At 49.8% G+C, this 113,931-nt stretch overlaps 4 protein-coding genes across 11 annotated transcripts; 2 read left to right on the forward strand and 2 right to left on the reverse strand.

The window, feature by feature from the left end:
- Positions 1 to 14,005: 14,005 nt before the first annotated feature.
- Positions 14,006 to 16,290, forward strand: LOC135975381 (myb/SANT-like DNA-binding domain-containing protein 2). 2 transcript variants are annotated; one of them, XM_065566233.1, is made up of 2 exons: positions 14,006 to 14,726; positions 15,721 to 16,290. In XM_065566233.1, the coding sequence occupies exons 1-2, from the start codon at positions 14,150 to 14,152 to the stop codon at positions 16,194 to 16,196; spliced, it is 1,053 nt and encodes a 350-aa protein (XP_065422305.1). In that variant the 5' UTR covers positions 14,006 to 14,149; the 3' UTR covers positions 16,197 to 16,290. The 2 variants fall into 2 exon arrangements, with proteins under 2 accessions (XP_065422305.1, XP_065422306.1); XM_065566234.1 differs by lacking the exon at positions 15,721 to 16,290 and adding an exon at positions 14,934 to 15,103.
- Positions 16,291 to 25,180: 8,890 nt separating this feature from the next.
- On the reverse strand, positions 25,181 to 40,633 carry LIME1 (Lck interacting transmembrane adaptor 1). Its single transcript, XM_042847376.2, has 6 exons — positions 40,498 to 40,633; positions 37,379 to 37,526; positions 35,086 to 35,137; positions 33,442 to 33,529; positions 32,544 to 32,995; positions 25,181 to 26,140 (listed from the first exon to the last, which is right to left on the reverse strand). The coding sequence occupies exons 2-6, from the start codon at positions 37,474 to 37,476 to the stop codon at positions 25,709 to 25,711; spliced, it is 1,122 nt and encodes a 373-aa protein (XP_042703310.2). The 5' UTR covers positions 37,477 to 37,526; positions 40,498 to 40,633; the 3' UTR covers positions 25,181 to 25,708.
- Positions 40,634 to 49,617: 8,984 nt separating this feature from the next.
- ZGPAT (zinc finger CCCH-type and G-patch domain containing) lies at positions 49,618 to 61,220 on the reverse strand. Of its 3 annotated transcripts, none has more exons than XM_008170013.4 (8): positions 61,079 to 61,220; positions 59,345 to 60,138; positions 58,390 to 58,523; positions 56,265 to 56,423; positions 54,968 to 55,099; positions 53,630 to 54,038; positions 52,748 to 52,899; positions 49,618 to 50,957 (listed from the first exon to the last, which is right to left on the reverse strand). In XM_008170013.4, the coding sequence occupies exons 2-7, from the start codon at positions 59,977 to 59,979 to the stop codon at positions 52,761 to 52,763; spliced, it is 1,608 nt and encodes a 535-aa protein (XP_008168235.1). In that variant the 5' UTR covers positions 59,980 to 60,138; positions 61,079 to 61,220; the 3' UTR covers positions 49,618 to 50,957; positions 52,748 to 52,760. The 3 variants fall into 3 exon arrangements, with proteins under 3 accessions (XP_008168235.1, XP_008168234.1, XP_023962519.1); XM_008170012.4 differs by lacking the exon at positions 49,618 to 50,957 and adding an exon at positions 51,085 to 51,349; XM_024106751.3 differs by lacking the exon at positions 49,618 to 50,957 and having other exon boundaries at positions 51,388 to 52,899.
- Positions 61,221 to 61,303: 83 nt separating this feature from the next.
- ARFRP1 (ADP ribosylation factor related protein 1) lies at positions 61,304 to 77,108 on the forward strand. 5 transcript variants are annotated; one of them, XM_065566237.1, is made up of 8 exons: positions 61,304 to 61,530; positions 63,297 to 63,396; positions 63,793 to 63,880; positions 64,365 to 64,447; positions 65,963 to 66,044; positions 66,628 to 66,698; positions 74,644 to 74,744; positions 76,167 to 77,108. In XM_065566237.1, the coding sequence occupies exons 2-8, from the start codon at positions 63,304 to 63,306 to the stop codon at positions 76,252 to 76,254; spliced, it is 606 nt and encodes a 201-aa protein (XP_065422309.1). In that variant the 5' UTR covers positions 61,304 to 61,530; positions 63,297 to 63,303; the 3' UTR covers positions 76,255 to 77,108. The 5 variants fall into 5 exon arrangements, with proteins under 5 accessions (XP_065422309.1, XP_042703308.1, XP_065422310.1 ...); XM_065566236.1 differs by lacking the exon at positions 61,304 to 61,530 and adding an exon at positions 61,560 to 61,713; XM_042847374.2 differs by lacking the exon at positions 74,644 to 74,744 and having other exon boundaries at positions 61,382 to 61,530.
- Positions 77,109 to 113,931: the final 36,823 nt, after the last annotated feature.

Genomic DNA, 113,931 nt, shown 5'->3' on the forward strand with positions numbered 1-113,931 from the left:
ATGGTGTCCCTCTGTTTGCCAGAAGCTGGAAATGGGCGACAGGGGATGGATCACTTGATGATTATCTGTTCTGTTCATTCCCTCTGGGGCACCTGACATTGGCCACTGTCAGAAAACAGGATACTGGCTAAATGCACCTTTGGACTGACCCAGTAAGGCTGTTATGTTCACCACCCTATGTTCAAGATACTTTGCAAACATACACGGGAAAAGAACAGGAGTACTTGTGGCACCTTAGAGACTAACAAATTTATTTGAGCATAAGCTTTCATGGGCTACAGCCCACTTCATCGGATGCATGTAGTGGAAAATACAGTAGGAAGATATATATATACACAGAGAACATGAAACAATGGGTGTTACCATACACACTATAAGGAGAGTGATCAGTTAAGGTGAGCTATTATCAGCAAGAGAGAAAAAGAACTGTTTGTAGTGGTAATGAAAATGGCCCATTTCCAGCAATTGACAAAGAGATATAAGGAACTGGGGGGGAGAGGGGGAGAAGCATGGGGAAATAGTTTTACTTTGTGTAATGGCCCATCCACTCCCAGTCTTTATTCAAGCCTAATTTAATGGTGTCCAATTTGCAAATTAATTCCAATTCAGCAGTCTCTCGTTGGAGTCTGTTTTTGAAGTTTTTTTGTTGTAATATTGCGACTTTTAGGTCTGTAATTGAGTGGCCAGGGAGACTGAAGTGTTCTGCAACAGGATTTTGAATGTTATAATTCTTGACATCTGATTTGTGTCCATTTATTCTTTTACGTAGAGACTGTCCGGTTTGGCCAATGTACATGGCAGAGGAGCATTGCTGGCACATGATGGCATATATCACATTGGTAGATGTGCAAGTGAACAAGCCTCTGATAGTGTGGCTGATGTGATGTGATTAGGTCCTATGATGGTATCCCCTGAATAGATATGTGGACAGAGTTGGCAGCGGGGTTTGTTGCAAGAATAGGTTCCTGGGTTAGTGTTTTTGCTGTGTGGTTGCTGGTGAGTATTTGCTTCAGGTTTGGGGGCTCTCTGTAAGCAAGGACTGGCCTGTCTCCCAAGATCTGTGAGAGTGATGGATCGTCCTTCAGGATAGGTTGTAGATCCTTGATGATGCGCTGGAGAGGTTTTAATTGGGGGGCTGAAGGTGACGGCTAGTGGCGTTCTGTTACTTTCTTTGTTGGGCCTGTCCTGTAGGAGATGACTGGGTACTCTTCTGGCTCTGTCAATCAGTTTCTTCACTTCAGCAGGTGGGTATTGTAGTTGTAAGAACACTTGATAGAGATCTTGTAGGTGTTTGTCTCTGTCTGAGGGGTTGGAGCAAATGTGATTGTATCGTAGAGCTTGGCTGTAGACAATGGATCGAGTGGTGTGATCTGGATGAAAGCTGGAGGCATGTAGGTAAGTATAGCGGTCGGTAGGTTTCCGGTATAGGATGGTGTTTATGTGGCCATCGTTTATTAGTACTGTAGTGTCCAGGAAGTGGATCTCTTGTGTGGATTGGTCCAGGCTGAGGTTGATGGTGTGGTGGAAATTGTTGAAATCATGATGGAATTCCTCAAGGGCTTCTTTTCCATGGGTCCAGATGATGAAGATGTCATCAATGTAGCGCAAGTAGAGTAGGGGCGTTAGGGGACGAGAGCTGAGGAAGCGTTCTAAGTCAGCCATAAAAAATGTTGGCATACTGTGGGGCCACGCGGGTACCCGTAGCAGTGACGCTGATTTGAAGGTACACATTGTCCCCAAATGTGAAATAGTTATGGGTGAGGACAAAGTTACAAAGTTCAGCCACCAGGTTTGCCATGACATTATCGGAGATACTGTTCCTGACGGCTTGTAGTCCATCTTTGTGTGGAATGTTGGTGTAGAGGGTTTCTACATCCATAGTGGCTAGGATGGTGTTTTCAGGAAGATCACTAATGGATTGTAGTTTCCTCAGGAAGTCAGTGGTGTCTCGAAGAGAGCTAGGAGTGCTGGTAGCGTAGGGCCTGAGGAGGGAGTCTACATAGCCAGACAATCCTGCTGTCAGGGTGCCAATGCCTGAGATGATGGGGCGTCCAGGATTTCCAGGTTTATGGATCTTGGGTAGCAGATAGAATACCCCTGCTCAGGATTCTAGGGGTGTGTCTGTGCGGATTTGCTCTTGTGCTTTTTCAGGGAGTTTCTTGAGTAGATGGTGTAGTTTCTTTTGGTAACCCTCAGTGGGATCAGAGGGTAATGGCCTGTAGAATGTGGTGTTGGAGAGCTGCCTAGCCTTTTGTTCATATTCCGACCTATTCATGACCTATTAACGGGAAAGACCTTCTCATGCTACCAGATGTGCAAGCACAGACCTCTGCAGATCGGTGGAGCCCCACTGAAGTTAATGGTTTCCCCAAGGGTGCAGGGATCCATTCTAGAAGATCTGATTGCTGGATCAGAGCCTGAGGCTTGGTCTACACTACCAACTTATGTTGGTATAACTATGTCACTCAGGACCCCTGAGCGATGTAGTTATAAGAATAAAAGAGCGGCCATACTGGGTCAAACCAAAGGTCCATCTAACCCAGAATCCTGTCTTCCGACAGTGCCAATGCCAGGTGCCTCAGAGGGAGTGAACCTAATAGGTAATCATCAAGTGATCCATCCCCTGTCGCCCATTCCCAGCTTCTGGCAAACAAAGGCTAGGGTCACCATCCCTGCCCAGCCTGGCTAATAGCCATTGATGGACCTATCCTCCAAGAATTTATCTAGTTCTTTTTTGAACCCTGTTGTAGTCTTGGCCTTCACAACATCCTCTGGCAAACAGTTCCACAGACAGACTGTGCATTGTGTGAAAAAATACTTCCTTTTGTTTGTTTTAAACCTGCTGCCTATTAATTTCATTTGGTGACCCATAGTTCTTGTGTTATGAGAAGGAGTAAACAACACTTCCTTATTTACTTTCTCCACACCAGGCATGATTTTATAGACTTCAATCATATCCCCCCCTTAGTCGTCCCTTTTCCAAGCTGAAAAGTCCCAGTCTTATTAATCTCTCCTCATACGGAAGCCGTTCCATACTCCTAATCATTTTTGTTGCCCTTTTCTGAACCTTTTCCAATTCCAATATATCTTTTTTGAGATGGGGCAACCACATCTGCACACAGTATTCAAGATGTGGGCGAATCATGGAGTTATATAGAGGCAATATATTTATATTTAGTAATATATTTAGTTTCTCTGCAATGGCCTTATTGTCCTTGGGTGCTCCTTTAGCATCTCGATCATCCAGTGGTCCCACTGGTTGTTTAGCAGGCTTCCTGCTTCTGATGTACTTAAAAAATTTTTTGCTATTATTTTTTGAGTCTTCAGATTCTTTTTTGGCCTTCCTAATTATATTTTTACACTTCATACCGACCTAGCCCCCAGTGTAGACAGCGTTATATAAACAGGAGGGCTTCTCGGGGAGTTGGAGTATCGACGCCAATGGGCGAAGTTCTCTCATTGGCGTAGGTAGCATTTTCACTAAGGGCAAGTCTACATTACAAAATTAAGTTGACCTAAGTTAAGTCAACTTAAAGCCACCACAATAATTGAATTGCTTTTGCATGTCCACACTATGTTCCTTGTGTCGGTGGTGTGTGTCCTCACCAGGAACGCTTGCACCTATTTAACTGTCAGTGTGGGACAGCCAGTGCTTAATTTGTGCCAGGGCTGAGCCCTGGCACTTCTGGGCTTGCAACATCAATTATGAAAGTAAAACAATTGCTAATTGGTTGAGCCCCGGCACCTTCTTCATTACAAATTAAACACTGGGGCCAGCTTCTGAGAGGCAGCAACAGTCGATGTAAGCAATGCAGTGTCTACACCCACACCGCATCGACCTAACTACATTGACCTCAGCACTATGCCTCTCATGAAGGTGGAGTTATTGAGTCGGTGTAGTGAGCAAGTTACAGCAGTGGGATCTACAAGTGTAGACACTTACAGAGTTAGGTCGATGTAAGCTGCCTTACGTCAGCTTAACTCTGTAGTGTAGACCATGCCTTAGAGTAGACAAGCCCGTACTCTCATAACATCCTCATGAGGTAAATATTACTCATTTTATAGATTGGGTAAAATGAGATAAAGCAGGTATAACTGGCGTATTGTTGGAGCCTCCCGTTGTAGTACAAGATGAGAGCCAGTTTGTTTCAGTGCGTCTTCTTGTGCGAATGTAAACCAATGAGGGATCCGCAGATGTGTCCGCATGTCGGGCAGATGTGGCCACGTTTTTACCACTGCTTTCTTCACTCACGCTTCTCTTTAGCTTTTTCTGTTCTGCTGTTCTCGATGGCTTTAACCATAGACCAACAGGTCTGCTGCCGTCCTGATCTATCGGCAGCAGGAACTTCCCATGTGTTCGGGTCAACTTGGCCAGCTTTTAGGGGAGCTTTGAGAGTGTCCTTATTATCATTTTCATTGGCCTCCCCGTTTTCAACTGTTAATAAAATATGGCTTTGAGGAGGCATGCATCATCCATACGTACAAGATAATCAGTCTTGTGATGTTGCACCTTTATGGTTAGGAATTCAATGCTAGGCATGCAGCACTGGTCCAGGACTTTGATGTTTGGTATCCTGTCCAAACACTTGATGTTACAGATGAAACACAGACAGCGCATATGAAAATGCTGTAGTTGCTTTAGAGTGTCCATGTTTCACAGCCGTAGAGAAGAGTGCTCAACACGATTGCACAATAAACACTACTCTTGGTGTGAAATCGAATGTCGCTTGCATTTCACAGGCAGTGACAAAGTCAACCATAGGCAGAACTGACTTTAGAAATGCTCTGCATTGATTTAATCCTCAACCATGGAATTATTAGACAAAGTGGCTTACTAAGACCACAGTGGTCAGTAGTACACCAGGAATAGGGTCCAAATCCCTTGGCTACCAATCTAGTTCTGTCTTAGTATTTGAATGGAAGTAGCCCCCACCAAAACCAGGGCCCTGTTGTGCTACTGTACATACACATAGTAAAAGACAGTCCCTGCCCCAAAGAGCTTACAGTCTAAATAGACAGGACAGACAAAGGAAGTTGTATTATCCCCTTTTTACAGATGGGGAGCTGTGACATAGAGAAATTAGGTGACTTGCCCAAGGCCACATAGGGAATTGTGACAGAGCCAGTGATTGAACTCAGTTCTCTTAAATCCTAGTCCAGTATCGGAACTGCACCACCATCCTTCCTCTCAAGCCAGAACTACATCTTACTCCTCAATAATAACAAATTCATTTTATCTCAAGTATTAAAAATAATATTTACCTACCTAACAAGGGTATTGTGAGGATTCATGTGTATGCACAGCACCTTGAAAATGCAAAGCACGATTTAAAAGCTAATTATACAATGTTTTTCACTTCTACAGTGCCACATTTTAACCAAGGTTCTCACATATATCCATAAACACTATCACTTTCTACTGAATGCAGCCAAAGGCATCCCAAAGCATTTCATAGAGCTAACTGATAGTTACAGAGGGAGAGAGAAATAAGGAGACATCAGCAAGGGAGAAAAGGGAATTTCTCATCTGAGATTTGAAATGAATTAGAGTCAACAAAGTAGAGGGTCTTCCCAGAAAGAACTGCAGAAGAGGCTCTCACACTAACAGTGGCAAAATTATGTGAAGGCACAGAAACGAGACTGGTGCTAAATCAGCAGAAGGAATAGGAAGGGAAGAAAAGGGAGACAAGATCCATTAATTAATGAAGTCCCATGACAATACACATTCTAACATACAGGGGCCTGTGTCGAAAAAGTTATTGGGCATCTTAACAGGAAACCAAATTACATAGATAACAGAATATGATCAAAACATCTAAGATCTTTGTGAGCACACAGACATCTGCCCAATACACAGTGCCAGGTCACAAATACACATGCAGTTACAGTAACTAGTCATCCTTGGAACCTCTAAATATTATAGATGACAATTTCCTAACTCAAAAAGTGTTGCATCCACCATGGGGAGAATTCTATATTAGATCTCGCCTTGACAGATAAAGAGTAACTGATCACAGAGCTAAAAATTAGTAACTTAAGTATAAGTTATCACAACTTGATAACATTTATAATGTGCAAACAGAATAAAGTCCAGACCAGTGATATCTATATCTATCTGTCTCTCACTCACACACACATATATACATACACACACACACACATGGTGCTTTTAAAGGGCCAATTTCACAAAAATGAAAACAATTATAAGCCACTTCAGCTGGCAGGAAGAATTTAATCAGAAAAATGTGAATGATAACTGGGAATTGTTTAAGAACACTTTACTAGCCCAAAAAACCACAGTCGAGAAAGAAAACCATATTGATTAAAAAAGCCATCCTGGTTTGGAGGGAAAGTGAAGGCTGCTCTAAAAATAATATATAACAAATGGAAGAAAGGGTAAGTTGATAGCCATTAATATAAATAAAAAGCTAGGAATTGTAGAAAATTGATAAGGGAAGCAAAGGAGCACAAGGCGAAATCTATGGCCGGCAGAGTTAAGGACAATAAGAAGGAATTTTTAAAGTACAGTATATTAGGAATAAAAAGAATCCTAACAATGGTATTGATCTATTACTAGATGAAAATGGTAGAATTATCAATCATAATGCAGAAAAGGCAGACGTATTAAATAAATATTTCTGTACTGTATCTGGGAAGAAACAGATGATGTAGTCATATGCTGTGATAACACTCTTTCCATTCCACTAGTATCTCAGCTACTAATGTTAGACATTTTTAAATCATCATACCTGGATAACTTGCATCGAAGAGCTTTTTTGCTTTTTTGCATCCAAGACCTTTAAAAGAGCTGGCTGAGGAGCTCACTGGACCATTGATGCGGCTTTTCAATAAGTCTTGGGACACTTAAGAAGTTCCAGAAGAGTGGAAGAAAGCGAACGTTGTGCCAATATTTAAAAAGGGTAAACAGGATGACCCAGGTAATTATAGGCCTGTCAGTCTGCCATCAATCCTAGCAAAATAATGGGGCAGCTAATACAGGACTCAATTAATAAAGAATGAAAGGCGAGGAATATAATTAATGCCAATCAACATTGGTTGATGGAAAATAGATCCTTTCAAACTAACTTGAATTTTTTTTTATGACAGTGCATGGGTTGCAAACAGTGCAGGCATATGATTAAATTCCTACAAAAATGTTGAATTGAGGGTGTTTTATTTAATTTATTAATTGAATAGAAACATTTCTTTTCAATGTTGTTGCATAGACTCCTCTTACAGTCAGCTAGACTCCCTTAGCACTACCCACACTACCTTTGTACATAGTGATCTGACCTACCCTCACTTGGACATCTAAGCACTAGAAGAACACGTAAGAAGGTGCAAGTTCCCACCATACTTTAATGTACTCTCACGTCTTCCTCTGGCTCCTAGGCAGCTAAGTGAGACCCTCCTAGCGTCCCCTACGCATGGACCCCGTGAGTGTAGATCAAAGGGAGTCCAAGCTAGTGTAAAGTTTTATATCACCTATGGCCTCACCTCTGAATTTGGCCCATTTACTTCAATGGGGCAGTCACAGCAGTAAGAAAAATGGTCGATAGTGAATGTGTGCAGGATCTGGCCTTAGATGAATTTGCTGAACCCCCACAGTATTTCTCTTGTACATTTAGGCTGGGGGCTGGGAGGATTTAATAGCCTCTTTGGCTCTCCTCTCTTCCTTCAATCTCTGCCTCTTCTGTGTCAATGTTAAGCCTACAACCTGCCTCAGCTGGGTATTAGAGGCTGTGGTATCATAGCTCCTTCAGGACGAGTGAGTTAATAATTAAGAATTTACCTAAGCATTAGAGACCAACTTCCTAGCTAGATCTGGCTAAGACACAGCTGACAACTTAATTTTGTTCAGGCAAACCATTTTGTAACTGCAGTAATCATAAGCAGGTAAATCCTACTTATGGGTCTGTGTTTTTGTGTTCCCAGCTGCCTACTAGAGGTACCCAGGAGGTTCCGAATAGCATCTTGCCAGGAGCCCTAAGGTGGCACCAAAACTGTATAAAGTGGCCTAGATTGCAGCTGTCCTCATCTTTCATATAATGGTGTGGCCCATGGAGACTACAGGGCCCGGCCTTCAATGCTCCATCTAGGACACAAGACTAAAGGTGTGGTGCTTAGTGGTGCATGCTGGGACATGAGGTATCCAAATGTGGCACATGCATGATGCATCGGGGCTTTTGTTAGTGAACCCAGCCATCATGAGGAAAGAAAGGTTGGGTCAGATCAGACTTGAATGGGAGACCAGAGACTCCAATGTACACCGCTATCATAAGTTTTCCAGGAAGCTGTGCTGGTGATACAATTGGTGATCTCCTTCCTTCTGATCTGCTACGGAACCAAAGGCCCAGGTGGGTGCTGCTGGAGGATTCACATCTAGACAAAATGCTCCTCACTACCTGTGGTCATTAAAGAACACATGGCATTTCTGTATGTGTAGGAGCGTGAACCCAGGTGGTGTGGCCAAATTCCACAGGAAACTACATTCCACCTACCTAAATTCCCCCTGCAGTTTTCGCTGGATGCAGGATTTTGCTTCACATCCTTTCATAAGCTGTTGTGCTGTGGCACAGTTGCGTTCCACCCAAGAGGTGGCTGCATTTCAGTGGCCAGCAAACTGATCCCCACCAACGCAGTGTGGTTAACTCGTTCACATCCAGAAAGCTCTTTGAGATCCCTGGGTGAACAGTGCTGAGGACGAGCAGAGAATTACCCTGTCCTAGGACATTGTCGGGTCATTTTTTCTTTTGACTCTGCAGCCTGTGGTGCAATCTGGTGGACTTGTCTTCTGCAGGGCACATTCTGCTGTGCGTGGAGTCTGCCTGCCGCTAACTTACAAACTTGGGCTCTTTAGTTCTCTTTGGCTCTGTAGCTCCTCATGCTTCTGTGAGTGTGTTCACAGTGTGCGCTGCAAGTTTGCTCCATTTATCTTACACTTGCCTATCATCTTGTGACCATTGTGTTACTGATTCATTTCCTGTCATCTGACGCCTTGACCTGCCAAAAGATAGATTCCACGACTACTGACCTTCCATGCTAAACCGGGATAAGCCACAAGGTTTGAAGGTGGAGCGGAGCCAAAAGGTCTGGCTTGGGGGAGCCCGGCCTCTGGAGCTGAACTCTGAGCATGGAAAGGGAAGTTCAAAACCTGATCTGTGTGGTCAGTGTGATCATTGGGAAGTGATGCCAAATAAATCTCTGGCAGCTCAGCTCCTCCTCTAGCTGGAACACATAGCTGGTTTCTCTGCTCATGCTTAGCTTGAGCGTTCATTGGCTCGCCCATCTCTTAGTCCCACAGTTCTTCTACACAAGGAAAACCCTAGCGAGATCACGCGTGTGGGGGAGCCGAGAGAAGAAAACATTCGGAGGAAGAACATGGACGTGGCCGGCCCGTTAGCATTTTCTCAGCACTGTCTTCTCCCCCCAGCACATGTTCAGCGTTGGCAGCCAGCACAGGGGGTAGAAGTCTTCCAGATGCTCTTACTGTCTGCTTTACAAACCGGAGGCTGAAAAGCCAGGACAGAGTCAATACGGATCCCTCGCCTTTCGCTGCCCGTGGAACGTGGACTAAGGCGTATCCGTCCGTTCCGTTCCCTTGCAGTGTGACGTCTCTCTCTGGGCTGGCACCTGGGGCCGGTTAGCTACAAGAATATTGAGGTTCAAAAACCTCTCGCCTGCTCATCCTCCTCCTGCTCTCATCAGGACTGTGAAATTAAAATTGCGTTACTAGAAACCAGACTGTTCTGCAGAAACTACCCCCCACCATGGCCCGTGCACCGGGATGAGGTTTTCCCCTCATGCACACAGATAACTTCTTTGGCGTTATTTTTATATTTAGTTCCTCCCACATGGTTTCCCTCTTTTCGCCAGGGAACAGCAATTTCTTTTAACCCTTCAGGAACCAAAACTGTAACTGAATAAACCCCCAAAGCCCAGATCTCCACACACAGCAGTGGGTAACAGTCAAATGATGGGTACAATTTGAGGTCCTGGGTACCCTATATTGGCCTAGGCTCAAGTTTCCTTAAGGCCCCACCTCACCATCTCTGTCCCGCCAGGTAACCAGTCCAGAATGCTAGAACTTGATAGGGGAGCAGTTCTGGGGGCTGTCAGACCAGACTCACCCCCTCTAGAGTTCACCCCTGTGCACCGCAAGGCCTATGTACCACTGAAGTCTTCGAAGACCAGGCATATGGTTCAAACTGAAGTGGGTGGGACCATCTCTGTATTTGCATCTCAGCCTGGGCTGGATGCCTATTAGACTCTAAGCTTCCCAGGGCAAGGATTCTCCCTTCATCTGTGTGTGTCCAGTGCTTAGCCCCATGGGGGGGAGCCCATCCCAACTGGGGCCATGGGCACCACTGTCATGTAAATGATCAGTAATATTATACCCCTCTCTCCCCTCCACTCCCTTAGCAGAGAGCACCCAGGTCTTTACCTTTGGGGTACTACAGGAAGACTCCCCAGCCGGAGGCAGCCTATTGCAGGAGACTGTCCATCATGGAACAGTTACCAACAGGGACTGTTTATTAGAGATTGCCTTAATCCTAGTGGGGCAGGAGGGTTCAGAGCTATCACCCAGGAGGAGCCCGGATCCCCATGTCCAGGGCTAATTCAGTAACGATAGCCCATAAGTGCACTCACGTGGTTTGCAAAGAACATACAGATTAAGATTTTAGGCTTCCCACCCTCACCCTCCCACCCGCTCTGCATTCCAAGGCAATGCCTCCAAGAAGCCCATGTGGAACAATCTCCCCAGAGAGCTTGTTAGGGTGACCAGATGTCCCAATTTTATAGGGACAGTCCCGATTTTCGGGTCTTTTTCTTATATAGGCTCCTATTACCCCCTGCCCCGTGTCCCGATTTTTCACATTTGCTGTCTGGTCATCCTAGAGCTTGTGGAAGTCCTGTTACGTGCCATTCAAACCAGATGGGACAAGGTGTTAGAAACCACTCCGTAGGGGAAGGTCCTGCAGAGGTGGAATGAGCTTGGCGGATGGACTAGCTGGTCTCTTCCAGCTCTAGTTCCTGTGACTCCCTTGCCACAAACAGCAACTAGGCTTGATTTTGCAGCCGTTAAGCGGGCGAAGCGCCCACTGACTTTGACTGGAGTTTGATGCAAGGAGGGCAGGGCCCAGGGCGGCCAGCAACCGAGGGCCTTGCTCGCCTTTCCCATGACAGAGACGCCGTCAGCTTTCACTTTAAACAAACCCAGTCGCTGGAATTAGTGGAGTTAGGCTAATGCTCCATACCACAGTCAAGTGCAAAAAGGATCACTCGAGGGCTGCAGTATGGCGTCGGCAATGAACATGAGCTCCGACTGCTCCATCTGTCCAGGTACGTATCTGGCCCTCCCAATCACGCATGGATTTTGTCCTCACAGCACCCCAGTGTGGTAGGGAAGGGATGGGAAACCGAGGCACAGGTTAGATGAAGTGACTTGCCCAAGAACACACAGGAAATCTGTGGCGGTGCGGGCAATTGAAGCCTAGTGCCCTAGCCATGGCTGACCTTTCTTTTCTGACCCTGCTCCGCAATCCTGGGGTTGCGTAGGTCACCACGCCGCTAGGAGCGGTAACAGTTTGGGATTCACTTGCAGTCCTGGTCTCTGAGTCAGCACACTCACTTTTGCCCAGGCAACTCACCACACCCGCAAACCTGGACAGGAACTGGCGTCACGCGGGCGATTTTCTGTACATGTGCAAATGGGACCGCTGGGTTTTGTGAGCGAAAACATGTGCAGCTGGTGGATCCAGCTGCCGGGACCCAAACCGGCGGTGCAAATTCCAGGGGAGGCTGAAAATGGACCCCTTAATGAACCCCAAGCGCAGCCCATCGGCCTTCACTGGACTGCTCCTTGGTAACCTTTACTGGCTAAAATGACCAGACTACTGGCCATTCAAACCCGAGCTCTCAGAGCCTGTCCACCTAAGCCCTGTAATTGCTGCAATTAGTGCTGTGCTTACAGCTGTCCCTGCTCATCTACAAGTCTACGGTCCTTACAAGATATGGACCAATGCAGCAGCGGGGGGGGGGGGGGGGGAAGAGGGCTTGGTTAGTGCCTGTGTTAGCTGTGCTCAGAAAGCGTTAACAGCAGAACAACCTGCCATTGGCTGGAAAGGCAACGCCTCTTTTTTTTTCTTTTCTCAAATTATTATCGAAATAACAAGTCTGGGCTGTTATCATGCTGGGACCCGGGTGTCAGCTTGCAGGCTGCCTTTTTTCCAATCTTGTTTAATCTTTAACATAAAAATGCTGAGCCGGCTTCTTTAGTCAATTTAAATATTATGCAACCACAGCTAATGGAGTTTGCAGTGAGTTTCACAAGAGCTCCCCTGCATAGGGAACCCACGGCACAGGCACCCAATCTGCCTTTATCCTCCGGGGCCGAGGGGTCTCTTAGCTGCTACTCCATCTGTCCCGGCCACCTTGCTTCTCCAAGGGGGCTCCAGGATGTTATTCTGCTGCTCCCGGAGATTTCCTTGTTGGTATCTTGTCTGGGGGAGACCAGACTTTGGCTGGAAGGGAGAAGATGCCAGATGGACAGTCCTGGGGCCTGACCTCCTCTGACTGTCCACAGAATCCGCACGGGAAAGGCAGCGGTGCACAAGCTTCCCCCCTGCCACCCCATCAACAAGCCTCACCCCTAATTTGGAGTCACCACCTAGATAGGCAAGAGGGTAGCTGTAACCTTTTGTCCCCTCTTCCGCCTGCTCAGCAGGGCTTTGGCCTTCTCACTGCCTGCAGCCGGCTCAGCTTGCTAACGCCTGTGGGGAAGGGGCATCTTTCAGCCCGCACCTTGGATTGGCACATTTTCCTACCCAAAGGGCAGATGTCTGTTTTCCTCATCTTGGAGAGGAGCCACAGGGATCCCCCGAGAACAGCCTAAGTTGGACTGTGCCCAGTATAAAGCAAAGGCGCTTAGAAAATCAAAGCAAATGGCATTGCGCTACGTGCTCCAGGAGGGCCGGCCCGGCTCCACTCCTCAGCTCCCTAGACCTTGGCTGTTGCATCCACCCTGGCTAGTCTACACTTCTGGCTTCCACCCCAGCCCCTTGGCTGCAAGCAGGAGGCAGATCTGGCTCATCGGCCCCCTGCTGACCAGCTCCAGGAACATGCACTGGGCTCCATTTAACTCCCCCTTGTGGGGAAAGCTGGACGGTTGCAGCTGGGCAGGTTAGACAGACACCAGAACACCGGGGTCCCAGCTGCAGCAAGGCAAACCCTGCAGCGAGAAAGCTGAAATCTGTGGTGTCTCGGGGACATGCCCAGCTCTGCAGCATGGTAGCGTCTACAAAGCCCTGATCATAGTTCCATGAGGAGCAGCTCTCAAGGGCTTAGGAAGAGACGGGTTTGTGCTGCGTGGCTGGACCCCAGACACAGCAGACACGGTTTCCATTCAAACTCAGCATCACCAACCCCAGATGAGTCAGGCCCCCCAAAATCATGAGCTTGAAAAGAAAATCTCCTGATTTTTGAAGTCAAATCATAAACTTGGGGTTCTTTTCACTTGGTTTCTGATTTTTGAGCCTTTAGGCTGCACTTGGGTCCTATTTTGATGCTTTTCTACACTTCACAAGGATTAAATATTTTTTTGTCATTGAAAGCCGAGATTTTCCCTTAATCCCTGGACTCCAGAAGCTGGGGCTTGACAGCAAACTCCAAATACCGTGAGACCCGTGACAAAATCACGAGTGCTGGCCACACGGTAAACGGCACCTTTTCGCTGCTCACACGATGCTACTTAGGCCTGGTCTACACTAGGCGTTTATGTCGAAGTTAGCGCCGTTAAATCGAATTAACCCTGCACCCGTCCACACTGCGATGCTATTTAGTTCGACATAGAGGTCTCTTTAATTCGACTTCTGTACTCCTCCCCGACGAGGGGAGTAGCGCTAAATTCGACATGGCCATGTCGAATTAGGCTAGGTGTGGATGGAAATCGACGCTAATAGCTCCGGGAGCTATCCCACAGTGCACCACTCTGTTGACGCTCTGGACAGCAGTGCGAGCTCGGATGCTCTGACCAGCCACACAGGAAAAGCCCCGGGAAAATTTGAATTTGAATTCCTTTTCCTGTCTGGCCAGTTTGAATCTCATTTCCTGTCTGGACATCGTGGCGAGCACAGCAGCACTGGCAACGATGCAGAGCTCTCCAGCAGTGATGGCCGTGCAGTCTGGGAATAGAAAGAGAGCCCCAGCATGGACTGATCGTGAAGTCTTGGATCTCATCGCTGTGTGGGGCGATGAGTCCGTGCTTTCCGAGCTGCGATCCAAAAGAAGGAATGCAAAGATCTACGAGAAGATCTCTAAAGACATGGCAGAGAGAGGATACAGCCGGGATGCAACGCAGTGCCGCGTGAAAATCAAGGAGCTGAGACAAGGCTACCAGAAGACCAAAGAGGCAAACGGACGCTCCGGATCCCATCCCCAGACATCCCGTTTCTACGAGGCACTGCATTCCATCCTCGGTGCTGCCGCCACCACTACCCCACCAGTGACCGTGGACTCTGAGGATGGGATACTGTCCACGGCCGGTTCCTCAGACATGTTAGGGGACGGGGAAGATGAGGAAGGAGATGAGGAGGGCGAGGCAGTTGGCAGCTCTCACAACGCTGATTTCCCCGACAGCCAGGATCTCTTCATCACCCTTACAGAGATCCCCTACGAAGCGTCCCCAGCCATTACCCCGGACACAGAATCTGGTGAAGGATCAGCCAGTAAGTGTTGTAAACATCTAAACATTTATTTTTAACAAAACAGGAATATTAACAATTAAAAGAATGGGTTGTTCATGATTAGTGTGCCCTAGGCGCTTAACGGTTTAGTAAGGGGCAGTGCAAGTTTTGAAAAGAAATCTAGCAATGTCCGGTTTTCAGTGATTGTCCTGCACAAGCCGCTCTACTGTGTATTCCCTGCTACTGCAGCTACAGTAAAATGCGGTCTATATGTGCGGGGATAGAGCAGTAATCCTCCTGGGACATCTCGATGAAGCTCTCCTGGAGGTAACTTGAAAGCCGTTGCATGAGGTTCTTGGGGAGAGCGGCCTTATTGGGTCCTCCGAAGTACGACACGTTGCCGCGCCACGAGATTATCAGGTACTCGGGGATCATTGCTCTGCACAGCAGGGCGGCATACGGCCCTGGTCTTTGGAGGCTTTCCCGGAGCATTCTCTCTTTGTCGCTCTCGGAGATCCTCATCAGGGTGATGTCGGCCATGGTGACCTGCTTTTAATTAGGTAGGGGAATGTTAGTGTTGGGACTGCTTTCCCGTTCCTTTACAGAACTGTCACCGCTGGTTTGCAGCCACGCGGTGGAGGCGGGAGAGGGGCAGCCGAAAGGGATCATTCCCGGGGACAGCCGCGAGGGGGTGGGACAGGGGCAGAGTTCCCGCTTGCCGGATTGCTGGCAGCAGGGACTGACATTGATTTAAATGTGAAATGAGGCCAGTGGTAATATAAAAGTTTTAAACTGCCACAAGTGTACGGCTTACCATGTCTGCCTGCAACAGAAATTCCGTTGTGCTGCCTCGCTTCTCAAATGTGCTGTTCAAGACCCCAGGCACAGAATGCGAAGGCCGAGAATTCGACCTTGTGCTGAGTGCGCATGTGAAAGGTGCTGTGCATGGTCTTGTTCACAGAGAAAGACTATGTTCTTTGTTCACAACTACATTTATCTTTCAGAGGAATTCACTCCCTTTTTCCCATTTCCACAGCCCCGTCTGCGACTGTCTCACAACCTAGCCTGGAATCACACTCCCAGAGGCTAGCGCGGATTAGGCGTAGGAAGAAGAGGACATGGGAGGACATGTTCTCTGAGCTTATGGCCTCTTCCCAAGCCCAGGCAGCACAGCAGACCCAGTGGCGGGAGAACTTGACCCGAATGCACCAAGCCAACATGGATCGGGAGGAGAGGTGGCGGCAGGAAGACCAGCAGGCGACTCAAACGCTGCTTGGACTACTGAGGGAGCAAACGGACACGCTCCGGCGCCTTGTGGATGTTCTGCAGGAACGGAGGCAGGAGGACAGAGCCCCGCTGCAGTCCATCTCTAACCGCCCTCCCCCGCCACCAAGTCCCATACCCACCTCACCCAAAGTGCAAAGAAGGAGAGGCGGCAGAGTCCCTGCTAACTCTCACTCCACCCCTGCAGAGAGCTCTAGTAGCAGAAGGCTCTCATTTCCCAAAATTTGAAAAGTTCTTTCCTTCCCGCCTGACACAAGCCCACGTCCAAGTTTCACCTCCCAATGCCATGTGTAGTTGATAATAAAAAATTCGTTTCTGTTAACTACTGTTTCAATCATGTTCTTTTGGAGGAGGAGGGGAAAGGGGGTTGGAAATTGGACAGGACAGTCTCCTTTGGCAGGGTACATAGTCGGGGGCAGGCACAGCAGCAGGGCACATACACAGTGCAGTGATGCAGTGACTAGTTGCCCCGGTTAGTCTGGGAGGTTGTTTTGATGTAATGTTGGGGGGGGTGGGTTGCTCTGTGACTTTGTGGCGGGGGAGGGCAGTTACAGATCTTAAGCGCCGGTCCTTAGACAGGATCACAGAGCCACACAGCATGGGATCTGTAACCGTCCTCCCCCTGCCACAAAGTCAAATAGACCTCCCATACACACAGTCCCGATCAGGAGGGGTGACAGGCTCCGTTGAAACAAGCATCCCACCGCAGCGGAGCCTGTCAATCCTTGAGTTTAGAAGCTGCATTCGCATCACAACACTAGACCCGCCCCGCACCACAGTCTGCGTCCCAGTTTTAAAAAATTCCCGCTAAAACAGTATTAAAGAAAACGGTGTGCTTTAACAAAGTAGAACTATTTTTATTTCGACACGTGTGTTGGAGGGGGGGTGAAGGGGGTATGTAACTGGATAGGATAGTCAACATTACCTGGGTAAAGAAACGGGGGCAGGTTTAGCTTCTCAGTACACAAACTATAAAATCACAGGTTACCCTGCTCACTCAGGAACTTTGCTTTCAAAGCCTCCCGGATGCACAGCGCTTCCCGCTGGTCTCTTCTAATCGCCCGGCTGTCTGGCTGTGAGTAATCACCAGCCAGGCTATTTTCGTCAACCTCCCACCCCGCCATAAAGGTCTCCCCCTTGCTCTCACAGAGATTGTGGAGCACACAGCAAGCTGCTATAACAATGGGGATATTGGTTTCGCTGAGATCACAGCGAGTCAGTAAGCTTCTCCATCTCCCCTTGAGACGGCCAAAAGCACACTCCACCACCATTCTGCACTTGCTCAGCCGGTAGTTGAAGAGTTCTTTTTCAGTGTCCAGGGCGCCAGTATAGGGCTTCATGAGCCAGGGCATTAGCGGGTAGGCTGGGTCCCCGAGGATGACTATAGGCATCTCCACATCCCCAACAGTTATTTTGTGGTCCGGGAAGTAAATACCTTGTTGCAGCCGTCTAAACAGACCAGAGTTCCTGAAAACACGAGCGTCATGAACCTTGCCCGGCCATCCCACGTAGATGTTGGTAAAACGTCCCCTGTGGTCCACCAGTGCTTGCAGCACCATGGAAAAGTATCCCTTTCGGTTAATGTACTGGGTGGCCTGGTGGTCCGGTGCCAGGATAGGGATGTGAGTTCCATCTATGGCCCCACCGCAGTTTGGGAATCCCATCGCTGCGAAGCCATCTATGATCGCCTCCACGTTTCCCAGGGTCACTACCTTTGGCAGCAGTACATCAACGATTGCCTTCGCTACTTGCATCACAACAACCCCCACGGTAGATTTGCCCACCCCAAACTGGTTCGCGACTGACCGGTAGCTGTCTGGCGTTGCAAGCTTCCACAGGGCTATGGCCACTCGCTTCTGTACACTCAGTGCAGCTCGCAACCGGGTGTCACTGCGCTTCAGGGCAGGGGACAGCAACTCACAAAGTTCCAGGAAAGTTCCCTTCCGCATGCGAAAGTTTCGCAGCCACTGGGATTCATCCCAGACCTGCAGCACTATGCGGTCCCACCACTCAGTGCTTGTCTCCCGTGCCCAGAATCGCCGTTCCACGGCATCAACATGACCCATTGCCACTGTGATGTCCTCGGCGCTGGGTCGCCTGCTTTCTGACAGGTCTGTGCTACTCTCAGACTTCAGGACATCACCGCGGTGCCGTAGCCTCCTTGCCTGACTTTTCTGCATCTGCCTCAGGGAAACCTTTATGATAAGCTGCGAGACGTTGAGAGCGGCCACAACTGCAGCAATGGTCGCAGCGGGCTCCATGCTCGGAGTACAGTGGCGTCCGCGCTGTCAATGACTGGAAAAGCGCGCGAACTGTTTTCCCGCCGGCGCTTTCAGGGAGGGAGGGCGGGAGTGATGGACGGATGACGACAGTTTCCCAAAAGCACCCTCGACTCATTTTGTTACCCAGAAGGCATTGCCGGCTACACCCAGAATTCCAATGGGCAGAGGGGACTGCGGGAACTGTGGGATAGCTGACCACAGTGCACCGCTTCGAATGTCGACGCTATCACCGTTAGTGTGGACGCACAAAGTCGAATTACTGTCCTTAGTGTGGACACACACGTTCGACTTTGCAATATCGATTACAAAAATTCGATGCAAGTAAAATCGAACTACTCTCGTAGTGTAGACAAGGCCTTAGAGCGGGTTTGGGAGACCTCTGGTAGTCACACCATTTAATGCCAACAATAGGCCCATCGCTGTCCTTGGCATAAGTGGGTGCAATTCTCGTTGAAATCATCCGACCACTTCCCAGAGCTGTGTGGGAGCCTGGCCACTGGCCCGACTCCAGCATTTTAGTGCGGGAGCGTTGTCGGGTCTTCCAGCCATCGGGCTAGTGAAGTGCAAGGAGAAGAATCCATAGCAAGCTCTTTTCTTTATTCCAAAGGCATGTGCAGCTAGGGGGGAAGAGCTCCGTCTTTCTGACCCTGTAGACTGGGCTAGCTAATGCTTTTAACCCAGAACTCCCTCAGGTGAAACCTAGACTAGATTCTTGTGCCCATGTGGAATGGATTCTGGTTGTGAGACCGGGTAGGAAGAGCCTATCTGGGAACTCTGGGTGAGTATGCTGGTTAGGAGGGCAGGGTATATCAGAAGGGCACTGTTCTTGGTACCAGATGCCAACGTGAGTGCAGTTTGATGCCTCTCCGCACTACACGTAGGCCCATTCTGACGAAGAGGCCCGGTCCGAAGGCACACGCGCCCTGGCCCCAAGCAGAGATCTTCCTGCACAGGAATAGATCACATGCACATCAGAAAAAGTCACAAAGCAAATGTGGATGAAAACGGTCCAGCTTTTCCCCCAGCCCACACAGATGCAGCTATTGTTCAGCACACCCAGCCAGCATTTCCCCTTCCACACATCTGTGCACGAAGCCATCTGACAGCGATTACACTATCCGCTTCCCCATCAGAGGAAGAGAATGGGTTCCCCAGTGGTAAGAGAAAGCCCCAGCTCTTGCAGCATTCCAAACTGGGTTTGCAGGCGGGACGTTCATTTCCTTCAGCGCTCTCCAACCTTCGTTCCAGTCACTAGCTTGGGACACCTTTTCCCAGCAGAAAATCTTATCTGTAGCAGGGTCAAAGGCCACAGGGGAAATCCTTGGGAGAGCTGAATAATGAAACCATCCCACTAGCATTAGTAGAGCCATGACTCTTAAGAGGCTTTGCAGAAGTGGATGGGGCCAGGAGTCACATCACCCCCTTTGCAGGCCACACCGAGGCCTGCCTCCCTAAAGTCAGAGCCCCGATGGGAGCAGTTATGCGACATGCATAGACACACTTGACTCCTTTAGGGCCAGATCCTGCAGCCTCGGGAAGGCCTTGGAGCCAGGGCAGCTCTGAAGCAGAGAGAAGAACCCAGCCACAGGAGAGTTAGGGGGCTGGCCTATGTGCACCGAGCACTAGTCCACGGTGACTCTCCCCGCACTGCCTGGCTAGGGGCTTGGTGAGCCGAGCCAGGGTATGGCAAGATGATCCAGGACTCCGGTGAATCCTGCAGCCACAGGGTGAGTGCAGGAACCACAGGGTGAATGCAGCCCTGAGGGTGCAAAGCTTCACTCCTGCAGGGAACCCTGGGGCCCGCCTGCTTGTACAGGGGTCACACATGGCTCAGGCCTGGCCCCCACATCTTCAGCTGCATGTCCGGTGAGTCAGCCCGTTCCTCTCTTTCTGGGAAGCTAGCTGAGGAAAAAAGGGTGCCCTGCCCACTTGCACTTTCATCTCTCCCCAGCTTCCCAGCTCACAGGGAGGGAAGCAGTTCTCACCCAGGTGCTTCACGCCCATGTGACATTTCACATTTCAGGGCATGTGGCCTTTGCTGGCAGGTGGAGGTTAGCCAGATCTAGTGTCTTTCCAAGAGTTTCTGAGCCCACCTTCGTTCTATTGCAGCCCATAGGCTCTGGGCGTTCCCACCGCGGGTAAATCCAGCCTGCCTGTGACAAACAACGCAGTTGGGCAGCGGGACAGGTTTCAGAGCTCGCTGGCCAGAGATCTGTAGTCTGTTTCGTTGGCATCCAGGGAAAACTGGAGCTCTGAACTGGGCACTTTTGAAGAGCTGCTCCCCCCTGTTGGGGTTACTAGGCCTCAACGAACCCCACTGTTGCTGTCCTCGGGCCCCTGTGCCGGCAACACCCCTGCTCCCAACCAGCACTTCAAGGATTAAAAAGCTTGTGGCCATACAGGCCTTGCCAAATGCTTTGGCCCGCCCAGGGGTAGGAAACCACCTGCTAATGAGGGCAAAAACCCACTTCTGAGCAGCGATCGGCTAGGCCCAAAAGTCAAGCCATTCCCAATGAGAGTTTCCGCTGCCCTCGGAACTGGCTCCCCCCTGACTTCACTGTCTTTGACAGTAGATGCTGCTGCATTGCAATCAGCGAGGAGGGGAAGCAGAACGGGCTTCCTAATCCCCAGCATCACTGGCTCAGCACAGTAACTAACAAACGAGCTGAATGCCCAGGGCCAGAGGCTCCGCTGGTACCACTTGACATCCCTTCACTGAAGTCACTGACTGACGACTTCAACAGCTGAAGCCCTGGCCCACCAACGCTAATGTCACGTCACTTGGTTTGGGTCCATCAGCATCAGCATTACTCAGTTGTGTTACATTAGCAGCTGGAAGCTGTACCCAAGAACAGGGCCCCATTGTACTAGGCACTGCATGCTCCGCTAGTGAGAGAGAATCTTTGCCCTGCCGAGTTTACAATGTACATAGATAAGAGAGACCAAGCGTGGGAGAAGAGGAAGATTAGTATCCCCGTTTTTACGGACGGGGCACGGAGGAGCAGCGGTGCCCAGGATCACACAGGAAATCTCTGGCAGAGCCAGGAATTTATCCCCCTCTAGTACCTTAGCCACATGCTTTTAAGTTCAAAGCAGTAGCACATGGTGTGCTAATGTTATAACTACAGGCTCACTATCGGATATGTCCCCTATCAGGGGACTGTGTCTGGCAGAGGGATGGGACCAGATGTCTAGCAGGGCTTTTCTAGCGCTAAGGGCTGCGGTTCACCACTGAGCATCGGTCTGACAAAAAGGCCCACGAAGAATGGCCCATTAACTCCCTGCTGCCTGGACTTAGTGCATAGCATTTTTAAAAGGAATGTGAGCATGATTCAATAGAGGGTCAAAGCCACTGGGAGGGGCGAAGTGATTTCCATCGTGTGAAGCAGAATGCCGGCTCGGTCTCTGCACTGGGACCAGTATCATCGCTGGGGCTGGGGGTTTAGAAGGATATTCAGCCTAATTTCTGCATCGTTTATAAGTCGAGGTGTTAATACAGTGGTTAAAGGTCACCAATTGCTTGGTGCCTTGTGCTCAACTTCTATCTCGTCAGGATACTGGTTTGTCAGTTACAATCAAGGATGCCAGGAGAGCTGTTAAAGGTCACCACTGTTTCAGTGCTTGCAGAGAGGTGCCACTACAGGGCTCCGTAACCTTTAGTTAAACTGACTGTAAACGAGACGGGAACTTCAATCAGAACCAACTGGAATTACGTTGATTCCACCGCAGTAACGCTATGCCACAGAGACGCGCTAAACCGCATTCAAATATGACTGTATTTGCATATTCCCCAGAATGCACAAGGGGAAAATATTTGATATGCTACGTTAATGCCGCACGTTTGTTGACCCCTGTAGATTGCCTGCTCTGATCACCAGGGGAAAGGAGAGTAGTAAATCTATCTTAGGTGTGCATATTTGTGCATCCCGATTCCAGCGCACAATGGTTGCAATTGCAATAGCACTCAGCAAATGAACGCATGTCTTTGGCACCTGCAAACGTGGTGCACAGGTCTGAACCTCTGGGCCATGGCCCCTTGCTAACTCACAGGCAGCTCAAAGGCAGGTAAGTGTTTCCTTAGCTTCCTATAGGGCGAAGCGTACAGCCTAACCTATTGAATGGCCTTTTAAGTTTGCACCGCCCCTGAAACATTTCCCTCCAGCCGCAATCCAGAAACTAGCCTACTCCTTCGATGGTGGAGAGAGACAATGAAGTACAAAACAAGTTGTCCCAGCTGAGGAATGCAGAGTTTTACCTGTATCAATATCAAACCTTCGCAGGGCAAATCCTGACTCTGCCCACCTGGGCCCACAGAGCTCCAGGGGCAGGGGAGCTGGTGGGGTTCTGCTGGTTGGGAATAAGTAGAATTTACAAAACTTGGGAGAGGGGTTGTACCTCCAGCAGCCCACAATGCACCTCAGGGCTTTTCAAACGGCCAAGCATGCGCGTGCACAGGGGAGGTGAACAGGCCTGAGGCTCTCGGAGCAGCCTGGAGTCCAGAGCTCCCCACTCCGTGCACTGCCTGGTCCCTCCAGCTGTGCTCTGGGTTCAGGTTTGTCACGAAGGGAACCATTGCATGGGGCAAATCGACACCATTTTTAGGCTCTGCAGAGCCACTTGTCATCACCTTCGCATCCGAGCGCCTTTGGTAATGCAAACACGCTGGCACACGTGAAATGTAGCTCCTGTGTTTATTTTAACCCCAAAGCCGTCCTAGTGGACAGGACAGTAAAGTCTGCGTTGGGTGGGTTTGGTTTGTGTGTTACAATGTGTCAGGAAAAAATACCCCAAACCCAAACCCAACCCTAAGCCCGTTCTTTAGGTGAAAGTTTAAAAAGATGTTTGCTCCAGTATAAAAATACTCCCAGCCCTTTAATAATATTATTGGGTTATTATAGTGATAGGAAACTGCAGGGGGCTGCAGGCTTCCTGACCTTCAACAGCCAGCAGGAGACATCTAGAAGGAAAACAATAATCCCTGAATCTGATCAGTAGTAGATCTCAAAGCACTTTACAAAGGAAATCAATATCATTATACCCATTTTACAGATGGGGAAACTGAGGCACAGATCAGCAAAAGGTCTTACCCATAGGCACCCAGCAGGCCAGTGGAAGAGCCAGGACTAGAACCCATATCTCTTCTGAGTCCCACTTCAGTGCTCTTCTCACTAGGCAACACTGCCTCCCAAAGTTACCTTCCAAACTATCAAAGCAGTGCATGGAGGTTTGTGCCACACGATTTCTGTTACAGGGGAAGGGCTTTAAAAGGGTACTATGTTACACAGAAACTATCTACACAGGCACACATTTTGCACAGCACAGCTAGTCGAGCACTCTTGAACCCAGGCCTTGTCGACGCCGGGATTTCAGCCATCGGTGGAAGGCCCCAGGCACCCTTGTCCCGGGCGCTGCATGATTTGAATAGTTTACGTGCGGGTAAGCTGTGCTAGTGGGCCAATCAGAGCCCTGCAGTAGTGCAGCGGCCCCAGTGGCTGGAATCCCAGCGGAGACAAGGCCGGACTTGCTTTCTGGGTGGCAGTACCATTTTTGAGGCGCCTAGGGGCAGAGTCCAGAATTCTCTCCTCCTTTGCTGGACTGCGGGTTTCTCTACGCTGGAAATGCTGCTGTGTAGACGCTCATGACGGTGGTGGGAGGGGTTCTCCCATCAGCGAAGTTAATCCACTGCCCCGAGCGGTGGTAGCGAGGCAGAGGGAGGAACGCTTCCATTGACCTAGTGCTGTCCACACCAGGGCCTGGGGCGCTTTTACTACGTTGCGAAGGGATGTGGATTTTTCACACCGTGAGCGACACAGCTGGGTCCATTTATCTTTTGAGTGTAGACCCGGCCTAAGGCAAGGCAGCTGTAGTGTGTGTGTGTGTGTCCACCGTGAAAGGGTTAATTTGTACACGGCCCTGGTTTCCCCAAGCAGCAAGCACCAGTGTCTGGGGTCCTCAGGGTGTCGTCAGCCAGGGTGGGTTCCTTGTGTTACTACATTGGTTAGTGAAGCGAGGAAATTCCTAGATCCAGACAGGGCAGGCGTTAGCCCTCTGCAGTTCTGCAGAAATTCTCCCTCTTAATAAACTCTCCTTATTTTGCTAATTTGTCTCTGGACTCTCCAATATTCCAAGCACTAGAGGAGCCAGTGACTCCACGTAACCCGTTAGTGGGGCCCCACCCTAACTCCTGGGCTTAGCACATGGGCATTCTGGGCCAGACGCTCAGCCCTCTGCCTGGCGGGCATGGTGCCCGCAGAACAAGCCGTGCCCCTGGGGACTCCCCTGACCCTGGAGAATCCCAGGGTGGTGGAAGAAGGGCAAAGCCTGTTCTCAGTCACCACCAGGGCAGGCTGGCAGCAGGAGGGGCTGTTGGCAAGTGGCAGTCCCTGGGCAGCGTAACAGGATCGAGAGGGCCGTTCCTGCTGGCACTGTTTTTGCTCGGGGCTGAAAGGGCCCTGCTCAGCCCAAGGATGGAGGAGGTGTACGGGTGGCTTCGAGTCATCTTTCTCCCCTTGCCCCCAGGCCCTGCACTGAGTGCAAGGCTATCTGGCTCCAAATCGGCTCTACCTGCTGTGCATTCAGCCCCCATTGGCGTGCTCCATCCATCCACGGCACTGCCTCAGGTTCCAGCCCTCTCCTTTTGCCCCTCCAGAGACTGTGGCCTGCGCCCTCCAGCCTGACTCAGAAATCTGGCCAACGTTTGCCTTGTTTTGCTACCCCCGAGCTGTTATACCCTGGGCAGCTCAGGCTGATAATCAGAGCTCCAAGGGCCCGCCCAGGAAACCCTCACCGTCTCAACAGGAACAAACAGGCACCGTTATCCCGTGAAATGTGCATTCTCAGGCAATAAAAACCATCCTGTTTCTAGGTATCTCCGTTACTGCATTGTTAGCCTGCTGGCTGGGACAGATGCAGAAATTCAGAACAACAGGATTAAAATACATAGGGGAGATTCCTCTTTATTAAGGAAAGGGGCAGCTGAGTTAACTAGGTTTCTGTGGCCAGCTTCACTGGACCCTGCATGAAGACTCAGGCAAGAGAGCCACCCGATGTGGGTGTCTGTGCCCCCTAGAATGGGCACAACCCCTAAGCAATGCCAAACCCTGGTGGGCACCCATTAGAATTACTCAGTTCTTTTGCCTGTAGTTTTCAGGTCACCATAGGTCCACCGAGCCCAGCGAACTGCCTCGGACCGTGCCCAGCACCAGCTGCTTCAGAGGAGTTCTGCAGAAGGAGCCATGGGATACGTGGCCCGCAGGGAAAGTTTAACTCCCGTTAGTGATAGGTTGGCCTGAGACCTGAGGCAGGAGGGTTTAGAGCGGGTTGATGTTTTTAGTATTTACTGTTGTGGTGTTGGATGTTCTTGTTGTGCCTCGCCATGTGGCTGAGATCTGAGACAGCTGGAGGTCTCGGTGGAGGAGCACAGACCTTCCCAGGAAGGGGGCAGCTATACATAAGGGGTTATAAGTCTGTTACGTATATCTCCAACCCATTGGGAGCTGCCAGGGTAGCTGTGTTCCTAGGGTCCCCTTCCCACATTTCGCTGATACTTTCATACAAGTTCTCGGTGGGGCAGTTCTTGGTAGACTTGTCCCTTCTCTTGGGCTTTTTCCATTTGACATCTACTGCCTCGTAGGCCGGTTCTGGGGCTGGGTTCCTGCCATGCTCAGTCCAGGATCCATCCTTGATAGACTCATAGCAGGGCTCAGTGAGTGAGACTCGGCCCGGTGTGGACTGATACCCCACCCTGACATGTCTGAGATGGGCGGCTGGCCACCCCTGTTCTCCTTGGCCCGTCTCCCCAGTGTCCATTCCTTCAGAGGGGGACAGAGCAGAGCCTTGGTGTTTCTTCTTCTTTCCAGCTTTGCACACAGTCGAGTACATTTCTTCTACCTACAAAAGAACACCTGTGGTTACTGGGAATTCCTGTACAGCAGTGGGCCCACAAAACCCGCCCGTGTATTCCTGCCTGTGACTCACACTCTGCCCACTTCCTTTATAAAGTCACCGTATCCCACCAACAGAATGAAGGGCATCCAGGCATTTACCCAGCAAAGGTCAGTCTAGACCAGGGGGTAACGGAGGCATGATACAGAAAAGGTCGAGAATGACTGATCTAGATGCAATGGGCCAAATTCAACCCTGGAGCAGCAGAGCTGTGCCCATTATGCCAGGCCTGGTTTCGCCCCAAGACCTGGATTTCAAAGAGGTGCTACTTCTACCCAACCTCCCAGCAGGATTAACAGCGGCCCAAAGCACTTCCTGAGTCATCAGCCCCTGATCCCTGTGACGGGGTATTATGTCAAGGCGCATTAACCGGAGGGCGATAGCCTAGTACTAATTCAGCAGACGGCGCGCCCAGCTCCCCGGGACACCTGAAGCGAGGGGGCGGAGATGGGAAAAGATGCCCCCATCTGTCCCAGCCCAGATTTGTTACAGGGAATGCTGGGCAGCCGTTTCAGTCACCCTGTTCCTACCTGGGATGATCCTGGGAATTCACTTCCTTTGATTTGCCTCCCACCCTTCCCTCCGGGGAAACATCTGATCCATGAGAAACACAAGGAGCCTCCTCCCAGAAGCCTTTAGCTGTGGTGATGGACTGACTCAGCTCCCGCTATAAAGCCCTGCACAAAGTGCCCAGTGCTTCTCAGTGCCCACCACAGACCCTCCTAGGAAGGCTCCTGGTTTTCCCATTAGGACACCATCTACCGGTGAGGTTTTCAGGGTCTGAACTCGGCTAACAACCCCCTTCTCCTTTCACTATCTTCCTCTTACTCCGTGGGCAAACCCACAAAGCTCAGATCCTAGAGGGATCCATTTCAGAGTCTTGTCCTTGTGATTATTCCTATTCCTCTACTGCAGGAGGGCCCGGCAGCTCCCCTCGGGGATCAGGGCCCCACAGTGCTAGCAGCTGCTCAGACGCACGCTAAAAAGACAGTCCCTGCCCAGAGAAGCCCATGATCTAGGTTATAGCAAGAGAGCAACGTGCCACGGGGAGATGAGACGAATGGGGTGGGGGGGATGTAACAGCAAAGTGAGTAAATTACAGCACAAAAAGCCGAGGACCTGGAACATCCTCTGCCGAGCTGCGGTCAGTGGCAAGTACGTTGCAGGCGTCATGGCAGCAGCACAAAGGGCCGGGGGCTCTCTGCACTCCAGCCTGACAGGTCCTAGCAATGAGACTTTGGCACATGGCAATCCAGGCAGGTGCAGCATCCTCGGTGGAGGGCTGGTGGCCGTGGAACCCCCCCCCGCCCACTGGGCAGCAGCTCAGCCCACGTCTGGCCACACTCCAGTCTCACTTTGGGGAGGCGTTTTTCTGAAGGGGCTGGGTCTTTGGGACAGAGGGTCTGAGCAGGGAGGAGCTCTGCTGCCATTGGGGGGATCCTTGCACGTATAATCACTTGTGTACGGCACGGCCTAGCGCCGCACGGTGGGTGGGTGTAGGAACACACACGATGGTGCGTTACACCTTCAAACGCCACACCTACAAGTTCAGCATCTGCCCAGGCCCAAGTGAGCTATTGCACCGGCAGAACAGGCCCCTCTTGGCACAGTTCCCCCGGTGTGGCATGGCCAAGGGAAGGCCCAGGCCTCCCTAACGGGATGGCCGTGCTGCAGCTGGGAACGTGCCACCCAGCCAGGGTCGACAGCCAGGTGCTAGCACGTGAAAAAGAGCTGGGCGGCAGAGGCTCAGACTAGCCCCCCGAAGCTCCCCCCTCGGTGCAAACTCGCGTGGCTAGCCCACGCCGCTGCCAAAGTGCCCACACTGCTAGTTATTAGTACTCAGCGTCAGCCCCGCCACCGGCAGTCTGGCTCCCAGCTCCCAGCTGCAGTGTGGACATACCCAGAGTGTCTGCCCAGGCACCTTTGGCCCCAAAGCCAGGGAGTGGGAGCTGCTGTTTATATTGTTATTCAGCTGTGGGGCTCACTCAGCGAACGTCACTGGCTCTGGACGCTCCCGCGGGAGATGGAGGAGGAGATGTTGCTGGCACTCACATCCTCCCACCGCCCCCGCCGCTGGGGCTTGGGACGGTAACAAACAGCCTTTGGCTTTCTCTGAAGCTGTTAATGCTCCTTTGCCTTCTGGTCCCTGTAAATGCACAATCTTCGCCAGGGCCGGCTGGAGATGCTGCCACGGACCAGCCAGCAACAGTCCAGGAAACCCCGGCGGACGCTGGAGCCAGAAAGCTGGCGAGACAGGAGGGATTTGAAAAATAACACAGTGCGGAGACAGAAGGACTGGCAATCTGCCGCTGAATTCCCTCTGCCTCGACACGCTTAGGGGCTCGGTTCCTCCTGTTTGGACCCCGGTCTGGCCTCTTGCAAACTGAACCGAGCCGGCCTCCCGCCTGCCCTCTCTCCTCCTCCTGCGGCGCTCTATCCCAGCCCAAGTCCAGGTGTAGCTAGCTGCTCCTCTGGGCCCAAGTCTGCAACCAGAGATCCGCCCCCTCCTGCGGAGAAACCACCTTTACCCACTGGCCCCTCTGGCAGGCTGCATGAGAGACTTAAAATCCCGTGACTCCAGCATTCCTGAGTTCTTAGTTCCTTGGGGGTAAAAGTTCAAACTGGTGCCTGCTTGTGTCATTGCCCGGAGCTCACCAGCTTCCCACAGTTCCACCATTGTCTGCGGTGGAAACAATCTACCTGTCTTCTCCCTGCCAGGCTGCTGGCAGCTCTCAGCTGAGCCATGGCCAGGTCCGCGGCCATCACCCAAACTCACCCAGGGGAAGGAGCATTATCCAGATGGTGCCTGCGCTCTGAGACCACAAGGAAGGAGGAGGGAATTGGGCGAGGCTGGAAAAAGGCCTCTTGCATATCTGATATGCGCAGCCCTGCTAGGCAATCCCTCGCCATAAAAACAAACAGGGCAAATTCTGCTCTGCTCAAAGCACCTGCCACTCCACGAAAGTCACCAGCATTATTCTGGCTTACCCCTGCCCTGGCCGTGGCCCATTCTTTGCAGGGATCACCCTCTGCAAAACTTCAGACCTGGCGTAAATGGGAGACAAATCGACTGAAGTGAATAGATTTGCCTCCGTCCCGGGGACTGGCTTCTGAGAAGCCGGCCAGGCAGGCTCCCTGTGACCGGCTCCACTAGGGAGAACAAGCCAACCCACCTGTGCATAGTTAATTGGACAAGTCGCTGAGCTGCAGTTAGTTACAGAACACCGGGGTGCAAGGGCTCACAGGTGCCAGGCAGCCTTCCCACCGGCCCACCCAGAACAGGTGGAAGTGAGGGGCTAGCAGAACTCGACCCTAGCCCACAAGAATCCAGACTGGGGATGACGACTGGCCCCACCATACAATTTAAGCCAGAAGGACGCATAGGGAGTTGTCCAAGCAACTGAGAGACTTCCCAAGTGGCTACTGCTCCCCGATTCCAGCTCTGACCCATGGCTTAGACTTTGGCTCTGGCCACTAGATCAAACTGTCCCAGTCCCGACATTGGGCTGTATAAAGGGTTATGAGCGCTCAGTCGGGAGGCTCCAGGACAGAAGAAGCTCCGGGGGAGAGAGAAGCTACTCCCAGTGGTGCCACCCTGGAGAGCAGAGGCATCTGCTCAGATCCCCCCAGAATGCAAAGAGAGAAAGCTCCCAAGGAGAAAGACAAAGACTCCAGAGTAGCAGCCGTGTTAGTCTGTATCCGCAAAAAGAAGAACAGGAGGACTTGTGGCACCTTAGAGACTAACAAATTTATTAGAGCATAAGCTTTCGTGGACTATAGCCCACTTCTTCGGATGCATATAGAATGGAACATATATTGAGGAGATATATATACACACATACAGAGAGCATAAACAGGTGGGAGTTGTCTTACCACCTCTGAGAGGCCAATTAATTAAGAGAAAAAAACTTTTGAAGTGATAATCAAGCTAGCCCAGCACAGACAGACAGTTAGATAACAAGTGTGAGAATAATTACAAGGGGAGATAGATTTCAATGTTTGTAAGGTCTGCAGAGCTCCAGGCAGTGGAGAAGCCTGGAGACTTAGAGCAGAAGGAGACGGCTTCTTTACGTACCATGCTTAATAAACTAGACCCTGAAGGGGCACTTTTCACTGTGTACAAGTCTCATTGAACGTACTGAAAGCTTACTAGGGGAAACCGAGGCAGACATAAGTGTGGTTCCACACTGGGCTGCCAGGGGGCACTCCTGGGATGAGTGCCTGCCACTACAGCCAGGTCCGCATCAAGCTCATGCCCACCCACCCAGCGCTGGTATTTGTTAAAAAGGGCAAATATATTTCACAAAAATGTCGACAGAAACAAACCGTTTGTTCATTTAATTGAAATGTCCCACAATGTGTGTTTATTGGTGAAAAGACTGGCAATTTTCTGTGGATAAAAACATCCCCCTACCATTTTCCAGTGGAAAACATTTAGGGGAGGAAGAAAAACAAGGGGGAAGAGGCTGGGATTTCACCCATCAAAACACATACGCACAGCTCAGAATGGTTGGCTGGAAAATTTTGACCAAAATTATAATTTTTTTTTTTTTTGCAAAAAGTTTTATTTTGCTGAAAAAACACTTTCACCAACCTCTCCCTCCCCCCCCCCAACTTTTTATCAGAAAGATTTTCACCAGCTCTGCATGCAGATGTGTGCACATGTTTAAGGGAAGTGTTTTCCCTGAATCATTCCAAGGGGTCTCGTTCTCCCAGACCAATTTTGTATCCCCTCAGCCACCTGTGGAGTTGAATCCTGAGGGCCAGAGCCGCAAGTTACCTAAAGCAAAGCAAAACCTCCTGTTTCCTCCCGTGAGCTTTGGATAAGGCCCGGACTGAGCTGCCCGATGCCCCAGTGATCCCCCAAGGTGAGATCTGCCTTAGGGACTGTGGGGAACCCTTGAACCCTGCTGCACAAGTCATCCCCTGCAAGCTCCTGAACTCAGCTGATAAGCTACTCATCAGCCCAGCAGATACCCGGTTACAACAGTGAGGACAGGATAAACTGTTCTACTTCCTTCCCGAAGCACAGGCAAAATCCAGAGTTAATTCAAACCCCCTCTGATGTGTGGTTAAGGCAGGTCAGATCACCAGTACAGGCTGGGGGAGTGGCTCGCCTAGGAGCAGAGGATTTAATTAAGGTGACCAGACAGCAAGTGTGAAAAATCGGGACGGGGGTGGGGGGGTAATAGGAGCCTATATAAGAAAAAGACCCAAAAATCGGGACTGTCCCTATAAAATCGGGACATCTGGTCACCCTAGATTTAATAGACCTAGAATCTTAGTCCAGTAGGCATCAGCACCAGCCCAATCAAGCTTTGTTTGAGGTGGACCTGGAATCTTCCTGTAAGGAAACCTTCCAAGGATCATCTTGCAGCTAGTCTGCACCCAGACCCCTCCCCAGAATGAAAGCAACAGCAACACTGGTTAAGTGTGTTCTTTAGTGGGGGAGGGAAGGCGGTGGGACTCCAGTTTAAGGGGGAAAGAAATCAAGGCCCACATTTTCAGTACTGCATGTACATTTGCATGTGCATTTACTAAGATTGCGCATGCAATTCCCAACACTTGGGCCTTTCACAGGCACAATATTGACACTTCTGGGGCCTCCTGCTCTAGTTCCACTTAGAACTTTCTGAGAGCTTAAAAATTATCCCGAGCTTCTGGCTTCCTTCTTGCATTCAGTTCTGTTCCCCCCTTCCACAGGAGGGACCCAATCTCCATGACAGTGGGTTTGCAAGTCGATTCCCACCTCCTTCACCTTTCTTTACTAGAGGTGATGAGTTTGGATGACTATCCTCAAACTCTGGGCTGTTCCCACACTGTTTGCTTTGACTAGTCACCATTCATGGCGAGTGGTTGGCTGCCAAAGTCACATGCTGCCATTTCTGCTCCCTGATTGGATAACTGAGACATTTCAAATGGAAGGGGCTGACAAACAATAAATAAATCGGTAGATTCATAGAGTTTAAGGCGAGATCCTTTACCCTGAACCTCCTGTATAACAAGGGCCAGAGAATAAAGCACTCAGCTCTTTGGGGCTTGTCAGTCCTTGTGCTCTGTGTTTCTTCAGCTCCCAGCACAACGCCCCCTCTCGGTGCTATTGCTAATAAATATACCCTTTCTGCCGACATTCAGGAGGCTGGCGGGATTTGTAACCGTTTCCACAGATCTCCCCGGCCACCTGAATCCTCACAAATAAAGAACAATGCGACCCCCTGGATAATGGCAAGCCAAGCTCTGGGTTTCCATTCAGGACCAGGCGGCGTGTTCCTACCCACCCAGCACCGACACTCCCGTCCCCCAGCGCTGTGAGGCTCAGCGCGGGAGGAGGTGATGGATGTTACTGTACCTTCACCGCTGCGGGGTTACAGGCAGCTCCTTCCCAGCCTTCTGGGTCTGCAGGCCCCACGGAGGATTCGCCCTGTGTCTCATCCTGGAGCTCTGGCTGGAAATTCTTCTTCACCTTGCGGACACAGGCATACTCAGCCGTCACTGCCTTGTCCTCCTCGCTTAGAGGGGAAGCCTCCATTGGGGTTCCCAAGATGGGCATCGGTTGAGGCCCTTCCTGAGTCACGGCCGCACACTCGTACAGCGCCTCCGGGGCTGGTTTCAGCGGGGCTAAGAAGGACACGTTTGAGTAGGTCTGGTCAGGACTCAGGGCGTCAGCCGAAGGGTTGGAATTGGGGATCTGGGGCAGCTCTCGGTGCAGCAGGATGCTGAAGCTCGAGCTATGCACGGCTCCTTCTCCATCCCCCAAAGACCCTGATGGGTAAAGGAAATCCACGCTGGCTGGTCTTTGGTCTGGGAAGAGAAGAGAAGGGGCGTGAGGAGTCCGCGCTGGAGCCAGCCAGCTCTTGTAGGGGACGCTGGCTGGCTCTTTCAGTGGACTCACCAAGCAGAGTTAGAAAGATAAGTGATGATAATTCCCTGCCCTTGCCAATCCCCCTTCACCAGGAAGCTCATTCACAGCGTGCAGCGAGTGTCATTGCTCATGCTAACGAGGAGGACTTGCACATGCAACGATCCTGTGTGATCGCAGGAATATACCAGCCATCCAGGGGCAGGCAACGCAGCCCTACCAGAGAGGATGTCAGGAGAACCACCCCCGTATCCCTGCAGCTGGAAGGCTGCGCTGCCCCGCGGGCACAGCCACTATCTCCCTTCGCATCGGTGCCCTCCCAGCCCCAGAGCCGCCGGATCGCTCTGCACCTCAGCTCCAGCTACCGTAGAACTTTACAGCCACTCACGCTCGTCCGTGCGCTTCACCCGGTTGAGCTCATGCAGTTTGGTGTCAGATTTACTGAGCGATCGGAGCTGCATCTGCCTCAGCAACGACTGCAAAGAAAGGAGGAGACACACCAGTTAGACTCATAAGAACATAAGAGCGGCACACTGATGGTCCAGCGAGCCCAGTGTCCTGACTTCCGACAGTGGCTGGTGCCAGCTGCCCCAGAGGGAATGAACAGAACAGAGCAATTTACAGAGTGATCCATCCCGCGTCATCCAGTCACAGCTTCTGGCAAACAGAGATTATAGGACACCCAGAGCATGGGATTGCATCCCTGACCATCTTTGCTGATAGCCACCGATGGGCCTATCCTCCATCAACTTCTCTAATTCTTTTTTGAACCCAGTTATACTTTTAGCCTTCACAACATCCCCTGGCAGTGAGTTCCACAGGTTAATTGTGTGCTGTGGGGTGAAGTACTTCCTTTTGCTTGTATTAAACCTGCTGCCTATTCATTTCATTAGGTGACCCCTGGCTCCTGTCTTATGTGAAGGGGTAAACAACACTTCTTTGCACATTTTCTCCACACCATTCATGATTGTATAGACCTCGATTATGTCTCCCCTCAGTCATCTCTTTTCCAAGCTGAACAGTCCCAGTCTTTCTAATCTCTCCTCATATGGAAGCTGTTCCACACCCGTAATCAGTTTTGTTGCCCTTCTCTGTATTTTTTCCAATTCTAATATATCTGTTTCAGATGGGGAGCCCAGAACTGCAAGTAGCATTCGGGGGGTGAGGGTACCACGAATTTATATCGTGTCATTAGGAAATTTTCTGTCTTATTATCGGTCCCTTTCCTAATGCTTCCTAACGTTCTGTTCGCTTTTTTGACTGCCGCTGCCCGTCGAGCAGACGTTTGCAGAGACCTATCCACGATGACGCCAAGATCTCTGAGCGGTAACCGCTCATTTAAACCCAGCATTGTGTACGTGTAGCTGGGATGATGTTTTCCAATGTGCAGTACTTTGCATTTACCAACCCTGCGGCCGTTTTGTGGGATCCCTCACAATGGGAGAGGGGGCACCGCGCCCTACAGCCAGGCTGCACTGTCCCAGGCCCTCCCCGAACGGCTCCGCCCGGCAAGCCTGCTCCAGCCGCCTAGTGCAGTGCTGGTGAACTTTCCCTTCTGATTTACGCACATCCAGCAATAGCTCGGACTCAGCGCCCTCTCCCCGTCACGTAATACGCTTGGTGGAGGCCGGTCCCGGCTGTTTAACGAGCACTCCAGCTCCCTGCTGCTCGTGTTTTTGAATTATTGCCTCTGAACAAACTCCTGTGTCGGCTAGAACCTGGCTCCCGGCTCAGCTGCAGAGAAGACTCGCTCCACCTTCCTCCTCAACAGGTCTTCCCCAGAGTCTTCCAGACGGTCCTAGCTAGGTGCTGCGCACCCCCAATTCTCACAGAGCCAGGAGGAGGTGCTCAGTGCAGGATGAGGCTCTAAGACAGCTCATTTCTAGAGCTTTTCCTGCAACAGCTGCTGTCCAGGAGACGGCCATCCCGGCCCTTTCCTAAGGCAGTGCCGCCGGGCTCCCCCAGGCCAGCTCCCACTGGTTGTTGCCTGGCTTTGGGGCCGTTAGCTTATCTAGGAAATGTGCGCACTTACCACATCTACCAGCTTCACCCCATCCGGTGGGACCACCTTCTTCCTAGCTTTCCTGCAAGGAGAGGGATTAAGCCAAAGGTTGGATGGTGGCGAAAGATCCGCCAGCAAGCACCAGGTGAGAAGAGCTTTCCTGTGGCCTGGAGGGCAACATTTTCAAACGTGATCAGCGTTTCTGGGGGCCCAAGTGGAGAGGCCTCCAACAGGCCCGATTTTCAGCCTGCCCCTGGGAATCAGGCCCCAGTGACATCTCTAGCTGGGCACCCAAAACCACCGGTCACTTTCTAAAGCCTCGGCTTTAACGTATTGTCTCTGTGGAGCACTGGTGAACAGTAATCACCCGAGGAATCTGCTTCTCACGGCTAGCCCAGCGGATCCAGTTGTACTGTATCCAGGGTCTTACACTGTGCCCATCACTGTTATATCTGAGGCCACGTTTCCTACTGCAGGTACAGTGGTCATGATCCTAATGAGAGCACCGTCAGCGAGCGCTCTCGGCTTCCTGAGACTACTCAGTGCATCGTACAGCTGCGCGGCTCAGTCAGACGAACACACCACATCCTGCCTGTGCGGGCACCAGCTGCAGCATGCCCGTGACATGGTATCCTGTTGGCACTGCACAGCTCCTAAGCTTGTACAACACGATTTATCGCGTTTGTGCCCGCCTCACTGCACCTGTGCCCGGGAGCCTGCCCGCCACTCTGCATCCACGCCCACACGCTCCCGTGAGCACGCCCGCCGCTCCGGATCCACTGGGCCCATACACCCCTGTGACTGTCCTGCCTCGCATCTTTCCAGTGCCCCCGCTAGCCAGGCCTGGACACGGTGGGAGGCGGCACGCCCACACCCTGCACCTCCTGCAGCACTGCTCTCCTAAGGGCGGCTGCCACTTGGCCCCCCCTTCTCCCCTGCACGTCTGGGCTCTCCGACAGCCTGGTGCTGCAGGGCACCCTGCGTGCTCCTGCTGCGCTTGGCGTAGGAATCCTGCCCACTCCCTTTACCTTGACAAGACCTTCGACGTGCTCAGTTGCATCTAACCCTGATGGAAACCTCAAGGCTCCCTCTTCAAAGGGCCTGGCATCTCCGCAGCTGTGCCGTGCCCTCCTTACACATCAGCCTATGGGAAGTGCTTAATGAGGATCTGGTGGGATTGACACATGCCTCCAGGCCCCGGCCGCTTTCCTGGGCTCGTGCGGCTGCCAAGGGGCGGAGGGGTGTCGCTGGGAGCTTAGCTGCAATCGGGCTCCTGCCCAGCCAGCCCTTGCCCAGCCGGGATCACTTCCCCCTTGCATTGCAGGCTCCCCTAACCTCCCTGCTCTGAATCTCTGTGGTGGCATAAGGGCCAAATCCTCCTATTAGCCGCACCCCACCCACATGGCCTGGTGACACTGGGAGCAACGGCCCAACCCCACCTCCAGTGGGCAGCCCTTTGTCCTAAGCCTCCCTAGGCCCTTCCCAGGACAATCCAGTCTGGCCTCTGCAAGGAGACAGATCTTTCCTGGTCCCTTGGTGGGGGGTTAAGTCAGGTCTCACTGTACTTAGCCGGGACAGATACGTCCAGCCCCCTTTTTACGACAGCGAGGGGCAGCTGCTCTGCCAGGGAAGCGCTGGGGCCTGGAGACCAGGCATCAGAGAAGCAAGGGGAGAGACGCAGTCGTAGCTGAGAGCACAGGGCTGATTTGGATCCCATCCCCGCCCTCTGCAGGGCTGGGAGTTGCTCTGGGAACCGGGAGCCTGGCTGGGCTTTGTGGCTTGTGGTTTGGGTTGGCTGGAAGCAGCAGCCAGTTTGGGAGATACCGGCCTCTCCCTAGCCTGTGACTCATGTGTTTGCAGCCAGTGCAGCGCTGGCTTGGAGCTTTGTTCCTGCTTTGATGCTGGGGCAAAACCTGACAGGGATAGTCCTTGGTGGAGGGGAGAGACGTGAAGCAGGAGGGTGGGAGCTTTTGGAAGCTGGCTGCATGTCTGCAGCTGGGGGTTTCATCCCAGGCAACTGAAATCTGGGCACTGGGGTCCCCCTACTCCTGCACTGCTGAGCTACAGGGATAGGTGGGGATCCACACAGCATCAGCTAAGCTCCCACAGCCTTGCCCCAGCATGCACGGCGCCACGGTTGGTTGCATTTGAGGGACAGCGGGACTTGGGGATGGGAGAGAGGGGCCGACATACAGACTGCCACTACCTAAGCCAAAGGAGATCCATGTATGAATTAACCCTTCCATGACCCATGCAAAACTCCTCAGGTTTGCTCTCCCCTGACTCACGGTTTACGCTGTGAGAGGGAGGGTCAGCCATGTACCTTCTGCAGGCAGCACACAGGGCTGAGAGGAAGACCAGGACACCAAGCAATGCCAGTCCCAGGGCGGCAGTGAAGGGGGGCAGATGGGGCCCAGCCATCCTTTCACCACGGTCTGGAGCCACTTCAGAAATCCACTTCACACGGAGATCTGCGGGAAGAGAACATGGGTCATTAGTGCACCCTAAGGAGAATGCAGAGGGCATGCCATCTAATGTCCCCGTCTTGGGCAGGGGACCACGCAAACAAGGAAAGTAATAGTGCCACGCTTGAAAATGTTATTAAAGCTAATGTTAAAAAAATGATAGAATACATAGGCTGGGAAAGGAGTGTCTGTACATCTGGGTAGAGTGCTTAGACTATCCACAAATACAGCCATGCATCCGACGAAGTGGGTATTCCCCCACGAAAGCTCATGCTCCAATACGTCTGTTAGCCTATAAGGTGCCACAGGACTCTTTGCTGCTTTCACAAATACAGAGTTAGTTTTGAAAAGTCACATCATACGTAGAGCACATAATCCGCCATAACCCACATTTCGGTGAATAGATTTAACAATACAGTTTAGATACTCGGGTACATCACTCAGGAGAAGTTGGTTGTGGAAAGCAAACTATCTCAACGAGTGGAGGCCGTCCCTCAGTCATTGAGAATTAGGTAGGTTGTCCATTTAGAGCCAGGTCTGACGGCCTGAGCACGATGCCAGGCCCCAGCAACTCCTGGCCTCCTGTCTATCCCAAGCACAAAGCACCACAACAAGCAGTTGGCTGGCACGTCTTGAGCTGGCAGCAACGTATCCACGCTCCGTAGCCGAGCCCAGGATTCAGGCTCCGATTGGCCCAGCGGGTCGCATTACCTGGGCCAAGGGTTTTAGCTGAATGCAGCTACAACAGCATCTTCCCAGCGTGGATGGGAAGCCACAATCCTTGCAGCCGATCTCCTGCTCCTCCTACGTCCGCCTCTCCTGCTGCAGCTCGTGTGGTAGTTCGACAGCACAGACGTGGAGTCCAACAAAAACGGACCAAACCCCAGCACAGTGCGCAGCTCCGCCCTGGAGGTAGGTGCTAACCGCTCAATAGCCACCTAAAGGAACTGCCCCGCGAATTACACTTTGGCAACCGGCACCCAGCTTGTCCTGCCAATGAAGTCTCCTAGAATGGAACTGCTGAAATTCATATGATTTGCCGCTAGGGGGAGCCAATAAGGACGCTTTGAGCCAAAGCATTCTTGTGGCTCTGCCACTGTCTTCAGATCCGGCCTGATTTCCCCTTTTCCTAGACACATGCTGAATGGCTGGAGTAAACAGGTCTCCCTCCTTGCTGAGTTTCTAGGGCTCCGGGGCTGTATCTTGTACGCACTCTCTCTCAAACGGCCGAGCGGGCCGTGAGCCTGTGATCTCCCAGGCAAAGGTGTTTTGGGGGATGGATGCCGTTCCTCACCTGGAAGGCAGAGTTGCAGCTCAGCAAGAGGGCTCCCTCTTCCTTGCTGCCGCTTTGCGCCAAGCCAGGGGAGAATCCCACGCAGCCGTTCCTGGCACGGCCCAGCCAGGTGGATTCCAGCATCGCTAAGTCTCACCGTTCTAGCACGAGGCTGGCTCGAGTTGGTGCTTTTCTTGAAGCCCCAGCTCCTGGGGGGCATCACGTTATTAGGTGCCAATCGCAGCTTCCACTTAAAAGAAAAAGTTCCTAGCCCACATGGTTGCCTAGAAACACTGAAGAACATGACCCAAGTGCTCCCTAAGGACTCAAACAGCGCGAGGCCAAGGAAAGGGACCCCAAATATATTATTTTTCAAAATCTTATCATTTTTAAGCCATTCTTATGATTTCTGGGTGCCTGACACCTGATCTTTGAATGCTTGGGGCTGCCAATACTGGGATCCCAACTATAAGCCGGGGTCTAATGATACTGGGCATGACACCACTGAATTCTGGAGCCGTGGCACTTTGTCCTGGAGCCAGCCCGATCCTGGAGTAATGGCACCTGCTTGGAAGAAAGGAAGGGAGGGGAAAGAAGAGAAAAAGATGGGGGCCCAGAGCATAAGATGGCATTTGAACTCTGACCCACCTAATGCAGCAGAATCAGAAAGGGAGGGGGGAGGGAAAGTTTCAATCGGGCCTGTCAGCGAGTTCTTAACAGAGCCAGCACAGGGGTGATGTGCTTGGAAATGAATATGGAGTCAGATTAGCCTGGTATTTACACAGAGCGGGGCTAAGAACAGGGCATCTGCTCTGCATTCAAGCGGGCATGGGAGTTGCAGGCTGAATCCAGACTGGGATTCAGGGTCCATGGTGCTTCTGTCCCACAAGCTATTCTGGTAGCCACTGGTGGAAACCCTGCAAGATCGTCTGTTCTCGTGAGATTTCTCCTTAGGTCCAAATCTCCCAAGAATGGCTGTTCAGGACCTGAGATCCCAGTGGGTAACAAGCCTCTCCTGGTTCTGATCCGAAACTAAAGGTATAACGGCGTGGAGGAGAGACTCTGATCCGGAGAGTCAGATCCTCCTGAAATTCAGGGAGCTTCAGCCGTGAGGTTCTGGGCGGGGTCCAGCTTTAGGTTTTGATTCAACCTAAAATGAGAGGCAGCCCCCAAGCCTGAAATCCCCAGCCTGGGTATTGGGTCCATGCAAAGTTGGGAGCCTCAATGTAGCAAAAAATGTGTGAGGGAGAGTCGGGTTGGCATTAAGTATTGCCATGGGAAGGGGGCTATCTGGGAGCTCCCAGTCCCAGAGCACCCGACCTTGGTCTGGTGGTGGCATCGCCTATCCCGCCCTGATATCCCATTTTCCTTCCTCGGAAGGACACAGCTCGTACCCCCATGTGCCCGCTGCCGGACTCTGCCAGGACATCACAGAAACCCTCTGCCATTAACAGCCTGCCTGCACTAGCCCAGCTACCACACCGTCACATGCCCCCTCCGGGGGACATGGCAGATGGAGTCAGCCCACTAGGACGTGGAAGGGGGCCCTCTGGCACTGGAACCCGGTGCCCCAACGTGCACATATGGCTTGTGTGGACAGGCCTGACAAGGCCAAGTCCAGCTGGGGCCAGGGCCTATCTGCAAGACTCCTTGGTGCGTCCAGGTCACCCAACCGCTCCTTCCCCACGCCCTCCCCCCACTCACCACTCTGGCCGGCACATCGAGGCCCTGGTCTCGTGGCTCCGGGGACGGGGTGGCAAGTGGAAATGCTGTGCCCACTGTCAGAGAGCTCGGCTGCCGCACATTTCCACGGCCTCTCGCAGAAGCAGGCTCGAGTTGTGGGGTGAGTAACAATGGGAAGGCAAACAGGCTCTGTGTCAGCACACAGGAAACCATAAGGGCTTCACAGTCAATCGCACCGCCTGCCTCCCACACCCCAGCCAACCACCAGACCTACTTTAGCAGCTGTGTACAGTGGGAGTGGCTCTGGTATTCTCCTTGGGGCCTGATCCTGTGGCCTCAGCAGGCACTCCCCCCACCCAGGCTCAGGCCCTTAAGAAGTTAAGCTCTGTAGAGCAGCAGCTTGCCCGTGACACGAGTCCTATAGGCAAACCAACCCCCAGATTCAGAGCTGGTGCAATGGCGCTTGCTTCCATGGAGTTAAAGCCGGTTTAACGCCATCGCAGCATCACGGACACCAGCTCGGAGTGTGGCCCATGGCTTGGAGACCAGGTCGCGCCAGAGGGAGAAAGCAGCCCCTCTCCGGCCTTGGATATTACAGTGAGAGCTGAGCCTTGCTGAGGTCAGAAAGGGGCTTATAAGAAAGGGAGAACAAACTCATGTGGGACAAAACGAAGGGGAAGGGATAGCTCAGTGGTTTGAGCAGTGGCCTGCTAAACCCAGGGTTATGAGTTCAATCCTTGAGGGGGGGCACTTAAGGATCTGGGGCAAAATCAGTATTTGGTCCTGCTAATGAAGGCAGGGGGCTGGACTCAATGACCTTTCAGGGTCCCTTCCAGCTCCATGAGATAGGTATATCTCCATATGGGGGGGGGGGGGGAAGAGCAGGGCTGCAGGCTCACCCCCCTTTGCCCTAGATATGCAGCGGGTTTTGAACCTCAGCCCGCCCTGTGTTATTTCAGAATCCAGTGCTGTCCTGGTGTGGCCTTTTTCCACTTCCCATGCACGCTAAGTCACCACTGTGTGAGCCCAGCCGCATCCTGTGCTCAAGGTATGGCCCCACCGACTGGTTCAGATGCTGTCCGTGCCCAGGGGACCCAATAACCAGGATGGGGTTTTTGGAGAGGACTGGCCAGCCGTTCCTCTGCCTGGAAAAGGCAGAGACAAGACGCAGCCTCTGCTGGCTGGATTCTCAGCCCCTGCACACATCACATCTGGTACTGGAAACAAATTCCTTTCCTGGCCTCTGCTAATTTCCCCTGGTTGAGGCAGCTTGCCCAGCCCCTGCTGGCCTGAGGAATGAGACCAGACTGGGGCTTCAGCCCCCGGACATCCTCACTGGCAGCGCAGGGCACCAACCAGCACGAGGTCTGTCCTGGGTTGTAGCAAAAGTCACACGACTGGGGCGGTGCTGACTTACAAGGCTGGGGCGCAGCCAGATTTCTCACGGGAGCTCCTTAGGCCTGCAAACCAGTGACTGCATCTAGCTCCACCCACAGTCCGCAGACAGACCCACACTGAGCAGTACCCTGCTCCCACCTGCCCCCTTCAGAGGGGCTGAGTGCTTCCACGCAGCCGCGCTGGCCGGCTGGTGCCTCCCATGGCACACAGCCAGGCTTCTGGCAGTGCACGGGAGGCAAGTTCCGTCTGCTGTCCCTTCCTGCCCAAGCTGCCGGCGTGAGTGGGAGAGGACTGGGGGCGTTCATCACATGGCACAGGGGGTGTGGGATGTTCTCCCATCCAGAGGGCTAGGAGGGAGGAGTGACCAGGCTGGGAGAAGAGCCATCTTAGAACCTGCTTGAGCCTGACCATCGCCTCACAGCCCTGTTCACGAGCAGGCTTGGAACCTGGCCCACTCACACGAGTAGGAGCCAGGTGTTAAACATGGCACAGAGGGACTCAGCCACGTGAGCAGCGCAGTAACAAGCTGTAGGGCTGCTGACCCCTTTAACAGGCACCCCAATGCCGTCCCCAAGGGGCTGAGGCTTTCCTGCATGCAAGCAGGCATGTAGTCACATCCTCTCTGGGTTGGCTCCACTTCCATCTCTCGGGGCAATCAGTTTCCTATGCCCCCTGCACCAGGACCACAAAACGAAAAAGCCACAGCTCCCCTCCACCTGGCCTACCAACCCCCCCGAGCGCGCTCACTGTGGTCTCCAGTGCATCCGACGTGCTGCAAGAGAAACAAGACGAGAGAGTGCGCCGCCGTGCAAGGTTTTGCAGAAAAGAGCAAACTGTGCAACGGCACAAGGGGTTAGCAAAACTTCCTGTGACACGGGATATGAATCTGCTATTGCCTCTTACCATCTATGGGCCTGGCCCTGAAAGGGCACTAGCAACTGCGTCTAAGCACCGTGCATGTAACCAGGGTGCTTGCATGCTTTCCACCACCACTGTGCACAGGGGTTTCTCTTAGGCCACATCTACACTACAAAATCAAGTGTGTCTACACTTAGCTTCTTGTTTCGGTGGTGCGCGTCCTCCCCAGGAGCGCTTGTATCGATTGTACTGTCAGTGCAGGGCATTGTGGGATAACTTCTGAAAGACAGTCGACGTAAGGGATAGATAAGATGACAGTAATTATCATATTGCCTCTATATAAATCCATGATACACCCACATCTTGAATACTGCCTGCGGATGTAGTTGCCCCATCTCAAAAAAGATATATTGGAATTGGAAAAGGTTCAGAAAAGGGCAACAAAAATGATTAGGGGTTTGGAACGGCTTCCGTATGAGAAGAGATTAATAAGACTGGGACTTTTCAGCTTGGAAAAGAGATGACTAAGGGGGGATATGATTGAGGTCTATAAAATCATGACTGGTGTGGAGAAAATAAGGAAGTGTTATTTACTCCTTCTCCTAATACAAGAACTATGGGTCACCAAATGAAATTAATAGGCAGCAAGTTTAAAACAAACAAAGGAAGTATTTTTTTCCCCACACAACGCACAGCCTGTAGAACTCCTTGCCAGGGGATGTTGTGAAGGCCAAGACTATAACAGAGTTCAAAAAAGAACTAGATAAATTCTTGGAGGATAGATCCATCAAGGGCTATTAGCCGGAATTGACAGGGATGGTGTCCCTAGCCTCTGTTTGCTAGAAGCTGGGAATGGGCGACAGGAGATGGATCACTTGATGATTACCACTCCCTCTGGGGCACCTGGCATTGGCCACTGTTGAAGACAGGATACTGGGCTGGATGGACCTTTGATCTGACCCAGTATGGCCGTTCTTATGTTCTTAAGCAACGCAATGTTACTATGCCGATTCATAGCTGCGGAGAACGTGGCCTTGCGGAGAACTGGGTGCCAGCACTGGACTTTACATAGTTGTCGCACAGACTAGGGATGGGGTAAGATTTGGTTGAGTGCCAGCCACATGGCAAGAATTAGCCATATCTGAACCTAACCAAGTTTTCCATTAGGCAGCACTTCCAGTGCAGAAAGGGACTCTGCACCTGTCTGGATAAACCTCCGCCATGGGGCACAACTCACAGGCAGTTCTAAAGGTGGGAGTTTCAAGGCCACATGCGTGTTTGTCACACCACAGTTGAAAATAATGCACTTTCTGCCTTTGAGGTTTCACCCACTTCCCTCTTTACAAAAAACGTCATCTCTTAACGGACGGACTCTCCTGCTTTAGCCGTTCCCTTGTTAAAGGGAAAGGACAACCCAATGGAGCTTTAGAAACACAGATGCGGACAACGTGCTGGGCTCTGAGACAACTGTGAATCCTCCTTGTCCTATTCTCTCTTCCTTCGGCCAGGGGAGGCAGCAGCACCAGGCGGCATGGAGAGGCCAGGGTGTCAGCGTTCTCTCTGCCACTGATTCACTGGGGGACCATGGGAAGGTCACTTACACTATGTGCCTTGTTCTCCCTCTCTTTAAAAAGGGGATAATGGGATTGATGATATAAGAAGCTTGGGAGTCTGCCAAGAGCCTTGAGAATCTTGGAGTGCTATAGAAGGACAAAATATTTTATTTTGCACAGTCCTATGGAAAATAAGTCACACCTGGCCTAAGCCTGCTTATCTGTAGCTGGCCCTCCTCCCATATCCATGCATGCAGGCCACGTACGTAGGCACAGGGCCCTAGGCAACCCAACAGGCAGCATAAACCCCAGGACAACACTGCCAAGGTGGATGTGGTGCTGAACCCAGAAACTAGGAGAAGGCGAGAGTCCTATTCTCCAGGGCTGCTCTGGTATCCCAGTTGTTCCCCAGCTGCCAGTGGCATCCACAATTCTCTTCCTCACCCCCCAACCTCTAATGGCATGCTGAAAAATGAGCCGGGGGTTTCCACCCCCATGCAGACGGAAGGATGGGGGTGGGAAGAGAATGACTTAGGGCAACCTCCCATCATTGCAGCCGCCATGCTGAAAAGAAGCCAGTGAAGTAAGGCCAGGCAATGAAACAGCTGCTGCTCACCTCGACGGACAAGGCGGCACAGAGGCAGATTCACTACCCAGACAAACAGCTCGCAGTCTGGATTGGGCAGAGCAGAAGCGCACAACTTCAACAGCACCCCCCAAGGGGAAAGAACCAGCTTAGCCATGCTGTCGGACCCTTTGTGCGCCCCCTAACTGCCCTGTCACCCTGCCCAATACTAAAGTACCTAGAAAAGGAAAAGGAAATCAGGCAACTACCCGGTTTCAGTCAGCCCCTGGCAGGCTCTGGTGTCAGCCCCTGGCAGGCTCTGGTGTCAGCCCCATGTGCTGAAATTAGGGCCCAATCCTAGAAGGTGCTGATCTCCCTCATCTCCCCTTGCTTACGGTGAGAGAGAACTCAGAAGCTGCAGGATCAGCCTCGTAACAAAGCAACACAATCTCTGGCATCCTCACATCGGAAACAGAGGCCCTCAACGCTTCCTCAGCAATCGAAGGCCACGTGCCTGGGGAAGCCTCTTGAGAAATGGGAGCCGAAGGAAGGCACAGGTCCCGTAGACTGACCGATCTCTTCACTGGCTTACGCGCCCGAAGGTACAAGCCAACGTGTTGCCCAAATAAACAACAGAGCGCTGCACTCGGACAGCACCTGCCGCCTGAGAATCTCACCGTCCTTTGAAAAGGTTAATGACTGAAGCCTCAACACCCAGAGAGGAATTATTCCAGTTTTACGGATGGCAGAGCTGAGACAGAGGTTAAGTGATTTGCCCAAAGAGACAGCGAGTCAGTGCCAAAGTTGAGAAGAGAACCTGACTTTTCTGACTCCCCGTTTGATGCTTTTACTAGACAATACTGCCTTTCTCTCCGGGGATACAGTTCTTTTATGGGATACTCGCACTCGTTTTAGTCAGCTCCCTTAGCTAGCACAGTCCTAGTGCAGCCTTAGAGTGTGGGTCCCACAAAGCAAAGCTAACACTCAAACCAACGGGTACCTGGTCATGCACACATGAATATTTTTCACCCCTTAGCAGCCTTGCAATGCTGCCAAGGGTAGCTGCAGTCCAAAAGCATAAACACAGTGGAGGGTATGTACTACAGTACGCTGACAGATTCTGCTTTTGCTGCACAGAGCTAACCCTATATCTACTCCCATCTGTTTTCGGAAGGCCCAGTGCTTTGGGACCGTATAATACAGACACAGCCTTTAGGACAGGGATCGGCAACCTTTGGCACGCGGCCCATCAGGGTAAGCCCCTGGCGGGCCAGGCTGGTTTGTTTACCTGCAGCGTCTGCAGGTTCGGCCGACCACGGCTCTCACTGGCCACGGCTCGCCGCGCAAGGCCAATGGGAGCTGCGGGAAGCGGCGCAGGTCGAGGGATGTGCTGGCGGGGGTTTCCCGCAGCCCCCATTGGCCTGGCGCGGCGAGCCGTGGCCAGCGAGAGCCGTGGTCAGCCGAACCTGCAGACTCTGCAGGTAAACAAACCGGCCCGGCCCGCCAGGGGCTTACCCTGACGGGCCGCGTGCCAAAGGTTCCCGATCCCTGCTTTTGTATCAACGTACCAGTGTGAATAGGTAAACATTACTGTCTATGTAGCACCAGAGAGCCGAGTCCCCAGCCTCATATCATAGGCAGCTTTCTTCCTGAACGTTTTCAGCCAGATTTTAACATTTCCTCAAGGCCCATCAAGTGTCCAGATGGCCTTGTACAATAATTCCACAAAATACAAATCACAACAGTAAGACCACTCTTAACCCACAAAAAACGATCCCAGACCCCACAATGAGAGAACGCTCTCATCTGGCCTCAAATTCTATGAATTTAAGAAAAAACAGAACAAGGCGGCAGGAATGAGGAGTGGGAGGGGAATCCTACATCTGTTGACAAAAGTATGATTATTTTTGAGAAAAAACCACTTTTGGGAGGCCGGAGTCGGCATTATGGACTATGAATCAGGGTCATCTGAAATTTTAAAATTTAATGGCTGACTCCGCTTACCGTTACTTACATGAGGAGTCTCTCCTCCTGCGAGTAGCCTCATGGAAGTCAGTGGGGCTCATTGACTGCATAAGGGCATGTCGCACAATTAAGGGTTTGCAGGATCAAGTCCTTAAACGGACTTTGAAATGTGCAATTAAGCTCCCGGCCAATAAAGCTATTGACCCAAGCCCCTGCAGCTGTTCTCAAAGGTAAAAACATACAGCAGTGCTGCTCAGAGGACAAGCTTTGATCAGGTAATTACATTATTAGCATGTGTCCAGAGTACAGAAAGACCCTGGCACTCTGAGAATTAGTGGGGAAAGCATGCAAAGACAGATGCTAATCAAGCATGAAAATGGTTCATTGCTGTTGATTTTTCTCCCCTGTGATGGTTTTTGGTGGCGGTAACAAGAAGGACTTACATCTAGCTTAGGCTGCAAGATTACATGAAATAAAATTCACTATGAGATGAAATTCTATAGGTTGTGTAAAATAGGTCAGACCAGATAATCTTATGGTCCCTTCTGGTGAAAAATAATAATCAATGAACATAAACATTTAAGAAATAGCAGCTTGAAAGAGAGGAGCCCACAAAATCTCCCAAAATATTGGCTCAACTTTTTGCTGTTATTCGAGGAGGAGAAAGAGAGGAAGGTTCCATGTTGGGCACCACCAGAGATCATCAGCTGGACTGTGGCTGACAGCTCTCAGGGATTCAGAGCAGTAGGAGTATTTGAAAAAAAGACTGTTTCTTCTGATCAAGATTTCTACAACAGCACAAGCAACCATAGAGGTAAACTTCAATGAGAGCTGAAGTCAGCCCAGGACAGTATCAGGGGAGGCTAATAATGCTAAAGCACTAATGATCCTAGAAGAACTTTTCAAACCTGAACTGAGCCCAAAAGCTCATGGCCAGCAATTCAGCACCAGAAGATGACGAGGTGGGCAGGCTCTGAGTGACAGCTTTGGCTAATGGAGGCGGGGTGTGTGTGTTCGGGTTTTTGAAGAGCCGCACTGGATTTATGAAGGTTAGTCTCAGAATGGCCAGGGCTAAGGGCACAAAAGCACAAACACTTCCGATTGCAATGCTTACTGCTCCACGTAGGGTGGGGTTTTCAAAAGCATTTACGTTAGCCTAACTCTGCTCCCCTGGAAGTCCATGGGGAAGTTCTGAAGGATTGCCACACAGACCTGGGCCAACACCAAGTGCTTATTAGGTGCCTGGCGGTTCAGGCCCTGTATTTCATCACAGCATAGGTGCTCCTGTTTACACTAAAAATAAGTAAGTAATAAATAAAGACACCTGTGGCTTTAAATGTTAGGTTGTCTTCCCATATCTTGAACCCTTCTCTTCACACCATGGGAAACTGGCTGAAACCTTGAGACTCAGAAATTTGATTGTTTATTTTGTGCCTCCCTTCTGCTGACAGAGGCAATAAAACTGTTTCTGCTGAACGGAGTTTATTTTTAAAACAGGAGCCAGGCACTGCTAGAGAAGTTTCTGATGCAAACACTGGGCTGGAAACAGCAAGGTAGCAGTTCCGGTGAGAATACTCATCGTTACATTTATAGAAAGCCAGATCGCAGAATACCGAGTCCTGCTGTTTGCCTGGAAGGTGCTTTTAGAGAGATGTTTGGTAGTTACTAGAATCATTCACCTGCTTTGGAATTTTTCCCACCATAAGAGCAACTCCATTTACACACAGTTTGAAGTCCCAGATATATGCGGTTATTTCTGTGATCAGTCTCTCCACCCCTAACAACCTCAACTGCAGTGGTGTGGTCAGTGACCCTGGGGACTTCTACAAGAAGGTGGCTCACCCCAAACAATCAGGGGTCTGACTTTTCTTCTCTCCCACCCCTCCACCCCAGGTGCTGAGCTTCCACAGTTTCAACGGATTCCAAACTCAGCATTTCTGAAAATCAGGCACTAGGAAATTAAACAGCCCCCACTGTACTTAACATGGTGTCAATTGCAGGGCTGTGAAGTTCCACTCATGAGATGCCAAACACTATCAAGCTCAGAGGACCGTTCTGTGCATTTAAGCCTAGATGCTCCGATGGGTACAAATCTTAATTCGCACAAAGCTGATAGCCCTCATTGGCCAGTGACTAACGCACGGACGTGTGTTGAGTAACCTGACCAACACACAGAGATAATTGGGGAGCAAGAATCTTGCCATTCCAGCAATGCCAGCCTAACATTGGATGTACAATATTAAAAGGGTTATGAACAAAACTGGTTGATACAGGAGATGTAGCAATGTTTTTCAATAGTTGACAAGGGAACACCTGAGTTTGCTTGGTAAGAAACGAACAGCACTTACTTTACAGAGACTCAGAAGCAGCCAGATAGCATGAAGAGCAGAAATCCATCCATATCCTCTTCCTTACCTTCTATTCCTGCTCCCCTTGCACTGAAGAATGCGACGGTTCTGAACTACATATTCTGGAGTTTTTCAAACATCTTGACTGTGCCTTTCTCAGACTGCTCCTTTGTTCAACCCTGATTTTCAGCCGGAGATAGAGATGCCTTTGAGCTGAGACACCAGTTAGTCTAATACCACAGCTCATTTCCTGGCCTGCAAAAGTTATCACATCACCCAACTGACTTACTTTCTCTCTACTCTGCTTTTGCAGAAAACAGGCAGGTGGATGGGATCAGTAGCACAATGTGCAACAGCGCCCTCTGCTGGCTATTCACCAGTACTTGACCTCATTTCTATAACATTATTCCTGGGGGAATTCTGCACCAAAAATTTAAAAATTCTGCGCACAATATTTTACAATTCTGCACATTTTATTTGTCAAAACAACACTACACAATCATGCCAGTTTCAATTATTTTGGTAATTTTATTTCAGAATACCTGTCAGTAAGTATGTCTGACACCCACAATCCCTCTCTCCCAGAGCCCAGTTGCAGGCCCCCGCCAGCCAATACACCTGAACCCCGTACCCTCCCTGAGCCCAGCTATGAGGTCCCCCCTTGCCCAGATATCCCTTCCCCTTCTCCCCTCCCCCCTAGAGCCCAGCCATGGGACCCCACCCACCTTGACACCCACCCGCTACCCCTCAGAGCCCAGCTGTGGGCCCACCTCAGCCCAGACATCCGTCCCCTGCCCCCCAGAGCCCAGACACCCGCCCCCTCCCATCAGAGCCCATGGATCCTGAGGGAGAAACAGCCTGATGCTGGGTCCCAGGCTTGTGTGGAGTTTCCTCCATGCTGCCCTCTCCTTCCCTCAGTGCGTGCTGGGAACTGCAGCTGCTAGGAACTCTCTACTCTTCCCCTCCTCCTCCCCTACCCCCTGGCAGTGTCTTCTATGTGTCAGCTAGGCTCTGCCAGGTTCAGCATCCCCTAGTGGCGGCCAGCAGCACTGTAGCCCATTTCAGGGGGCGGGGGGGAAATTCTGCACGCACGTTAATTTCTGCAAAATTCTGCGTTGCGCAGTGGCACAGGAGCATATAACAAGTAGGAGTTTGCTTGATTTGTTTTGTAAATTAATATAGTGAAAGAATAAGTTACCTTTTGATATAGTACTGTTCATTGTGAAGGATCACAAAATGCTTTACAAACAGAGAGATTGCTTTATCCACCACTGACATGCAACTGTCTCAAGGTGAAACTGTTTGGGACGGTACGTGAGGAGGCAACTGAAACCACTGAGAAAATTCAAGGGACTCAAAATGCAGTTATGCTTATTGGACAATGGAACTAACATGCCCACTCTTGCAAAATAAATAAATAAAAGATGGCATGCCCATGAATACTGGCAAAAGATAAGAAGCTCCTGTGCAAGACCCCTCCACCCTGACATGCTTTTCCAGTACCGGATCTCTCAGAGACAGATAGCCATGTGGAGCTGTGAATCTTATTACAAATTGTCACAAAGAGCACTCGTATGAGACCACTAACTGTAACGTGGGAGCTAAGTGCATTAAGCTTCTTCACCACCTGTCTCCCATTTCCCACCCCAAACCAGCTTTGAATTAACCCAATGCAGAGAGAAGACCCATACTTAGTCACAGAATGATAATCCTTGTGGTGTTGGTGCTGATTAGTTGCAGGCTTGGAAGGATACTGATGTGTTCAAGACAAAATCCACATCACCTTCATTTACACTGTAAACAGAAGAGATGAAACTTCAGCTCCTGTTTAGGGTCTTATGATAGTGCCCATTGCTGTAGGATTGAGTGCTTCTCAGGAAAGGACAATCACGAAAGATCTAATTTTCTTCCCGTATCCCTGAAGTAGCCAAGAATTTAGCGGGTTTTTTTTAAATGTATTTTTTCTCTCTCATTCTTGCCTTCACTTCCTTTTCTGTCTCCTTTGCTACTCTTAAAATCACAGGGGAGAACTTCCACACCTCGGTCTGAGGCTGTGAAAGCTGTGGTCATTTTAATCACCCCGGCAGTGAATTCAATTGCCCTGACCTGTAGCCAAGGAAGCACTGTCTCCCGCTCTTGTGACTGTTACCCTTGAGGTTGACAGCTCTGTAATCCTTCAAAGGCATCTGAGAGGTGGAGATAAAAAGGCAAAACAAGTCTCTTCTAAGATAAAAGGGGTCAGATATATTTTACTTAAAAAAAAAAAAGTGTTTTCTCAAGACACCTGCAAAAATTACAGAATCAGAAAATAAAGATGCACAGAACAATACTCAAATGTATAGGCCACTGCCTAACACAGAGTGCCTGACAGAATCAACACCTCCTCTACAGCAAGAAATGGCCACCACGGACAGAACCTGTCTGGGGGATTTTCAACTGCCTGAGATTGTCTGTACCCACTGCAGGGCAGGAGAGTCTGCTCAGCTTTCCTGCCTCCAGGATTGCATGAGCTCTTTCACAGGGATATCTGTGTGTGGTGGGTACACCTGGACCTCGGGTCGTTTTGTACGGTTCTGCGGTGTTTCATAACAAGGAGAACCTACTTGTTCACATAGATATCTAGAACAGAAAGTCTCAAAGCAGCCAGAGTGAAAGCAAAAGGCTGACTGTAGTATTGTTCCTGGCCAGCAGGTCTGTAGCTGACCTGTTATGTACTTAGCTGTTTATGTGGTTACCACATTCCCCTAACTCTGGCCCTCAGTGCTGTGATATGGAATGGGGCAGCATACCATATCGTCACCATTAGCATGCAGGCTGACTTAACAGGGAAGCCTAAACCTTTTGTACAAGGTTGGGACCCAGTCATACTTTTGCAGTCAGCTGGCAATAGTGCAAGGCCTGGAGATCTCTTCTCTTTCTGTTCAGTGTGCTGGCGCTTTAAAGAGCTACTCTAAATATCACAGCAACATCAGAACTAGTAGTGACAAACCCAGCATTGACTCCTGTGTCCCTGAGTGATGCCCAGAGCCAAGGACAGAGGGACGCTGATAGCTGAAGTGACCTGCCCTGGTTTTCACCAAAACCAGACCGTCTTTTCTGCAGTGCTGGAATGTGTTTGGGACTCAGTTCCCAGCCTAGTGGATAAACACGCAGAGACACAACGCACTGAGTCTCCAAGGCAGAGTGACAGGCCATGGGGCTCCCCTGGCTCTTCCCACCAGCTGATCTGTGGACAACCATGGTATCACCCGGGTGGCTACAGACTCTCTGGATGGAGAGAACCACCATGGTGATAACTGGGAAAAGGGAACAAAAGCAAGGTGCAGGGGCCTTTTTGTATAGCAGGTCAATGTAAGCAGCTTGGGTCTTCTGAACACCTTCAGGAGTGAACAAGTACTCGCTCCCCCCCGCCCCCAGGAATGCTCCGCTCAGACAGCATCTGTTTTTATGGAGAACGGCTGCTTTTCACCCCAGTTTCACAGCTGGGTTGCCCAAGACCCAGAGGTGATGGCACAGCTCATCCCGGTTCCAACGCACTGAGTGCTGGCTCAGACATAATGAAAACCAGTACATAACATCAACACCTGTCCTTGGAGACTAGAACTCAGTCATTTTCTTGTGTGTCTCGGCTTTCTTCTGCTCCTGCTGCAGGCTGGCCTCCTGGGCTCGCAGCTGCCCCAGCTGCCTGTGGGCACCAGCTAGTTTCTCCTCCAGCTGGGCTGTGGCAATACTGTGCCTGAAAGCAGAAGACAGGCACAGTAAGGATATCTAGCATGTTAAGAACAAAGGCTCCTCATTAACATCTCCATTTTACTGCTAGGAATCCCAGTCTCAGCAGTGGGTGGATGTAAATGACCCGCTGGGAGCCATGAAGCGTCAGATATCAAGCAAAACAAGAGCCAGAGAACTGTGATTGTTCTTGCCATAGTACTCATCACAGAAATGCTACAAGGATGGCCCCGATCAGTGTAAAAAAATGAAGAGAAAATTCTGCAGGACTCTGGAGGGTTCTCCTCCTTCCTCGATTTGAATTCTGGCCCAGGTGTCCTTGCCTTCTCAAGGCAGCACTCAGAGACACAATCTGGTCCAAGTCACAGTTTGGAAGCTTTTGCCTACCACTTTATTCTAGGCCTCCTCCCATGCCAGTGGTTAGAGTAGGAACAGTGACAAACACCTTAGTCTAAGCTTAGCTTTTCTCCTACAGACAGCCACCTCATAGAATCCACAGGACTGGAAGGGACCTCGAGAGGTCATCTAGTCCAGTCCCCTGCACTCATGGCAGGACTAGGGATGGTCTAGACCATCCCTGAGTCCCCATTCTGGGTCCCCTTCAAAACTGTTACTTTTTAATGTAACATAATCCAACTTTTCACCTTCAGCTCCCATCACCTGCAAGATCCGCCCCCAGCCTAAACAACAGGCCACCCAAAATCATTCTGGAACCTCAACCAGGGACTTCCCCATACCGTCCAACATTGCGTGCCAGGGCCTCCTGGATTCCCCTGATGGTCTTCTGCATTTGGTCAATCTTCTCCATTGTCTGGAAGAGGCGGACACTGAGGGCCTTCTTGGTGCTCTTACTGGCGTGGTAGATCTCCTTGTTGTTTCTCTCCACTGGTGTCATTCCTCCATCCTGCTCCCCAGAGCCCTTCCCCTGAAGCTTCTCATTCAGAAAGTCAAAGACATTGCGGGGGGGCTTGCGGCTCCCTGCAGAAGGACGGCCAGCATGGTTTGCCTTCACTCGCCGTTTCCTTGACTTAGCTGGATCCAGCTGCTTCTTCTGAAGAATCTCAGCACATTGGTCAAGGGACTTCCCTTTAGGCAGCACTATGGCTTGCACTGGCTCCACTCGGCCCTCAGCGTTCTTCCCCAAACCTGAGGGAGGAAGAAGGGCACCGGATAGAAGCCAAATTCTAACAGTAGAGTCTTTCCATACACCAATGATTCCTCCCACTCCACCTCTGCACAGCTATCAGGCTCAGAGCAACAGAAAACAGTCTGTTGGGGCTCAGTGCTGCTACCCTTGAAGTCAACAGGAGCAGTGTTGGACTATATACTTGATGGTAAGGTTCGCTGCTGAGTGACAAGACAGAAGATGCACCTTCCCCCATACACACCTGATTCACACTGTTACACACACAAGAACTTCAATGATACAGAACAGGGTCATGCAGCTGAGGTGTTGCAGCGAAGCCAGGCTTAGATTTGCACTGTCACCTCCTTGAGCAGAGAAGACATTCCCTTTCAAAAACAGGTACAGTCACTCCACAAGAACAGGAGGCAAGCATGGGCAGCAGGCTGGCTTTCCAAGCCCTCTGGGCTCAGCAGAACTTCAGTGCAAGTTGTCTCGAGTTAGAAGCTGGCTCCACAGGCTTTGAAGTCTGTGTTTGGGGCCAGAAGTCCCTGAGCCAGATTCCCCATTACCTAATGGCCTACAGGACAGCTGAATAGTTAAAGCCCTACTCTAACAGCTTTAATCATTTGGCCATTGCTTTAAAATCCCCTCCACTGATGTATCATGGAATATGAACATCAACACACACACACACGCATCCCCCCCAAACAGCGGTATTAAGACTTTATCCCTTAACTGTACAAGGTCATTTTTCAGAACCACCACACGTGCAATCCTGCATTTAGTATTGAATGCATACCCCATTCTGGGCCTGATCCAAGCAATGCTGATTAGACTTACTGTCGCCCCATTCCCCCACTCTGCGGGAACAAGCCCCTGGTCCCTTTGTGAGGCTGGGATTAAGAAGCAGGCTCCTAGTCCTGCAGGGATTTTACTCTTCTGCCCTTACCTTTTCCAAACTCATATCCCATTTGAGCGAGTAGTTTGGAGCCGATGCCACGAGTATGGGCCTCCCAGCCACCAAAGGAGGAACTGCAAGCTGGAGCCCCTTCCCCATTCTCCAAGGGCCCTGAATCGATCACTGCAGCACAAAACAGAGATTGAGCAGTAAGGCTGGGGCAGCAAAGCACCAAGTGAAAACCTCAGCAGGCGTGAAGCTGTGAGCAATGTTGCAAAAACCAGCAACCTCTCCCGCCACACAAGCAACTTCACATCCTCTTCTTCAGTCCTCTGCAGTACAATCAGTTCTGCCACCCGCCCCCCCAATAGTTCCTACTGAACAGCCACTCCCTAATCCATCAGACCAGGGGAGGAGCATGAGGAGTAAGCAGGGTTTGAAATGCTGGGGTTCATGGGGAGATCCCTATTTACTACACACAGAAACCCCTAAGTCAGGCAGAATCATCCAGCAGTGTTAGTAGATCCTTTCCATGCTCCTGGGGTCTGGATAGATTTCACAGCTTCATCAGGACAGAATTCAGCATGCTGAAGCGCATCATTCTGTGCCTCCATCGTACTTCTAACAGATTCAATGGCACGGAGGAACCTTTTCCTCTATTTGCCTAAAATTAAGGATCCCAGGACACTCCCTGTTTCTATGATGTCGTTAGGGCACTAACCAGGACTGGGGAGAGCCAGACTGCCGGTGTGACCTTCAGCAAGTCACCTAGGGAACGGAGGCACCCAGAGGAACCTGCACAGCGGCGATAACAGCACTGCCCTGCCTCACAGGAGAGGCGCATTAAAGATTTCAAGGCGCTCAGGTATTACAGTGATGGGTGCCATGTAAATATGGAAGACGAACAGATGTCCTGGGAACTTCCTTTGGAAATTTGAAGTCTCCTAGTTTTTCATTTAATCTTCAAAACTTTATTTTAGTCAATAAGTACCTCACTCAGAGTCACACAGCAAAACTGTAATAAGAACGCAGGGGTTCCTACTCCCAAACCCCATTTCACTCCGGTACACCCTCTAGTCCCACTGGGGGTGAAATATGTTTCTTTTTCCTTGAAGCTATTTATCTGCACCAGCTTAGTGAAAATCATTAGCATGAAACATCACAGCTATTTTAACTGGAGACAGCGATATGCATGATACTTAATGTCCTCTCATCTCCTCCGGCAGCAGAACAAGAGGAAAAAAACATTGTCAAAGTTCTACTAAGTTGGGCAATGGTCCAAGAGGACCTGAATTAAAGGGCAGACTTTGATCACTGACAGTGGCAGTTCACTCTCTGCCTTGTCTACCTTTAGCATAGCCAGAGTCATCCACGTTGTCTTCCTCAGACTCGGGAGAGGAAGAGTCTTCCTCGCTTCGCAGTGGTGGCATGATGCCATCTCCCTCCACGACAGCCTCCTTCAGCAGCAATGACTCAAACTTCACTGTGTAGTAACCACTGTCAACGTCTGCGGGAGGAAAAGCAATGGACTGCATGAGAAAATCTCCACGAAATTACTCCTGGGGGAATTCTGCGGATCTGCGGACGTGCAGAATTTATCTGTCTCACATAATTTGGTATTTTCCCGCATAAAAACCCTTTTGCCTAAGAAGTGATGCAGTTCTGCCTTTTGTCCACCAGAGGCCGCTGTGGCGCCACAACAGCCAGCGACGTTCATGCCGGCTGTTCTAGTACCACAGCGACCTCTGGTGGGTAAGAGGGGGAACTGCAGCACTACTTAGGCAAAATGTATTTTATGCGGGAAAATACAAAGTTCTATGCCCAGAATTCCCCCAAGAGTAGAGTTCATCACAGCACCCTGCCCGCAGAGCCGGGTTAGCACAGAGTGGAGCACACAGGGCTGCTGGGGAGTCACAGACGGGTTCAGAATGGTTAGTGTGGGTGCCAGTCTGGAGCTAGTGGGATGACAGTGTTGAGCCTGGGGACAGGGGCTGCAGAGACCCACAAGGAGGGGAGGGGCGGTGACTGAATGGGAGAGGCTTGGGGTCAGCCAGGATCTGCATGCGGGAGGCTTCCCAATACCCTAACAATCCCTCCCCCCCACCACCAGAAAAACCTCCCACCCACACCCAACACCCTCCAGGTTCACTCCTAGGCTCCTCCTTCAGCTCTTCTGTTACCCCGGCCCCCAAAGCCTTTGCACTGCTTCTGACAGGTGCAGGAAATACAGTTCTGTATTGTAATTTAAATGAATTCCACAAAGTTCTGTACGAATATGCCTAGAAAGGAATCTGTCAAAAAACAATTACCGTGTGTGTGTGTATTGTTACAGACATACTTGCTGACAGATATTTTGAAATAAATTACAAAAATAAGTGTAACTGGCATAATTATGTTATTTTGACAAATACAATATGTAGAATTTTCAAATATTATGGGCAGAATTTTTAATTTTTTGGTGCATAATTCCACCAGGAGTACGAAATGTAACTAGAGGACCATGTTCATCCCCTCTTAGCTAATCGCACTGACTTCAGTGGAATGACACCTGGGATGAGTTTGATCCAGGAACATCTATTTGAGGTTTTCTGTTGGAAGGTGGAACCATCATCACCCACTGATACCACCAGATACTGCCACATGATACAAACACAGAGCTAGGGCCATAGTAAACAGCACTAGGGTCATCACTTATCTTCAGTTTCTAATGGTACCAGTGTGTTTCACAGCATCTGAGCACATTAGTCAGAGTTTGTTCTTACAGGGGAAGGAGGATAGGTTTGGGGAAATATAAGAAATGCTACTTCACAGCAGCTTTGAGATGAGGCATGAGGAACAAATCCAACGTCCCCACACACACAGTGAAGCACCAGTCTAACACTCCTCTTGGTGACTAGTGTGCAAGCGAAGTTCTCTGGCTTTGTTTAAACTGGAACTGGATTAAAACAAGAGCCAGTGGTTCCAAGTATCTAATTTCAGGATTTGACAAGATATCAGGAATGATATTCGGACAAAGCTGAACAGGGGGTAATGAAATAAAGGACAATTTACTGAACGTCTAGTTGTTTGTATTGATTCTTTCATTCTCTCTTTTTCATTTCTATGTCCTCTATTCTGCTACTATTCTCTTCTCCCAGGTCTCCCCAACTTTCCCTCTAGACCCCTGCCACCACTTCTCTGCCCTCCCATCCCTAAATCCTTCTCTGGTTTCCCTTTCATAAAGATCATCTGCCTTTGAGGATCTCAAAGCACTTTACAAACCTTAATGAATTAAGCATCACAACATCTGAGGTCCCTCATAAGCCACACCCAAAGTCTGTGGCAGAGAACTCAGTTGTCTCAGACCCCCAGTCCTGTGCTTTAGCCTACAAGACCATCCTTTGCTTGGTTTATGTCTTAGGAGTTTAGTTAAAATGAAGACTGAAGTACTTCTGTTCACCTTTCAACACCCACCCAGAGAAAACAAGACTCACCCGTGATTTTTGCAGCATACCATATTCCATCATGGTGTTTCGCCAAGCAGGCTGAACCCACTTCTAGAGAGCCGAGATTGGGCTCCTGAAATGGATGAAGCTCGTCCACAGATACCACTTGCCCATGGGAAAACCTGCAGGGGATACAGGGAGAAGCAATCAGATCTGCCCTGGTCTGAAGGGGATTCTAGAAAAAGTTTCCTTCCCTTATGGAAGTATGGGCAAATTGTCTGCCCTGTCCTCACCAATCGTGAATATCTTACCACTAGAATAGTTTCAACTGCATAACTTATTCTTCACTGTGTCTTACGGTACGTCTTCACTACCCGCCGTATCGGCGGGTAGCAATCGATTTATCCGGGATCGATATATCGCGTCTCATTAAGACGCGATATATCGATCCCTGAATGACTCCGGAATTCCACCAGAGCGAGCGGCAGTAGCGCAGTTGACAGGGGAGCCGCGGCCGTCGATCCCGCGCTGTGTGGACCCCAGGTAATTCGATCCAAGATACTTCAACTTCAGCTACGCGGATAGCGTAACTGAAGTTGCGTATCTTGGATCGATTCTCCCCCCCCCCAGTGTAGACCAGCCCTTAAAAAAAGACCGTTTTATAATATTATTGTATTATATTAAACAAGTGTCACATTCGACCCCAGAAGCAGCCGCATTTCACAGGCCAGTGACAAATCCATTAATTAAACGACAAGGTTCACATCTTTTAGGATAAAATGCACTAGTTAACTGCAAAGTTCTTATTAAGATGTGTTATTTTCCCTACAGTAGATTTTATTTTTTCCTCTTTAGCCAATATTCATTTAGCTACCCAATATATTAGAACTAATCCTTGTACTTTTCCCTCTAAGGATTTTCCATTGTCTCCCTGGGTTAGCTGAAGGAGTGTACACCCACTGACGCAGAACAGTAAAATGACAACAGAGGTAAGCTTTTTTACCGACAATTCTCTTTAAATCTGCATTTGCCATCCAAGAAGAATGGACAAGGCTTCAAGGACTTGTGAGTTGGGTAGAGATACAGCACTCGGACTCCTGCACTGCCATCTTCCAAACACTCTGTCCCCACAATCATGGCATTATGGTACTCCAGGGTACCCCATGGACTGTAGTACGGGGCTTTAACCTTCATCCCACTCACTTCCTCCTCCTCTTCCTCAGATGCTTCCTCCTCTTCACTGTACTTTGATTCATTTTCCCCATCAGCCTCTCCATCTTCCTTTGGGGAGGCCTCGTCTTTAGTACTCAATGGCTTGAGTTCAGCAATAGCTTCCTTAAAAGCAGCATACTCCTCATCATTGCAGGACCTGCCTGAATTACTGTCCTGTTTTAGGTGACCTGCTGGAGAAACGGAGGGTGCATCTGTGTCTAAAGTGGCCAGTAGTTTACTCTTTTTCACTGACACCAGGCTGGATTCAGTCAGTTCTATCAATTGTTTCAAATCCTCCTGCAGTTGGATCAAATCAGATAGCTGTGATGGATCCGATCCCACCCCTAAAGCCAGCTCCACTTGCTGCAATTGTGCTTTGTAGGTTTGAATTGCTGTTTCCAGACTCTCCTCATCCATTGTTATCATGCAAAAAGCTGTTTTGCTGATTCCTGTCTGGGAATTCAGGACATACTCAAGTAATTTACTAGATAGTGATGTAAAATATTGAATCTTTGTCCAAACTAGCTGTCAATCTTCTCGGTAGTCCTGTGTTTTCTTCCCTTTGGTGCAATCAAACGAAGATCACTGCAGTGAACAAATATAATAAAGCGGTGTTAGAGAAAGGGTTCACAAGAAAGGTAGACATCCTAAATTGAACAAGGTATCCTTAATACAGACAGCTACCACCACGTGGCATGATACACACCTAGCACGAGTCATGTACATTCAACCTGACATATCGCATTTGCAAAACTGCAAATGAAAGTGCAAACTATGAGGCTTTTAACTTAGCTCAGGGAATTCAAGCATGATTAGTTATGAAGAGAGAATAACATTAGCATTGCCTCTCTGTCCTTTTAAACCTGCAGCCCCATGACATGACACCATCACTGCCTATCTCCTCTTTAATCAGATCTTCCTGCACACTTTGGCTCCCACTCAATGGCATGCAGCATCTCACCCGCTGTGGAACTGGGGGCAAAAAAACCTGGGCGGCTCTCAACCTGCACCTTTCCAATGCCTCCCATGCTCTGCAGGCCCCACCAGGAGCCACACACGTCTCCCGATTCACTGGGGACACAGAGTCTACCCTACCACAGAGGTGGGGTGCTTAAAATCCCCCTCCCTTATTGCCTCCCGCTCACTGGGGTACAAAACAGGGGGAACAACTGCCAATACTCCCCAAGGGGACCCAGCCATGGAGACCCCAGGGGAGCAGTAACTTCCAATCCCCTCATGGGACCCAGCCCCTCCCCAGCCATGGAGACCCCAGGGGAGCAGTAACTTCCAATCCCCTCATGGGACTCAGCCCCTCCCCAGCCATAGAGACCCCAGGGGAGCAGTAACTTCCAATCCTCTCATGGGACCCAGCCCCTCCCCAGCCATGGAGACCCCAGGGGAAGGGTTACCCCCCCCCCCCCGATGGAGGCCTGGGGGAGGGGTTACTCCCAACCCTCCGAAGGGGGCCCAGCCATGGAGGCTCCCCTCAAACGTGAACGGCCCCCACCCCCAAGACCTCACACACCTCAGGCCTCCGCCTCCTGCTAAGCCCCCGCCATTGCCAGGGTTTCCGTCTCTCCCCACTGACTGCGAATGATAGATACCGGACGACTTCCGGGCTAGAGCGGACTTCCGCCTCTGCCGCCATCTTAGGCGAGAGGGGGAACAGTCCTCCAGCTCCGCCTCCACTGGTATTTCCGGCTGGCTGAGGCAGGGACGCCTAACGTCCGGGGAGCGCGCGGAGCATTCTGGGAGTGGTAGTCCACTAGGCCTCCCGCTTCCGAGTCGGTGGCGCGGGCCGTCTGAGCCGGAGGAACTACGTTTCCCAGGGTGCCCGGCGGCACGGGGGTGCTGCCCACCTAGGTGGGGGTAGTGGGCGGCCGCGGGCTGCGGGGAGCTGATACGAGCCGCAGCAGGAAGCGTAGGGGCTGCGGGGCCGCTGAGTGGCAGGAGGAGCCGCTGAGACCCGTCACCCAGGTAGGGGGCGGGGCCTTCACTGCCCCCCAGCCGCCAGCTCCCCGGGCTCCCCCTGCCTACGGGCGGCAGCCCCTGGCCTGCCCCAGGGCGCTGGGGGCCCGGGGCCGGGCCTGGGTCGAGCTGGGTGGCCCCGGGGGTGGGGGAATCTATGGGCACGGCCCAATTCTCTGCAGCCTGGGCCAGGTGACCCTTGGGGGGGGGGGGGGGATCTGTGGGGCCCAGTTCTGCAGCTGGGGCCAGGTGGCCCCGGGGAGGGGGAATAGATCATAGAATATCAGGGTTGGAAGGGACCTCAAGAGGTCATCTAGTCCAACCCCCTGCTCAAAGCAGGGCCAATCCCCAGACAGATTTTTACCCCAGATCCCTAAATGGCCCCCTCAAGGATTGAACTCATAACCCTGGGCTTAGCAGGCCAATGCTCAAACCGCTGAGCTATCCCTCCCCCCTATACTGGCCCCAGTTCTGCAGCCTGAGCCGGGGGGGGTCTGTGGGTCCTGGGCCCGGGTCTGCAGCCTGAGCCAGGTGGCCCTGGGGATGGGCTTGTGGGTCCTGTCCTAGACTTTGGGCTGAGGGGGCCCTGTGGGTCCTGGGACGAGATGCTGTGACTGCAGCCTGCTATGTGTGGGTGGGCTGCCGTTCCTGGAGAGCAATGCTCCATCCTTAGCCAAGCAGCTCGCAGGGGCTCCCGGTCCCAGCAGGTGTGACTGACTCACGCTGGCTGAGCGACTTGTCCCAGGAAGGTTTGCGGCGAGCTGGGACTGTAGATGCGACAGGCTGCCCTTGTGCATTAAGAGTAATCTCCATTCTGGTCAAGATGGGACCCAGTGCAAGGTGGGACCTGGAGTCTCAGGGCTGCATCCCCATAAGGGGCAGTTGCAAAGTGTTCCATTTCACATGAGTCAGGTGTGGCCCTCTGGCTCCCAGGGAGAGGCCAACACCCCCCATCATAGGTGTGGAAGGGCAGGCACCTTCAGTCATAGAGTTCAGCCTCCTGCTATCACAGGCAATCCTATCATATCATCCCATTCATAAACTTAAAGTAAACTTGGCCTTGGTTGGGCAAAGGGTGTGCGCGCATCCTACTATGCAAACTTAATGGAAGAGTGCTTGTTTGTACAGCAGCCATCTGGCTTTGTCTGATTCTGCCACCCTCACTCAGGGTACTGACTAGTCAGTTTCACTGTCTGGTCCTCATGCATGGTGATGTAATGCGTATACTGCAAACATGGCAACAGGAAGTCCTGCAGAGGAATGTTTGAATTCTGACAAGAAAGAGTTTTCATAGGCTTTTAAAACACAGGTCCTGTCTGCCCCAATATGTCTGCTCAGAGTCAGGGGTTGCCCTCTGCATTCTTAATCAAAATACCCGCTCTCTGCACATGTGTGGGTGCTATGCATCTGGCTGTCACCCTTCCTTTGTGGAGGTAGCTACATTTCAGAGAGCTATCTAGACATACATTCATGAGTTCTCAGCTCCCATTTAGTCACCAAAATAAGTGGCTAGATTTTCAAAAATGCTCAGCAGGAGGGGTGCACATTAGGTGCTGAGCTCTTTTGAAAATCCACCCCCAAGTATTGAGTTTGAGCACTTGAAAATCCAGCCTTGAGGTCAGCCTCCTAGAGTCTGTGACTTGCTCTGGGATCTCCCAAGGTGAGGTGCTAAATAAATATAAAATTGTATTATCCTCTGGCAGTGAACAGCATTATACAGTTGAATGGAAGGCTCTGGGAAGACTCATTTGCTGATATCTTGATATTTGTTGCAGGAGCAGGATGTATACGCTGCTGTCTGGACTTTATAAGTACATGTTCCGTAGGGATGAGTACTGCATTTTGATCCTTGGGCTGGACAATGCGGGGAAAACGGTATGTGCTTTTAGTTACCCGTTAACACGGAGGGCACATGCAGCCCCACTCACTCCTCCCCAAAAACACAACTGTGTTAGCGTGGCCAATTTCTTCCCTGGTGTCACTTCAGTTGTTTCAATGGTGTTATCCCAAGTATGAATTTGACCCCCACGCATCTAATTTTAGTACAATAAGCCTTCAGAGAGACAGAAGCATGGGCTTCTTTAAGCACATAATCACCTGTGAACTCTTCCATGGCTCTGTGCTGTAATGGGAAAACTAAGGGCTGTGTTGTGTTCTAAGATTTCATGGAGAATCCTGATCCAATAGGGGGAGAACAGGTCTTGGATAGGATTGTCCTTGCCAATAAAGTGTATCTAATACTAGCTAGTTTTATTTCTTCTTCCCTTCCAGACCTTCCTTGAGCAGACTAAAACCCGATTTAACAGGACCTACAAGGGGATGAGCTTATCCAAAATCACTACCACTGTGGGCTTAAACAGTAAGTGAATCCGTTTAGAGGTTCTTTGCCGCCTCCTACAAAGTTAGACAACTAGTGATCATTCCAAGAGTTTACACTGTGAAAATAATTCCTGATAAGAGCAACCCGACCAACACCCCACCTGCCCACACACGCTTTAAAGAGCAAATGGACTTCTCCATCAGATGGAGAAAACATGCTGGATCTGAAGGCGAGGGTGATGATGCTAAGCCAAATTCGGCCCTGTAACGTCATTGAGGTTAGTTAGCCTGATTCGGATCTTATTTACACTGGTGTAACTCCACTGAAATCAAAGGGTTTGTATCTGCTGCTGCCAAGGTGAATTTAACCCGCTAACGATAGGTACTACTATCCTGCTGAGAATTAACAGCGTGTGTGTTGACTCTTCCAACCTGCCTTCCCTCTTGTGGGACTCTGCCGGCATGCCTGCTTGAGAGAATAGTCAGTCTGCATTGGGTTATTTTTTCTTTTTTCCCTGCTCTAGTTGGTACTATTGATGTGGGCAAAGCCCGGCTAATGTTCTGGGATCTTGGAGGGCAGGACGAGCTACAGTCCCTCTGGGACAAGGTAGGGGAAATAACTTTTCTATTTTAAATGTTTTGTGTCTCAGAGTTGCAGAGAAACAAGAACAGGAGTACATATATGCATCCGAAGAAGTGGGCTGTAGTCCATGAAAGCTTATGCTCTAATAAATTTGTTAGTCTCTAAGGTGCCACAAGTACTCCTGTTCTTTTTGCGGATACAGACTAACACGGCTGCTAGAGAAACAAGGTTACTTTATAATTAGCCAGCCCTGCTCCTTAGCACTGCCCCTTGTGCTGTTGTCCCACTTGTCTGAGAGTCACAAAAATTAATATTTAACAGTTACAGATAGTTTTACAGACACTAACTACTTCTCACAGCACCCATGTCAGGTAAGTATCACTATTATCACCCCTATGTAACAAGTAGAGGAAATTGGGACAGAGCTTAATTAACCCAGAGGTTGTTATGTGCACAAAACCACAGAGAGACGTGGTAGCCTAGCCTGGATAGCTTCTTAAAAGATATGTTATTAAATGTAAAATAGGGATATTGATCCTGACTTTGATTATATAGTGCTTCTCACCCACAATCTCAAAGTGCTTTACAAGAGCTAGATATTATGGCTCAAACAGGAGTTACGGGTCTGATGCAAAAATTATTGGGGGAGCTTCTCTGGCCTGTACTACAGGAGGTCAAGTAGTCCCTTGTGGCCTTAAAAATCTATGAAAGCCAGTATTAGAACTCAAGAATTCTTGGCTTGACCATGCCTCTTGGTTATTACAGCACTGTGCAAAAGTAAAGTCTGTAACTGTTATCAGCACCAGTCTCCATCCCTAAGAACCCTGCGTGCTGGGCACTAACCTCTCCAGCAGAGTCCTGGGTCGAGTTCTAAGCTACATTGCCAGGAAGAATTATTACACACCCTTCACAATGGCATCTGGCAGCTGTCCAATGTAAAAATTGAATAAATGTACCTGCTGGTCAGCCAGACAAGCCACCTTTACTGTTGGGTGTACTAGTCTGACAATAAACGGATCCTCATGACTGCCGGATCCATAGTTAACAAAACACTTGACTAAACATACTTTGTACCATGCGCTAAAAGCCACCCAATCCACACTGTGGTGAACTGTTGGATGAGGCCAGCTCAACAGACTCAAATCTGTTTCCTGGAGTTTTGTCACCTCTACGTAGCCCTTTGTGAATTTGTGCACATCAGAAAACATCCACACAGCTGAGTACCGCTGTTGGGCTCTGCCTAAGAGAGCCTGTGGCACTGGAATAGCACAAGGTATTGTAAGTTGTGATTGAGGTGTATTGGCAGAATTCAGTAGGAGGAGCAGGCAGTGCATCTTACCTGTCTGGATAGAGGAACTTCGGCAGATCTGTGGGGATGGAGCTTGCAAAATTAACTGCCGGACGGTGCCTGGCTAAGCTATTTGATCTCAGTCCGTCTCTTTCATGAGTACCAAAAATCATATTAAAATCACATCAACATTGAAAAGAGAAGCAAGCAGCCCCAGCTGTTCGATGCTAACACCTGTGCTGTGATTTCAGTACTATGCTGAATCCCATGGGGTCATCTATGTAATCGACTCCACTGATGAAGAGAGGCTCTCGGAATCTAAAAGAGCTTTTGGTGAGTATGCTGGGCTTCTACCTGTAGTTATGTACTTTTCATTATATCCTATGGAAACGTCCTCTTATTTCAGTAAACCCCTTCCTGCCACTCTGATTGAAATATACAGTTGATTTTATTATGCATGTGACCACCTCTGTGCATAGCATGGCTTGCAGACTGCGTGGTCATTCTTTGCAGGTATACGTTTTGAAATCAATGGGGCTGTTTGGGCATGTTGCCTGTTCTGTCATTCAGACATTGTTATTAACAAAACCTTTAGTTGTAGTCGCCTTTAGTTGTTTTCCTCGTCTGTCAGTATTTTGTCCCTTATTCCAAACGTAGCAAATTTTTTATAACCAGGTGTTAACCTATCCAATTAATACCTGCATAAAATACTCACTGTTGATCAAGGTTAAGGGTGGAAGTTGTGATGTTTTCGTACCACGATGAATTTGGCTCTAGAAGATTTGGTTAAATTAAACAGTGATGCATGTGGTGCCTTTCACTCCCATCTGTCTATCCAGTCAATGTAATTTTTGTATTTGGAGGAGTCTGTGTGTTCTAGAGTTACCTAGACATTGCCTGTTTCTGTGCCTTACAGAGAAAGTGGTCACCAGTGAAGCTCTGGAAGGGGTTCCCATACTGGTGTTAGCTAACAAGCAGGATGTAGAGGTAAGATCATCTCCTGAGGTGCCACCCCCATAGATTGTGTTCTCAACTGAGCAAATATTATTTTAGCTCAGAAAAGGTGGGCCGTGTATTCACTCTGCATTTGTTTCATGCTCTTAGGCTGGTCTCTGCTGAGCAATGGCAGTACTTTCTTGCTATTACATGTAATTGCTGTGAATTTAATGTTCAAGTATTTTCCTCTCCGCCCCCCCACTGTAAAATGACTCTATAGCAAATATTTCCATCTTTGCAGTAGCTGTCGTGTACTTTATGTAAACACCAACACAGTACATGACCTTTTTTTTTTTTAATATTGACCTAATACAGCTGATCCAATCTTTGATGAGTATCAGAGGGGTAGCCGTGTTAGTCTGAATCTGTAGAAAGCAACAGAGGGTCCTGTGGCACCTTTAAGACTAACAGAAGTATTGGGAGCATAAGCTTTCGTGGGTAAGAACCTCACTTCTTCAGATGCATCTTACCCACGAAAGCTTATGCTCCCAATACTTCTGTTAGTCTTAAAGGTGCCACAGGACCCTCTGTTAATCTTTGATGAGTAATAATACCCAATGAAACTCTGTTTGTGCTGTGCTCATGTAACATCATACCAGCGTGACAACTCATGTGATGAGATGCTCTCATTCCTCTTTCCTTTAACCAGAGCAGCACTACTCAATGAGACAGCCTGTGCTACAGCGCTCCATCGGAAAAAGCTGTGGATTGCAGAGGAGACAGCCTGTTTTTTCTGGGGTTTATAATTTCAAAACTCTCGGATATCTAGAATTACAGAATAGACCTATTGTAGTTTCAGATCAGATTGTGGATACTGTTTGGGTGACAGTTTGCTGTTCTAAGGAAATATAAGACTTCACCCATCTCTTTCCTTTTTGCATATGGTCTACCTGGAATTCCAATAGCTGCAGTACCACCTGTCATCCTCTAGAGGGAGCCAGATACATTTAATAGGCATGTAGGATTTTAAGGACCAGCTCACTGGTCTAACAGGTCTCGTATCCTACTTCTGGCAGGAATCAGTACCAGATGCCTCAAAGGAAGTTAATGCCGACTGCCCTCTGCCCCTGAGTAAAGCCCCTAGCTAGATCCCTCATGACTGTGACGTACCTTTCTGACCCCTGAACCCATCACTTGATGCCTTAGGGGATTTGATTATCCTTATTTTAGAACATCTGTACCGATGTTATCACTCTTAAATGTAACCATTTAAAAATAATCTAGCCCTAATCAAGAGGCCGCATGGTCTAGAAGAATTAGTGTGGGCCTGAGAGCCAGGGCCTCCTGAATTCTAGCCCTAGTTTTGCCACTGACTAGCTCTGTGACTTGAGGAGGTCACTGACTCTCTTATTTCAGATTCTTTGTCTGTAAAAGGAGCTGCTTTACTGTGGGGAAACTGGAAGATAAGCTGCCATGAAACACTGTAACTTACACCAAGGCCCCATAATCCATTTCCATCTTCGCTCTCAGATTCAGCCACTCACAACCAGTCATACACACTGGGTCCAAGAACTGTTCCAGTTTGCCCTGGCACTTCAGAGTCGCGGCATTTGGCATTGTCAAAAGCATAAACTACAAGTTCAATGCAAAGAGGCTACACACGGCTCACAGGATCATGGAACCCCACCACTGGGATATTAAGAGACGCTGTGTTGTATCGGATGTATAGTCAGTGCTGATCTGATTCTTCAGAATTAGAACTTTTCAGCCAATCTAAATGCAAAGACAGACTGATTTGGTGACAGAGCTATGAAACCTCACAGTTTCTCCCACAAAGATATTTCAAGTGGTTTTGAGTAGGAATCCCTAATGTTTAGAAAAGTTTACCTTTTGTTTGATTGCTTATCATAGTAAAACCTGCATAAATGTGAACTTACCCTCTTTTTCCCGTGTGAACGGTATTATAAAAATGTCAAACCAAAACTTCTGGACCACAATTATACTGTGGGAAAATTGTGGGGCTGAAACTTCATGCAAAAAACATTTCATTTTGGAAAACTGTGACCTGGCCATTTATAACATATGGTGAGTATTGGCTGTGGTATGTAAATCTAGGGAGATGTGGTCATTGCAAGGGAATCGTGTCTCATTTCTGAAAGTTATATCAAACTCCAGAGCTTTGGAGAGCGCCCCCCCCCCCTTTTTTTTTTTCTGATAGGCCTTACAGAAAGACATGGGAGGAGTATTGGTGAATAGCTGTGTGTTCATGGAGTTTGGTGATCTTGCCTAGTAGTTGTTAGTGGTGCAGAATTTAGGAAATTTGCCTCTTCCTGCCCCTATTGGCAATTCCAATTTTTGATAATACCTAGTTTATGTAGCACTTTTCAGCAGTGGATCTCAACATGCTTAATAAAGGAGGCTTGTATGAATAGCCTCATTTTACAGGTGCGGAAACTGAGGCACAGAGGCGGTGACTTGCCAAAGGTCACCTAGCCTGTCAGTACCAGAGCCAGGAATAGAACCCAGGTTTGAGTTCCAGGCCAGTGCTGTATCCACTAGGAAACACTGCCTCCCTACTATTTTAACCTCTCTATAAAATAAGATTATATGCTAGTAAACAAAGAATACCATGGCAGATGGGGTATGCTGGTCATGCATTTTCTTTTCTTTAAATGTTTCTCACTGTTGGGGTTGCTGCCCATCCTGGAATTAGCGGAACAGTCCCAGTCTTATTCCTGACCTGTTAGTCAGTTGCTCATGAGGCATTTAAAGAACCCATATTTATTTCAGGCATATTCCTGACACTGTGGCCCTGCAACACCAGTCGAGGATGTGCAAATAGACAGGGTCCCTACACTTGGAGCACTTCCCCTGCGGCCCTCTCCAGATCCGTCATAAAAGAATTTAAGCCTGCTCCTAAGATTTAAAAGCAAGACCATTTTGGGAAGTGACTGTGTCTTGGAAACAGCCATTCTACATAAAATGGATTTTGTGGAATTGGCTGCTTATGGAGAGCTGAGGTGCAGATTTATTCCTCAAGTGAAAACACTGTTTCCCCAGTTATGTGACTTTGCTTTGAAATAGCTAATGAATCTGACCTTTCCAGAGCAGTCCTTGCGTGGGTTGTATTGTTGTAATGACATGCTGTTCTGTGTGCTCACTGATCTGGTTTCCATCACCTTGTTCTTAGTTTAGATGATTTTACAGCAGAAACAAAATGATGTTCTAAAACATCTCTTTACAAGAGTGAGGGAAAAATAACTGTAAGCCATGCTGACGTTCTTTCCCACGCACAAAACATTCAAATGTGTCTGGCCAAAAGGAATGGTGATGTACCTTCCTTCTCCACTGCCTTTTCAGGATCCCAATTGATGCCTTCCTTTGGAGGCTGCGATAGAGCAATTGCTCTGTCAAAAGTGGTGTGTCCCCGTATCAACAACCTACATCTGACCCCACAGCTGTTTTTCCTCTTGAGACAATGTAGGATAAATCCTCAAAGCAGATTCATCATCCTAGTGCTTAATGAAGTCAGCATAAACCCTGCTTTGGTTTTCCTCTGACCTGCATTTCCACTGTGGGTCAATGATTGCCTGGTTCTGTAAGTCACAATAACCATCATAGCCAAGGCAACAAGAAAGAGAAGTGACCGAAATAGAGTAAAAGTTGTTCCTAGCCCCCTGGATGACTACAGCATTCAAAACGACTATTAGGGTGGGGAGGGAGTGGAGCCTCTCCCAAGTTTGTTCGCGCAACTGAGCGGTGAAAACATCTCCCCCAAGGTCCTTCGTAGAGTTCTGGACACGGTGAAGTAGACTGACTCTCTGGGCCTCTACATTGCAGCACAGAAGGGCTTCCAGTGGCCAAACATGTGAAGTTGATAGATCATGGAGAGTGACCACCCGCAGGTGGTTGGTGTGCGTGTCCCTTGGAACTACAGTGCTTTTGAAAAGCCTCCAGGCTGGCTATTTTGCACAGGACAGAGCGAGCAGCAGTGAAGATGGTCTTTATTTCTCATCCTGCTTTCTTTTGTTCTGGCCAATTCTCCAAAGCCTGTGAGTGGGAGCCTGGGATATCTTCTGAAAGCCAAATCAGTTTCCAGCTTATATTGAGTCTAATATCAAACTAACCTGGTGGTGTAGCGGTGTCCACTGTTCCACTTTGGTGAGGGTCAAGTCTGTAAAGTCTTGTCCCTTCTGCAGGGGTTGGATGAGAGAAGTCACCACCCTACTATTGTGGCACAGCCCCTCTGTTGAGCAGTAGCAGATGTTGAGGCCTTGCTTGTTGGCTTCCGAGTGGAGGAGAAACCAGTGATGCAGAGTCTGGCTATATTCAAAGTGTAACCTATTGATTGTATTGACACACATACCAATCCTGGAAGACAGAGATGCCAGCAGTCTCTTCTTTCAGCAGTCTCAGCCCAGCACCAAAGCCTGATTCCCAGGGAGCAACTCTGCCTCTAGAATTGACTCGAACCAGAGCCCACAGCAGAGAACAAATGCTCCTGGTTTGCACACCACTCCCTCTATCCCAGAACCTATGGCAGCCAAAATCTAACCCGAGTATTTCTTCCAAGACTAAAGTTGCTTGCGCACAGAGAAAAAGAACTCGGAAGACTGGATGTAACAATACCACCAGATGATGCTTGCTGTAACAATAGTGTGCCTTACAGGCCTATTTGGATCGGTACAAGTGAATTCATTGAAGCTGGTACACTTTGGACCTAGCTGGCTGTTGTGGTACAGTTATAACGCTTGGGGTTGTGATGTTGTGTAGGCTGTCTATGTGCCCACACTAGCGGGAAGGATTAAGGATTAAAGGGGGAATATGCAGTTGAGAGGTAAAAGCCCCCTATTACTTAAGGCCTAGATCCTGCCATTCAGGAGAGTTTCTACAGCTTGGGGTAGCGTATGTACATATGCCCCCTCTGCTCTATCCCAAAATACCAGTTCAGGGCGTAGAACTGTTCTCTTCCCTGACTCCAGATCGTAACACACAACATCCTACAGGGCCCTCTCACCTCTTCTCTTGCATCTTGCTGCTCCTTGGAATTTCGGAGATTCTGAAAAGTCACGTCGGACGTTATAGCGAAATGAGTCAGTGCTCTCTGCTAGCCACAAGCCTTCTGTGGAGAATCTGAGGTAACTTATCAAAACATGACAAGCTGAATGTTGTCCCTTCAACTTCCATTACCTCAGAGGTTTTAATGTCCATCAGCTTAGCACTGCAAAGTCGCACTTACCAAAAAAAAAGTCATGTTACAGTAAATACTACACATTTCCTAGCGGGCGTAGGCAGCCCTCTTCATCCTCGCTAGTACTGATCTTGGCCTGAATTTCCATTTGTCGGGAGGTGATTAGTTCTGCCCTTTTTGTTGCTCAGCGAACATTGTGCTGGGGTGACTTCAGTGGCTGAGAGGATGCCTACAAAATCTATAGGGGTGCAATCATTTCAGTGTGGTGGTGGTCTCGCCTTCCAGACCCTCTGTTGTGAGTTCTGCCTCTCCCAAGGACCCAGTCCGACTCACAACGCCGTTAGTGTTCGAGTGCGCCATGCAACAGTTAGCTGTTCATCGGGTGGCTGGACGTGTCGTATTTACACACTGCAGCTGGTTAAAGAAGCGTAGAGCTGAGTGTTATGGCTCCATGGCTGGCGGATTGTAGCATATGGTCTAAGTAGTACAGTGGATTTGTACACTCTCCTTTCGCTACTGGAGAGCAGGAGTTCAAAGCCCAACTTGGGGCACAAGACCAAATGGTTTCCTATTAGTCCTGGTTGGCTCACAGGAAGTTGCACAACAAGCAGTCACTGTTCGAGTGCAAGACAGGGCTAGAATAGCAAGGAGAGGGGCACAAGGCCACATTCAGGGCATTGGCTGAGCTGGGCAGGGAACCATATGCTAACCCTGGCTCAAACTGCCAATAGCCCCTCGCTTTCAGGAGCATTGTATAATAACGGCACTCCCTTACAGCACGCTTCCTCAGAGGACTCACCTATGTTAACCATGCAACACCTCAGTGTATTGCACTAGATATCAAGGATCATTATCCCCATCTTGCAGACAAGGAAGATAAATTTAAGGTCTAGCCTTGTAGAAGATGGATTTTCTTCTGACGGGCACAATCTGCACAAATTACACTAGTAGGGTTCTTTTTCCTTGTCTGCATTAATTGTGAGTGCAAAAGTCTGCTCCTTGGACAGATAAAGACCTGATTTGCTCCTTGAACAAGATACTTAACTGGCTGAAAGGTAGGTGTGAGTGTGTAACCAGCTGCAGGTTCAAACTATGCTTGCAAAGAGGGAGGCTAGGCTAATGCCTAGTTAAAAATAAAGCACTTAAATGACCTGTCCAGGACTACTAAGAGAGTATTAGTGTTGGAACAGGAATTAGAGCTTAGGAGATCCCAGCTCCCAGACTTTTGCTTAGGTCACCACATCTCCTTTTCTCCACCCTCCTGCTCTAATTTAGAAATGTGGAAACTCTGCATTGGCTTGTGTGTCAAATCATTTCCTGTGGCTAACATTCATATGTACATTAATCACCTTTTAATTAATCTTAAGTCTGTTTAGGTCTTTTAGAGGCTTCTTAATTAATCATTGCTGGTTTCTGGCGCCTGAGCTCCAACTGTCTTTTGCTTAAGTATGTAAGAAAACGTCAGTGTGGCAGTTATTCGCATCCTGCTTGCTAATGATGAGATCATGGCTTTCCGTTGACAAACAGTGTCACTGAGGGAAGCCAGAAGGAAGATTTCAACAGCTACACTTTCATTTGACCCTAACATGTTCTGAAGTTTCCGCAATCTGTGTTTGATTAGCATCACCTTACAGTGACAGGAACGACACTTAGGTGAGAGGTGAGAACTACAGGATTCCAGTGGTGCCAGGAGGAGGGGAGAACCAAAGTTCTCTTGCCATTCTGACCCAGGAGGACGTAAGCTGAAAGCCTGATTCATTATTCTGAGAAGGTTCAAGCTTCCTCATGGCAATGTTGTGTCAGGGAAGGTTGGGAGCAGGGTAGGTCACATTGGCCTTCATCTTTTTTTATTCACTTACATGTTCTAAAATCCACTCATCCTAGCAATCTGGGCATGTGTACAACATACCTGCATCCAAGAACTGGTCAACCTATGTCAACTAAGAACAAACTGACCCAATGGCATAGAAAGTACGCAGGCAAAGCGAGTTCCAGAGTCAAGGGCCAACTAAGAAGAATAGACTACCCCCCGCCAGAAGAAAAGTCTAGGGAGGCCACATCAGCTGATGGAAATGTTGCAGAGACTTGAGATGACATCTGATCCATTTTCTTTGAGTGCTGCTAGTGCACTCAATGCTAAGGAAACACCATCCCTTTCCCAGGGTCTGCTACAGAAACAGACAAAGAATTTCCTTTCCGTCTAGGATTCTGGCCGGAGCTGGGGTTGGTGCAGGCCCCCCGTTGAGGTGGTTTTGGAAAGGCTTTGTGAAGTTCAGGTGTTGTAGGGAGTGATTTGGAGGAGGAGGGCTTGTTTGGTGGATGGGAAGAGGGAGCCTTTCCATGCACGTGGGTTGGAAAGGGATACAGAGGGTGCTCTGCTCTGTACTTCACTCCGCAGAGGATATCGGTCTGTGTCACTAACCCATTGCACAATTTGGCATGACAGTGTCTACTTGGGAGAGGCCTGTGCCTTGGAGAGCCAGGTTAACGTACCTAAATCTAGACATGTCTGAAGCTAGTGGGGTCATTGCTACACTTTCAAAAACATTAAAGCTCACTCCAAAGGCAAGAGCATTCAGTTTCAGATGGAAATAAATGAGGATGATGCTGTGATGCTCTGGTTAGCGATGGTCAGAAAACAGAGTCCAAGTGGAGCACCCTGGACAACAGCTGAAAACCTCTCTGCTTTCAGTAGGTGGCGGAATACTGGAAACTGCTCGGGTACAGTAGGCTCCATGTCGGAGGGGTGGGACAACGATCTCTATTGTAGCATATGAGGGTTATATTTTATGGCTTCCCTTACAGACCTGTCTGTCGATCCCTGACATCAAGACAGCGTTTAGCGACTGCATTAACAAAATTGGGAGGAGAGACTGCCTGACGCAGGCCTGCTCAGCTCTCACTGGGTAAGTGTGGGTCTGGACAGTGTCCTGGGGAAATACTGCCGCAACCAAGTGTACGTTGCTCGAATGGGCTAACCACTTGCAGGGTGCTCAGAGAAGTGGGACAGGGAAAAGGACAGCATTATGTGGGTCTGGTAAGAGTCACACAAGGGAGCCCTGCTTCCTTATCGGGGCCTAGGGATGTCTGTGTGCATTGCTCATCTGCACTATGGCCAGGTATCCTCCCTGGTTCATGAACATGTTCAGTGCTATAGGACCTTGAGACTCTGGATTGTGCAACGGTTTGTGACATGGCTTTATTGCTTAATGACCCAGCACCATGATCCCAGTTGCATGAGTTAACTTTGCTGCAAGCCTTTTTCCAGAGAAAACCAAATGGGAATATGACGGCATTTGTGACACTGGCAGTGGGAGGAGTGGATGAGTGTCCATTCTCAGAAGAAAAGTAACTACCTTCTTGCCATCCTTCTGGTTTCTCAGGCAAGAGATGTACTTACATTTCTAAGTAGATATGGCTGAGTATAATACTGCAGCATGAATGTACAGATGACTGAGGTGCTGCTTGTGGTTAGAACAATGGGTTAGAAGTCAGATCATTCGGTGTAACCTTGAAAAAAATCACGTAACTTCTCCAAATGTTGCCCTCTGTACAGTGGGGCTAACAATCACTACCTACTTTGTATAAAGCTCTTGAGTCCTGGAATGAAAAGTGTTACTCTGTATAAATGCAAAGTAGTATTATGAGGGCTTGTCTACATTACCGGCTGGATCGATGGGCAGCGATCTATCCAGCGGGGGTCGATTCATCACATCTAGTCTAGACGTGATAAATCAACCGCTGAGCGCTCTCCCGTCGACTCTGGTACTCCGCCAGGGTGCAAACATTTTGATCTGAGGAATTTTCTTTCCCCGTGCTGTTCTGAGTTTGGGGTTTGAACTAATGGAAAATTAATTAAGAAACTCAAACCGTGTTGAACCCTGGCAGAGCTGTGAGTTCCCTGGAGCACCCAGTCACACAAGGGAGCACTGCAAACTGGACTCAAGTGAGTCTGGGAGGTTTGCAGACCTGGAGACAGAGCTGGCCAGACATTCATAGTAAAGTCCCCACCTTGTCAAATGTTGAGTGATTTGATGCTTTGCATGAGACTTTCACACAGCCACTAACTACCAGCAAATTGGATCTAAAACCTGGTGTATGAGCTGGGACCCAAATTAAAAGGCATAAACAGCAGGGAACCGAAGAGAAGAATTTTTAAATGTTTTTAAATTTGATGCATACAACTGAATCCTGTTCCTCAGATGCATGAGAAGCCAGTGTAATAATCCAAATGAAGGATTGCAGGGAATAGAGAGAACTAAACGTGCTGGGGTGGGTGGTCGGCCTGGCGGGGAGAGTGACTCTGCTTTTGTCTTGTGTTTCCTCAGCAATGGGGTGAACGAGGGAATCGAGTGGATGGTGAAATGCGTGGTGAGGAACATTCACCGGCCACCGAGGCAGAAGGACATCACGTAAGAAGGTGCTGGACAGCTTCTTCCCATTCAGACTGCTCTTTCTATAGAAGAAGATCCGCAGGGACTCGTATTACACCCGATTCTTTCGTAGCTTGTTTGTTTTGGAGGCAAACATTCGTTTTCTATATCTAAAAAGAACTGTAAGAGCAAAGGATTTGGACTAGAAAATGTTTCTAGCATTGTGTATTAATCCCTTGGCCTGAGAGCACACAGCCTTCCCAAATACTGAGTGGTAACTCATGCTCCAGCCAGACTGTGCAAGGGCAGAGGATTTAGAGATTTCTACTTCATCGCTTTAGGCTGTGGGATGTATGATTCTTGGGTTCTTAATCTAATAGATGCGAGAGACCAGTTCACTGGATTCTCATGTTCCAGTCCCTGATGGAAGCTAATTCCAACCCTTAATAACAAAGGTGGTAGCTGTGTGGGGGTGAAGGACAGAGGGGAAAGGTCTGCACTCCACCACCCCAGTGATCATTGTAGGTGGTGTTACTGGCCTTATTTATGCAGTCGTTAATGCAATGGGTAGGGTCAATGTTGATTATATTTCTATTTCCACTGTGGCAAAGTTGAGCTGTGACTTTACGGTACCACAGAGATGGAAGCCAGCCCCCCAGCAGCTGTATGATGGCATGTAAGCTCACAATGGGCTATTTTAACTGGAAAATGACCTTCAGAAGTGTCGCCTCGTGTTGATTGTCAATAGCACTATTGTGCTATCTGTCTAACTGAGAGAATACCTGGTGTCTGTACTGTAATGAGGAGGGATTGGGGCCCTCTGTATGTGTGTTCCAGGATGAAAGCTGTGCCTGTAAACTGGGTGGGATAAGTATACAATAAAGCTTCATGCTTCTCTGCCTGTCTCCCTTGCTGATGTTGTTGTTTTATAGGCCTCCACACTAAAGTATTAGTGTCAAGTATCCGAGGGGTAGCCATGTTAGTCTGGATCTGTAAAAGGCGACAAAGGCACCTTCTAGACTAACAGATGTATTGGAGCATAAGCTTTCGTGGGCGAATACTCACTTCGTCAGACGCATGACGCATGTGTCTGACGAAGTGGGTATTCACCCCCGAAAGCTTATGCTCCACTATGTCTGTTAGTCTATAAAGTATTAGTGGCACTCGCCCTTTGCAGCAGGTTTCTGGTCACTGGAAACGAAATAGAAAGAATGCAGAAATGCCACTCTCCCAGCCAAACCACATTTACCCCAAGCCTGTTGGCGCCTGCTAATGTGATCAGAAACTACTAATGAGCCATTACCTGCACAAGTGCTCCCTTAATTCCTCTTTTGAAACAAGACACAACTTGAGTGACAGTTAAGAGCGGTTGTCAGGGGTGACTGGGTGCCGTGGCTATGCTAATATCCAGACACAGCTGGACATGAATGAGTGATTACCTTCTTGTGCAAGTTAAATGGTATTTGTTTAAACCTTTGATACATTGCATTAACTGCCAGGTTCCTCTGAGGTTTTCCTGTGCAGTTTAAACTCAAAGCTGTGTGACAAAGGCTACGACTAACCCACTCGCCTCCAGGACAAGGGTCGAACCAGCTCTGAGCACTCGGTAAGAACCTGAGTACACAGTGAAGTCAGTGGAAGTTGTACGTGCTCACTGGAGAGTAGGCTCTGACCCAGGCCAGCAGTGATGAGAAAAGGAGTTTAGAAGGACAGTCATCTCATAAAGTAGGATTTTGGCAAATAATCCTTTTGGAGAGGATGCGGCTAGGGGTTGTTGTTTTTTCAAACAGGCTGAACCCCATCTAATCAAATGAACCAGATGTGAGTCCTGTCCTTTAATACACGACTGGAACCTACTCAGGTACTATGGGAAGGAGGGTGGTATAAGAACCTCTCAAGAGTAGCTGGTTGGGCTGCTGTAACAGCCTAATGCTATACTGAAAGCATAGGTGTGAATCACCAAGAACTGACTGCCTTTGAATTCACCAGTTTCAGAGTAGCAGCCGTGTTAGTCTGTATTCGTAAAAAGAACAGGAGTACTTGTGGCACCTTAGAGACTAACAAATTTATTAGAGCATAAGCTTTCGTGGACTACAGCCCACTTCTTCGGATGCACCTTTTCTGACAACATCTCCAACCCTGTGGGGAGGGTATTTAATAGTGGATGTGTTGGCGAATGCTGTGTGTTGTCTACCGCTGCAGGGAGCACAAGAAAATGGGGAATGTACAAAGAACCCTGACAACGAGCTGCATAATGGAAAATTAAATTAAATTAATGGAGATATCCCATCTCCTAGAACTGGAAGGGACCTTGAAAGGTCATGGAGTCCAGCCCCCTGCCTTCACTAGGTAGGACCAAGTACTGATTTTGCCCCAGATCCCTAAGTGGCCCCCTCAAGGATTAAACTCACAACCCGGGTTTAGCAGGCCAATGTTCAAACCACTGAGCTATCCCTCCCCGCTCTGCTCTCTTGCACCAATAACTGATGTGTTACCTTCCCCAGCTGTGTAATTCCACTGATGCACAGGCCTTCGCACACAGAGCCCAGGACTGTGTGGTACTGGATGCATGTAAAGGGCTACAAACAAGGCATGAACCTATTGCAGAGGATATTGAGACCCATATTGCTCGCACTTAACCCAGGGTGGGTGCAGCGTATATCCATTGCAGACAGGAGGATTATTCTGAGTTTACCCCACTCAATGAGAGCAGAATTTGGGCCATTTGGCTTTTGAAGTCACCCCAGTTTGGAGAAGGGGAAAAGCCAGTGTGTCCTGAGAAGTTACAGGAACAGTTTCAGGAGGCTGCATCGCTGTTCCCAGCACCTAAGGTGACCGGATGTTCCAATTTTATAGGGACAGTCCTGATTTTTGGGGCTTTTTCTTACATAGACTCTTATTACCTCCCCCACCCCCATCCTGATTTTTCACATTTGCTGTCTGGTCACCCTGCCAGCACCAGTGTGGGATTTCTTCTCTCTTGCACCAATAACTGATGTTACCTTCCCCAGCTGTGTAAACAACGAGCTAACAGGTGTGAAGTGGCCTTGCTAAGGAGGAGCACAGCAGTTACAGATTTCTTCTTCCTTTAAAACAGAAAAGCCTCCTTGGAGGTGTTCTCAGCTGCCCGGACTCTCCAGTTCTGTGCTGAGGAAAGGGTGACGTGAAAGAGAATGTGTTCTCAGACAGCAGTTGATACATCCCTCTTCCTTTAGGAAATTCCAGCCGACCCCTGCAGCACGTACCAACGCTACACAAGATGTCCGGGGAAAAAAGAAAATACTTTAATTGACGCTCATGGGGAACCGGAGACTGAATGTAATTACTTAGTTTGAATGTTGCCAGGTGCCCCAGGCCTAAAACAGCCTGGCTCAGAAGAGCCGCCAAACTCCAGTAGGTTTAACACATGGACGACAGATCCTGTTCACCAGCAGCAGGATGGTCTAACCGCAACTCCCTTCTCATGCACAGTCCGTTGCTCAGTGGAACACTTACTGCAGTGAAAGAGAGAGAGCAGGAATGTAAAATTGCTCCAGCAGTTGAATTCATTGAAGTTCTCAACCTTAAACTGTGTGAGACAAAGCCCCCAAAGGGATGTAGGTGCCCCAGTCCCATTAATTTTAATGGGACTTGGGGATTCAGATTGTCCAGGCAGCTTTGAAAATGAGTGTTTTTAGTACATTAGTATAGGCCTGTTCCTCCCCTGGACAGAGAGGCCAACAGTCACAGTGAAGTAAGTGAAACCGTAGATGAAAGGAGACCTGCCTATTTGGTGTGGGTGGTTTTTATTGAGCAGTTGCTTTGCACAGGGTTATAAGGAATAAGCCCTTTCTGTTTAAGTGGATGCCAGGGGCATTCCAGCCTTTCTATCGCTCCCCCTTGCCCTGCGCAGGGTGGGGGCCGATGTCTCATTTCTATGCCAAAGCCCTAATTGTTCTAACGTCCAGAAGGTACAGTCCAGCTTTAAGGGCAGGATAACTTCCCCCTTCGCAGCAGGCGAGCGGGGGCTCTGAATTTAAGCGAAACTCATTACGTTAAATCCAAGTTAAGAGTGGAAAGCACCAAACTTTCCTTTTCCCGTCAGCTCTTTATAAAGTAAGTCATGTGATTTCCTCTCTATGCAGCAGCTCTGCCCAGCACCCTGCTCTCCAATGCCTGCTTATTATTCAGGATTTCTAGAGAGCACCAGAGGTGTCCCTGATGCTTTGCAGAGACATTGGGCCCTGGACTGAGAACCGTACAGTTAACAGCTCCCAAACCTGCAAGCTGCTCAGTACCGTCAAAACCCTTTGCCGGCATGGAGCTCCATGGCAGGCGATGGATTCTGTACAGAGACAGGGCCACCCAGGAAGAGCTGCTTGTAGACTGGGGCCTTGACATCACTCTTATAACTAATCCAAGCTCTCCATGGTGCCCAGATCATTTCCCCATTGCCATTTAAATCCATCGAATAGCCTGGAGAGGAGATGAAGTAGTTTTGATCAACCAAAAAGAAATCAAGTCGTAGCGAAGTGGAAGACCAAGCGCCTAGGCGATCAGGAATAACCCAGTATATTGATGGGTGCCCCACCTGGCATTACTCCAAAGAAAGCGCCTGAATACAGCTTCTTTTCCAAACTGTTACCATAAAGCGAACCTTCTTGCCTGTTACTCTCTTCCTCTGGTATGACCAGACTTTGAAAACGTGTTGTGTGGCCTTGCACTTCAAGCTGGCAAGGATTCAGAATGCACCGGGTTTGCTCCTGGACAGAAAGGCAAATGTCAGCTCACTAGCTATTCACCTCCCCTTTGCAGCCCCTTCCTCTTCCCGAGGAAAGCGGCTTTCCTTTCTCTTGCCCAGTAGGTGGGTTGCAGATTTGCCATCTTAGAAACCAGTTGTCTTGTTTGCTCCAATCAAATGATGCTTGAAGTCTCTAACAAAGCAAAGTCCCACTTGTGAGCAATCCTCTGATAACAAACCACTGCATGCGCAACAGGGGAGAGCAGTAAGGCCATAGATGGCAGTTCACAAATGGTCACGTAGTGACTAGCTGGAAGAAAATGTGAACTATTTTAATTCTTTAAAGCGGTATGTCAAATTCCAGGGGGGCTGGGTTTTGGGCAGTAAACTTTTGAGAATGGAAAACATTCATGCTTAAGCCTTTGTCTTCAGGTAAACCTTTCCAGTCACACACACAAATGCAGTGGATAAATCCAGGGAAAATGCCATATAAACAGAATGATTTCTAAACAGATCAGTGATTTCCTTGAGGCACCAAATTCTCTTAAACAGCCTTTTGCCTGATCAAGTTAATCTTAGTGACTTAAATGAAAAGCGATTGATGGATGATGGCCTGCAGCCTGCCAGAGATTACAGAAAACCGAAGGGGCTTGTTTTGCATTACTAGCCACGCCAGCTTTTGTTCTTACGCTATGTACTTCAGTGAGTGCTCAGTGCTTATGTCAGGGAATGCTAACACGTTCCTTCTGCTGCCCATAAGGAATCAGACACCAACTAATGGTAGTGCTGGCAGACTGTTTGAGAAGGGGCCAGCTGTGTCAGGCTGGCTGAACAGACTGATTAGCAATGGTTGAGGATGAGCAATGTTTAGCTCCTAACGTGATGATGGTCCCTGCTCTCTTCCTGCACCACAGCCAGACACCTCAGCCCTACCTGACAGGGTCCATTTAACGAAACAGTGTCTGGGTCAGTCTTTTCCAGCGTTATAAATAACATATGCTCCTCCCACCCGGTCAAAGGCTTTCCCTGCACCCTGGGAGAGAACAGAAGGTGGAGGTCGGTGTGCCAGGGAGAAGGGGACAGTTGTTAAGTACTCTTGCTATGTTGGTAGAAGAATTCCACCACGATTTCAACAGCTTCCACCCCACCATTACCCTCAGCCTGGACCAATCTACAGGGGAGGTCCACTTCCTGGACACCACCGTACAAATAAGCGATGGCCACATTAACACCACCCTATACCGAAAACCCACCGACCGCTACGCCTACCTTCATGCCTCCAGCTTCCACCCCGGACACACCACACGATCCATCGTCTACAGCCAAGCACTGAGGTACAACCGCATCTGCTCCAACCCCTCAGACAGAGATCAACACCTACAAGATCTTCACCAAGCATTCTCAAAACTACGATACCCGCACAAGGAAATAAGGAAACAAATCAACAGAGCCAGACGTGTACCCAGACAAGCCCAAGAAAGAAACCAACAGAACTCCACTGGCCATCACCTACAGTCCTCAGCTTAAACCTCTCCAACGCATCATCAGTGATCTACAACCCATCCTGGACAATGATCTCTCTCTTTCACAGATCTTGGGAGGCAGGCCAGTCCTCGCCCACAGACAACCTGCCAACCTTAAGCATATTCTCACCAGCAACCACGCACCGCACCATAACAACTCTAACTCAGGAACCAATCCATGCAACAAGCCTCAATGCCAACTCTGCCCACATATCTACACCAATACCACCATCACAGGACTTAACCAGATCAGCTACAACATCACCAGTTCATTCACCTGCACGTCCACCAATGTTATATATGCCATCATGTGCCAGCAATGCCCCTCTGCTATGTACATTGGCCAAACTGGACAGTCCCTAGGTAAAAGGATAAATGGACACAAGTCAGATATCAGGAATGGCAATATACAAAAACCTGTAGGAGAACACGTCAACCTCCCTGGCCACACAATAGCAGATGTAAAGGTAGCCATCTTACAGCAAAAAAAACCTTCAGGACCAGACTCCAAAGAGAAACTGCTGAGCTCCAGTTCATTTGCAAATTTGACACCATCAGATCAGGATTAAACAAAGACTGTGAATGACTAGCCAACTACAGAAGCAGTTTCTCCTCCCTTGGTGTTCACACTTCAACTGCTAGCAGAGGACCTCACCCTCCCTGATTGACTTAGCAGAGGACCTCACCCTCCCTGACTGAACTAACCTCGTTATCTCCAGACTGATTCTTGCCAGCATATTTATACCTGCCCCTGGAAATTTCCATTACATGCATCCGACGAAGTGGGCATTCACCCATGAAAGCTTATGCTCCAATACATCTGTTAGTCTTAAAGGTGCCGCAGGACCCTCTGTTGCTTTTTACAGATCCAGACTAACACGGCTACCCCTCTGATACTATTCCTGAAGAAGAATTCTAGTAAGTGATTAAAGGTAGGCGGCTAATGGCGATTCCTGTTTCCTGGGCTGTAATGAAGGAGGCTGGTTGAGTTTCGAAGTTCTGTCTTACTGGAGGGAGCCCCAAAAGCTTTGATGATTTATCACAGCCTGCACTGGGGCATTAACCACACACACACGCACACGTACACGTTTAGGTGCAGTTCTGTATCTGAGCAGTCACTGTACCTTCCCTTGGCAGAACAAATTCATTATCTGTACTTGATCATTTTTTTTTCTGAATACTTTCCAGGATTAGAATTAGTCACTGCAAGAAGTTGGCTTCAACTGCAGAGGATAATTTTATATACAGAAGGGCTGATGGGAAACTTCTTTTTAATTGCTTTGAGTGAATTCCCTCCGTTGTACGAATTCCTAGGGGATCTGTAGCAGGCTCCTTGCCTTACTACCTTAATTTATATCTGGAACCCTTCTGCCAGGTGGAGTCAGCAACGACAAGGACTGGATTCAATATCTAGGTTCCAGGGGTTCCTTTTAACAATACAGCTCAGAACTGGCATGAGCCCCTACCCCGTACTCTGGGAAAATTACACACCCTCCCTGGGTGCCTCTAAGAGGCAATACTGCCCCTCTGACAAGCACTGAGTCTGAGTATAGAGAAGAAAACTTGTGGTGTGAAAGTCCAACAAACAAATGGTCCTTTAACATGCTACTCCCTTCTCCCTCCACCACACCCACTCACAGCTGTTCTTGTTTTTGGTCAGTGAAGACCCAGAGGTGCGTTCGCGTGACGGGACATTGGTCCACAGGGAAGGCATCGAGCAATGCCTTCTTTGCTGCTGCATCGGTCATTGTGTGTTGCTGCCGCCGCCGCTCTGGCCTCCCCTCCACCGCTGTGCCATCGTTCACTTTGCCACCGCTCTGGCCTCCACTCCACCGCCGTGCCATCGTTCACTTTGCCGCCGTTCTGGCCTCCACTCCACCGCCGTGCCATCGTTCACTTTGCCGCCGCTCTGGCCTCCACTCCACCGCCGTGCCATCGTTCACTTTGCCGCCGCTCTGGCCTCCACTCCACCGCTGTGCCGTCGTTCACTTTGCCGCCGCTCTGCTGCTTGGTTATTCACTCTACCGCTGCCTGCTGCGTCATTCTGCTGCCACCTCTGTGATGTCTTGAGGTCCCACCACGTAACACCGCTCTCTGTGACCTCAGCAGTTAGTGGGGCAGCCTCACTGCTAGAGCAGGCTGGTCTGTCTCTTTTACTGCAGATACTTCCCCACAGCAGGTCTAAGGCTTAGCACTTTGAGCTGGTTATCAGTGATTTCAGCCTGGGTGATCTATCACAAAACAAAAAGATTCCCAATTGAGTCTAATCAGCTCTGTCATTAAACAGTGAAGAGATGAAAGGTCAAAATGGTGTCTAGGAGTCTTTAGGCAGAGACCACACCACCAGGTACAAATACTTGCCATGACCCACTCTCCTCTCCAGTGAGTTTTGAAACCCCTACTGCCTGCTTAGCAGGTGCAGTTCAGGTGCGGGTGACTGCCCTTAATCAGGGCATACCACGCACAGTTCTGCTGCCCCCACTCACCCAACAACCACCTTTCATCACCCCTGCACCCAACATCAAAGTGACTTGCAATCCAACACCAGCCAAGAGTGATCATCTGGGCAAAACAGCTCCATCGTACTGCGCACCTAGGCAGCAGGGCCGGCTCTAGGTTTTTTGCTGTCCCCCCTGCACCCTCTTGCCGCCCCAGCCCTGGGTCACTGGTAACTCGCTCCCAGGGCGGGTCATTCAGCAAGAATTTTGGATGTGCACAGAACACAGACAGGATTGGTTCCCATATGGTTACAGAACTGCAGTAAAGTGGAACAATTTTCAGCTTGTGTGATTGGAGGATATCTGGATGCATATTATAAGACTGTCCTACATAAATGAGGAAAAGTTGAGGTGCCTTTATTAGTCTTTTGTTCCACTCTTTGTTTCTATGGGGAATTTGCCATTGCAATATCACTGTCTTCCTTTTAAACAAATAAAACTAAAACTTAATAATAATATAATAAACAAGCAATGGCTGTTGAAAATAGCAATTCCAGTCCTAATAACCACTGGGAAGCATTTCTTGCTCAATTTCTTCTACTTTTTCCTACAGCAAGTTACAGTGGATCAGTATATTTGATTTGGGAGAAATGAAGTAACAGCTGCCCAAATTGAGCTTGAGCACTCCTGAATTTTGAGGGTGTTCAGATCTGGACGGCAGGTGCTAGATTCCCTTTCTGAATATTAGCTATATCTGGAAAGGAAAAGTCAATTTCTGCTTCCATGACTCAGAAGTGTAAATCCTCCTACGCGCCTGGTACTGTATCTAAAGCTGCCCAGTCTAGTAGAGCCTCCCCTCCCTTACTTTTCATTTTAAATTCTAGTGGGATCCACGTACCTGCCTTGCTAGGCTTCAGATAGAGAGGTGCAATGTCCATTTAGTCCACCCAATTCTTTCTTTGGGGGAGAGCCCAGGGCTGGGGCGAGAGGAGGTGCAGGTGGGGGCCAGAGCTGGGGCAGCAGGGAGTGCGGGTGCAGTGGGGGGAGAAGAGCCCAGGGCTGGGGGTGGCAGGGGGTGCAGGTGGGGGGGGGGGGAAGAGCCCAGGGCTGGGGCGGCAGGAGGTGCGGGTGGGGGCCAGAGCTGGGGCAGCAGGGGGTGTGGGTGGGGGAGAGTCCAGGGCTGGGGCGGCGAGGGGGGAGGAGAAGAGCCCAGGGCTGGGGCGGCAGGAGATGCGGGTGGGGGCCAGAGCTGGGGTGGCAGCAGGTGTGGGTGCAAGGGGGGAGAAGAGCCCAGGGCTGGGGTGGCAGGAGATGCGGGCGGGGGGAGAGCCCAGGGCTGGGGCGGCGGGGGGGGGGGGGGGGAGGGAAGAGCCCAGGGCTGGGGCGGCGGGGGGGGGGGAGAAGAGCCCAGGGCTGGGGTGGCAGGAGATGCGGGCGGGGGGAGAGCCCAGGGCTGGGGCGGCAGGAGATGCGGGCGGGGGGAGAGCCCAGGGCTGGGGCGGCAGGAGATGTGGGCGGGGGGAGAGCCCAGGGCTGGGGCGGCAGGAGATGCTGGTGGGGGGAGAGCCCAGGGCTGGGGTGGCAGGAGATGCGGGCGGGGGGAGAGCCCAGGGCTGGGGCGGCAGGAGATGCGGGCGGGGGGAGAGCCCAGGGCTGGGGGCAGCAGGAGGTGCAGGTGGGGGTGGGGGGAGAGCCCAGGGCTGGGGCAGCAGGGGGTGCAGGTGGGGGTGGGGAGAAGAGCCCAGGGCTGGGGTGGCAGGAGATGCGGGCGGGGGGAGAGCCCAGGGCTGGGGCAGCAGGGGGGTGCAGGTAGGGGCCAGAGCGGGGGCAGCAGGGGGTGTGGGTGGGGGAGAGTCCAGGTCTGGGGCAACACAGGGGTGCGGGGGGAGCCCAGGGCGGGAGGGGGGGCGGCAAAACACCTAGAGCTGGCTCTGTCCCTACCATTCACAGCAAGCTGCAGCATGAGATTTCAGTTCTACACTCCTGCCCCCTCCCTTTCCTGTTAATTGCAGCCGAGGGAATGCTGGGATGCTGGGAAATGTAGTTCTTTCCCTGCTCCAGGGCTGGCTCTATAGGCAGGGAGCTAACCAAGGAACTACAGCTCCCAGGGCTCCCTGTTGGTTCTCAGCACCCAGGCTGGATTCTTGCGCCCCTGCAAATGGGCTGTCCCAAGCACGTGTTTGCTTTGCTGGTGCCTAGAGCCGGCCCTGCTAGGCAGAGCTCATTTAAACCCTGCTTACATCCCTATGGCTCACCTAGCAAATACCTATACGCTACGCTATTTGGTACAACACTCAATAATCCCCCCTTTGCCTCACCAGTGAGACGCATGTGTTGTCAGACGTCACTGGTGTGGGACTAGGGTTACCATATTTTGTGCCTCCAAATGGAGGACACTCCACGGGGCCCCGCCCCCGCCCCAACTCCGCCCCCTCCCCAAAGTCTCCGCCCCCTCCCCTGCTTCCCGCGAACATTTGATTCGCGGGAAGCCTGAAGCAGGTAAGGGGGGTGTGGGGGGGAGGAGGCGCGGGCCCCGGCCGACCACCCCCGGCCCGCCCAGCACTGCCGGCCCCCGGCGGCCCAGCGCACCCCCCGCTATCCCGGACTGGCTCCCGGCCCCCGCGGCCCAGCGCACCCCCCGGCGGCCCGGCCCCGCGACCCCGGACTGGCTCCCGGCTCCGTGGCCCAGCGCACCCCCCGGCGGCCCGGCCCCGCGACCCCGGACCGGCTCCCGGCTCCGCGACCCAGCGCACCCCCCCCCCCGCTACCCCGGACTGGTTCGCGGCCCCACGGACAAGTGCACCCCACCCCCACCCCGGACCGGCCCGCGGCCCCTGCGCACCCCCAGCTCCCCGCCCGGCCCGGCGCACCCCCCCGCTACCCCGGACCGGCTCCCCGCCCGGCACCGCGGCCCGGCGCACCCCCCCCGCTACCCTGGACCGGCCCGCGGCCCGGCACACCCCCCCCCCGCTACCCCTGGACCGGCCCGCGGCCCCGCGCACCCCCCCCCCCCCCGCTACCCCGGACCGGCCCGCGGCCCCGCGCACCCCCGGCTCCCCGCCCGGCCCCGCGGCCCGGCGCACCCCCCCGCTACCCCGGACCGGCTCCCCCGCCCGGCCCCGCGGCCCGGCGCACCCCCCCCGCTACCCCGGACCGGCCCGCGGCCCGGCGCACCCCCCCCGCTACCCCGGACCGGCTCCCCGCCCGGCCCGGCGCACCCCCCCCCCCGCTACCCCGGACCGGTTCCCCGCCCAGCCCCGCGGCCCGGTGCACCCCCCCCCCAGCTACCCCGGCTCGCGGCTCCGCGGCCCGGCGCACCCCCCCCGCTACCTCGGCCCGCGCCCCCGGCTCCCCGCCCGGCCCCGCGCCCCCGGCTCCCCGCCCGGCCCGGCACCATGCCTGCGACCCCAGCCCCGGCCAAAGAGGCCCCGGCCGAGCCCTCCATCCCTCCCTCCCGATTTTCCCGGACATGCCCGGCTTTTGGGGATTTCCCCCCCGGACGGGGATTTGAACCCCCAAAAGCCGGACATGTCCGGGAAAATCCGGACGTAATGGTAACCCTAGTGGGACTCCACTCTCTCCAATGTTGATAACAGTCGGCTGCGTGCGTGTGTTTTCCTCTGTGCGCTGCCCCAGGTCTGCAAATAGCTGACACAGCAGACCCCAAGAGAACCCCCACTGACCACAGACTCCGATAAGGTACGAAGGCACCCGGCCAGGTTTATTGCCAATGAAACACAGTCTCTAGTTCCCGGATCAGATGTCTACATTTCTGCTAGTACATGACCGGCTCAGTCAGTGGCGGGACTTACCACTGCCCCCTAGGCCAGACAAAGACAACTCCACAGAGGTGCATTCTTATAGTACAGGTACAAACAAGTTACACATCACTTCTGCTATATTGAGGTACAACCCCTCTATGTGCTAGGGTGCCACCTCTCACCTTGTCCATGTTGGTTTGAACAAAACAACTCTATCCATCATAGCATCATGGAATAACAGAGTTGGAAGGGACCTCAGGAGGTCATTTAGTCCAACCCCCTACTCAAAGCAGGACCAATCCCCACTAAATCATCCCAGCCAGGACTTTGTCAAGCCTGACCTTAAAAACCTCTAAGGAAGGAGATTCCACCACCTCCCTAGGTAATGCATTCCAGTGCTTCACCACCTCCTAGTGAAATAGTGTTTCCTAATATCCAACCTAGACCTCCCCCACTGCAACTTGAGACCGTTACTCTTTGTTCTGTCATCTGATGCCCACTTGAGAACAGCCTAGATCCATCCTCTTTGGAACCCCCCTTCAGGTAGTTGAAATTATATTATCATCATATTACTGTTTGCCCATCTTTAGGATGGGTCAGCCTGTTCCTCTGAAACAAGTAACAGAGTGTTGTTGGTACCATCCTGCACATGTTTATATCTCTAGTGTCCAGTACCTTTTAGGTATGTGTAGTTTTGCAACATCAGCCCCTCTTCTTGCCAGAGTCTGAGAGCAGGGCCTGCCTCTGGCTCACTGTTTAAATTTGCTTATGTTAACAAAGTCTTGACCATGACTTTAGTTCAGGCCTTAGGCCTCATATCAGGCCTCTGATACAAGGGTTTATGTTTCAGGGCCTCAGCTTACTACAGCATGTGCACTTCATTCTTGAACAAGTCACAGTAACATCTCTGCTGGTTTAGCTCACCTGGTGTGTTTCAGTCTTGATGCTCTCCAACATATTGGTCAGACTCAATAATCATATCCAGTCGCGACGGATGACGACGATAAGTTTTAGCAGATACACTTTAGCAGATGAGAGCCATAGAAATACCTGACTGGAACAGGAGATACCGATTAAGTCAAAACATCATCTATAATAGGTATTTTAAAAATATATCTTGTCAAAGTAAAATTCACCACTTCTCTAATATCTGCCAGTCCCAAATCTTGCATCTGATTCTAAACTAAGATGCTCTGGCTCATTTCAATAATAAACTTTTGGCCCTGCTCTGTCAAACTCTCTGCAGCATTCAGAGACGGGACATAGAAAGTATTCTGTGCCAAGGACATGCTCTCAGGGATACTGTAAGCTGTTTCCCCCACCCCTGGCAGGGGACTCAGAAAAAGGCACAGACTCAGAACAAAAATAGTTGTCCTTTCTTAATAAGAATGGCACACTCCAGCTGAGTGTGACAGGCTGCATTCCTAAGGAGCAGAGCACGAGCCAGAACATGTACTCAAGCACATCAATTTCCCGGAAAATAGCGATTGGAATCTGCTGAATGCTAGCAGTCAGGTCAAAACGAAAATCATCCAAGGATTTGCCTCTAAAAATGATTTATGGGCCCCTCTTCTGTACACAATATTTCTTTTTGTTTCCTTTCCAAAGGGGCTTGAAGCCCCTTCAAATGTTCAGCCCTTTCAACTCACTGTGTCCAAACCAATCCACTGAACCAGTGCCGACCTGGCTAACATCACTTAGGTCTCTGATTTTGCCATGTGGGACAGTTTGATTTGAACCCAGTGTGGGACCCAGACACACTTTAAGTCTTCATATATTCATAGAGTTTAAAGTCATAGAGTGGACATTGGATCATCTGGTCTGACCTTCTGTATGTCACAGGCTAGAGAATGTCAACCCGTTACCCCTGTATTGAAGCCCAATAACTAGTGTTTGGCTAAAACATCTTCCAAAAAGGCACCAGTCTGCCTCTGAAGACATTGAGAGATGGAGAACCCACCACTTCCCTTGGGAATTTGTTCCAGTGGTTAATCACCCACCGTGGTAACAATTTGCAAATTGGACACCATTAAATTAGGTTTGAATAAAGACTAGGAGTGGATGAAGCAACAGAGGGTCCTGTGGCACCTTTGAGACTAACAGAAGTATTGGGAGCATAAGCTTTCGTGGGTAAGAACCTCACTTCTTCAGATGCAAGTGGATGGGCCATTACACAAAGTAAAACTATTTCCCCATGCTTCTCCCCCCACCCCCCAGTTCCTTATATCTCTTTGTCAAGTGCTGGAAATGGGCCATTTTCATTACCATTACAAACAGTTATTTTTCTCTCCTGCTGACAACAGCTCACCTTAACTGATCACTCTCCTTATAGCGTGTATGGTAACACCCATTGTTTCATGTTCCCTGTGTATATATATATATCTTCCTTCTGTATTTTCCACTACATGCATCCGATGAAGTGAGCTGTAGCCCACGAAAGCTTATGCTACAATAAATTTGTTAGTCTCTAAGGTGCCACAAGTACTCCTGTTCAATTTGTGCCTTGTTTCTCATTCGAATTCACAGGTTTCAGCTTCCAGCACTGGGCCTACCTTTCTCCACAAGATTGAACAGGCTTTAGCACCTTGTGTTTTCTCCCTGTGAAGGTATTCATGCACTGGGATCAAGTTAGCTCTTCTTCTTTAAGTCTCTCCCTGAGACAGATCCCTGCAGAACCCCACTAGAAACACCCACCGTTCAATAATGATTCCCTGTTGACAACTCCTTTTTGAGATCTGTCAGCCAGTTCTTAAGCCATCTAACGTGTGCTTTACTGATAGTGTGTAGTGCAAATTTTTTTAATCAGAATGTTGTTCGGTACTAAGTCAAACACCTTACAAAAGTCTATGTCTATTATGTAGTTACCTTTAAAACCAAACTTGTAATCTCATCAAAAAATGAAATCAGGTTTGTTTGACAAGCAAATCACATTGACTGGCATCAATTATATTCCCATCCTTTAATTCTTGATCAGTTGAACTCTCCATCAGCTTTTCCATTATTTCAGCCGGGATTGATGTCCGGCTAACTGACCGATAGTTACCCTGGTCATCCCACTTGCTCTTTTTGAATATTGGTGCAACATTAGTGCTCTGCCAGTGTTCTGGACTTTCCCGGGTCAGCCAAGATTTATTCCAAATTAACACCAATGGTGAGAGGTCTCCTTAATAAGTCTTTTTGGTGCTTCTGTCTCTGAGCATCTGTATTAACATGCCATACACCCATGAGTGTGCCTGTATCTATCTGAGGGACTCTGCATGCTCTGATTGTCTTGCTGTCTAGGCGTATGTCCGAGTGTGAGTCTGGATACGAAGGAGCATATGCTGTACAGCCAATGTGACACCTAGAGAACCAGGAACTTCTTAAGGGAAAATTAAACAAAGCTGTGCTGAGAAAACAGCCAAGGTCAGTGCCTGGGATGTGGGACGCAGCCCTAGGAGAGCGGGGGAGGCTCTCTCGGTCTGGCTTGGCTTTCACCTGTATTCTGTGTTTATATTATAGCTGTTACTGAGTGGGGGAGCCGCTAGAAAAAAAAGGGGAATTTACAGCCTGTGCGGTTATCCATAGGGCAGCTCTGCAGGAGACCGTCTCTGCATCATTCCATGTGGGAAACCACAGAAATGTTCCATCCGCCCGGGTATTTCAGGCCCTGAGAGTCAGGGACACATTTCACCTGGTCAAAAGTATACCACTCATTGCAGCAATAAGGGGACGCTCCAGCGTTCAAGGCATGCACAGAACCGAGACCAACAGGAGGCCAATGAACAAATGGGGAAGTTCTCCTGATATATAAGTGTTTTTTTTTTTTTTTTTTTTTTTAATGGAGATATCCTATCTCCTAGAACTGGAAGGGACCTTGAAAGATCATCAAGTCCAGCCCCCTGCCTTCACTAGCAGGACCAAGTACTGATTTTGCCCCAGATCCCTAAGTGGCCCCCTCAAGGATTGAACTCACAACCCTGGGTTTAGCAGGCCAGTGCTCAAACCACTGAGCTATCCCTCCCCCCCATGGTAAAGGCCATGTAGCACTGGCCAGGAGAACAGAGCGAGGGGGTCTCATGCCCAAACATTACTAGTGAGAGCTCAAAGGAAAAGAGGGAGGGTGACTGAACGGGGGAAAGGCACAGCAATGATACCAGTGCACAGGCAAGAGGGTAGGAAACAGACATGACTTACTACAGTGCAAGGATGATGGAGGCACCCCCGTCCCTAAGGGGGTAAGAGCAGAGATCTCCGATTGCCGTGTGAGGGTAATGGGAGTGGATGTCACCAATAGAAAGAGGGGGGATGGTGGGAGCATGCCATGGGTTTAAGGAGCAGACAGCTGCAGCACAAGGCTGCGAGCGAGGGACAGCCTCATCCTGCTTCGAAGAGCTAGCTCTGTTGCTCCACTTATACTGGTGCTGAGAGGGGGAGATCTCCATGTTCAGGGCGCTGCAGGAGGTCTCTTTTTGATGAGGGAGGACAGGAGTAAGACGAGGGGCTGAATCGCTCCTCACCGAGAGTCTAGGGCCCAGGCTTGCACCCGAGCTGGGATGGAGAAGAAAATCACACACTGCTGGTCAGCAAAGCAGTGACAGACCACAGTATGTAGCCTGCATGTGGCATGAACAGCTGGAGGGACAGGTAAACCCCTCCAGTGAGGGCTCAGAAGGTCACCTAAGGATCTTGGAACCCAGTGCAGACCTGGCTAACATCACTTAGGTCTCTGACTTTGCCAGGTGGACGAAGTCCTTTCCCCAAAGTGCTCAGAAAAGGCTCTGAAGGAAGCACTTGGACTCTTCGTCCAGACACTATTTGCGCGCTGGGCCCTCGGAGCGCTGTGCCCAGCACTGTTAATATGGGGTCCGCCGATCAAGGAAGGTGAAGGGCCTCTTTGGATACAGACTGGCTAACCTAGTGAGGAGGGCATCAAACTAGGTTCGATGGAGGCAGGGAACAAAAGTCCACAAGTAAGTCAAAAACATGGAGACCTGGGAGAAGAATCGGACTCTGGGGGGAGCATGGGCTGTTCTAACAGGGATAAGGGAGAGACAAGAAAGAACATAGAGGGGAAATCAAATCAGTATCTCTGATGTCTATGTACTAATGCAAGAAGTATGGGGAATAAGCTGGAAGAACTTGAAATGCTAGTTAATAAACACAACTATGACACAGTTGGCATCACAGAGACTTGGTGGGATAATAGACATGATTGGAATATTGACATAGAAGGGTACAGCTTGCTCAGGAAAGACAGGCAAGGGAAAAAGGGAGGAGGTGTTGCCTTATATATTAAAAATGCCTACAAGTTGGACTGAGGTTGAGATGGAAATAGGAGATAGACTTGTTGAAAGTCTCTGGGTAAGGATCATCCAAAGCACACGACTTGGTGGCGATGGGGCACTTCCACTACCTAGACATCTGTTGGGAAACACCGCAGGGCATAGATTGTCCAACAAGTTCTTGGAATGCACTGAAGACAATTTTTTATTTCAGAAGGAGCAGAAAGTTACAAGGGGAGAGGCTGTTCTAGGTTTGATTTTGACAAATAGGGAGGAACTGATTGAGAATTTGAAAGTGGAAGGCAGCTTGGGTGAAAGTGATCATGAAATGGTAGAGTTCATGATTCTAAGGAATGGTAGGAGGGAAAACAGCACAATAAAGATAATGGATTTCAAGAGGGAAGACTTCAGCAAACACAGGGATTTGGTAGGTAAGATCCCATGGGAAGCAAGTCTAAGGGGGAAAACAGTTTGAGAGTTAGCAAATTTTCAAGGAGACATTATTAAGGGCACAAGAGCAAACTATCTCACTGCGTAGGAAAGATGTGGAGTATGGCAAGAGACCACCCTGGCTTAACCAGATCTTCAATGATCTGAAACTCAACAAAGAGTCCTACAAAAAGTGGAAACTAGGTCAAATTACAAAGGATGAATATAAACAAACAGCACAAGTATGTAGGGACAAAATTAGAAAGGCCAAGACACAAAATGAGATTAAACTAGATAGCGACAAAGGGTAACAAGAAAACATTCTATAAATACATTAGAAGCAAGAGGAAGACCAAGGCAGGGTCGGCCCATTACTCAATGAAGGGGGAAAAACAACAACAGAAAATGTGGAAATGGCAGAAGTGCTAAACAACTTTTTTGTTTCACTTTTCACCAAAAAGTTTAGTAGCAATTGGACATCTAACACAGTGAACACCAAGGGAAATGAGGTCGGATCTGAGGCTAAAATAGGGAGAGAACAAGTTAAAAATTACTTAGATAAGTTAGATGTCTTCAGGTCACCAGGATCTAATGAAATGCATCCTAGAATACTCAAGGAGCTGACTGAGAAGATATCTGAACCATTAGTGATTATTTTGAAAAGTCAGGGAAGATGGGAGGGATTCCAGAGGACTGGCACTATATTTGCCCTTTTCCAATCTATAAAAAGGGAAATAAGGACAACCCGGGGAATTACAGACCAGTCAGTTTAACTTCATTTCCTGGAAAGATAAGGGAGCAAATAAGTAAGAAATCAGTTTGCAAACACCTAGAAAAAAATAAAGTAATAAGTAACAGTCAGCATAGGTTTGTCAAGAACAAATCATGTCAAACCAACCTAATAGATTTTTTGACAGGATAACAAGCCTTGTGGATTGGAGGAAGCGGTAGACATGGTATATCTTGACTTTAGTAAGTCTTTTGATAGTTTTGCATGACCTTCCCATAAACAAACTAGGGAAATTCTACCTAGATGGAACTACTATAAGGTGGGTGCAAAACTGTTTGGAAAATCGTTCCCAGAGAGTATTTATCAGTGGTTCACTGTCAAGCTGGAAGGGCATATCAAGTGGGTCCCGCAAGAGCGGTCCTGGGTCTGATTCTGTTCAATATCTTCATCGATGATTTAGATAATGGCATAGAGAGTTCACTTATAAAGTTTGCAGACGATACCAAGCTGGGCAGGGTTGCAAGTGCTTTGGAGGAAAAGATTAAAATTCAAAATGATCTGGACAAACGGTCTGAAGTTAATAGGATGAAATTAAATAAGGACAAATGCAAAGTACTCTACTTAGGAAGGAACAATTAATTGCACACATACAAAATACATGATAACAGTTTTCAAGTACATAAAAGGTTGTTACTAGGAGGAGGGAGAAAAATTGTTCTTGTTAACCTTTGAGGATAGGACAAGAAGCAATGGGCTTAAATTGCAGCAAGGGAGGTTTAGGTTGGACATTAGGAAAAACTTCCTGTCAGGGTGGCTAAGCACTGGAATAAATTGCCTAGGGAGGTTGTGGAATCTCCATCATTGGAGATATTTAAGGACAGGTCAGACAAACACCTGTCAGGAATGGTCTAGATAATACTTAGTCATCCCATGAGTGCAGGGGACTGGACTAGATGACCTCTTGAGGTCCTTTCCAGTTCTATGAGTCTATGAAAATGGGAAATGACTGCCTAGGAAGGAGTACTACTGAAAGGGATCTGGGGGCTATAGCGGATCACAAGTTAAATATGAGTCAACAGTGTAACACTATTGCAAAATAAGCAAACATCATTCTGAGATGTATTAGCAGGAGTATTGTAAGCAAGACATGAAAAGTCATTCTTCTGCTCTACTTTGCACTGATTAGGCCTCAACTGGAGTATTGTGTCCAGTTTTGGGAGCCACATTTCAGTAAAGATGTGGACAAACTGGAGGAAGTTCAGAGGAGAGGAACAAAAATGATTAACACTCTGGACAACATGACCTATGAGGGAAGATTGAAAGAATTGGGTTTGTTTAGTCTGGAAAAGAGAAGACTGAGGTTGGACATGATAATGGTTTTCAAGTACATAGATGGTTGTTACAAGGAGGAGGGAGAAACATTGTTCTCGTTAACCTTTGAGGATAGGACAAGAAGCAATGGGCCTAAACTGCAGTAAAGGCAGTTTAAGTTGGACATTAGGAAAAACTTCTATCAGGGTGGTTAAGCACTGGAATAAATTACCTTGGAGGTTGTGGAATCTCCGTCACTGGAAATTTTTAAGAGCAGCGCCTACATCCATTTCCATAAGACTATTGGAATTACTAGATTGGATCAGAACAATGGTGCACCTTGTCCTGTTTCAGAAGAAGGTGCACAAAAGAAAGCAGCAGGCAGAGAACCTGTGCCCGGGGGGGCATTTCATCCTACTCTCCATTAGCCTGAGGTTGGTTTATATCCCGAAGTGGGGGGGGGGGGGGAAGGGTTATAGCTTTCCAGTGCTTGTGGGTTTTTTTTAACCCTTACAATTCTAACTCTAGATGTTCTCAATAGCCTTTCCACCACATCCACACAACCTTAACTCTCACCTCCTACTTCTTCACATACAAATGACACATTAAACACTGCCCATAGGGAATGTACATTACTCTAGTTGAGTACCTGGGATGGGCATCATGGCTGGTTGGAAGTGAAAGGGAAGTTTTATTGGAAAACGGAGTCTGAAGGCGTACTTGGGCACTCTGACATTTAAGTGATTAAGGCCTGTGAGCTGAAGTTGTTGGTTAAGTTAGCTGGTGATTTCCAGGATTTGTAGAGATTGCGTTCATTGAAAATAGATTAAAATAACTTAAAGTATGAGCTAATTATGTTATTTGTATGAGACAAAGGTCAAGACGGTTTGGAATGAAATGCTGGAGGATTCACAGTTCGCTTAGACACACCTCATTTTCTTCCAACTCATTGCATTAGTCCCTTATACTAGGCAATTGCCCAAAAGGCTGAGTCACTCCAGAACTATTTCTCCAATTGTATCTAGGCTGACCTTTCATGACATTCATTGTTTGGTTTGACATACATAGTCTCTGCACTAAGGGGAGCAGTGAACAGCAGCATGTCTGGCTGACTTGGCTGGCCCAGAGTGGGAACTTCATAGTGAGGCAAGGACTGAAGGTCAAGAGAATCCAGTCTTCCTGGAATGCAACAGTTATTGATGAATTTAAAAAGCAAATGTTCAAAATGACATCGGGTGACCAGACGTCTCGATAAAATCAGGACTGTCCCGATATTGAGGAGTTTGTCCCGCGTCCCGACCGAAGCATGGTCGGGATGCCGTTTGTCCCGATATTTAGTGTCGGGCGTTTTTTCCCCCCTTTTTCTTTCTGTGGCAGTGACAGGCAGGGGGAGTGCCTTTTGAATTGTTACACTCACCTGGGTTTTCGGAGGCGGGTCCTTCAGTTGCTCATGGTCTTCGGCGGCGGGTACTTCTTTTTATTACCCGCCGCCGAACTGCCGCCGAATACCGTCAGCGACTGAAGGACCCACCGCCGAACTGCTGCCAAAAACCCGGACGGGTGAGTGTAACAACTGAAAAGGCGCTCCCCCTGCGTCGGTCCCAATATTTTCACGTTTTCATCTGGTCACCCTAAAATGACACGTAGGCTCCATGTTGCTAAAAACATCTCTGGTCTGCTGGTTCTAGACAAGGGAGTTCAGAACAGTAGTGTGGGATTAGTACTTAATTAGTACTTAGTACTGCATGGACTAGGGATCACCAAAGATATAGGTGTGTTGGGAGCAGGCAAATAGGAGCTGTGGCACTACAGAACTTGAACTGGGAAGGACAGCAGACATGGATGCCGACAGGAGGCAGGGAAAGGCAGCGGGCAGGGGAAATCCTGTCACTGATCCTTGACATTATTCCTTTAAAAAAAGAAAAACAGTTCAGGTGACAAGTGCTCGATAGACAGCCCCAGGCCCCACTATCCACAGAACAGGGACAGTTTGAGCTTGTCCGACAGCCCCCGAACAGGTCTCAACCCTTCCGGAATGGAGCACTTTGAAGGGTGAAGGAGGACTTGAGTCTCCATTCAGTTCTTCACCTCTCTGTTGAGACTGTCGACCACGGTGGTGGGTTTGTGAACACCTCTCCATTAAGAGCTGAACTGACACCCCTTAACTTATCTCCCAGAGAGGCCACCAGACAGCTGGGAGAGGGGAACAACCTTCTCTTCCTGCCAGCTCAGGCCAGTGGCCTACCGATGGAAAGCTCCCTTTTATGGAGGATAGGTCCCTCAGTCTCTATTAGCCAAGATGGGCAGGGATGGAGCCCGATGTTCGGTGTCCCTAGTCTCTGATTGCCAGAAGTTGGGAGCGGACAATAGGAGATAAATCACTCAGTGATTGCCTGTTCTGTTCATTCTCTCTGAAGCACCTGGCATTCACCACTGTTGAAAGACAGGATGCTGGGCGAGATGGACCATGTACGGTCGTTCTTATGTTCTCCCTTTATCAGTCCCTTAAGCAATTCAGTGCCTTGGCACTATCCTTCTTGTCTCTAGTCCCCTCTTGCAACACAGCTGTCCTTTTCAAAAGTTTCAGAGTAGCAGCCATGTTAGTCTGTAGCCGCAAAAAGAACAGGAGTCCTTGTGGCACCTTAGAGACTAACGAATTTATTTGAGCATAAGCTTTCGTGCATCCGAAGAAGCGGGCTGTAGCCCACGAAAGCTTATGCTCAAATAAATTCACTAGTCTCTAAGGTGCCACAAGGACTCCTGTTCTATTTTCAAAAGTGCTTCACCTGCTACCAACTGGAAAAAAATGTGACACAAATGTTTGGACTCTGATGAGCACTATTTCAGGGCACTGTAACTATGGAAACCCTTGTGTAATTCTCTTCAGATCTTGCCCAACTCTACCTTGGCTGCAGATCTCACCTGCCAGTTCTGAAGCAAACACTCCTCTCTTTGTGGCTTTTAGGATTGGAAGCAAAATCAGGCTCGTCATGTGAACTCAGCTGCAGCCTTAACTATGGGATGGCCCCTGCTGCTCTGAATATAGGGATCCTGAATTGTCAGTTGCAAACGCCTCCTAGCCAGAGATGGAGCTTCTGCCGTAGGGCACTAGAAAGGGAATCTTCCTTTGATGTGGAATCAGGTCTCAGACAATGGGACAGGTGACCACGATGTCATGATCATCTGTGTTTTCTGAACAGACACCTTCCTTCACTAGTTAAATACAAATAAGGTGGACACATGCAGGTTGAAGTTAGCAGCAGCCACCTGTTTAAAGTCACTATTAATACCAATCGCATGTGAAGGTTTCCTGACACCATTGTTCAAGAGAACGTCTGTCCATTCACTGATTGGAACACCAAGAATCTCGCTGGAGGCGAGGGTTTCCTTGGATGTACCATGCAGTTGCACCAGCTATGGCAGGATAAAATTTCAAGGGGGCTATGGCTTATGCTTCAAGGCCATAAGTTGATCAACAGTTGAGGCAAGTAGAAACTACTTTCTAGGATCTACAACAGTGGTCCCCAACGCGGTGCCCTGGGCACCATGGCGCTCGCTGGGGCATCTGTGTGCGCCCACGTACTGGCCGGCGGACGAGCATCCTCCGAAATGCCGCCCACAAGCAGCGTCATCCAGAGGCGTCGCCGCTGAAATGCCGATTTTGGGCAGCATTTCGGCGGTGACGCCTCTGGATGACGCTGCTTGTGGGCGGCATTTTGGCAGTGATGCCTATTGATGTTGCCGCTTCTCGGCGGCATTTCGGCGGATGCTTGTCTGCCAGCCACAGTCCGCAGTGGCTCGTCGTCTGGCGCCCGCCAGATGAAAAAGGTAGATCAGTGGTCCCCAACAACAAACCCCCCAGATCCAAACACCCTGGAATATTGTGGTAAATCTGGATGTGAACTGTTCAGCTCTGGCCTGTCTGTCTGATCCACTGTGGCATTGTCATGGGTGGGGAGTTTGCATCACCCTTTGCAGCAGTGGCATTGACCACTGTTGGAGACTAACTGGACTCTCCTGTCCAATAGAGCAGTTCATCTTCCCAAGCCCCATGATTCAGTTTTGGTGGGGTGGAGTTTTTTTAAACCAGTGACATGTTTTCACTCTAATGTTCTGGCAGGCCAGGGAAATGTCATTTGGAGAACTGGTTTTTTAGGATGAGATTCTCCATCATCCCACTGACTTCAGTGGGAACAGAGTAAGGCCAGCACTGGGTGCTTATGAAAATCTTGCCCTGAAAGCAGCAATTGTATAAGAAACAAGACACAGCCAGGACACGTGTGCGTGATGTTGTCGTATGCACTCTTCAACCAGTAGAGGGCACAACATGCCTCCATAAAGAAGTCCTCACTACTGCTGGACTGATGGTGCTAAATTCTAGGTAAGGTGTGAAACTATAACCCTAGACAGATGCTGGGCATGGGGAGCTCCAACAGCAGCTTGCCAGAGGCATCTCATTGGGGAATCCTCTGTTAATCTGTATGTCAGGAAGTGAAGTGATGCTCTGGGTTACAGAGAGCGTTGTTGTATCCTCTGCATTGCACAACACCAGCTAAATATAAGGCAGCTCTTGGACACCGTGCCCAGAGACTATGGAGATGTGCGTGTTAGAAATGCCTAGAGAGCACCAAAAACTCAACACAGCCATCTCCTCCATGAAGGTCAAGAACCACGAGGACCCAAACTGCCAGCTCCTGCAGCCAAAGAGAGCAGGAAGTTAAGGCCAAGGGATTGGAAGCTCATTTCCTTAGTCCGGTCTCCCCCTGCATCGCCCTGTGAGGATGAGGTGCCCTCAGCTCCCTGCACAGAGACATTTTTTGACCAGTTTTGGGAGCAAAGTCTTTTTGGGCTGGAAGGAAGGTAGTTGGAAACAAAGAGTGTGTCTAGTGATCCAAGCAGGGGTCTGGGAGTCAGGGCTGCCACAGACTCAGTTGGTAACTGCAGGCCTATCATGTCACCTCTCCGCGCCGTACAAAACCATGGGGAGGTGTGGTGTCACACATTACCAGGTGGGGAGTGCTGTGAGATCCTTCATAGAAGGCCCAGTTGGAACGTAGAGGATTATGAGACAGAGGTTTGTGAGGCTGAGGGTGCATCGGGGGGGGGGGGGGGGAGGGCAGAAATGGCTCCCACCAGACCCCATGCTGTGGTATCACTTCTCTCGGGAACATCCAGTTACATTCAGTTCAGTGAAGACACTGCCAGCAGAGAGCATGAATCTTTCAGCTGAATGCACATGATCTGGGCTGCACCTGGTATGTCTGGCAATCTCCTGATTAAAATGGAATAATTCTCCTTTGAATGCGCTGGCACGGAAGCGTACAGCAGAGCTCCAAGGGCAAGGAGCCCGCCGATAACCTCTCCTGGGGAAACCACCGGCTCGTTCTAGGAGGACTCTGCAACGTGAACTCTGTTTGCTGACACTGCTTTGCAGACTGCCCTTGGGGCATAGCACAGGAAGAGATGAAAGACGGAAAGGGAGGCAGTGGAAACCTCATGGCCGGTCTGATGAGTAACTGACTCCCAGAGGCTCTGGTGGAACAGCACTCACAGGCCTCCTGCCCCACCTGCTACCTACCCTGCATGTGCAAACAGCTTCCTAAGTGAGGAACACCCACAGCAGAGCACGTTCTGCCTCTACAAGAGACCCGCAAGGAAAGACAACTGACCTCATTGGCTTCCTGGTGGCCGGGCCAAGCCCTTGCAGATGGTGCGGGATAATTTTTGCCTTCTCCTAGAAATCAGCGTCCCGTGAGCAGGACAGTCCCTTGGGAGACATCTGCTGAGACGTGCTCATTGCACAGGGAATCAAAAGCTGGGTACGACCCAATGGTACTGGGTGCCAGTCTGAGTCATGCCAAGCCCTGTGCAGGAGCAACTACCAGGCATTTCTTGCAGCGCCCAGCCTGGTTTCTGATACACCAGGAATCCCTTAAGAGGGTTTTTCTCTTGTGCTCCTCTTAGAGTCAATGCCCACTGAGGCCAACAGGGTGCTTTCCACTGATTTCCATAGGATGGGTCAGGCCTTTAAGATATGACATTCAGTCAGAAAACAGACTTAACTAAAGCATTGTCACAGTGTAGTCAGGGTGATGGTAACTCCCAGGAACAATTCTAGTCAGGTGGCTCCTGTCATCCCCCCAGGAACTTGAACTGCGGTCTCACACATCCCAAGGGAGGGCCCGAACCACCACACTAGAGAGTCATTCTCACGCTTGTTCCCCGGCCCAACGACTATGCATTGTCATTCTGAAGGTCTACGAATTTGCCACGGTGAACGACCACCACCCCTCCTCCTCCTCCTGCCATTTTGTGACCGGCCCCCAAACAAAAGATGTTGGCTGAAACTATTTGGCAAATTTGTCTCAAATTCACAAATAGTTTTGGGTCAACTGAAAGTGCATTTTTGGTGAATAAACTATTCATCCAGAAAATTTCACCAAGCTCGTTTCACCAAGCTCTGTTTATTGACTCTACTAACTTATGAACAAAACTACAACTCCTTATGTGCCAGGAAAGGTGCTTTTTCTAAGACCTAGCTACACATGTAGCACATATATATGGCTGTAGGTTTACACAGCACTCTTGTAACAGTTACCACCAGTTGAGCTCCACCCCAGGTGGCACTGGTGGGCGCACTAGCACAGACAGACAGAATTTGAACCACCGTATTGTCCAGTTATGCTCTTTCCTCCTGCGGGGGAAAATCGTCTACTGTAGGCAAGGCCTAAGACTGTTTCTCAACCTTTTTGCTGCCTTCCTAAACTGTGTCAGGGAGATCCCAGGGACTGGCGCCGGTCCACGGACCGGTCGTTGAGAAACACTGAATTAAGAGAGGCAAAATGGCCAAGCAGGCAACTGCCAGTGCATTTCATGGAAGGCCTGATCAGGCTGCTTCAGCACAGAGAGTGTTTGGGGAAAGCTGCCAGATTAAGCCCGGGCTGAAAGTTAAGCACGTGCTTACGTGCTGTGCTGAATCGGGACCCCGGGGAGTTCACCTCCGTTCAGGTTTGTCTTGACTAGACACTCCCTCGCTGAAGACCAGGAACCTTGGTGCTGGCTTTTCTTTAAACTTTAGAGAGCTGCTGTTCCGACTTGCCCGCTCTCAGACTGCTCCGTACAGGCGCGTAAATCTCGTGCACAACGTCGTAGAAAAGAACAAGGAATTCTCCCATTCTGAGCTGGAAACAGCCAATGCAAATATGGAGTCTGCTCATCTTACTCGCTAAACTATAAAATGCAAATTAATCCGTGATCATCCTGGATCTAAACACCACTGCTCTTTGAAATTCCAAGCTGCATCCAAATTTTGTGGCAGGAAGCCACTGCAAATTCAAATGCATTTTGGTGCTTCGGGGACAGAGCAGGTGCTCAGGCTGTGAGATGGGGCCTTGCGGCTTTCAAGCTGACATCATGGAACGTCACGCCAAGGCGGCTGTGCGGTGGGTGCAGGTACGTGGGTGCCTGTGTCTACATGCCACTGCACGTTGGATCACGTAAGGGCGGTTGACAGTGCATTTGTTTGTGTGAGGATATTACCAGATAGGCTACAGCAGGAAGTCCTGCCCAAACGCCAAGGACACCATCAAGGCACTGGTAGAACAGATGTGAGGAGGCAGGCTCTGGCTCCATGTTAGAGTACGGCTTGCCAAAGGCTGGTCTTTCTGGGAAATGGGAGATCACCCTCAGCACATGGTGCACAGAGAGAGACCAGGCAGCTGGGGAATATAGACAATGTCTGTGTCTCTCTGATGACAGAAGCTATCTGTCCCCATTGGCCACCCCACACTCTGGGATGTGGGGAACTAAAAGGGCGGGTTGGGGTCAGGCCCAGCTAATATTTTTATATTGTATTTGCACATCCGATGCAAGGTCTCTGGGAAGGTCATTGACAGTAGCACTCAAACTGCTTCCCTACATCTCAGATGCTTCTTGCACTCCCATGCCCTCCCTGCACTGCTGTATAGGTCTGCATAGTCTGTTGATGTCAGTGGCATCAAAGAATTATGGAGGAGAAATACCCAAAGCGAAAGCAGAAACAAGATTCAAAAGCAACTCTACACTGACCAAAGAATGGAGCAAAAGCACCTAGGATTCCTGTCCCAGTGGGAGGGAGGTTACTGAGTCAACCAGAGATTGTTCCTCAAAGCAGCCTGCAAAATATACATCTGGGCCAGCAATTTCCATTGCTCACTCTGGGGCTGGGCCCTTCTCAGATCTGGCCCTTTCATGCTCCCCCTCCCCCATCCCAAACCGTGACATTATTACAGGACATTCCATGCTGTGGGAGCTTTGCAAATTCTCAGAAAGCTGCGGAGAATTTAATCAATATCACATGAGTGCAGATGGGACATTGGAGAGTGAGCTGGGTCTCAGAGGGTCAGAACTGCTGTGTCACTGAATGACAAATCTTTGGTATCATGGACTAGTCATGGTGATGTTTGAAATTCACATGGGCAAAACCAGAAGTTGGTTTTTAGTGCTGTTCATGCTTTGGTTTCAGTGTCATGCCAAAGGAGAACATGTGGTCAGATTTTTTTTTCTTCCAGGTTTCCCCGCTGAGTAATCCTTTCGCTGCTTCTTGTAAGACCAAGTGACTTCAAACAAACCCCAGCATCAGCATTATATAAACACTGAGACGAGCATCATCAGCATGTTCCTATTACGTCTCTGGCGATTAGAGCAGTGACAAAGGTCCTCCACTCCTGTCTGTTTCTGGCCAGTCTTTCAATGGTTCCCCAGCTGCACCCCAGGTTTTTCAGCTCGGCTTCCACAGCTCTTCGCCAGGTTATTTTCGGGCGGCCTCGTTTTCGCTTGCCTTCAGGTGTCCATCTTCTTGCTACTCTGGTGATGGATTCAGTTTCCATCTGAAGCACATGACCGATCCATCTCCAACGCCTCCTGGCAATGATGGTGCTCAGATCCTCTCGGCTGCACTGTGCCAATAGATCTTGGTTTGAGATTGTTCTGGGCCAAAAGATACGGAGGATTTTTCTGAGGCAGGTTGTATGGAATAAAGACAGTTTGGACATGTCCTACTTTCTCATTCCCCAGCATTCTGCACTATAAAGTAGTGTTGAAAGTACGCAGCTCTGATAAATCTTAAGTTTGGTTTTGATGTTGTATTTTGACGATTTCCAGACTGTATTTAAGCTCCTGAAGGTGTTCCTGGCTTTATTGATTTTGTTCCAGATGTCCTGACTTGTTCCACCGTCCTGGCTGATGGTGCTGCCCAAGTATGTGAATGTTTCTACATTGGTGAGAACATTATCCTCTAACCATACTGGTGATGGTGAGGCAATATTAAAGGTCATGATATCTGTCTTATTGCAGTTGATTTTCAGTCCAATTTGTTTTTTCTTGTATATGATGATGGGTATATGCTAGGAGAGCGACATCATCTGCGAAGTCCAGGTCTTCAAGGGATGAGAAGAGTGTCCATGTAATGCCTCTTGGCATGTCTTCTGTTGTACGCCACATTACCCAGTCGATGGCAATGTTGAAGAGGATTCCCTGACATACTCCTGTGTTGACTTCAAAACTGAGCTCGCTGTGATCAACACTGCATGTAAGGTTGAAAAGAAGCTTTGAGGACATTGATGATACAGAAAGGAATTCCATATGCCCACAGAATACGCTCTAGGCTGGTCCTGTGACTGCTATGAAAAGCCTTCTCAAAGTCTACGAAATTTAGGTAGAGTTGCCGTTACCATTCTAAGCACTGTTCTATTATGTTTCGTAGAGTGAAGATCTGGTCTGTGCATCCACGCCCTTTCCGAAAACCAGCTTGCTCTTTTCTGACATGGAAACTAGCAATAGGGGAACCTCAGGGAGTCAGATTCAGGACTTCTTTGAGGAGCAGTTTAGGGTGCTGACCTGAGCTATCCAAACCTCTGGAGAACCCACCTATGCTCCAAACCCCTTCATGCTTTCATACCTGCCACCTCCAGGGTCCTCTGCCTCAGACCTTTCACCTCACCCACACGCACTCCCCACTCACCTGTTGTGTTCTTGGCTGGAGAGTCTGGCTCTTTCTTCCAGTGTCTTCTGGGAGGCCATAATCTTCCTGCATTTCCATGTCCACCTCTCTCAGGCTGGTGATTGAGTCTCCAGACTACAGTACTCCCTCGAATGCGAGCCAGTACTTGCAGGTCACTGTCTAGCCCAAGCTCATCAATGTTCAAAATGACATCTGGGCCCAATGCTGAGCGCTAGGCACCTGACTGTTCCTCCGTGCACCCACCCAATTGCTGCAATTGTGAAAGTGACAGAGGTTACTGCAAGGTGCAAATGATGCAGGCCAGAGGCCTAGATTTCAGGGGACAAGGGTATACGCCCACTCTAATGCGGATATCTGATACCTATTCCTCGTTAAGAAACCGCATCCCCAAGACCAACCATCTTCCTAAGCACTCAGACCTGCAGTCTGGAAATAGCCAGTGTTTGTGAGGAGTAAGCAAACAGAATAGCTTCAGGAAGACCTTTACCTAGCATTATTATTTGGCGTAGGACCAGCAATAATACTACTTTGCATTTATACAGCACCTTTCATTCAGAGATCCCAAAATACTTACATCTGCCAATTAACTGCATTACCCCCATTTCATAGAGGACACCAAGAGGAGAAAGTGTTTGCCCCAGGTCATAAGAACGGCCATTTTGGGGTCAGACCAAAGGTCCATCTAGCCCAGTATCCTGTCTTCCAACAGTGGCGAATGCCAGGTGCCCCAGAGGGAATGAACAGAACAGGTAATCATCAAGTGATCCATCCCCTGTCGCCCATTCCCAGCTTCTGGCAAACAGAGGCTAGGGACACCATCCCTGTCCATCCTGGCTAATAGCCATTGATGGATGTATCCTCCATGAACTTATCTAGTTCTTTTTTGAACCCTGTTATAGTCTTGGCCTTCACAACATCCTCTGGCAAAGAGTTCCACAGGTTGACTATGCGTTGTGTGAAAAAATACTTCCTTTTGTTTGTTTTGAACTTGCTGCCTATTCATTTCATTTGGTGACCCCTAGTTCTCGTGTTATGAGAAGGAGTAAATAACACTTCCTTATTTATTTTCTCCATACCAGTCATGATTTATAGACCTCTATCATACCCCCCTTAGTCATCTCTTTTCCAAGCTGAAAAGTCCCAGTCTTATTAATCTCTCCTCATATGGAAGCTGTTCCATACCCCGAATCATTTTTATTTTCCATTTCTGAAGCTTTTCCAATTCCAATAGAAGGTCACACAGTCAGTCGCTGGAAGAGGTGAGAACCGAAACTGGGTGTGGACTCCCAGGTCAGTACCGTATCCATTGGGCCACACTGCTCCTCTGTAGTGTGCTGCGTGCTTTAGAGCAGCTGGGGAGATGAGCTCCCTGCCTCAATGAGAGGAGTTTATTTTCTGTTTCAAACATTGATGAAAATGAAAAATGTTCATTTTCATCAGCTTCTTTGTTAGAATTTTTCAGTTTTTTGTTTAATTCAGGGTTTTGGGGGGGCCAACCCCCCCAAAAATGGAGGCAAAAGTTTCCATTTAATTTAAAACCCATTTTTCAAAAGGAAAAAAAGTTTTGATGACAAAAATTTCAGCCAACTCCAGTTTACAAGAGGTCAAATATTCCCCGGGGGAGCGGATTCATGTCTGCATACGGCTGCGGAAGGAGAGCACCTTAACACTGATGCTATTAATAAGCAATACGTGTCGTATGTACGATGCTTAGCCATTAATCATAAATCAGTGCAGCTAACCCGCCACACTAGAATAATTTCACCTTTGTATCTGAATTAAAGCCCAGTGCGAGTCCCCTTAAAAGCAAGAGTATCCGATAACTCTCTTCTCCTTATTTGGAGTGGCAGAGGTGGCCCCACACATCACGCTCTTGGCAGTCTCTGATTAGCGTAGTGTGAGAGTCAGTCACGGGTCAGAGAGCACCTGCAGTTCCTCTCTCTGCTGCACGGCTTGTTTACAAGAAGCTGCTGCAGGTGTGAGAAAGGGAACAGAAAGTAGATACTGACCAAGAAATGCCTGAATAGAGGAAGGAGCAGGGGACTCAGAGGAAGCAAAAAGGAGGAGAAGAAAGTGCCACAGTGTGTGGGGGGAACAGCCACGTTGAGTCCACCCCTCAACCTGCACCTTCCTGCCACCCGCTGACATTTGATCGCAGCTTCAGCTGCACGAAGCACATGAAACGCACTCCCATTTGTGGGGCCAGGTGCTCTTTGTGGCTCGAGCGCACAGGGATAGGCCTCAGGAGACCTGGCTTCTTTTCTCAGCTGTGCCACAAGCTTCCCGCGTGACCTTGGGCAAGTCACTGTCTGTGACTCAGTTTCCCCCCTCTGTAAAACAGGGCTAAGCTACTTTTGCGCCTCAGACTTGTTGGGAAACTTAACTCATTAATGTGTGTAGACTGCTTTGAGAGGCTCGCCGATGTGGGAGACAGAAGCAAGGGTACGATTGCCATTGAGCTTCCACCGACAGCAGGGAGGGTGTAAGAAATCCTGACGTGGCTAGAATGGTTCTCAGTACACCCGGGTACAGTATTTGACTTGCAGGAATTTTGTGAGCCCTGATAGTATTTCCATTGCCACAAAGACAGGTGAGGATTCTCAAGGTGATTCATGCAACCCTGAGGCTCTCTCTAGAGGCCACATCCTTTTTAGTTCTCCCCACTGCTCTGCAGACCACCTCGATCTAAATTCCTCTAGATTTCATGATGCCTCGCTAAACATTTCCACTGCCGTTCCATTTAACTACAGCCCCTTCTTATTTCCTGCGTTAGGGTCTGATCCAAAGCCCATCGACTTCAGGAGAGTTTAGGATCAGGCCCCTAAACTGTTCTATTGTGACCCTCCCTCACGCCGGAGTGGCTGCATTTGATTAGTGGGAGAAACTGGAGTATACACCACTGTAGCAGGGGCTGGAAGGGATCCTCTGAGGCGAAAGCTGCAGCCATTCATACCATCTGGATCTTTAAACAACCTCCAGGGGCTGAGGCCTTGACTTGAGGTCCCACGTAAAAGGTGGGTTTTGTTTGCTGGCACTGCGCAGCTATGCAGTGATGGTAAAGCTGCTGGGGAAAGAACAGCAGCTCTGAGGGCTATCATCTGGGGCGGAAGGAACCGTTTGGCAAGGCAGCTCACGACACAGGGAAAGGATTTTTCTTTCCACTTTGGTTGGGTGTAAACTCCACTGGGCTCCTCTTTGCTTCCTACCGAGCTCTTGGCACTTTGGCCATCCTCTCCATAACCAGGAGCTCCTCCAGAGACATTTGGGCTGTGCTTAAGGAGCACTGGTGGAAGGATGATCTCCGAGCAGAGTCATTTGTGCAGCATCAAAAAGTACAGTCTTGTCCAAAGGTGGGCAGCGTTCACCTGGCACTGCCTCCCCCCAAGGAGTCGGTGAGTTCTGATGACTCACTGAGGCAGGTGACTCATTACCACACCTAAAAGAGGGGCGTAAGTGGGAGAGAGAACCTAAGGTGCGGGCTGAGCAGTCCCGCGGGAGGAACCCCAGAAGTGGCCCACTTTGAGAAGGAGGATTGAGCTGGTGTTATGTGAGTGCTGGTTTGTTAAGAAAGCCAACCCCCAGGATTGGCATGGGGTTGGGCAGGGCAGCGTATGCCGTGAGCACAGTGTTTGGGAAAGCTACATATGCTCTTTAGAACAGATGAGTCACCCTCCCTGACAGTGATGTTCGTACGTAATCACCTCATATGTAATAGCACTTTACCACAGGAAAATAAACATTCTCTCAGGGGCACGCTTTGGGTTATTAGGACAAAGGTACTCACCGCTGCCTGACTGTTCATATGGGTCCTGGTCTACCCAGCGCACCAAGCCTTGGAGACAGCAACGAAAAAAGGAAACGAGGAGGGTACATTTAACTGGGCCAGGTGGCACCAGGGCCTCCCGAAGGCAAGGGTGGAAGGAGTATTATCACTGGCTGTGATCTCTCCCAAGGGTGGAGTGGAGTGGGCAGGTTGGTGCGTATGCACACTTGTCTTTTACTCTCCACCAAAAATACTCAACTCGTTGATTAGATTGACCTGAGATGAAGTTTATCTCATGACTTAGTCACTGTTTGCATTTCACCAGCAACTCCAGTAGCTGCCAGTGCGGGCGGGGAGAGGCCTGGTCAGCTATGACAGAGCAATGAATCTTATGACTCAGTCAAAAACCAAAACTGACATGGTTAACGCCAGCAAACACGAGCCTTTAAAGAACCCCCCACCCACGGCTCTCTCCAGCACAAAAGAGGGCTCAATAAACCAACCACAAAATAAATATTTTCTCAACCCTATTTTAGGAGCCAGAACTTGCTCTCTGTGGGGTTTCGCCTCAATGGGAGATTTCTCCCCCGTCTTCTGTAAGTTGCCTTTCTTGGGCACCTTTCACCCCAGCCCTCTCATGGTTCTCATAAGAGGGTTTCCAATCCCTCCTCTGGAAAAAAGACCCTTATCTGGGCTTTTCCTAACCCATTCACCCACAAGCTGGAGTTCTCATCATTAATAGCATATTTATCATAACAAAACTGTTGTCTGGGATATCAAACTTCATGCTTTGGGGCTTAAGACAATCGCTGCCTTTTAGAGACCAGGATGAAACCTAATGTAGGGGGTGGGCAGCTTATCCCACATCTGCTGCTGAGGGGTTCTTACTCCTTCCCTGAGGGGTCTGGGGCTGGCCACTGTCAGAGACAAGATAGTGGATGAGAGAGACCAGCATGGAATCCAGACTACCAGTTCCTATGCAGGGCTGCCCAGAGGATTCAGGGGGCCTGGGGCAAAGCAATTTCGGGGGCCCCTTCCATAAAAAAAAGTTGCAATACTATAGAATACTATATTCTCGTGGGGGCCCCTGTGGGGCCCGGAGCAAATTGCCCTACTTGACCCCCCCAACCCCAGGCGGCCCTGTTCCTATGTTCCTAACTACTATTCTTTTCACCCTCCCAATTCTTAGCAGCCTGGGGGATACGAAGAGGAGCAGAGTGGATGGGGAGTGGCTGAGCCATTTTCTAGGGGTTGGAACGAGAAGTGTGACCTCCATAGGAGGAAGTTAACACATCTCAGGGGACTGTCTGGGGGAAATCATCCTGTTTCCAGGCAGGCTGAATGAACTGACACAGAGTTAACATGCAGGATTTAATGGCAAGATTAAATTTCCTGGAAACGGAATGGTTTCCTGGAATACGTGCTATGGGAATTGGAGACCTTTGTCAATAAGAGAGCAGCCCCCAGCGCTCTGCAAGGTCACATAGCAGGGCAACATGTTCAGCATGTAGAAATTCTGTATAAGTCAAGATGAGGCGCTGCAGGAGGAAACCCCCCTCCCATACACACAGCCTCCCAAACCAGCCGTAATCACGATTCCTATCAACAACCTAGAAACCAAACCTCATGCCAAAGCAGCCCCGCTTAAGGACAAGTTCCCAAATCCTCACGCCACAGCCTGACAAAGCAGTTCCAGAAACAGAGCTGATCCCTAATGAATCCCAGCTTACAAACCCTGCCTGCAAACTCACCCCAAGCTCGCCCGCCCCAGGAGAGGATGCTGCCAAAACAGACGCACCAGGGCACGCCTGCAATTCAGGATCTACAAAGCATTCGCAAGGCACCTCTGCATCCATAGGGTGATTCTCTCACACTCCTGACTGTGTCCCCCTTTTTATAGATTCATAGATTCATAGATTCTAGGCCTGGAAGGGACCTCGAGAGGTCATCGAGTCCAGTCCCCTGCCCGCATGGCAGGACCAAATACCATCTACTTTCAGGCAGCTCCACCCCCGCTAGCCCCTCCAAACTCCAGCCAACATCAATACCCCAGCACAAAGCGCCCAGGAAACAGGCTATTTCCCCATTACACAGCACCAAAAGTGTCAGTCTGCAGAGCCCAGAGGCTGCAGTGATGGTCACTAGATGCACAGAGACCAAAGCCCATGGCGCACAGAGCGCCGGGTCCAACGACTCACAAAATACAGAGACAAATGGACAAACCTGGCAATTTATCCCAAACTGACACACATCCCCCACTCCCTGGCCGAGCGGGAAACCTCCTCCCCCATCAGTGACAACCTGGCCCGTGCGAAATGGCGCCCACTGCTACACGGCTCCAGCCGCTCAGATGGTACGGGCAGGGTGAGTCATTTTCGGCAGAAAGAGGACGGAGTGGGAGGAAGGTGTGTGTTGGCACCTGTCCTAATACCTGCCTGGAGGTGCTGCTCTGAGAGTGACACTGGGTGATACTTGTGCCCTGACAAACGTACCCTGATGGGCCGTCTACCGGTGACTCCCTAATTTATTCCATCAGAAGCAGGACAATGAGCTGTCCAGCCCCGTATTCTGACAGGGCCCTGCCCCATGCCTGGGATCCCGAGGACACCTCCAGCACACGGACAATAATAATAGTTCAGAGGACGACATGGAGCCCACGCACCCCATCATACAACACCCCAATGCAGGCTGAGCCCTGCAGCTGAGCAGGTGACACCTGGAGCCAAGGGTCCTTAGGTTTCCATTCTCCACCTGCTCACTGCAGCGATGCGCTTTTTATTCCTACCAGGCAGAGATGGACCCAAATCAAGACTCTGGCTTGGAGCGGCCCACAGACTTCGGGGCTGGCCTGCACTTTGCAGATGCTCATCTGGTTAAATGACAGGGCCACAAGTCAGGAGATCTGAGGGCTTCTCCTAGGGCTGCAACCAACTTCCCGGGCAACTGTGAGCAAGGCCTGGGTCACGACTTCCCCATTGATCCAACGGGTCTAGCAACATGCTCCTGCCTCCCAGGGGTGACCTGGGGCTTCATTAAGTGCTTTACAACCCTGAACTGGAAGGGCCCTTGAGATGCAGAAGGACGGTGTAAGACAAGTGCTTCCTTGTTAGTGAGGTAGATGTTTAAACAAAATGGAGAAAAAAGGCCCTGACCCAGGTTAGAAATCAGCCAACTAAACCAGCAGCCCCCAGGAGAACAAAACTCCCGTCCCGCAGCATCACACTCTGCACCCCTCTCTCCTGTAACAGCCCGGCCTGGTTCACTCCACAGCAGGGAGCAGGTTCCTAAACGGAGAGCCCCTCCCCCTAGGGAGACCGTCATGCCACCAGCCCCCCTCTTTTAAACCGAGGGCACGGAGGTGGATGGCAACTGGCGAAGGCAGGTCCCTGGCCACATAGGGCTTTACTGGTGAAAGCCAAGGCTGTGCACGCCAGCTGGAGGCCAGCGAGGCAACTTCTTGTCCTTTAACCTCACAATGCGGAGCACCTACCCGGCCTTCTCCACCCCAGGCAGCAACAGACACACCTCTGCTAGCCCGTGCCTCGCTGCAAAGCAGTCGTCCTCTGGAGACTCTCCTTCAATGGACATCTGCACCCTTCTCAGCCCTGTCTCCGCCTTTCTTTTATAAGGGGAAGGGACAGGACATCAGGGGTTTCTCTATGATTTTTTTATCCCTTTTTTAAAAGATCCAAGATCTCCTATTCGGAAGGGCTGGGCCAGGATCGGGGAAGGGATGGACTGATATTCCAGTTAACCAAAGCGATACCAGGATGGTAGAGGG

This window comes from Chrysemys picta, chromosome 13, assembly GCF_011386835.1.
Source record: "Chrysemys picta bellii isolate R12L10 chromosome 13, ASM1138683v2, whole genome shotgun sequence".
Classification (NCBI taxonomy): domain Eukaryota; kingdom Metazoa; phylum Chordata; order Testudines; family Emydidae; genus Chrysemys; species Chrysemys picta.

What these genes read in the sequence shown, in the direction of transcription:
- ARFRP1 (XM_065566235.1), top strand. Translation starts at nt 61,679, where the DNA reads ATGGGCACGGCCCAATTCTCTGCAGCCTGGGCCAG. An exon ending in TGGACAATGCGGGGAAAACG is followed by an intron (nt 63,397 to 63,792) that starts GTATGTGCTTTT and finishes CTTCCCTTCCAG; the next exon opens with ACCTTCCTTGAGCAGACTAA. An exon ending in TACCACTGTGGGCTTAAACA is followed by an intron (nt 63,881 to 64,364) that starts GTAAGTGAATCC and finishes TCCCTGCTCTAG; the next exon opens with TTGGTACTATTGATGTGGGC.
- LOC135975381 (XM_065566233.1), top strand. Translation starts at nt 14,150, where the DNA reads ATGCAGAGCTCTCCAGCAGTGATGGCCGTGCAGTCTGGGAATAGAAAG. An exon ending in ATCTGGTGAAGGATCAGCCA is followed by an intron (nt 14,727 to 15,720) that starts GTAAGTGTTGTA and finishes CCATTTCCACAG; the next exon opens with CCCCGTCTGCGACTGTCTCA.
- ZGPAT (XM_008170013.4), bottom strand. Translation starts at nt 59,979, where the DNA reads ATGATAACAATGGATGAGGAGAGTCTGGAAACAGCAATTCAAACCTAC. An exon ending in TGACTCTGGCTATGCTAAAG is followed by an intron (nt 55,100 to 56,264) that starts GTAGACAAGGCA and finishes TTTGTGCTGCAG; the next exon opens with TGATCGATTCAGGGCCCTTG. An exon ending in GGGATATGAGTTTGGAAAAG is followed by an intron (nt 54,039 to 54,967) that starts GTAAGGGCAGAA and finishes TTCCTCCCTCAG; the next exon opens with GTTTGGGGAAGAACGCTGAG.
- LIME1 (XM_042847376.2), bottom strand. Translation starts at nt 37,476, where the DNA reads ATGGCTGGGCCCCATCTGCCCCCCTTCACTGCCGCCCTGGGACTGGCA. An exon ending in GGTGAAGCGCACGGACGAGC is followed by an intron (nt 32,996 to 33,441) that starts GTGAGTGGCTGT and finishes TTCTCTTCCCAG; the next exon opens with ACCAAAGACCAGCCAGCGTG. An exon ending in GTAACCCCGCAGCGGTGAAG is followed by an intron (nt 26,141 to 32,543) that starts GTACAGTAACAT and finishes GTTCTTTTGTAG; the next exon opens with GTAGAAGAAATGTACTCGAC.